Source organism: Dipodomys merriami, unplaced genomic scaffold (assembly GCF_024711535.1).
Source record: "Dipodomys merriami isolate MVZ:Mamm:240054 unplaced genomic scaffold, mDipMer1.0.p SCAF_5, whole genome shotgun sequence".
NCBI classification, from domain to species: Eukaryota; Metazoa; Chordata; class Mammalia; order Rodentia; family Heteromyidae; genus Dipodomys; species Dipodomys merriami.
This window is the reverse complement of record NW_027206068.1, coordinates 440,160-561,865: the sequence shown is the minus strand read 5'-3', so window position 1 is coordinate 561,865 and position 121,706 is coordinate 440,160. Positions and strand designations below refer to the sequence as shown.

Here is a 121,706-nt window from a genome sequence, read left to right as displayed (position 1 = left end):
GCTTATGGGACCTGCTCTTTGTTTTTAGAACAACATGGGGAATACTATTGTCATTTCTTATAAATTAGGGAATGACATCCCCAGGGTCTTGGAGCTCGTTCCTGGACCAGTCAGGATTTGTACTTAGATAGTTCTTACTAGTGGTCCTAACAATTCTACCTCTTCCCTCTGTGTTGAAACAGAAGGTAAACCCTGAAACCACAAGAGAGCCTCTGACTTGCCATGTACAGATAGACTAGAAAGTGGACGAGCAGGGCCCACAGAGCTGCTCTTCCTCTGTCTCCTCAATCCTCATGGTTACAGTACCCTGTAACAATTGCACTTAACCATTTTTAACTTAGTAAGACATCTGTCTGCTGCTTTGTTAATTTAAAGAACTGATCTAGGTTTAACATCCAAGTTTCCTGAATTTTTTTTTGGGGGGGGGGTCTGGTCATGGGGCCTGAACTCTGGGCCTGGGCGCTGTCCCTCAGCTCTTCAGCTCAAGGCTAGCACTTTACCACTTGAGCCACAGCGCCACTTCCAGCTTTTTTTTGTTTTTCTGCTTATGTGGTGCTGAGGAATCGAACCCAGGGCCTCATGCATGCAAGGCAAGCGCTCTACCACTGAGCCACCTTCCCAGCCCTGAAAAATTTTTATAAACCATCCCTACTTCATCCTAGGCTTCCTGCTACAATTTCTAGGCACTCTACCTTTCATGAGTCTCAGAGTCTGGGAAAGGGTGAGTATATGGAAAGGCTGGGGCCATGAATGGTATCCAGGAAGCTATAAGTCCAGTAAATTGTACATACATACAAATATGCATGTGCATATGAAAGAAGTTCCTAGTGTGTGTCAGAGCTTCAAAATGATCTTTGAATGAAGAAGGGTAAGTGTTAGGTTTTGAAGGAAAGAATGTTCACTGGCAAGCTAGGCTTCAAAGCAGTGAGCAGAGGATGTACCAAAGGGATCTGGATTCAGAAGGTACCCTATTCACTGAGATGTTTTTACAATGGAAAAGGAAACCTGTAAGTCCCTTTTTTTTGTATCTGAGTATCTTGAGAAGATCCAGATGTCAAGTTGATTCATACAACAGTGCCCCCTACTAGCTTCTTACCAGCTTCCTGGAACTTGGTTGCTGGGAGATTAGGAAAGGAGGTCCAGGCTACAAAGCTCACAGTTCTCTCTCAGCTGACCCATGAGTTTCTGGAAGGATATACTCCATTTTTTGCCTCTCGACCAAAACGAAGTTGTGGGCTCCTCTGTAGTCCAGTTTTACCATGAATCAGACTCACTGAAGTACAGATTTGCTCAGGTGGAGGTGGGTATGATGAGATCGGTGTGCTTCATAAGTCCCTGTTACCCTTGCCCATCTGGAGATGAGAGGCTTGAGTCTTTTATCAACTATTTATTGAGCACTACAGTGTGCTGAGATGGAAATGATAAAAACAAAATTATCGGCCTTCTCATACTGCTTTCAGTCTCGCTTGATTGATTAAAAGCTTTCTGGAAATGAGCAGTCTTGAGCTCAAACTTAAAGGTGGCCTTTCCTGTCTGGATCTCAAGACAACTGAAATTATAGGTAAGAGACATTTGGGTTTATAGGTAAACATTTTTATGAGTGTTCCAGATAATAGCAGGAGAAAGACCAAAGGTTAATGGTTTTCAGCCCAGTCTGACAACGTGTTGGTAAAGGGAGGTCCCTGCCCTCAGGGAGCATGCGATCAACAGAAATCATGCTAGGCTAGCAAAGGTGAGGAGCAGAAACTCGGGAGGGCTGACACTATGCTTGTCTCATAGTCTAACCACATATCATGAATCTAAGCAATTTCTCCCCTATGAAATCAGGATAATGATATCTACTATACTTTGTTGCCAGGAGGATGAAAATAGTATAACAAATGGAAAGGACATTTAGCATGTGTAGCACTCTATAATGTTGTTCTTATAATTTGATTGCAATGTCTTCTCTACCAAAGATACTGATTCATTCAGCTAATAAGCAATTGGAATCTATCAGAGCAGGCAAAGATCATCACCTAGAGTTCATAGTCTAGTGATGGACATAAATAACAAATCAAATAGAAAAATTGTTTCATATCATCTAAAGTAATAAATGATGGGAAAAGAAAGGATAATGGGACTGACAGTGGTGAGTGATTTATAGATTGCTATTTTAAATAGCATTATGAGACTGACATTGAACCAGAACTTAAAGAAAGTGAAGCCATTTAACTCCAGAAATGATGAAGATTTGTGGAAAGATTTCTAAGCAAAGGAGAGGGAAAGGCAACTGTTAACATAGTTTAACATGCTTGTGGCTTTGGAAAGGAAAAGTAGGAAAGAATGATTGGAATGAAGTGAAGGGAACAGAGGAGCCAGACCTTGGAAAAAATCAAAGGGAGCTTTGGAGGAAACTTTTTGTGTGGTAACAGCACTCTGGATTGAACTCAACTTTGCCTTGAGTGCTCTCCCACTAAAGTAATGCCCCGCCCTTTATGCTTCTTTTCTTTTCTTCAGGGTTTAAACTCAGAGCCTTATGGCTTGTTCAGCCTGCTTACTTGGCTGGAGCTCTACTACTTGAACTATACCTCCAGCCCCCTTTGTACTATAGTTGGTAGTGGTGGTTTTTTCAGATCAAGTGTCATGTTTTTGCTCAAGCGGCCTCAAACCACAATCTTCCTACTTAGTCCCTCTTTATTTCCCCAGCTCTACCTCCCTCATAGCTGAGATTACAATGTGCCACTGAACCTAACTTTTGAAGGCCATTTTTAGGAATTTGGCCTTTAGGGAAAACCAAGAGCTGCTGGTAAAGCAAGAAAGGTAAACTCTGACTTAGGTTTTAAAGGAGTCAAGCTGGGAGCACAGTTGATGCGGGAAAACCGGAAGGCTAGTACATAAAAAAAATGGTAGCAGCTCACCAGCTATAATTAGCAGCAGAGATGGTGAGGTGGTTGAACTCTAAATACATATTAGAGCTAAAGCTGGTAAGTTTCTGATAATCAGGTACACCATTATTAAGTTGATTTTATTCCAAGGATATAAGGATGGCTCAAGATATATAAGTCAATAAGCATAAAACTGCACATAACAAGAATCGTATGAACATCTTGATGCAAAAAAAATGCTTTGAAAAATTCAATATCCTTTTTTTAAAAAATAAAAACCCTAAAGAAACTAGGAATACATAAAATGTTACTCCACCGACACTATACAGCCCTTATCAACATAATCAATCAGTGGGGAAATTTTGATTAATATCAGAAATGAGACAAGGGATCAATTTTCCCTACTCTTATTCAATATAGCTGGATTTTCTAGCCAAAGCAACAAAGATGGAGAAAGAAAATTAGGGAAGGATAAATTCAGCCCCCTATTCACAGATGACAAAATTTTATACTTAAAAGACAAAAGATTGCACTCAAAACTCCTGTATCTGCTAAACACTTTTGACAATATGCCAGAATAAAAAAACATAAAATTCAGTATCTTTTCCATATACCCACAATGAACAGACTGGCAAAAAAAAGCAGGGAAAGTATTTCTTTACAATAGTCTCAAAAAATACTTTTATGTAAACTTGACCAATGAAGTGAAGGACCTCTACAAAGGTATCTATAAAATCTTGAGGAAAGAAATTGAAAATGACACATGAAGATGGTAAAATCTCCCATATTCATGGATTGGGAAAGTTAATATTGTAAAAATGTCTGTATTACTGAAAGCATTCTACGTACATACAATGCCCATTAAAATCCCAGTGTCACTTCACAGAAATAGAAGAATGCATCCTAAAATTCATATGGAAGAATGCAACATCCTGAATAGAACAATCCTGGTCAAAGAGAGCATTGCTGGAGTAATCTTTTGATAACTCTGGACTTCAAATTATACTAGAGAGCCATAATAACAAAAGAGCATGGTAATGGAATAAAAGTAGACAAGAAGATAAATGGATTAGAGTAGAAGACCCAGAAATAAAACTACATGACAACAATCATCTATCTGGTCTTTGAGCAAGGAGCCAAAAGCATATACAGTACTGGAGAAAAGATATTTTCTTTTAAAATGGTACTGGGGAAACTGGTTATCTATATGCAAATAACTGAAAGTGGAACTCTATCACCCTGTTCAAAAATAAACTCAAAACTTGAAGATCACAAAGATCTCAATATAAGCCTTGAAATTTTGAAATTCAGAAAAATTTAGGAGAAACTCTGGAAGAAAAGTATTAGCAATTATTTTCTGAAATATCCTAAGATATAAGAGCCAAGAATTGACAACTGGAGCTGCATCAAATTTAAAAAGTTTTGCTCATGAATGGATCAAGAAAATGTGGTATATATACACAATGGAATTCTATACCTCCATCAAAAAGAATGACACTGCCCCATTTGTTAGGAAATGAAAAGACTTGGAAAAAATTATATTAAGTGAAGTAAGCCAGGCCTAAAGAAACATAGGTCCCATGGTTTCCCTTATTTGCAATATCTAGTATATGTCTGAGTCAAGCGGAAAAGGTCAGATAAGTTGATGTTAGGGAAATGAACCCTAAGATATGTATTCAAGTGTTTTTTTCTTTCATGCAATTGTTTCTAACACACTGTTTGATGTCGGTATAATTTGTGGAGGGGAAGGGAAAAAACAAATCGTTTAAATAGAGATAAATAGGTGGACCCATTGCAACAATGAGACGTACAAGTCGCTTTGTTGAAAACGAACTTTACAACTTTGGTGGGGGGAGGGAGGGTTGGGAGCCCAGGGGGAGGATGGAATGGGAAGGGGAAACAAAGGAGGAGGCTACAATGCTTGATAAGAAATGTACTCATTATCTTGCCCATGTAATTGTAACCCCTCTGTACAGTATTTTCACAATAAAAAAGAAAACCTGACACAATTTTTAAGCAGAATAAAATTATTTTCTAACAAAAAAAAGTTTTGCTCATCATAAAGAAGCAAATACCTGAATCAAGAGACAATTCACTGAGAGAAAAATCTTTGGCAGAAATCAAATGGATACATGATAAATATACAAATAGCTCAAATACTTGAACAGCAAAAAGAGTAATCCAATTAATAAGTGGGCAAACAAATTGAACAGGTAATTCACTGGAGAAGAAATACAAATGTCTAGTAAATATATGAAGAAATGTTCAATTTCACTAGCCATAGAGAAAATGAAAATCGAAACTACTAAAATTCAGCCTCATTCCTGTCATAAATGAATCATCAAGAAAACAAAAACTGGTGAAAATGTGGGTGGAGAGAACCCTCATATGCTGTTTTTAGTAATGTAAACTGGTGTGATCACTATGGAGTTTCCTTAGCAAACTAAACTAACCTTATGATTCTACCATACCACTCTTGCACTCTTGGGTATATACCCAAAACAAATCAATAGGCAAGAAAGATACCTGTATATTCATAATTATTGAAGCTCTGTTCACAATAACCAAGCTGGATAAATAAAGTTTGATGTATATTCCATAGAATACTGGTCAGCCATAAAAATAAAGTCCTTTGGAGGAAAATAGATGGAACTGGAGATCATCATATTAAGCAAGAAAAGCCAAGTACACAAAAGAAACAAAGCAACAACAACAACAACAAAAATAAATACTGCATGTTCTTACTCATCCTTGAAGTACTTTCCTGAAATGATTAATGGATGATGATGAAGATGGTGATGATGACGATGATGATGATGATAGTAATGATAATGTTAATGGTACAGTAATATTCATGGGCCATTAATGTTTAAGGGGGACCATGTAGAAGGAGATCAATGGAAGAAGGCAGAAGAAAGTAGAGGATACTGAAGGGTGATGATGATCAGAGGACTTTACATATATATGACAGCAGCATGAAACCCACCCAACAGTGTTTGCAAAGGTATGAATGTGCAAAGAGAGGAAGGGAAAGATGGTGGCAGAGGTAAAATTGTTTAAACTGTACTATGTGCATGTTTAAAATATCACAGAAAAACCTCTCTTCATACTACAAATATATAATTCAAAAATGTTTAAAAAACAAACTTAAAAGCAATCGGAAGCAAGTGTTTCTCAAAAACAATACATTCACTGTATAAAAGTTGTTCAATATTTCCTCCCCATATATTCCATGAATATATTCATTTCACATAATTCCATAAATAAACTGTTACTTTACCATGATGCATGTTTTCAAATTTGACTGTATAGGTTTGACTAGACTAATACTTAATATTTTTCAACATTTTAACCTTCACAAGCTGAAAATAACTTAGCATAGAAATATATAATTTCTCCTGAGGCTGAGATCTGAGGATTGCAGTTAGAAGCCACCTCAGGCAGGAGAGTCTGTGAGACTCTATCTCCAATTAACTTTGGAAGTGAAGCTATGGCTCAAGTGGTAGAGCGCTAGCCTTGAGCAAAGAAGCTCAGGGACAGAACCCAGACCCTGACTTCAAGGACTACAACCAGACCCCCACTCCAAAACAAAAAGAAATATAGATGTTGTTACATTAACCAAAGAGATTGCCTGGTTTTAAGTATAACATATATACAATTATGTGCATAATCCTAAAACTAAGTGTTGAGCCCAGCAACTGGAAAGGGGGTTGTCATGGAAATATGGAAGGTCATTGGTCAGCGGAAAGGAAAGATCTAGAGTTCAGTTTTATGCAGATTGAGTTTGATTAACTTTATAAACCAGTGTGGAATGTGGAAAGAAATCTGGGGTGTTATAGTCACATTGGCTTTCTCTGTATATTGGCTACTTACACTTCTTAAAGAAAAAAAAAATCACCAAAGAGATGAGAAAAGATAGCCAGAAATAGAGATAGGGTAAAAATAGTAAGAGATAAAGCCTTGGTTCCTCAACATTGAAAACTTGAGGGGAAGTAAAAACAGTGCCTATACGCGCAGGAGAGAGTAATCAATCTGTGTTTCAGATGCTTCTGATAAAGATAAAACCTAAAACTCGACTGTATGATTTAACTGCACAGAAGTCTCTGGTCAATTGATTAGTGGCCTAGACAACACTTAAAAGGAGTTTTAACCAGGTACTGGTAGCTCACACCTATAATCCTAACTACTCAAGAACTGAGATCTGAGGATCACGGTTTGAAGCCAGCCCAGGCAGGAAAGTTCTTACAACTCTTACTTCCAATTAACCACTAGAAAACCAGAAGTGAAACTGTGGCACCTTGAGTGAAAGAGCTCAGGCCAATACCCAGGCCCCCTGAGCTCAAGCCCCATGACTAACAACAACAACAATAAACAGTTTTATTTCGAAAGAGAGGAAAACAGATGTTACCAGTAGCCAGAGAAATCGGATATCAAACACCATAGTTGTCTTCTTAAGTTTTGAAAAATAACAGCTTATATATAAATTTTGGGGAGAGCAGCAAAAAAAAAAATGATGTTGCAGAACAGAAAAGAGGAAATACTAGACTAGATGTCATTCTGCACAAACGGCAGGGAGTAAGAAAGGTGAAGTGGCAATGCCTTTGGGAGGGGCATAGACATCTAATTCAAGTTTGGTTAACAGATGCTGGTGGGTGGCAGTGGCAGTGGGAACCATGGAATCTCTCTTTCTGATCACTTTGGCTTTTTCAGCGCAGAGTGAGCCAGGCAGCATCTGCCAAATAAGGATGGAGGAGGAGAAAAGTGTTGAGATTAGAAGATGAGACTGTGAATACTGCCCAGAATAGAAGGATGGGTAAGTGATTCTCAAATGGATGTAATGGATTCAAGAACCTGCTTAAAAATATGTATAGGTTCATCTTTGGGTCTGCTTGTTTCTCCAGAACAGATGGGGGGAAGCCAGGTTTCTTGGACATGAAGATGCCCCCATGACTCATAGAGACCAGTCAACAGCTTTGTGTTTCATTCCAGATGGAGCTTGCTTTTTAGTGCATCTAAATTGCCTTTTCCTTTTCGTTAGCTTTCGTTTTGTCCATAAATGATCATCCAATATCTATTTCTATACCTATTCATTTTTCTTTCATGTCAGAGAGCAACATAGTCCCAGGCTGCAGAAGGCTCTAGAGTTATTAGTAGAGGACTGGAATGGGTTGGAAATTCTAGCCGTGGTGTGATCTGACTGGACCTTGTAGATAGGGAGCCAATGGAGTCAATGTCTACAAAGCCAACCTAATCCTTTACCTACCAGGAGGTGAAAAGAGATAGGAGGTCACTCCATATCTGGGAGGCATTTTTTTCTTCTTTTTTCTTTTATATAATTTTATTTATAATATATATATTTGTAAAGCTACTGTACAGAGGAGTTACAGTTACATGAGTAAGGTAATGAGTACATTTCCTCTTGAGTATTGTTACCCCTTCCTTTATTTTTCCCCAACCAGCCCTTTCCTCCCTACCTCCCCAACTTGGGAAGCATTCTTGTACACATAGAGGGAACAGAATCCAGGGCCTTACACATGCTAATCAAGTTCTCTGTCACCAAGCCATATCCCTAGCCCCTATGATATCATTTAGGCCTTCCATTTAGACCAAAGACATGTTTTAATTTTATCAACAAACAGGCAGTTTTATGTATAGTTGGAGATGGCATCGAAGAGAGGTGACTGGGGTCTAAATGCATTTTAACCTAACCTCAACACTGCCTCCTAGTGGTAAGCGTCCAGCCTAGATTCTGGTAGTTGCAGTGGCTTTGAGCAACCTTACATCAGGTTCAAGGTTGATGGGTGCTCCTCCCTCTCCTGCTCAGTCATTGGTCACACATTCATTAGCTTCTAGATTTTCTTAGTTATGTGGCTATGGCATACCTGTCCATCCCATTCTCTCTATGAGAAAATGCCTGCACAGGAGGACCTTAAAGGACCTGGAGAGAAGGAAGACCAAGAGTCTTTAGCCTTAAATTCCCCCAGGCCCCACAAACAGGCTATCAGCTGGACTGGAAGGTCCAATGGTTATTTTTGGATGTTTTTGAACCTATAGGTATTCCTCTCAGTAATTCTTCTAATTCTCCATTCCCTTCCTGCATTATACTAAATTCTGCCTAGCCAGCATTATTATCACACATTGAGCAGAATTTAAACATCACTCTGTTAGTCATTACTATTATCAGCATCAAGGTCATGTGTTGAAACTATGCCAGTAACTAGTGAGGAGCAGGCACTATTGGCTGTGCTAACCACTCCCAAATATTCTGTTATTTTTTAAAAAATCTCCCATTGAATTATTTTGCTAACAGCTTCATGTGATTTTTGCCTTATCTGGAAAGCCTACTGTATTTGGTCAAATGCAAAATTTTAACAGATTCAGAATATTTAGTATCTACAAGATACCATAATTTCTCAATTGTTTTGCCTCCCCTTCTGTTACTTCTCCTGGCTGCTTTGTAATTGGCTGGGCCTGTGTTTCTCTTAGCTACCTCTGGAGACAATGGCTGTAGGGGTATCATGATCAGAAGGAAGTCACTGATAAGGAGGAAGAGAAAGAAAATGGTCTACAGTCCTACTGTACAAATAATAATAATAATAATAATAATGATGATGATGATGATGATGATGTCACTCCTCTCTATTTTCTTCAACTTGAAGAGAATTAGGTCTCAAGAACAAATTACGTTCAGATGAGACCAGTATGGAAGGGAGATGCAGCCAATTTATTCTGAAACCCATCAATGATTATGGAGACTACCAAGAATGGTCCCAAGAATGGTCTGGACTTTGCCATTTTCAGGTGGGAAGTTTCAGTAATAACCCAAGTAATACACCTGGCACAGTATAAATGCCCACTAAGTATCACATTCACTGCTAAATTAGACATTAACAAACACCAGTTGGTTTTCTAAGATTTAAAAAAAAAATAATGGAATTGATTGTTTCTATAAGTAGGCTCCTAGGACCCAGAGCGGAGCAGTAGGGCAGCACACAGCCCCCAGCTAAATGAGCTCTATTATTTGTCTGTTTGGCTGTTTGTTTTCTACATATCCAGCTCTACTTCCATTTTTTTCTGGGAATAACAACCTTTTTCTTCATGGAACAGTTCTTTCTACTTAGATGCTGCAACTTTAGCACATACACCCCCAACATATGGCTAGCTCTTTTGGAGAGAGGTGGTATTTAATTTAAAATTAGCACATTTTGAGTCATCAGTAATGTTCCCAAGGGCCCACTCAGGGAATACTGCAACAGGGATTTTTCACTTGCTTTATTTTAAACATGTACTTTTAGTGGATTTAGCTGCTTATGTGCATTTAATTTCTAATGAATAATAATAATAATAATAATAATAATAATAATAATAATAATAATAATAATAATGTTGACCATTTACTGAGCTGGGCACTATGCAAAGCTCTTAATATTGTTATTCTATTCAATTATTCCACTTGGCCTCACTTTAAGCCTGTGCATGGGCTTCTCTGCCACAGTTATTACTTTGAGGCATCTCAGGGTTGGGGATTTGCCTGAGGTCATACAGCTGGTGAGCTGTGGGGTAGAAGTAAAAATAAAACTAATCTCTGCTTCTAGTAAAGTGAAGCCTTTAGAATGGGCAGTGGAGTATCATTACAACATGTAGAGCTTACAATACTAGGGCTTCAAAACAGCAAGAAGATGGCTCAACTCTGCATTAAAATTAAACATAGATCTTCCCTACGACCCAGCCATAACATTCTCAGGCATCTATCCAGAACATCACAAGCCAGGGTACCATAAAGGCACTGGCACATCCATATTCATGCTGCACTATTTACAAGCTAAGTTATGGGAACAGCCCAGATGCACTATAATAGATGAGTGGTTCAAAAAATGTGGTTCTATACACAATGGAATTTTGCACAGACATTAGAAAAAATATTATGTCATTTGTAGGGAAACGGATGGACTTAGGACAAATCATGTTAAGTGAGGTAAGCTAACCTCAGAGATACAAATGATGCATGTTTTCTCGCATATGCAGAAGCTAGATCTAAAATATACCAGGACATGATAAATTAGACAAGACTCTACATATTCACACACAGTGAGACCAAAGAAGGATACTCTCAGGAGAGAAACACAAAGCACAATGTCTATGTGCCTCTAATCACATAAAATAGTATTTATTGAAATGAACTCCAGGAAATGGAAACAAGGGGTTTTTCTTTGTTTTTGTTTTTTCTTTTCTTTTTGTCTTGCTTGTTCCTTTATCTGTCTTTGGGAGGGGAAGATGGGCACAGAAATTGAAGGGGAAAGGATGAACAAATACAGCAGTGGTACTCACTGGGCATTATGTTGAAAATGAACTATACAACTTGTAGGTGGGGATGGGAGGGAAAAACTGGGAGAGAGCGAGGGAAGGGTGACATTTTCCAAAAAGAAATGCACTCATTACTTGAGTTATGTAACTGTAACCCCTCTGTAGATTACCTTTATAACAAAACTAAAAATAAAAAGGCTGTATTAAACCATGCGCATGACATTTAGATTACTTTATACAAACAATAGTCTTTGTTCAAACAAGCACTACTCTGTGAATTATAACCTATGACACATTGGAAGGACTAGTAGAATGTAGATGGTATTGCATCATTTCCTAATTAATGAATTAGTTTAGAAAATCCCCTTCAATGGCTCTCTGAATACAAGTAGACATTGTATATCTTATGGTAGAAATATATACCACTATTGAAGCCTTCCTTTAAAACAAAAAATAAAAGAACCTGAATATAAATACATGATATAGCTTTGTAAGCTACCCAATACACAAGAAATACAGCATAAGACAGAGGAATATGGGAATATGTTGAAGGAAACATGAATGCAGCCAGCAAAATTCCAGACTATAGATAAATATACCAGAAAAATCACCCAGTTTCTTTTTAGAAAAAAAAAAGCAAAGGTATAAAAGAGAAATGGAAGAGAAAACTATAGATTCTAAGCAACAGGAATTAATTTTATGGTCTGCACCTTAATCAAGAGAAAGATAGGCACTGGATCTTTAAAGATATTAAATAATTATTGTTGTTTTAATTAGGTGTGATAGCTACACATTGGAATAATTATAGCAGAAAGTTCATTAGTATTACTAAATAATGCAGGAAGGGTTAGAAGGTATGTAGATGAAACAAGATCAACCAACCATGAATTCATCATGTTGAGGTTTGTGACAAGCATCTTTGAAATTCCCACAGACTTGGGGCTGGGAAGGTGGCTCAGTGGTAGAGCACTTGCCTTGCATGCCTGAGGCTCTGGGTTCAATTCCTCAGCACCACATAAGCAAAAAGAAAAAAGCCAGAAGTGGTGCTGTGGCTCAAGTGGTAGAGTGCTAGCCTTGAGCTGAAGAGCTGAAGGATAGTGCCCAACCCAGAGTTCAGGCCCCACGACCGGACCCCCCCCCCTGCCAAAAAAAAAAAGAAAAAAGAAATTTCCACAGACTTGAATCTTACTGAGATTGAAATAATGTGGATGCAATATCCTAGAAAAGATTTATGAAAGCCACCCTCAGACAGCAAGACTCAGCAAGGGTGAAGAGGAAAGATCTGGAAGAAAAGGAAGAAAACTCCACTAAGCATTGGTGGCTCTCATCTGTAATCTTAGCTACTTAGGTTGCTGAGGATCAAGGTTCAAAACCAGCTGGGGCAGGATAGTCTGTGAGACTATTTATCTCCAATGAACTTCCAAAAGTCAGAAGTACACCTGTGGCTCAAGTGGTAGAGTGCTAGTCTTGAGCCAAAAAAGCTCAAAGACAAAACTCAAGTTTTGACTTCAAGCCGCTGGACTGGCACAAAAAAAAAAAAAGGAGAAAAAATCCAAGATACAAAAGTTCTCTGGGACTGAAAGAGCAGTCTTTGAATTTCATCGAAAGCCATGCCGCTTTTCTAACTCATCATTTCAGTCTAGCCATCATCAGTGGTGACAGGGGACACATTTCCCACTCACCACCAAAGCTCTAGACCACAGAAGATAAATTGGGAAATGAAAGGCTAACTTACTCATTCGTTCTAATTTATGATCTTTCCTTGGGAACCTTAATAAATTTTTGCTCTGTAACCAATTACTACTCAAATTTAGTGAGTTAGAAAAACAATGTTCCTGTGTGAAAGTCATTTAGAAGAAGTTTATCCAGGAAGTTCTGACTCAAGGTCCTTCATGAATTGAAGGCACAATGTCATTGGAGCTGGGGAGGGGGGGGTCAAGGGGCGGGTTATATCCAAGTTGGCATATTTATTGGCTTGGCATCTTTGGTCCTACTGGTAGCAGAGTGTCATTCTTTTCTGCCTCTGTTTCCTAAGGCTGCCACAAAATGAGGTGGCTTGAAATATCAAATTTATTCTTTCAGTTCTGAGGTTTAAGAATCTGAAACCCAGATGTCAGTAAGATCATGCTGTCTCTGAATGCTAGCTTTCTCTTTATGGTGTTGCCAGCAATCCCTGGTGCTTCTTGCCTGGCATGGCTGTTGCTCCAGCTGGCCTTCATCATCACAGGACATTCTCCTATGTCTCTTTCCACTTTTTATAAGAAGTATCAGCCACACTGACTATGGATCTATCTTACCCCAGTGTAAACCCAATTTAACTATTGCATCTGTAATGATTCTATTTCAAATAAGGTCACATTGTAAGAGGCCAGAAAGAACCTGAATGTGGTGAGGAATTAAGTTAGCTGTTCAATCCAGTGCATTATTCACGTGAACACCTTGAGAATCTATAGGACATGTCAACTAGGGAGCATTAGAACAAGGATCAAGAGCTCCCATTGCAGGAACCGCAGGGTCTCTTGCAACCTAACATGAGAAGCTGTACTCTCACCTCTGTAGTGTATGTTTAGTAGAAGTTGTACAGGAGGCAGAGGCCATGGAAGCTACCTCAGTGGCCCAATGGCTAATTTCATAGCATTCAGTCCTTCCTAGCTGTATTAACCATTGCCTGAATGCTCACTTACTTGGCTACTCATTCCCCTCAGCTCCTTTTGTTTCTCTGAACAGTTGTCAGACACATAACCTCAGACACTATCTGAAAAGTCAATTAAAGCAAAAGGACTAAGGTCACGGCTTAAGTGGTAGATTGGAGGCCCTGACTTTAAAACCTCATTTTTCTCCCACTCCCCACCCCCTTATCCCTACCCCACGCCAAATCAATGCACATATCAATAGATATCCACTGGTGAGACCAGAGTCCTCATGATCTAGTCACTTCCCAAAAGCCATTATGTGGTAATTATGTCCTTAGCATGTGGCTTTGAGGGTATATTTCTGTACAGAGGGGTTACCGTTACATGAGCAAGGTAATGGGTACATTTCTTATCAAGCATTGCTTTCTACCAAACCCTAATACTTCTCTGTGAGAGCTTAATTTTGCTAGCCTTTGTTGTGTCACATATACTTTTTTTTCTTAGTTTTGGTTATTTTTTTGCCTCTTAATAAAGCAGTTTATGTATATAATGCATCTTGATCTGTGTCATCAATTCAAAATCTTCACCCTCCCCTTCCAAGCCATCCCTTCCCTTATATTTCTCAATTCTATAATATATTTAGTGAATTTTGCCTGTATTCCCTGCCTTCCCCACTCCATTAGTCTGTTCCTCTCCCCTTGGTCCCATGCTGCCCTCCTCCAAGTACCCATTTTCTGGTACTTATTTTGTTGTGTTTTGACTTCAATTTTTTTTTAAAATTACACTATTTGTGCTCTCCATAGAGTCTATCCTTTTCAAGAAGGTGGCTCTAACATGTAGTGATGGGTTCAAGTGAGAAAGAAAGAAATGGGGCTTTTTTTCTCCATTCACATTAGCAATCACACACACACTAAATCTTTATAATTATATAAACATAATTATGATCATTATAACTCATCCAAAGTCATTATTATTCACTATGATTCTACCATAATCACTATAATCGCACTGATTTTTCTATATATAATTCTGAATGACACTTTGCTGACAAAAGCTGGTGAATTCAATGCCTATACTCCTGACAAGAATGGTTTGAAGCCAGCCCCAGCAGGAAAGTCCATGAGACTCTTAACCTCCACTTAGCCAACAAAATACTGGAAGTGGAGCTGTGGTTCAACTGATAGAGTGCCAGCCTTTAGAGAAAAAGCCCAGGGATAGAGCCCAGGCCCTGAGTTCAAGCCCAGTTGGAGGAACATAGGGTATAAAAGATCCTGAGTGTGTCTTAGGAGCAAGAAAGCCAGAAAGGCACTTGAAACACCAGAGTTACAGGAGGCCTGTATTTCTCATGTTCTTCTGTACATTCTATATTTCTGGCAATGAGAATGTGTTATTTGCATAATTAGATAAAAAATAAAACCATCAGTGTGGTTTTGAATGAAGTCCTTAAGGTGCGCAGCACGTCCCCACCTGAAGCCATCGAAGACCGCCCTGGCCCTCGTGTGAACCCTTCAGGGGCCTCTGGTGCGGATGGCGTCCCGCTCTGGGGTTGCTGGCATACAGTGAACCCGGGCAGCTAGGACCACAGCAGGTGTCGCCTGGCTAAGGGGAGGGGTGGGTGAGCCGGAATCTGGGAAGCAGAGTCTCCTTTCCAGACTGCGTCTGCGCAGTCCTCACCAGTCTCAACCAGTCCCCAGCTCTGTGTGGCAAACTCAGCCCTCCCACCTCATGCGCCTCCTTTGCCCCACTTCTGGGGGTGGTGGTGGTGGTGGTAAAACAAAGATACCAGGGGGTCCCATAACCTGCAGCTGGATAACCAGAGCAGTCCAGAATTCCCTAAGGTGGACATGCCTTTCCCTCACCACCTGGCTGGGTGCCTTAGGAAATCCTGAACTGTATTTGCTCAAGGCTAAGCTCTACCACTTGAGCCACAGCACCATTTCTGGGTTTTTTCCTGTGATTAATTAGAGAAAAGACTTTCACAGATTTTTATTGCCTGAGCTGGCTTTGAACTGTGATTCTCAGATCTCAACCTCCTGAGGAGCTATTACAGGAGTGAGCCACCAGTACACGGCTTATGATTGATGTATTTGAGGCAGACAAGTCCATTTCCTGAGCTGTGGCCACAGAATGGTAAGCTGGCCTGGGCTCATGTTTGGTGCATTTGAAGCAGGAAAGACTGTCTCCTGGGTAGTGGCCTGAAAATAGTAGGTTATCTTTTCCTCCTTCGTTTAGGCAAACAGGCAAGACCCTCTCTCCTGGGCAGTAACAGGAGATGGTGGACTGGCTTGGCTATCTGGGGCTTTCTTTTCTTTCCCTCGACCCCTGACTTGTAATTGATCCCTGCTTGAACTTTTCTGGAAGAAGTTAAACAAATGAGGTATTTTTTTCCCACCCAAGATGTGATGCTTGATAAGCAGCTTGACCCGTTCTTACTTCCTGTCTACAAGAGGATCTTGAATGAGATTAATAATAATCAAACATGTCCTGTAAAATTGAAAGCAGCACCCCCATATACAAAACAATTAAAATGCCCAATTTTCCTTCAAAACATGTAAAATGATGAAGAGTAATTAAAACATGGTTAAATAAAAGGTTCTAGAAAAGGGCATTATGGCATCATTGGGGCCTACAGTTCATCTCCAAATAGCCCAGGGGTGCAGCCCCTGCTGCAGGTTAAGAAGGTGGGCACATCTGCTGAGGTGCCAAGGATTTCTTGAAGACAGATTAGACCAGATATCTTTCAGCTGAGGTGCAATGTTAGAAATTTCACACGTAGCCAGACACAACTGGGCTCGGCTTCTGATAGCGTCTCAAGGGGCTCCAAGGAAAGGTGTCAGAACTAAACTAAAGGTATTAAATGGGTCCAGAACAAGCCACCAGGACAAGCACTATAGGGGAGGCCAGGTAGCCACACCTACAGGTGTGCATGCATGGGATGGCACAGGAGACGCTGGAGAGGGAGCATTCTAACCTGGAGACAGGCCTGTACTCTAAGGTCTGAAGGGAGATATTTCCCCACTACTGTGTGTGGTCTGCTGCTGTGGGTGGCTGGCAATTCAAACAGGGCAACAATTGGATCAAAGATGTTTCCCACAGGCCTAGCTGATGGAGGCGGGGCATCATGTGTGTGTTTTCTTTCCTTCCTTCCTTTCTTCCTTCCTTCCTTTCCACCCTCCCTCCCTTTCTCTTTTTCTTCTTATTTCTGGGCTTGAACTCAAGGCCTAGGTACCATCCCTGATCTTTTTCTGATCAAGGCTAGCACTCTACCACCTAAGCCACAGCTCCAGATCTGGCTTTTTGCTGGTTAGCTAGAAATAAGAGTCCCATTGACTTTCCTGCCTCAGCTGGCTTTGGAACTGTGTCCTCAGATCTCAGCCCCCCTAAGAAGCTAGGATTACAAGTGTGAACCACCATCACAGTGTGATTTTCCTGGGAGGTGGTCAGACTTCGAGAAGGTGGGGCCTAGTGGAAGAAAAACAGGTGAGCACAGGGGTTGCCTTAAAGAAGATAAAAGGCAGCTGGACCAAGTAACCAAAAATGGAAACTTCTGAAAGCATGAGCCAAAATAGGCTGATTATCTCAAGAATTCTGTCACAGTGAGAGAAAACTCACGAACACAGGTAGTATTTGGAGAAAATACAGTAGATTTCTGCCTAAGACTTATTAGAGGGGACTCAGTAGTTGAAGAAAAATTAATTTTAAGCTCAAATATAAATGATTTCTTTATGGCCAAAGTGAATGCCTTAAAACACAACACAAAGTGCAAGAAAAAGCACGTTGGTTGTTGTAAATATTTTTTATGCTGGTACTGACACTTGAATCTAGGGCCTAGGCACTACCACTTAGCTTTTTCATTCACAGTTGATGCTCTATCAATTGAGCCACATCTTCACAGACTTTACAGCCTGGGCTGGCTTTAATTGTGGTCTTCCAACCTCAGCTTCCCGAGTAGCTAGGATTCCATGCATAAGCTACTGGCACCTAGCCAAAAAAGACTTCGAAAACAGTCAAAATAGTTCCAGAGTCTAGTCTAGTGGTAGTGGATTTATGGGTGTTCACTGTAAAGTTTTCCATAGCTTTCCCATCATGACAGTATGTCTGAAAGTAGAAAAGTAAGTTTTGTAGTATATTTGAGAAGCCTCTTGGAGGCGCTGTCAGGAGTTCCTAAGGCAAGCCTATTTGATGTAGGGCTGATATTTTTAGAAGTTGGCACTTTTATTGACTTTCATAAGATTTTGGAAATGCGGGGTCTCACTGTATTGCCTAGGCTAGTCTTGAGCTCCTGAATTCAAGTGATGCTCCTACCTCAGCTTCCTGAGCAGTAACCTATCAAAAGAGTTATACACTATACTTCCCAATTACTCTCATGTATAGTTTTAAAGTCATTTTACATCTGTATATTATTTGCCCAAGTGCCCTAAGTTAGCTTTACCATTTCAGCCTTCCTTTAAAGACAGAAATAGACAAGTATAATATCTAGATGGTACAACTAAACCTTGGATATTGTCATGTGTGGCCATTCCAACAGATTTACCCTTTGGTAAGAGTGCACTGAAGCAGCACTTTAGTTGAAGGCCCAGTGGCAAGAATGCAGGGGAAACCAGGATGGTCACTGACTCTCTCTTCTTCTTGTCTTTTTAGGGCAGCCATTCTGAAATACATGCCGAGCAGGAGGGTGGACCCTTCCCACAATGCTCACCCCAGCTTCCCCAGAAAGATAAGATGGTCTACTAATTTCAGAATTGCTGGGTGATATAGCACTAAGGTATTGCTAAGAATGTTCAATATGCCAAAATTTTCTGTCAATCTCCAGAGACAGTTGCAATGAAACTGAGTCCATACAGGGGACAGAGATTAGAGTTCTTGGACAAATGTTTTAAGAAGGAAAAATATATTTCTGCTTTCTTACAAATGTTATCACAACTCATTACTCATCTAAAATGCAGCTTAATTTTAGCAGCCATCTTTGAGAAACACAAGCATAATTTCTCATTATAGAGAATGGTGCTTTTTTTTTCCTTTGATGTTTTTATGTTGCCAGGGCTGGTTCTGAATTTATGGGCTCACATGATCCTCCTGCTTCAGTTTCCAAAGTAGCTAAGACTATAGATGTATGCCAATGAGCTTGGCTCTTAAGTAGGATTTTAACATGAAGATTGACCTCCTGAAGAACAGAGCCACATCCCCATTAAGTTGACAGCATCAGTGTCAGCTGTGAGTTTAAAGCTTCTCTCTCGCCTCTTCCCTTAGACCCCCCCTTTTTTTCTACTAGTTTGATTTGGAAAACATGTTGGTAAACCTTAAGTACCATATATTACTGAGGGGTAACATCTACTTTCCAGTTCTGCCCTGATGGGTGTATCCTCCACTCCAGCCTACCTCCCACATGAACTTGTTTCACTGAGTATTCTTTCTTGCTAGGAATTTCACCTCTACTCCCTTTCCCATTCTCCAGCAAAACAATCAAGACACATGACCAAATTTCTTTTTATTTTGCATACATAGGAAACAGTACCCTATCAAAAGAGAGCAAAAGAGACATGAGCCAGCTGTTGCCAAGAAAGTGCATGCACAGATCTACTTCAAATTTGTTCCTAATCACGGGCTCTATAGGACTTCACACAGGAGCTGGAACTGCCCAAAGAAGTGGGTGGGACCAACTGGAGTCCCAAAGGAGATATGAACATTTGGGAAATGTCCCCAGAGGCAGAATTTTCACCAGCAGTGCCTGTGTTCTTGGTGGCAAGATTCAAATCCAGATTAACGGGACACATAATTTATTTTACACAGACATGGGCTTATAAAATTGTTGAGTCTCTTAAGATTGTTATAAAAAAAACTTAGGCAAAATTTAGTCTCAGATGCTGGGCCCCTTGATTCAGCTGTACCCTGATCCAATTCCCAGGGGCAGCTCTGAATGTGCTTCTTTATATTAGAAAAGTAGAAGAAATTGAAGTCTCAAATGCAAAACAAATGGCTCTCTAGACAGAAGAGGAATGATTTGGACCCATGTAGTTGTCTTGGTTGTAAACAGCAGACATTGTGCTTTATCATCTCATTTAAAATATAGACAGCATGGGAAGGTACTGCAGGCAGGGACCAGGGGTCAGAGGTCACAGAAGAGTTGTGAGTTACTCAGGTGGCAGCATTTGGGTTCACAAACTGTTCCCAAGTGTTTTGTTTCCTTCTGCATTTCCCGTGGAATTGCCTAGGAAGGTCACACAAACTCTATCCTTAAAGTAAATCCATGTAGCTACCCTGACCCTATCTCTACTTCTCACCCATCATATAAATACCCCTTTCCCAGCAGAATATGGACACCATATTTCTTGGTGCCTTGGCAGGTGCCACGCCCACTTTAGTGAGTCTGGCTACTCAAGGTTAATGAGTAACAATTTCTCAAAGACTTTGAATTAGTTTATTTAAAAAACAAGACCCCTGCTGTATAGCACTGGTGACCCACACCTGTATTCCTAGCTACTCAGGAGACTGAGATCTGAGGACGATAGTAGGAAACCTGCAGGAAAGTCCATAGGATTCTCATCTTCAATAAACTACCAGAAAGCTAGAGTAGAGGTGTGGCTCAAGTGGTAGAGCTCTAGCCTTGAGAGAAAAAAATGAAAAAAAGAACACTTTCTACTCCTAGTTCTGCTCCTGACAATACTACATGCAATCTAGGCATCTTGGCTATGCTGCTTTTCTCCTAGTACACACAACATGATCAGGTCTCAGTCTGGTTTTAAATACACATCAATGCGACTAACTACACAGAGCAATAGAACTCCCAGCTAATTGTCAACAACTCTCTTGATTACTTGTAAGTCTATGGGTGAGCTATGATTCTTACTCCAAGGATTTGCATTTCAAAACTACATCTTGATTCTAGTTTAGATCAAATGGTCAGTTTTCTTCTTTCTCTGAGCAGGCTCCTCCTCTTTGAAGCCCAGTAGACTCTTGCTGGGACTAAAATCATTACTACCAGCTCTGGTTCAGCAAAGCTGTGGTGCCATCTTGGCCTTGTTCTCTCTTTCAAAAGGACTGATGGAAATGCCTGGGCAGATGTGACCTTCTACTATGAAAGTGTCTATCAAACACATCATCAGAGCTGCCGCGGAGAAAACAGTGGAAGCCTCTAGGCAGTAAAATCCATGGAGAACCTCTGATCTCAAAGGACAGGACACATACATTTCCATATATGCACTAAATAGGGGGAGGGCATTTTTTTTTCTTCTCCAAGTCAGAACAAGAACTCATCAAATAGTGTCTGTTTGGGACCAGGAGTGATTTCCCATGAGTTTCAATGACTTTCCTTAGTGATCTTCTGATAACTGCAATGTTCATCTTGGTCCTGATTCTGATCTTCATCTGGAAGCAGATGAGCTTTTCTGGTCTGTACAGAGGGAAGCCTATCTTTGGGATGGGAGTGAAGATTGAAGATATTAAGGGGGTTGTTTATCTTCAGGAGATGAGTGACACAAAAGAGGCTCATTCCCCTCTGTGTATCTCTAATAGCTTCGGGAAGAAGAATTGGCTAGGTCAGCTGACAGGCACCCTGTGGGCTCCTCCTTGCTGCCCAGCTGCTTGTTCATAGGCTAGGCTGCCCATTGGACTCAACTCAGTTAGTCACCCTCTATCCATTCTCCCTCATGTGCAGGCTCTGTTTTCCTCTCCTCCTAGCCTCTCTCATGATGGTATGGTCATGTCACCCTAAGAATGCCAATCCTTGAGGACTGTCGTCACATTCCGCCAGACTACATCAGAAACATAAGCAACAGAGGAGACACCCTGTGAGTTCAAATATTGTCCTCCATGGAAAACTTGAAAGGGAACTGTGCTTGCTTTGAAGATATCAGAGGAGTTTGCCCTTGGGCCATTCCTGGAAGCCAATGTCCATGGGGATGGGGAGGGCCTTGAAAAGCCCATCTGGTCTTTCCACCTTCCCCCACTGTGTGTCACTACTTGTCCTTTACCACCTGTTCGTACGGGGGTGGGGGAGTGTTACAGTAGGAAGGAGGAGGTGGGTAGGTCATGGCTCCCTGGGGTGAATTGGGTTGGAAAGCCATTGCCATGGTATTCCCCACTGGATTCACACCCAATCCTCCAGGGTCGGTATAATATGGTGGCCCGGGCTGCTGGACTCCTGTAAAAGAAGACAATCATACGTGAGTTCAAAAGAAAAGAAAAAAAACACAACACTAGGCAGTTCCTGGAATTTCAAAATTGGATTTTTGTTTGTTTTGTCAATCACAGGGCTTGAACTCAGGCTTGGGCACTATCTGAGCTTTTTTACATGAGGTTAGTGCTCCACCATTTTGAGCCACAGTACCACTTCTGGTTTTCTGGTGGTTAATTGGAGATAAGAGTCTCATGCAGTTTCCTGTGGGGGCTGGCTTCAAATCGTGATCCTCAGATCTCAGTCTCCCAAGGAGCTAGGATTATAGGTGTGAGCCACAGATGCTGGGCTGTCAAAACTGGACCTTTCATTTCATGATTCACTCCATTAATTTGCATCAAGGACCCAACACATCCAAAGACAGTGAATTCAAGGGAATAAGCAAGAACAATACATGGAAGAGTTTGCTGAAAACTTTCTAATATAACTTTCAGGTTCAACCTGCTGAGTTAGCATTGTGTGAGATCAGGGAGTCCCTGTCATTCAGGGTAAGCCAAGGTAGGTGAAAGTTCACAGGTAGGTGAAAAACTACCAAGACCTATGTTAACAGCAGAGCTAGAGTTGATGTATCGCTATGCACCGTCGGTTGGGAATCTCTATTTCTCCCAAATATCACCAAAGATGCTCTTCTCCAAGTCTGAGGATTTAAGATACAGGGCAGCATGCTGGACATGGAGGGTTTCAGAAAAGCTGACAGGAAGTAAGAGAACAACTATCCTGTCCCAAATTGGCTGTAACTCTGAGTTGTGACTTCATAGCTTACTTTTAGGTTTTGTTACTTTGATCATGTTTTCCCCTTGATTGGAATAACACTTGCATATGGGCACCACACCCAGCCAACCATTGGTTGAGATAGAGACTCATAACCTTTTTCTCTTTTCCCCTCCTATGGATGGATGACCTATGATCTCTTGATCTTCATTTTCCAAGTAGTTAGGATTATAAGATTGGGCCCCTGATAACCTTCTAGATTCCATTCTCTCCCACCCCCTCCCCCCACAAGAGTTTACTTAAGTAAAGATCTGATTCTTAGGAAGATGTCCATTCATTTGGGTAAAGTATTCCAAACCTTTCAAGCAGGTAAAAGTCAAATCTTGAAATTCTACAAATGTGCTCAAAGGGAAGTGGGACAGCTACAAAAACTAGGTCTGTATTCCAGGTGCCAGCAGGGCAGAAAGTCAGCAACAGATGCCACTTATTCAAACACCACAGCATCTCACCCCTGTGTTACCCCACAGATGGCACCTGCTTCTGTCAGGGCAAACTCATTGCCTTGGCATGTGTTTACTATCAATGGCCATGAGTTTCTCAGATTGTTATAAATTAAATGTGCTCTACAATTAATGTGTTATAGAATATAAAATTTCAAGTTAGAAAATAAAAGTAGTCATTGTAGTACTCTAGAAAGATGATGATGAAGGCCTTTGAGTATTAGAGAAGAAGGGGAAAGGGGCTAATAGGAAAGCACAGCCAATGATTAATGGAAGGATATAGAAGGATGAAGACAAAATCTAGAAAGAAAAGGCTCTTGTTTCTAGTCTCAAGGAAGGAGGACGCACCAATACAGGACAAGGACAGGGCAGATGGAAAATTCCACACTGGAGAGATAATTGCCAAGAAAAAGGATAGTCAGTTATGCAAATGTAGTAAGCAAAAACAAGAGTGTGGATAAGACCACTAAGGAAGTGCTCAGAGAGGAAGAAAAGGCAGTAGCTAGGAGAAAGTTACAGTAAAGGTCAGCATTCAAGACAGAAGAACATAAAACATTTAAGGTGACCAGGTGCTAGTGGCCTAATCCTATAATCCTGGCTACTCAGGAGGCTGAGATCTGGACGATCACAGTTTGAAGCCAGCCTAGGCAGAAATATCTAGGAGACACTATATTCAATTAATAAATAAAAGGCAGAGCTAGAGGCATGAATCAGTAGCATAGCACCAGTCATGAGCAAATAAGCCAAGAAAGCACAAAACTTCCAAGTTCAAGCCCAATATTGGCAAAGCAACAGCAACCCTGAATCGTTTCAGGTCATAGAGAAGGATACAAAGGTGACTAAAGAAGCCGGGAAAAGTGTCATGACTGCAGAGGTAAAGGACAATATTGTGTGTGATCGAGTGCCTATATGTGCATGTGCACTGGTACTGAGGCTTGAACTCAAGGCCTATGTTCTGTCCCTTAGTTCTTTCACTCATGGCTGGCACTTTTACCACTTGAGCCACAACTCCACTTCCAGCTTTTTGGTAGTTAATTGAAAGTAAGAGTCTCATGGACATTCCTGCCTGGGTTGGTTTCAAACCTTGGTCCTAGATCTCAGCCCCCTGAGTACCTAGGGGTTATAGGTATGAGGGTTACACGCATGAGTCACCAGTGTCCAGCTACAAAGGAGAATTTTTCATCATGTTTTTATTATCTTTAAGTAGTTGTATGTCAGCCCTTTCATCATTTTCTCTCATCCTTCCCAACACAATCGCTCTCTTTAATTTTCTTAGCCATAGGATATGCACTGAGTTTTATGACCGCATTCTTCACTCCAAAAGAAGAATTTTTAAAAATTAATTGTTATGATAAAGGTGATGTACAGTGGGGTTACAGTTATGTAGTTAGATAAAGAGTACATTTCTTTTTGGACAATGTTACTCCTTCCCTTTTTCCCTCTCCCAGTTTTTCCCTCCCATCCCCACCCACAAGTTATATAATTCATTTTCAACTCAGTGTCTAGTGAGTACCACTGCTGCATTTGTCCACCCTTTGTCCCTCCATTTCTGTGCCTCCTTTACCTTCCCAAAGACAGATAAACAAACAAGATGAAAACAAAACAAAAACAACACAGAAAAGAACCTCTTGTTCCCATTTCCTGGAGTTCATTTTGATAGTATTTTATACGATAGATGCAGACAGGCATTGAGCCTTTGTGCTCTGAAAGAATTTTTAAGAAGGCATAAGTGACTGGCCCTCTACAAGACCAAAGAAAGCTTAAAAGAAGAACTGCAAATTTTCAGCAGCAGTAGAGTTCATGTTCTTTATTTGATACTGCTAGAACAGTGTCAGATCAGATACCCAACACAGTAGGAATAAAGCAATCCAGGGGTAGGAATCAAGGGGAGAGACACTGTAAGGATGGGAAATGTTTCAACATTTTTTTCAGGGGTAGTGACAGATACAAAGGAGAGAGAGGATGGGTGAGAATGGTTTGGATACAGAAAATGAATGCAGCATCTATGAAGAAGCTGGACTAACAGGGAAACTATTAGGATCATGAGAGGTGAATGGAAAAGCAGCCCATGTTGCTGTTTTCCTCATGGATTAGGCTTAGACTGTGTTGGTTTGTTTGTTTAATTAATTAATTAATTTTTATTTTTTATTTTTGGCACACAGAACTTTCTTCCTCTTTATTGACAGGCAATCAGGAATTCAGAATGAACACTGTGAGCCCTAACTCTACACAAGGCTGCTTCGTGTGTTGTTGTTGTTGTTTTTAATTTTTATTTTTATTGTGAAAACACCGTACAGAGGGGTTACAATTACATGGGCAAGGTAATGAGTACATTTCTTATCAAGCATTTATTTTTTAATTATCCATAGGTATACAAAATCCAACAGGTTGGTTTTGTTTGTACAATGCACCTTTTTTTTTTTCTTGGTCATGGGGCTTGAACTCTGGGTCTGGGTGCTGTCCCTCAGCTCTTTAGCTCAAGGTGAGCACTCTACCACTTGAGCCACAGCGCCATTCCCAGCTTTATCTGCTTATGTGGTGCTGAGGACTCGAACCTAGGGCCTCATGCATGTAAGGCAAGTGCTCTACCACTGAGCCACCTTCCCAGCCCTGGACAATGCATCTTGATCAGTGTCACTCCTTCCATCATTCTTCCCCATCTCTCCCAACCTTAGCCACTCCCTCAACTTACCTATTTCCATTTTCACATATGTACCACCCTCCCTTTCTTCATTTATTGGACTGTGTCTACAATGTCCCTGAAGCATAGCCATTCACACTCATCCTAGAACCTCAACTCAGATTTTTGTAGAAATTGGCAAAAAGGGATTAATCCCCAAGTTGCCAATTGCAAAATAGATTTGAAGTATTTGAACATGGAGATGGGCATCTCAAATACAAAAAAAAAACCCACACAACAGAACAGTCAATAAATTATGTATTAACAACATGAACTTGGCAACAGCAGGCCAAGAACATCCTTTGAGCTCTGCTTTGATTGGTTAATTAAGGCTATAGGGCCTCAGGAACAGACACTGCTGCCTTGGGGTGAGTAGCAGAAGGCTCTCCCACCAGATGGGGCCAAACAATGCCAGTTCAGCTGTCTCTTAGAGAAAATAGGCACAGTTCGGACCTAAGCAAGATTTCCACTAGTGTAGCTGAAAGGAGAACACTTGACAAGACACTGGCCAAGGTGAGCAAAGATAGATACTGTTTTTACTGAGGCAGAAAGACATATAGGAAGAGAAAGCAGGAAGCAGAAAAGAAGAAAGGAAGCAAGCAAGCAAGCAGGAAGCTTTCATTCCAAGTGTGAAACCCACATTGATAAGGCCAGGCTGGATGTAGGAAGCCCAAATAGGTACCCCCAGACACCAGAGACCTTCCCTCCAAATTGCCCATAATTGCATGGCATGATACTCTGGAATCAAAAGCACCTTAAAATCCTCCAAATAACAAAACCTGAAAAGCTCCCAATGAAATCCATGTGATCCATTCTAAAGGATACAGTTGCAAAGAGAGACTGACACCAGAAATAGAGATTGGAATCAAGAAAAATAAGGCCCTAGGGAAGTGTGAACAATGGAGAAAAAATAGAGTTCCCTCACCCCCCCAAAATACAGCACCTCCTATGTATCATGATATCCAAGTCCTACAGAAATAGCATGAGAGTCCCATTACATATTCTCATTTTATAGATTTAAAAGTTGAAATTTTCTTCTACTGGCCATGTTAGATCTGGAAGCACTGAGGCAGACATCCTTTAGCCAGTGAAAACTACGAAGAATACACAAGCTAGGGCAGCAGGGACAGCTGGAAAGAAATGGAGTCCCTGAGGATGCTGCTAGGCCATCATCACTATAACTCTATCACAATAGCTACCTCTTCCTCATTTTTCAATCTGGCTGAAATGAGGTGTTTGTTACTATCAGCTAAAAGTATGTAAGCTGTGTAGAGATGACCCTATGCAGCAGGAGTATAACATAGAGCAGTGACAACTTTGGGCTTGTCTAGATGACATTACTCTGATAGCCACACCCCTCCCTAATACCTGGGCCAACTAGTCACCATAAGATTGCTAGTAATTCATGGGCACTGGTGCTTTTCAAACAAAAGAGACTTTAAGCATTTCTAGTTAATTTCTTTTACAAACTCCATGTTCTTAACATAATGCTGTCTTTCACTGGGAGCAAGTATAGTAGAAGGCCATGGACAAGAAGAGATCTCTAAAAGCACAGGACTATACCACAGCCCATCCTGGGCTCCCTTATCCCACTGATCCTTCCAGGGGGGAGAAGCAATTAACAACAACAATAACAACAATAAAAATGGGAAATGTTAGAGGCACAGGGGCAGAGATAAAGTGAGGTGACCTAATGCCTAACTGCAGCTTTATCATGTTAAAATAATAATTACAGGCTGGGAATGTGGCTTAGTGGTAGAATGCTTGCCTTGCATGCATAAAGCCCTAGGTTCAATTCCTCAGTACCACATAAACAGAAAAAGCTGGAAAGAGTGCCATGGCTCAAGTGGTAGAATGATGGCCTTGAGCTGAAGCGCTAAGGGACGGTGCCCAGGCCCAGAGTTCAAGTCCCAGCACTGGCAATAATAATAATAATAACAACAACAACAACAGCTTCTGCATCTTCATATTTAACCAACTGCAGGCTGCAATTGTTTGAGAACCATTGCATCTGCAGCAAACATGTACATATCTTTTCCTTGTTATGATTCCCTAACAATATGGGCTAACAACTATTTGAAGTATGTGCATTATGTTAGGGATTATAAGTTATCTATGATGACTTGAAATATATAAGAAGATATGTGCAGATTATATGCAAATACCACACCATTTTATATAAGGGATTTGGATAGTCTTAGATCCAAGGGGTCATTCTCTTGTCAGACTCTTATGTCATTCTCTTAAGTCAGATGGCCAGCCACTAGTGGCTCACACCTGTAATCCTAGCTACTCAAGAGGCTGAGATCTGAGGATCATAGCTCAGAGAAGCACAGGCAGGATAGTCTATGAAACTCTCATCTCCAATTAACCACCTAGAAGAAGCCAGAAGTGACTCTGTGATCCAAGTGGTAGAGTCCTAGTCTTAAGTACAAAAGCTCAGAGATAGCGTCCAAGCCCTGAGTTCAGGCCACAGGACCAGCACCAGAAAAAAAAAGTCAGACTGTTCACATGTCCTCACTACTAAAGCTGAAGCATCCCTGGTTATGCTTCAGCTAGAAACTGGTGAGTAATTAAATTTTCAAAACCCCTCCCACTCTCCTAACTGGTTTCATTCAGCCAGGCAGCCACCATCACTATAGACCAACAGATTTATTATAGGATGGAGACATCAAAACAGTCAGGAAACCATCAACAAACTCACCACAAAAGTGTGGCCAAAAGGAATAATAGTAAAACTACATCTTACTAATAGGAATTTTCTGCCCATTTGAACTGCTTAATTTTTTTTATGTATTAGATACATCCAAGGAAAACATGTTTTAAGTGCAATACCACAGCCTTCATTACTGTCTATTCTTCCAGTTATTGGAAGCACAGCCATGCTGCCGAAGACATAACCAGTTCTCTCTTCACTAAATGCTCCTTAAGACTGTCTTGTCAGACAATTTTATAGCCTTGATTTTGACAAACTTTTGCTGTTACATAGCATACCAGAAAGAAGACAAGCTACGATTTAATTGCCTTTACTTTGAAGCTCTTGAACTAGTTCCTTCAACCATTCATCATAAGAACATTGATTTCCTCAGAGCTTGACTCTCAACTCTTCTGGAAATGAAACTCTTTCTTCCCCCCATAGTGGGGCTTGAACTCAGATTTGTGAATCCTTTGGTGCTGTCCTTGAGCTTTTGTGCTCAAGGCTAGCATTCTACTGCTTTGAGCCACAGCACTACTTCCGGTTTTCTGATGGTTAACTGGAGATAAGAGTCTCATGGACTTTCCTGTCCAGGCTAGCTTTGAACTGAGACCCTCAGATCTCAGCCTCCTGAGTAGCTAGTGTTACAGGCATAAGCCACTGGCACACATCTCAAAAATGCACCTCTTAATCTGAGTTCCTAAAGAAGGTGAGGACAAATATAATGCCTACAAAACTGTCAACATTGCTCCTGAGTACTCAGAAAAGTAGTAATTTGCTGAGTGATGGTGGCTCATACCTGTAATCTTAGCTATTCTGGAGGCTGAGATCTAAGGATCAAGGTTCAAAGCCAGCCTAGGTAAAGTTTGTGAGGCTCTTATTTCCACTAATCTAACAACAACAACAAAAAGCAAAAGTGGAGTTGTGGCTCAAATGGTAGAATGTTAGCCTTGAGCAAAAAAGTTGGTCAGGGACAGAGCCTAGGCTCCAAGTTTAAGCCCCAGGACTGATACAGAAAAAAGGAAAACTAGGAAGAGGAAAGGGGTAACATTGTACAAAAATAAATGCACTCTTTACCTGATTTACATAACTGTAACCCCTCTGCACCTCACCTTTATAATAAAATTTTAAAAAGAAATAAAAAAGAAAACTAGTATTTTACAACAAATACTTTTTGAAAAAAATGATCAAATAGAAGGTAAAACAAAAGAGAACAAAACAAATGGTCACCAATCATAGAATTACCACTTACAAACATAGTATTTAATATAGAGGTGTAAAGAATAGTGGGGACATTACCATGCCTTCATAGAAATTTCTACATAAAATAACTTTTTAAGGAAAAGGTAGAGAAAAAATAATATGCATATATGAACTGCATTACATTCATCCAAGGTACACCAATCATAATTTAGCCAGGCTCCTGTGAGCATGCCTGTAATCCTAGCTACTCAGGAGACTGAGATGTGAGAATTAAGGTTTGAAGTCAGCCTGAACAGAAAAGTCCCCAAGACTCTTATCTCCAAATTAACCAGAAAAATGTGGAAAGTGGAGGTGTGACTCAAGGGCTAGCCTGAATCACACACACACACACACACACACACACACACACACACACACACACACACACACACACACACACACACACACACACACACACACACACACACACACACACACACACACACACACACACACACACACACACACACACGAGCATAAAGCTTGGAGTTCAAGCTCCAATACTGGCAGACATAGACAAAAAAATGCTCTCAAGCCCCCAAAACAGAATATGAGGTTATGAGACAATGATCACACAATCCTATACATGTTTGTGACCAGCACAAATGAGTTATAAAGTTAGTCATTGGAATCTAAATGAACAAAATGGCCAATTTTTTTTCTTCCAGTATACTCTGTAGTCATACCCATGACAAATGTTTCCAGATGATACATGCACTGCAGGAGAGAGAGACAGAGACAGAGGACTGACCTGGAGTGGGGTTTGGGGGTTGCCGGGTGTAGGACACGTTGAACGCAGGCTCTTCGATCAGTGGTGGTGGGTACATGCGCCTGCGGATGAAGAAGCCAGCTCCACAGCAGAAGAGCACACCCATCATCAGGAGGAACCTGAGGAGAGCAGAGACATAAGGCTGGAGCTCAGAGCAGAGACATAGGTAGAAGACCAGGTCCCATGGACTCAGCACTGTGACTTAGACTTCTGGATCTTGGAACACCGCTACCTATTGGGGACACTGAATACTATGACCCAGGAGGGCATGCACCTTGATCTTGGTCCTCTTCCATTTTCACTGGTGGATGACACCGAGCAGACCAGTGATACTGAGAAGATTTGGTAGTCCTTTGGCTCAAAAAGCTATCTGCTTTCAAAGTATTCCTGGATTTATTAGCTGGTCCATGGCTCTGACCTCAACTCAATATTCTAGTCTAAAACGGAAAAATGCTGCCTAAATCCTGTTTCATTCAGCAAATGCGGCTATCCTCACTGTTTCTTCTGTTTTTCCATTCTCCACTGTCAAGGACACAGGGCTATACATTTATACTTCCTAGCAATGATGCTCATGATTATATAAACACCTATAAAGGAGCAGAAATAACCTTCCTACCGAACATCTTAATTACAGATAAACTGGAAGAATAGAGAAACTATAATTTAAAAAAAACCCTAAAACTATAGATTCATCGAAGGACTCTCATTGACAATATTGACAGGTAGCAATTAGCCATAAGCAAAGTAAAGGAAACATAAAGGAAATTTAAATTCTATGAAATCACAGCATCTCTCAGACAAAATGCTAACAAAATTTTACAACTTAAATGTGACTAAAGTCATGGAATGTCACAAGGTGAGTTTTTGAGAATTACTGAAAGGCTTCATTCCAGCCTAAGGTGAGGTAATACATAGTTACTGGAACTATTAGATAGCTCTATAACTTATCTATATGACTCACTGCTGAGAGGACCAATGTAATTTAGTAAACCTACCCTAACCTTTGGGACAGTGATTATATACTTCAGTAACAGGTACTTAAAACTGTTTTTGCTGCCAAGATTAACAAAAAGCAGGACAAAATCTTAGTGTCTCTGCCTCCATTTTGTATCTGTCTTTCCTCTAAGCCTTTCTCTCTACAGTCACTTTACAATCACTTTGGCTTCCAGAAAAGACAGAACAGATCAATAGCATCTTTACAAGGGACTGAAATTATCCCTAAAGAACAGCAGAGTTTTGCAGGACAGATCAACTCCCAAATGAAGATGTTTACCTGTGATTACCTACTGATGAGACTGCACCTTGGAGCAGGAGGAATTATCTCATGGGAACCAGCCTGCTCCCTAGAAGTGATGATTTTAGTGATAATTTCTCAGAAACCCCCTAAGAATGAGATCTAGTTCTTACTCTTCTGGAATTAGAACTCAGACATGAGACTCCATGCATACATTTGCCCCTTGTCCCCCTTAGTTTAAACTTAATGTTGATGCCTGAATATGAATATGAACTGAAGACAGCTAAATTAGAATTGATTCCATCTTGCCATGTAATAACCCCCTTTTCTTGCTCATTCCTTTCCTAATAAGTTTTCTTATCCTTTTTACTATGTTTCATATCTTACCTGAATTATTCTTTCTCTGAATACAAAGAGCAAGGTAGATAGCTATGCTGACTTTCTAATAACAACTTACATCATTAGCATTCAAGAAAATACTTGCAGAAAGATTGAATGAATGGACGAATGAAAAAGGCATAGTTACTTTGGGAAGGGTCAATAATAATAGATCAAATTGACAAAACTAAGAAACTCTTGTTCATCTCTATACTGTGTGGGACCCATGGAACCTTCCAGAACCTCATAGAATCATGGAACCATACAGAACCTCCCACTTCTGGGAAAGTAACCCATTGCCTTGTGCAGGATGAATACACAACAGACTTAGTTATGGCCAGTGGCACCAGACTACACGTTTTAAAAAAAAGTTTAAGCATTGATTGGATGATTAAGCTTTGGGATTATTAACGTAATGCTAAGCAAGGCCATCAGTGCTATCTATTTAGTGGATAACTCTGGAACACTGAGCAAGGAGAAAAAACAGAGACAAGATAGGAATGATTCAGAAAAGGGCTGCAACAGTGGTCTTTGTGTTCTGTCTTCATGATGTTCTGTCTACATGATTCCTTCCACAAGTAATTGTTAACTTACTGTTAAGTACTTAGCACCTCTAAAACTATACTACCTATTTTAGAGAGATAAACAGATGGAGTCCATCCACCCACCAAACTTCATTTCTAATAGAGAAGGAAGACAATAAACAACACATATACATAGTTATTTATAACTCTGGTAAGTGCTAAGAAGGAAAAATAAGGGATGCAAAATTAAGTGTGTGTGAGAGAGAGAGAGAGAAAGAGAGAGAGAATGCATATAATGTTGCATCATATAGTGTCTGTTACAGTGAAATGGAAGGGCAGTCTATCCTCAGGCACACCTGAGTTGGATTCTGAAGGAGGAAAAGGAAGACACAGCTAGAAAGAAGGGAAGGAAGAAGTATCATCCTTGAGACTGAACAGCAAGAGGACAATGATTCAGAGCAGGAAAAGCTCTGTAAGTGGAGTGAAGAGGCTCCGAGTAGAAGGGACAAAGACTGGTGTTGTGACAGCCAGAAAAGTCTGAACTGCAAGGATTTGACAAAAATCAAGGAACTCTCAATAGTAAGAATGTCGTAATCAAAAAGGTAACAGCTATGTTTCTTAAACCTATTTTCTTAGCTAGGTGCTAGTGCTCACACCCGTAATCCTCACTATTCAGCAGGCTGAGAGCTGAGGACCACAGTTTGAAGCCAGCCTGGGCAGAAAAGTCCATGAGACTCTTATCTTCAATTAGCTGCAAAAATCTGGAAGTGTAGCTGTTGCACCCAAGCCTCGAGTTCAAGCCCCAGGACTAGTGGGGGGGGGGGAAGACCATTATCTTTAGGGTGGAGTTTGAGAATTTACCTTCAATACAAAGTGGTACTTACTCCAAGTAAGTGTGTTGGAATATGCATGTGTGCAAAAGTTTCCTTCTCAAATGATGCTAGTGGTCACTCCCAAGAGATCCAGTTCCCAGACTGATGAGAAATGCCAAATACTTTTTTTTTTTAACAGAGATGACATTGCACCTCCCATTCAGACTTCTAGAGAACAAATGAGGAAAGGCTAACAATTACCTAGCAGGAAACCAAGTCCTGGCTCAGGTTATCACTCACCTCCTGACTCAGTCCTTACTGAAGACTAGTCTAAGAATTTATGATGCACTGACGAAGGAATAGGAGTAGGGAATTATTTTTTAAAAATAATAATAAGGAAGGAAAAGCAGTAGCATGTATCATTAATATCAGAAAAGTAGTTTTCTTTTCTTTCTTTTTTTTTTCTTTTTGGTCAGTCATGGAGCTTGAACTCAAGGCCTGGGTGCTATCCCTGAGCTCTTTGCTCAAGGCTAGTGGTCTACCACTTTGAGCCATAGTACCATTTCCAGTTTTCTGGTGGTTAATTGAAGACAAGAGTCTCACAGCCCTTCCTGCATGGGCTGGCTTCAAACCTCAATCCTCAGATCTCAGCCTTCTGAGAAGCTAGGATGACAGGCATGAGCCACTGGCTCCCAGCTGAAGAATTAAGAGAGGAAGTTGTGTTTATTTTGATCATCATAAGTAATCAAGAGCCCAGCACTGGTGGCTCATGCCTGAAAATCCTAGCTACATAGGAGGTTTAGACCTCTAGGTCTCTCTTCAAGGTTTGAAGCCAGCCTGGGCAGGAAAATCCATGAGACTCAGCTCCAGTTAAGCACCAAAAAAGCTGGAAGTAGAGCTGTGGCTCATGTGGTAGAGCACTAGCCTTGAGCAAAAAAAACCCAACAACTCAAGGCCAACACCCAGGTTCTGTTTAAGCCCCAGGACCATCACAAAATGAAGAAGAGGAAGGAGGAGGAGGAGGAGGAAGAAGAGGAGGAAGAAGAAAGGAAGGAAGAAGAGGAGGAAGAAGAGAAGGAGGAGGAGGAAAGGGAGGAGGAAGAAGAAAAGGAGGAGGAAGAGGAGGAAGAGAAAGAAGAGGAGGAAAAAGAAGAAATTGGGTTTACTGAATCCAATTTGTGTGTGTGTGTGTGTGTGTGTGTGTGTGTGTGTGTGTGTGTGTGTGTGTGTGTTTCCACTGTTCTCAGCCTTTACTATAGTAGTTCTTAACTCTGTATATCCTGGAAAAGAGTGCAGTTACAGTGGAAACCTTCTGACTAGAACAGACTCTAGACCCTGCTTGAGTAGGGTGCTCACCCACAGAAAGCTACCCTAGCCAGTCTTCTTTCATTCAAGTGTTTTCCAATGCTAAATATGAAAGCTATCAGTCTATCTTTTCTTTTCTTTATTTTTTCTTTTTTGGTCCGGTCATGGGAATTGAACTCTGGGCCTGGGCGCTGTCCCTCAGCTCTTCAACTCAAGGCTAGCGCTCTACCATTTGAGCCACAGCGCCACTTCTGGCTTTTTTCTTTTTGCTTGTGTGGTGCTGAGGAATCGAACCCAGGGCCTCATGCATGCAAGGCAAGCGCTTTACCACTGAACCACCTTTGCAGCCCCCAGTCTATCTCTTCTAACTTTGAGAAATTCATTCAAACCTTCCGGGCTAATGATCACCCAAGATTTTAGAGCTTGCAGAGCTTGTAAAAATACTCTTCTCCAAACTTTCTGCTCTTTGGTAGTAAGTAGGAAGTCTTTGAGTTAGCTGAGGGGCCTAGAATAGCTGTCCACACTCCCTAGTCCTCTTCCCTGTATTCCAGCCTGGGAGCACACACTCTGAAAGACATATTCTAAAGATCCTTGCCTTACCTAACTTTTCTGGTATCAAAGGTTCTTTGCAGAAATTGGTTAATCACTTGTAGAAAACTAAAGCTAGATCCTTATATAGCACCCTGCACCAGAATCAACTCCCCCAAAAACAAATCCTCAAAGAAACAACTGCCCAATTAATAAGTGGGCTAAAGACTTAAAGAGAAACTTCTCTGAAGAGGAAAGAATGATGGCCAATAGACACATGAAGAAATGCTCAACCTCCCTAGCCATTAAAGGAATGCAAATCAAAACAACATTGAGATACCACCTCACCCTAGTTAGAATGGCTATAATCAAGAACTCTAATAACAACAGATGCTGGAGGGGATGTGGACAGAAGGGAACCTTACTTCATTGTTGGTGGGAGTGTAAACTTGTTCAACCACTTTGGAAAGTAGTATGGAGGTTCCTCAAAAGACTCCACATGGAGCTCCCTTATGACCCGGCAATCCCACTTTTGGGAATTTACCCAAATGGTAACAAACAAGACCATACTAAAGCTACCAGCACAACTATGTTTATTGCAGCATTATTTACCATAGCTAAGATATGGAACCAACCCAGATGCCCCTCAGTAGATGAATGGATCAAGAAAATGTGGTATATATACACAATGGAATTCTATGCCTCCATCACAAAGAATGACATTGCCCCATTTGTTAGGAAATGGAAAGACTTGGAAAAAATTATATTAAGTGAAGTAAGCCAGGCCCAAGATAGGTCCCATGGTTTCGCTTATTTGCAATAACTAGTATATGTCTGAGACAAGCAGAAACAGTCAGATAAGTTGATGTTAGGCAAAATGAACCCCAAGATAAGGACTCAAATGTTTTTTCTTTCTTGCCATTGTTTGTAACATATTTATAAGATATTTCTTTGTTGCTTTGTTTATGTCCCTCCCCCACGGTATAATCCCTGTTTTCACTGTATTTGATATTGGTATAATTTGGGGAAGGAAAGGGAAAAAACAAATTGTTTAAATAGGGAGACAGGTAGACCCATTGCAACAATGAGATGTACAAGACATTATGTTGAAAATTGAACTTTACAACTTTGGTGCGGGTAGGTGGGGGGAGGGGGGACGGGGAGATAGGAACGGATGGTAAGGGGAAACAAAGGAGGAGGCAGCAATGCTTGATAAGAAATGTACTCATTACCTTGCCCATGTAATTGTAACCCCTCTGTACGGTATTTTCACAATAAAAAAAGAAAGAGGGCTGGGAAGGTGGCTCAGTGGTAGAGTGCTCGCCTTGTATGCATGAGGCCCTGGGTTCGATTCCTCAGCACCACATAAGCAGAAAAAGCTGGAAGTGGGTGTTGTGGCTTAAGTGGTAGAGCGCTAGCCTTGAGCTGAAGAGCTGAGGGACAGCGCCCAAGCCCAGAGTTCAGGCCCCACGACCAACCAAAAAAAGAAAGAAAGAAAGAAAGGAAAAAAGAAAAAAAGGTTCTTTGCAGAATAAGAACTTAAATTTAGCCTGGAGCCGGTGGCTCACGCCTGTATCCTAGCTACTAAGGAGGCTGAGACCTGAGGATCACATTTCAAAGCCAGCCCAGTCAGGAAAGTCCATGAGACTCTTATCTCCAATAAACCAGTAGAAAACTGGAAATGGTGCTGTGGCTCAAGTAGTAGAGCGCTTGCCTTGAGCTGAAGAGCTGAGGGACAGCACTCAAGCCTAGAGTTCAAGCCCCACGATTGACAAAAAAAGAAAAAAAGAACTTAAACTTATCTACTTGTAATTATTAGTCTAGACATCTGTCTCTTTCCAAAACTAAACTGCCATACATGCCTCTCTATAGGACTCCCAGCAGAAGATCTGGCCTGGGAGGTTTACTGAGAGAATGTACAAAACAGAGTCAAAGCATCCTTTATATTTCAGCTGGGACACCTCAAATTCATACCTCAAGGTGTTACCTAGCTGCAGCACCAATTGAAAATTGTGTTAATGAATCTCAACTTCAGACAATGAGTGGCAGGTGAGGTTCAAAGCCAGCTTAGACAGAAAATTAGCAAGATTCCATCTCCACAAATACGTCAGGCAGTGATGACACTTATAATCTCAGCTATGTGGGGAGCCTGGGCAGGAGGATGCCAATCTGAAGCTGATCCAGGGCAAAACTCAAGACCTTATCCACAAAAGTAACTATTAATGAAAGCAAAAGAAAATGAAGTAGAGTTATGGCTCAAATAGTTAAACACCCGAATCTGGCTATGCACGGTCTTGATTTCAAACCAGTACTCTCCAATGCCAAAAAAAAAAAAAAAGAAGTCTTAACACTGGTAACTTGACCAAGACTTTGGAAGTTGGCCCTCTGACTTGACCAGCAAGAGCCTAACCACACTGATGAGACTTAAGAAGTTCTCTGTGTGAGATCCAGCCTTGTCAGCATTCACCTCAGTATGGTACCCAGCCTCAGATAGTGATACAAGTTAACAGAAAAGCTCAAGCAGGCCAGTCAGAGACTAGTGGCTTACACAGCTTGCAGATAGCTGGACACTAAGCCAAACCTGCCTGACAATAAAATGGGAGCAGGAGATTACAAAAGAAAGAGGAAATAAATATGGGGCACTAAATCTTTGGGTCATGACCTTATAGGAAACAAAAAGAAGACCCACCAAACCAATCAGAAAGTCCTCTTCAGAGACTCCATTCTCCCAAGATGAAGCTCTGTAGCAAAAGATAGCTGAGATGGGCTGAAGTGTCATCTTCCTATGGCATGATCTCTTTCTCTGCCACATGTCTTTTCTAATAAACTTTCCTATTCTCTTTACTTACATTCCTATCTTGTCTGAATTCTTCTCTTGTTAGACCTCAAGAGCCCAGGTCAACTTTGCTGCCCTAAATTTCCAATAATATATTTGGTGCATTGGCCTGGAGGTTAGGAATTAAATATGTTTTCGGCTGACTTGGATCACTAAAAGATAACAAGAAGTGATCTTAACCAACAGCAGAAGCATCTGGCAAAACCAGTTCAGAAATGCTGACCAACAGGAAAGAAAGGTCAGTCCCTAATAGACCTTCTGGGATTTCTCACTGTTTTCCTTTTTAACTGTATAATGTCTAGCCTTTGATAATTTGCCCCCTCAATCCCCTTCTGTGGATCTCTAGTACTGTGGATCAAACTTACGGTTTCTTGCTAGACTGGTGCTCTAGAACTAGAACTACATCCCTCCTGCCCCTTTTTGCATTGGTTGAGAGGTAACTTTTGAGGTAGGGTCTTGCTTTGGACCTAGACAGGTGCTTAGATTGTGATCCTCCTACTTCTACTTACTCATGTCACTGCAGATAACAGGTTCAAGTTAATGCACCCAGTCACTGTGCTTTCTCAGTAGCTGGAATAATAGGTGTGTGCCCCGCCATTGGTTAAGATGAAGTCTTACAAACTTTTATGCCATGGCTGACTTCAAATCATAATCCCTGGATCTCCATCTCCCAAGTAGCTAGCACTATACCTGGCAAACTTTTAGAAAAATTTGTTTAGCTCTCCCACAACATTAGCAGTTTCAGATTAAGCCATCATGCTTTTGAACCTTCTTAGGGAGGGTTCAGGCTGTCAACATTCAATCCCCTTGCTCTTTCTGCCAGAAAGTCCCAATGAAGACACTCCTGAGAGATCCCCTCCTACCCTAAAGATAAACCACACTTGGAAATGTCCCCTGCCCAATGGTCCTCCCTTCTTCTGCTGTAGTTCCAGTCCTCTCTACCTTCAGACATACACAGAGGTATTACATTTGGAAATCTTCAGGAAGAAAAACAGAGGGAACACCAACTACTATAAGGTAGACAAGCAGGACATTGATCCTCCTTGTTCAGCGCATGTAGCCACCTTGGCAGGGCAGCCTATTAAGGTTCTAAGGAAGTCCTGGTCAGGGGCTGAGGAGACAGGTTGTTGGTTCTGACCAGCAGATTCCAGAACTACGAATGAAGAGATGCTCATGCAGTGATATCTAAGAATATTGTTATTAAATAATTAATGTTCCAATGGCCACCATGGGGTGAGGAATGAGTTTAATCAACAGACATGGGTAAGCTGCCCTTTGCTATTATAGGTTCAAATCAGCCCAGTGCAAACTTAAGGGGGGCAGTGCTTAACAAAAGGCAGATGACAAAAAGTCAGGAAGCTTGTAAACAGTTTCAACAAGGGAGTCATGACTTCCTCAGTAAGATACATCCATACAGTAGCTCTGTCTTTTGACAGGAATGAATAGAGAAGGTCAAATAGTTTTCCATTATATCATTCAGACTTCAAGCACATAATCACATCTCCTGCAGCCGGTCACAGCTCCCACAAGGCTCTATGGCTTGCACAACAAGTGATACCAGCTCTCACATATGTAAAGCTTATTTAAGGAACTGGTGATGGGGACAGAGAAAGGAGGCATTGCTACTAAAGTGTAGTTGAGGAGGTGGGAGACAAGGGATAGTAGGGGAAAAACAAAGAAGGAGGCAACAATGCTTGATAAGAAAAGTACTCATTACCTTGCTCATGTAACTGTAACCCCTCTGTACAGTATTTTCACAATAAAAAAACTTATTAAAAAAAAGAAAAAACCTTAGCCCTGTGATACACAGAGCCACTACACATACCTACTGGTTTATCTTATCACTGGGAACATTGTTAAGAAGATGCATTTTTTTTTTTTTTTTTTTTTGTCGGTCGTGGGGCTTGAACTCTGGGCCTGGGCGCTGTCCTTCAGCTCTTCAGCTCAAGGCGAGCGCTCTACCACTTGAGCTACAGCGCCACTTCCGGTTTTCTGGTGGTTTATTTGAGATAGGAGTCTCACGGTCTCTCCTGCTCTCCTGCCCGGGCTGGCTTTGAACCGCGATCCTCAGATCTCAGCCTCCTGAGTAGCTAGGATTACAGGCGTGAGCCACCAGCGCCCGGCAACATTGTTAAGAAGAAAAGACAAGACCTCACAGAGCAATTCAAGTGATTGATGTAACATGTCCAGTGAGTTTTTTTTTTTATAGAATTACTATTATTATTATTATTTGCCAGTTCTGGGTGCTTGATCTCTGGACCTGGGCACTGTCCCTGAGCTCTTTTTCTCAAGGCTAGCACTCTACCACTTTAAGCCACAGAACCATTTCCATTTTTCTGGTGGTTAATTGGAGATAAGAGTCTCACAGGCTTTCCTGCCCAGGCTAGCTTCAAACATCAATCCTCAGATCTTAGCCTTAGTGGCTAAGATCTACAGCCTGGTTCAAAGCCAGAAATTTAAAATCATAAAGACAGTTAAGTCATGAAAAATCTGAAGTTTTAACCCTTAGTGGAGTTTAGCTGAGGACATCACACCTAGAAGCAAAGTAAGTAGGTGCAAGAAATGTCCTTTGGGTTTTAAAGAATTCCTTCCTTCCCATCCTTGAAAGTAATACTTTTATCTCAGGCAACTAGACTCTCAGAGGCCTCTATGGGATCCTCTGGGGATCACGATTCACAGAAGGCGGCTCTCTCTAAGGAAACTGCATCCCACCTTTCTCTCAAAGCACAATTTCATAGATCGCAGATGGTTCTCCAGACACCTGAGGAGCTGGAAGAGGGACAAGAAAGCAGGCTGCCTCTCATAAAGGCTAAGATTCAACCGTCACAAGGTAGATGAGGAAGACTGCCAGGCAGCAGAAACTTTATCACATGTCTCAGTTTCCTGACTCTGATTCTTCAAGACACTCAGCCCTGGCTCCATTTCAAACTGGCTAAGCAGCCTTGCTACAGGACAAGGCTGGCATCTGATCGCCTTTCCAGAAGCATGGTTCTTCCCTAGACAGAAGTCTGTGGAAATGAGGAGTTTTCTGCAAACTGAGCACAAGTACCTCTTATGAAGCCAAGCCATATGTTTCTAACTTTTCTGGTCCAGGGTGTCCAAAAGCCTGAGTGAAAGTGCTAAAACTAAGATGGTAACTACCAAAGGAGGAAGAGATCTTGGGAGGTAGGGACCTTGTCAGAAAAAGGCATGGGGGACAAGAGAGAATTGTGACCTACCAAAAATACCACAGCCTCTGGATGGAGAGGGCGCGCACACAGCACCTGGAGCCACAGCAATCCTCATAGGAGCGGCATCTGCAGGAGAGAGGGTACAGGCTGGTCACCATTCTGCATAGGAAGGCAGTGCTGGGCCGATCATGTGGTATCACCCACATTTCAGTGTAAGCTTTCTCGGAAGGAAAAAAAATCACAATGGATTCCTTTGGGGAAGACCTCACGACCAGAAATGGCACTAAACCTGTCAGCTTTGTACTGGAAGGATGCTCTGCAATTGACCAGTGGCTGTTGATCTCTGCTATCTTCAGTTCCTATGATGGAATAGCTAGCTATATCTGCCCACTGAACCCGTCAATGTTAAAACAAAGGTTATGAGAGTCAATGGCTCAAGTCTGTAATCCTAGCTACTTAGGAGGCTGAGATCTGGGGGCCATGGTTCAAAGTTAGCCCAGGCAGGAAAGACTCTTATTTTCAATTACCCAGCAAAAAGCCAGTAGTGGAGCTATCGCTCAAGTGGTAGAATACTTGCCTTCAATGAAAAAGGTCAAGAACAGAGTCCTGGTCCTAAGTTCAAGTCCCAGTACCAATATAAAAATTAATTAATCAATTAATTGATTTTTAAAAACAGCAGTGATGGAGTCAAACCAGTGACCAGGCAGTTTACCAGTGCCTATTCTTGCCACTTATTAGCTTCTGGCAAGAAACTGATTTGTGGCAAGTTACTGACATCTACAGAGAGCCTTAGTTTATTTATTAGCCAAATGGTGGAATGACTTCATTTGTAGACTATCATCCTTACATAAAATGTTGATAGAATTATTACTGCTCATGCTATCTCCTTCCTCTCCATCCTCATTCATGGCTAAGGCTTCACCAACCTTGACCCATATGACATGCCCAGATTCATGACCCAGAGGTACCACTTAAGAAGGGCTGCAGATGAGACCTATCACAGGCCTCCTATGGCTCATTCAACTTCTTCAAAATTTCTACCCTTCCCTAACAAAACTGATGCTGCTTTTAAATTTTATTTATTGCTTGAGCTCATAGGCTGGATGCTGTTCCTGAGCTTTTGTTTTGTGCTTAAGGCTAGTGCTCTACCACTTTAAGCCACAGCTCAACTTCTGGCGTGCGTGCGTGCGTGCGTGTGTGTATGTGTGTGTGTGTGTGTGTGTGTGTGTGTGTGTGTGTGTGTGTGTGTGTGTGTGTGTGTGTGTGTGATTAATTGGAAATAAGAATTTCCTAATCTTCCCTTCCCGGGCTGGCTTCAAACTGTGATTCTCAGATCTCAACCTCCTGAGTAACTAGGATTACAGACATGAGCTAAGTTTATTTTTTAAAGTAATTTAGTTGTTGGTGGTAGTGGTTGTGGGGCTTGAACTCTGGGCCTGGGCACTGTCCCTCAGCTCTTCAGCTCAGGACTAGTGCTCTACCACTTGAGCCACAGCACCACTTCTGGTTTTCTAGTGGTTTACTGGAGATAAGAGTCTCACGGCTTTTCCTGCCCCGGCTGGCTTTGAACTGAGATCCTCAGATCTCAGCCTCCTGAGTAGCTAGGATTACAGGCGTGAGCCACTGGTGCCCGGTTTACAATTTTATTTTCTAAAGGGAAATTTTATCTCACATTTTTAAAGAGAAAAATGTTACGGTAATTCAAACTCTTTTATTCTGCACCTGGGTATCTACAGAGACCCTGTCACAAATACAATTTGAGTCCAGGTGAGCATGGTTAGGGGAATGCACTGTTCTCAATACTATGACATTGATCACATGACTGTGATGTAAGCTTCTAACAATTTTTTTCTTTAAAATTTAAAGTGTCTGGAAGAAATATATAATTTGAGCTATTTTGGGTGCTAAATTTGTAGATTATTGAAGTTAAATAGGCATTTCATGTAATTTTTTTAAAAAGGTGTAGGTCAGGGGCCAGTGGTAAGTGCCTATAATCCTTGCTACTCAGGAGGCTGAGATCTCAGGATCACAGTTGGAAGCCAGCCCTGGAAGAAAAGTCCCCATGAGACTCTTATCTCCAATTAACCACTCAAAAAACTGTGTGGAGTATTAGCCTTGAGCAAAAGAGCTCAGGGATAGCACCTAGGCCCTGAGTTCAAACTCCACAACCAAAACAAAAAGAAAAAGTGTAGGAAATATGAGATATTAAAAATGGAAAGTATCAAGATTAGAGGCCTGAACTGGGTGCCAGCAGCTCATACCTATAATTCTAGCCACTCAAGAGGCTGAGGTCTGAGGATCACATTTTGAAGCCAGCTGGGCAGGAAAGTCATGTGACTCTTATTTTCAATTATCCAGCAAAAAAGCCAGAAATGGAACTGTGTTTCTATGTTTCAAGTGGTACACCAGCCTTGAGGGAAAAAAAAGCATTAGGCTGAGTTCAAGCCCTAGTACTGGTGCACACGCACACACGCACACACACACACACACACACACACACACACACACATGAGGCCTGGATGTTGGGAGAACTGGATGCTAAGAGATAAAGCTATCTTCTTTCTGGTTACATTTGTTATATCTGTTATATTTGTTATATTTCCTTCCTTTTTAAAGTTCTATTTTATTTTAATTTTTTGTGTATGTGCTAGTCCTGAGGCTTGAACTCAGGGCCTTGTACTCTGGTTTTGGTTTTTTTTGTTTTTCACTAAAGACTGGTATTCTACACTTTGAATCATACCTCCACTTTCAACTTTTTACTGGCTAATTGGAGATAAGAATCTCACAGACTTTTCTGCCTGGGCTGGCTCTGAACCACAATCCTTAGATCTTAGCCTCCTAAACAGAATTATAAGCATAAGCCACCAGCACTGGCTATTTTATTTTTTATTAATATGTATAATTAAGATTCAAAGTGTATTTTAACACAAGCATATGGAAAATCAAGAGTAGGTTAGGTTAGCAAGGCTCTGGGCTTTGTTGGGAACCTACCTGCATAAACAAAATAAATCTCTCTCACACATTCTCTCTCTCTCTCACACACACACACACATTCTCTCTCTCTCTCTCTCTCTCTCTCTCTCTCTCTCTCTCTCTCTCTCTCTCTCTCTCTCTCTCTCTCTCTCTCACACACACACACACACACACACACACACCATTTCATTCCACAGCCAGTACAGATATTTCCATATCTAGTTTTTCATGGCCCATGGACATGATTTTCACTGCTAATATCTGAATTGTTATGACTTTGAGAAGATGCTCCCAAAAGAAATGTTCAGTTTAACTGGCTTCAATCAGGCAATACCTTGCAGAGCCACGTAAACAAAAGCTTAAAAATACTGCTGATTCCTTTAACCCACAAACCTCCAAACTGCCATTAAGAAGATGCTAGAAGCCAGTGCCGTGCTAGGTCCTGGAGGTGAAGTAATCAAATCTGGGTTACAATCCTTGCCTCTGAAGAGCTTTCTTTCCCCAAAAGGGAGACAAACAACAAACCCAGAAAAACTGATAGCAATAAGTTATGCAGCTGTGAAAAATGAAGCAGGCACAGTAGATTAAAAGCATCAGGGAGACTAGGCACTGGCAGCTCACACCTATAATCATAGCTACTCAAGGAGGCTGAGATCTGAGGATTTCAGTTTAAAGCCAGATAGGGCAGGAAAGATTCTTATTTCTAATTAACCATTAAAAGAAAAAAAAAGAATAAAGGAGAAAAGGAAAAACAGAAGTGGAGATGTAAATGGCTGAGTACTAGCCTTAAGCAAAAAAGCTCAGAGACTGCACATATATATGCAAGGTTTAATAGAAAGTGAATGACATCACAAGGTGTATTTCCTCAGATCTCCTGTTGGGGCAGCTCCATGCTCATTGTAGACATGCTGAAGGTTCTGCTGTGTCAAAACTGGCTTCATTCATTCACTTGGAAGGTTTGAAGGGATCTCATGTCTAACTCTCCTGATTATAAGGTCATTTCTTTTAAGGGTAGTATGTTGAATGAAGATCCCTTTCTAGTTCCCATGTCTTCTGCCTGAGTAACACAGGGTTTGGTTAATGACCACTGCCAGTTTTTAGTCTAATTCCACTCCTTAATGTCCTGCATCAATAAACACTAGTAGGTACAGTTCTGAAATGGGAACACGCCATGCTCATCCATTTCTCTGCTATATTCACTGAAGTAGGGCAGGGTTGGCTGAAAACGAAGCAGGCCAAGATCATCCGACTCATGTTGATTCTGTCTATTTGATATAAACACCTTTTCTGACCATGGTGTTCCAAGATCAGTCTGTCTCTGTCTCAGTCTCTATCTATGCCTCTGGCTTTTTCTCCCCCACTCTCCCTTGCTGTTTCACTCCAACTATGGACAACAGAGCTGTCTTAGCTCAGTCTACTGCTAGGACTGAAGGGATGCCTGGAGTAAATACAAAACTGGTAACTATGAACTTGGTACAAAAGGTGTCATAAATTTAGTGATCAAATAATCTCACAAAAGCTTCATTTACTAAAAATGTTTTCCTTTTAGGGTTACTATTAGTAGTAATAGTAATAGTAGTAGTAGTAGTATTTGCTGGTCCTGGGGCTTGAACTCAGGGCCTGGGCACTGTCCCTGAGCCTCTTTGTACTCAAGGCTAGTACTATACCACTTGAGCCACAGCACCACTTCTGGCTTCTTCTGAGTAGTTTATTGGAGATAAGAGTCTCATGGACTTTCCTGGCTGGGCTAGCTTCAAGCCACTATCTTCAGACTCAGTCTCGTGAGTAGCTAAGATTACAGGTATGAGCCACTGGCCCCTAGCTTCACGTTACCTTTATAAGGAAACATTTTCTGCTTTGAAACCTGAGACCTGATTTGTATATGCATGTATATATGTATACGTATATGTAAATCCTATTTCCCATGTTAATGGAAAGCAGACAAAAATCTACTTGACTTTAGCTCTTGGTCTAAAGTCCCAGGTCTAAAATTCTTAGAGATCTTATATATTTAATATACTTACATATATTGGTAACTATTACCTATATTTATTAATATACTTCAGTTTATACATGTATATATCTATATATAATACACACATCTTGGATATATTCATACACACGCACGCACTCACACACACACACACACACACACACACACACACACACACACACACACACACACACACACTCTCAGTCACTTACCCCCTCAGTCTGAAAACACAAAATCTATACTTGAGTGTTAGGATTATAGTGGACAGCAAGTTCCTAAGTCAAATTGCTCCTTGTGGGCAAGATTCAACACCTAAGTGCTCACACTCACTTTTCAAGATCCAACTTGACGCATCAGCCACAAATACACATTGTCAAGCGTCAACTGATTATCTGTGTCCTTCCCTCAAAGCACAGAGCCTTCTTACTGCTCCCATCATCAGCTCAAGATCCACTCACTGTAAGCATTACAGGTACACCTGCAGTTCTGGCCTGGCTCCCAGTGTGCATCTTGGCAAGCACCTGGCATTTGAAGGAGCACACAATAACTGGTAAGGATGAAACTATCACCTCTTTTCCCTCTGCTGTTTTTTTTTATTTTTTGTTTTTTTTGTTTTTCCAAAATGAAACTACTGGTAAATTGGGATATCAAGCACATACCTGCTGACATTCCAAATAACTGCACTTATAAACAAGATGTTAAGTATAACTTCAAGCTTAATTAAAAGCCATAAATATTACCAGGTGGTATAGGATGGGAAGGTGGCTCAGTGGTAGAACACTTGCTTTGCATGCATGAGGCCCTGGGTTTGATTCCTCAGCACCACATAAGCAAAAAGAAAAAAGCAGAAGTAGTGCTGTGGCTCAAGTGGTAGAGCACTAGCCTTGAGCTGAAGAGCTGAGGGACAGCGCCCAAGCCCAGAGTTCAGGCCCCACAACCAGACCCCCCCAAAAATATTACCAGGTGGCCTAGCACACTAAATACACAGGTCAAGTCACTGACGGATTCCTAGTCTCACTGAATGAAATAAAACCAATGTGACAGAATATTAAAGAGACAAACCCTAATGAGTTTCAAATAATCATGAAGCATCTCTTTGAAAATCTAAAGGCTTCATAGAGGACCCTGCTGCTATGGTGAGTGGCTAAGGAAATGAACTTTCCATCTATAGCACAGGTCCTTCTAAGATTTCAGCTTGGTGAACTTCTTGCTTCTGAGCCTTTGAATGTTGTAGGTATTCCTACCCGTTTTTACCCTGAAATCAAGGTCATCTGTGATGGCGGTGATATTTCTCCACTCACTCACATACTCTTCCCTTTCAGATTCACGTCAGTGTGTCCCATCCATTTTTCCCAAAAGAAAGCCGATCATCCACAATTCTAACTCTCATTTCCCATTCTGCCTCTCTATGTACCAAACATTTGAAGTTTGTCTTACCTAAGGTAATTACTTCCAGCCTTATTATGGCATAATCTTACAGATGACATCTCTGACCTTGGCCTGGGGCCCCTGAACTACTTTGGAAAGTTCTCTCCATTTGAATAAGGTAGCAGTAAGTAAGTCTCTTTCCTCAGAACCCTTTAACTGTGGGCATAACTCAAGCAGGATGGAGGTGGTCACTTAGCATTTCACAGCTTCAAGTGGGGTTGCATTACAACGAACACTGGGAAAGCAGCAGTTCTCAGCATTGTCTTAGAGTAAAATTGTTGACAGCTTTAAACAGTACCTGAGCCTATTGGCTTGGAGTCATTCTATATGTGGTCCTAGTATACAACCAATAACCTAAATTTGAAGCCTGGTATCTTTCGTGGTATCCTTCCTTGACAACTAATAGATGTGTATGAGGGACTGGGAATAGGAGGAGAGAGTTGTTTTGTTTTTCTGTTCCATTAAAAGAATAATTTATTGAGGTATAATTAACACACAAAGAGCTGTATGTATTGAACTCCTTTTGGACATTTGCTGACACCAGATGATTGCCATCATACTCTGATCACCTTAATATTTTACATCTGTGAATATTTAACAGAACATTTATATTTACAAACCTCTAATCTCTGAAAACACAAAGTTTCAGGCCTTTCTGTCTGGCTATAAAGTCAAAAACATCACACAGCTTTGTTCTGTTTTTCCTCTCAGGCTCAGTTAACAATTTTACATATCAGAACCTTCCTCTCTACCTGATGTGGTTTTCCTAACAGGCAGGGATTAGGGATGGACTTGTCTGTTGAGACTCTCTTAGTGAGATGAGCCTTTAACTTTGATTTGGCTCATACAAAGCTACTCTCTATATGCCATATCTTCAAGGTACTTAATCATTTCAAAGTGCTCATTCACTTAGAAACCTATTTTATTACTAGTAGACACTTCACACTTGTATAAACCAAGAATGTTTGTATGTATAATGGTTGTTATATGATATTATCTAACAAAATTTTACTAGAATTTCTACCATGAGAAAAAGTATTATAAATGTGTGTTTTAAATCACATATCTAGCAAGCCAGATGGATTAGAAAGTGCTAGTTTTCTTGCCATTGAAACTCTGAATAGCCCAGTTGCAGTCAGATTTGAGATGAGTGAAATGGGATCCCTCAGACTATTATGCACCTTCAATAATTCCAAGGCTTTCAAAACTACACTTGTGTTCTTTTTTTTCTCCTCTTAGTAAATCACAGCTCAATTAAAAATCAGTTCTAAAGCCAGGTATTTGTGGCTCATGCCTATAATCCTAGCTATTCAGGAGGATGAGGTCTAAGGATCACAGTTCAAAGCCAGGAAAGACTGTGAGATTTTTTATCTCCAATTAGCCATCAAAACAAAACAGCAACAACATCAAAAAAGCCAGAAGTGGAACTGCTGACCCCATTTCTCCTGCATCCTAATTCTGTATTGGGTGGAGAGAAAAAACTCAAGACTCCTAGACAGTACCATGGTATCTCTGGACCTGCCCTTCACCCTTCAAAGATCAGCTCTATGAGCTCTTTCCCACTACCAGTCCTGTGTCCTCCTAAGCATCCTGCTCCTCTCTTGACAGGGTCCCCATTCACACTGTTCTGCCCATTCACAATAGTGTCATGAATTTCTAAGGCATGTATTTTACACAAAAGGAGCTGAATAGTTAGCCCATTTCATTCCTCTATTTCTAGCCCAACTGCCTAGCCTAGTTCCTGGCACATGCTATAAATGCTTTGCCTTAAGCAGAAGTAATTCTACAGGAGGCAGAGCCTCACCACAGGAGGGAACAATTCACTAATGTACATGAACTAGAGGAATACAAAGATATAGAGGAATACAAAGAACTAGAGGAATACACAGCTGGTAAAAGATGGTGTGAACCATGGTGATCTCACATAGTGACAGCCTATTACATCATGATACTCTCAAAGGAGAGCATGCTGGCAGCACTAAGAGTTAAATAAGCTAATCTTTGGTTTGGCAGTTCTATCTCTTCCAGTTCATCCTATGATCTAAATAGGATCTAGTACATAAAGGCACGCTATGTAGGATGATGTTTGTAACATCCTGGGAGTCCATTGTAATCCCTTCCAAACTGCTGGGACTCAGAACTGTTTGCTTTCCTGAATAAGCTATAGAACACTATGTATTACATAAAATACCTGGGCAGACACATATAAAGTATCATTAACAAACAGAATTTTGAAAAGTGTAAAAATAGCCTCATGACTGCTTCAATCTGCTCTTGCTGCCAAGTAAACACTGAAAAGTTGTTCATGACCACTGACTTTAAACTCTGGAAATGTAGGTTATGAATTGTAAACATTCAACAGTAAACAGCAATAACAAATAAATATAAATCTCTCCCCCAAACTAGAGTCTCAATTGACAATCCTAATGGAGAGTGTGAATAACTAATGGGGCATCCCTATGATTATTGTGTCACTATTAAAAAGGGTGAGGTTGTTTTTGCATAAATATTTAAAAGAATTTTATGATACATAGTTGATTTTTTTAAGTTACAAATATGTTTACACAACATCACATTTCAGAGATCTATCAAGGAATCCCCTCCGCCGGCCCCCTGTCCTGGGGCTTGAACTCAGGGCTTGGGCACTATCCCTGAGTCTCTTTGTACTCAAGGCTAGTGTTCTAACACCTGAGCCACAGCACCACTCCAGATTTTTCTGAGTAGTTTATTGGAGATAAGAGTCTTACGGGCTTTTCTGCCCAGGGCTGGCTTTCAACTGCAATGCTCAGATCTCAGCCTCCTGAGTAGCTAGGATTATAGGCGTGAGACACTGGTGCCCAGCTTTCAAGGATTCTTAAGTAGATTAGTAAAATCTGTCTCCCTGTTATGGAGAAAAAAGTCTTTAATTTATACCAGGAATCTTCCATGATAAACTCAGCCAGAATAGAGAGAGAAGAGAGATTGTGTGTCTTCAAACCAGACTCCCTGTAGTCCCTTCAGGCTGCTAACCAAAGCCTGTGTTCAGCTGTCTCATTCCTCCCAGAAGAGAAGCAGAGCTTAAGAAAAGAGAGGAATCACAACCTTTTTTTTTTCACCCTGTACATCCCCCAAATCCCCAGTGCTGTTGAGAGGGGAAGGCCCTTGTAGCCGGCATCCTGCAGGCCCAGGGCAAAGGTGGCCCTGTGCTGGAACTGGATGCTGGATCTGATGCCGGCACCTCCCACTCTTTAACAGGCAAAGGATCCCATTTGGACACTTCAGCCCTGCAAAGCTTTTCCCTGGGATCGAAATCTGACACCTATGAACAATACTTTACTCACTCATAGCATTAATTATTCAAAACAGAGGAATGAACCCAGAGACAACCACACAGAGTAACCTAAGTCCTTTGAAAGAAACAGACAAGCTACAGGGTAAAATATACTGGGTTTTATGCACATACATACAAACTGACTAAAGGTCAGTATTCTTAAGGGAGGAATCCAAAGGAACAACTAATGAGCTGCTGATAAATAAAATGAATACCAGGAAGCAGCAACATGTTTTGAGGTGGGGGGAGGGTAAACAAAAGGAGGGAGGTAGAGCGAGCCATGCAGTGTGTATTATATAAAATGTGTATTATATAAAAATGGAACTTGAGGGCGGGGATGGGAGGGTTAATAATGGAGGAAAATAACAGATGGGGTGACATTGATCAAAATGCACTCTACTCATAACCTGACATGGAACTGGAACCTCTGTGCACAGCTACTAAGTAATAATGATAATTATGATGATGATGATAACAACAACAACAACAATAATAATAGGCTTCACAGTCGAACAGGGCCTTAGGTACAGGAACTGACCAAAACCAATAGGCAGAGGAGTACTAGAATAAACATGCTTTGCCAGAGCCAGGCAGGCCAGGGATCATGAGCTCAAGGGCAGGCCCTGATGGACATATTACTTCATTCTATCTCCTTCTTGTCTCTTTCCATTCTCTCCTTTTAGGGATAGATAATGTATTCTCTAGAATATCAATACCTTGACTTCAATGAAGCTTCTGCACATTCTTTCCTTCAAAGACACTGAGATTGGAATCACCAACTAAGATAAACGAGCCCAAAGAATACCAGAGCCCTAGCTCTTTGCTCCATACATGTGGCAGACAATGATGTGACTCAATCATGTGCAAGACTTCTGAAGATACTACAAGCCCAAGGTAATGGCTGAGTCTCTCTGTATGTCAATCATTTCACTGACAATTCTTTAGGGCTCTGCATCCAATTGAGAAGTTTCAATCACTAGCTGAGCATTGTGGTAAATACCTTATAACCTCAGCACTTGTAAAGATGAACAAAGAAGATTCAAAATTTAAGGACAGGCTGGAGTCCAGATAGTAAAACCCTGTCTCATGAGGGGGAAAAAAGACTCAACCACTTCTAACCTACCTTCTGTTTTCTGGAGGAAATCAGAATCATTTCTATTCATAAAGAGTAAGAAATTAGGGCTGGGAAGGTGGCTCAGTGGTAGAGCGCTTGCCTTGCATGCATGAGGCCCTGGGTTTGATTCCTCAGCACCACATAAGCAAAAAAGAAAAAAGCCAGAAGTGGCACTGTGGCTCAAGTGGTAGAGCACTAGCCTTGAGCTGAAGAGCTGAGGGACAGTGCCCAGGCCCAGAGTTCAGGCCCCATGACTGGACCAAAAAAAAAAAAAAAAAAAAAAAAGAGTAAGAAATTAGCTGGGTGCTGGTAGTTTATGCCTGTAATCCAGGCTATTCAGAAGGTTGAGATCTAAAGATTGTGGCTCAAAGCCAGCCCAGGAAAAAAAAGTTCATGAGATTCTTATTTTCAATTAATCAGCAAAAAGCTGGAAATGGGAGTGTGGCTCAAGTGGTAGGGTGCCAGCCTTCAGCAAAAAAAGCCAAGCAAGAGCTTGAAGACTTGAGTTTGAGCCCCAGTACTGGCACTGAAAAGAAAAAGAATATAAGGAACTTGCATGTCTAACCCATCAGCTTTCTCTGGAATGGAAAAAAGGTACCTTCTGGATAAATGTCCTCTAACAGTGAAAAAGCTCCAGCCCAGCCCTACCAGAATGTCTAAGGACCAGTGAGTGGGCACAGGATCCTAGATCCACACCTTCAGTTCCTGACTATGGGATTAGCACCTTTTCTACTGTCCAATTTAGTACGTCAATCTGTAGAAGACTGCTTGTTTTGAAAGGAAATACAATGTAATTTAGTTGCTTTCTATTTGGCAAACAGGATGGACCCTTAAGAAGCTAAACTCTATCTCACAATTTGTTGTTTATCTCTACTGTGACAAATGAGCCTGTTCAGTCATTTATCTTTTATTCTCTAGACTACAAATTATTCTGAACAGCCAGTTAGAGTCTTATGGAAGATACAAGCAGGATACATCCTTGACGATTAGCCAGTATAAGGAGAGAACTGGAGCCCCAATGGTTGGGAGATTTCCCTAAGATCACAGAGCAATCAGATGATAGAGTTGGACCAGAGAAGGTCTTTTGAAAACACTTTACATCAGCAACGAATGCTGTCTGAATCTCTCTTTTCTTTTCCAGCCCTCCTCTAGGCTATCATTTGTTTCAGTTACTAAATATATACTGAATGCCTTCTATGAGCCAGGCTCTGTGTTAACACAGAATACAGGGAAAAACAACAAGAGAAAACCTGTGTCCTGGATAAACCCTCAGTCAGGGGAGAAGAGGACACCAATTATTAGTGCAGCAACAGTAAATCCACAAGAAGGAACAGGAGGGACACACCCCCTTTGTGCAAAGGGAGAAGGACCCTCACCAAAGAACTTACAGTCACCTAGGATCACCTACAGACATTATCTAAGCTTCTCTTTGATTTAAAAAATAATCTGCCACATGAAATTGTAAGTTATAATGACGACACAGACATTGCACATAGCTATTGAGTCCTTCCTCTTACATCAGCTGGATGACAGTATTTTTTCCTCAGAGCAACCCAACCAGTAAGTACTAAGACTCTATCTGCCTCATACAGATCACTTAGCTGGGGTCTGCAAGGTGTGCTGGAAATGACTGCCTCCTGTCCCATGGTATCATGGGATATCCCCTCGGTACCCGAACAATACTGGGTACAGAACCTACAAAGGATAGGAGTTCTCTGCCGCCAGATATGTGAGAAGGTCACAGTACTTACTGCAAGATACTTGGGCTCACAGTGAGCTCACGGAGATGACACTGCCTTCAGACTTGGACAAATGTCACCTGTGTCGATGACACTTTCCAAACCGGGAAGGAGAAGTTCTTTGAATCAGTATCTGCAGATACCTAGGCTGTGTTTCATGGCCAAGTCCTCCCCTGTCTTCTCTTTTTTATTTTTTATTTTTTTGTCATAAGACCAGAACTTGAACTTGGTACCTGATGCTTTCTTGGCACTCTATAAACTGAGCAATACTTCTAACCCCTTTCTTCTCCTCTCTTGTCTCAGAGACACCTACTTGAGTTTAAGAATCAGAACGTTACAATGAAATCCAGAAACACACACAGTCTTAGGAGAAGGAATGTCATCTGGGATTTCTGGTGAGACAAATAAAATTAGACTTTCAAATGTCAGAGTACATTCTAAGACAGATCTCAACCTACATGTTCTCTCCCCAGCGAATTCCATGTGGCAAGTTTTAATCACAGAACAGAGGTATTTTGAAATATATTTTCTACAAGGGGAAAAATAATCTATACATAGAATGATGACATCTTGAATCAATATCTCCAGGGAATTATCTATTTTGAAGAATCCTACTTAAAGCACTTTACCCAGAAGAAATGAAAAAAAAAAGAGATATATTCAAAGTGCATTTTTTAAAATTCCAAATCCAATACCTTTTTTTTTTTTGTCCTAGTACTGGGACTTCAACTCAGGTCCTGGTTCCTGTTTCTTAGCTTTTTTTGTAGTTGTTGTTCAAGGATGGTGTTCTACCTCTTGAGCACAGCATCACTTTTGACTTCTTTGTGAAGTTTATTTTTTTTAAACAAGATCTGTTATGACCTGTGTTTTGTTATGTAACATATAATGTTATGCATGCTTCAAAAATACCTAGGCAATCTCAAATTATTGTGCTACAGCCATGTGAGAACCAAGTATCTCCCATCCTTTAGCTTTAAACACAGGTATGTGGCAGGCGTATGGCAAACACCTATGGATTGAGTAAATTAAGTGTCAATGCTCTTAGGGCAGCACCATGCAAACTAAATGTGCTTGGAGTTGCCAGGACCGGGGCAGTACAAACATTATCAGCCTGGTACTTGACCCTTGACCAAGTGCTGGACGAACAAACTGAGCCTAGGCTTGATTTTAACCTGCACAACCCTCAGTGCAGACTGTAAAAGCACACAGGTGGTACCCTCCACAAGGAGCTACAGGGGTGTGAAGAGATTGTCTTCTTCAGGCCCAGCACTTCTAGTGAGAGCTGTGATCTTCCTGTGGCTACCCCATGGCCAGCAGCAAATCTATCTTTAAGTGAGACAAGCATGGATAGAGTAGAATATAGCTAAGCAATTCTCATTTCTCTGTAATAAAAATCCTCCACTACCCCAACTTGATGGGCAACAGCAAGCAAAACCTCCCAATGATAAAATGTTAAATATCCTGGCAGCCTAGGGTGTGGATCTGCATGCTGGCTGCCTGAAGAAAGTGTCTCTCCTCCTTGGCACTACATTAGGCTTGTGGCATGCCAAGAGACCAGAATACAAACTTCCTTCGCACATGCAGGAAAATGGCAAATTTGAATATGCATATTAGCCTTGGGTATGCAGATTTCCATATATGGTTTCAGTGCTCTACTTTACAAAAGAAGAAGCTACCTGACAAAGTAAAAGGAAAAAAAAACAGGTAAACAGCAAGAGCAATTGGTTCCATTTATTTATTTATTCATTTATTCATATTTACTGTGTTGGCACTCAGGGCTTCAGTCTCTTGCTTGGCTTTTTTGCTCCTGGCTGGTGCTGTACCCCTGAGCTATGTCTCTACTTTTGGTTTGGCTTTGCTAGTGAATTGGAGATAGAATCTTTGGAGGGCTGCACTGAATCTGGATTCTCAGATCTCAGCCTCCTAAGTAACCAGGATTATAGGTGCCAGCCACCACCACACGGGTTGGTTCACCTGATAATTGTTCATTTTGCTATGTGAATTTCATTTTGAATAACAAAACAGTGATAGAGTGAATATTTGAGCAGTGATCTTTTTTTACACACTTGAAGAAGCCATACTTAACAAGAGTGCCAGGATATAATTAATAAAGACAAGGAAAGCAAGCTGGTAGAAAATAAGCTGTACAAACATAAACAGGTATGAAACAATAAGCCCTGTGCCTGGCGCTGGGATTCAGTAAACTTATAGGCTATATATATGGCCTTTTTCTGGGAGCACTCAGGGATCACACAATATGGTATCTAGGATGCTATGGCTTTCCAGTGGCTATGAGATTAAAGACTACGAATTCATGTCATGGGAATAGGGTAATTACTACTCTATGTGAAGCTCTCAATAATGGCTGCCTGTCATCATTTCTATCCTGAGTTTTCCATTACAGTGACTCAGCTTTTTCATTTTTCATAATAGCACATTTTTGGAGTTCTAGACCCTTCCCACCACTGAAAAAAAAAAAGACAAGGGAAAGGAAAACCAGAAGGAAATGAGAAGGTCTGAGTGACATGGTTTGTCCTCATATATTCTTCCTCTCTTCCTCTCTCTCTCTCTCTCTCTCTCTCTCTCTCTCTCTCTCTCTCCTCCCTCCCTTCCTTCCTTCCTTTCTTTTTGTGCCAATACTGAGGCCTGGGTGTTGTCCCTGAGCATTTTTGCTCAAAGCTAGCACTCTATCACTTGAGCTCTGTTTCTGGCTTTTGGATTGTCAATTGGATAGGAGTCTCAAGGACTTTCCTGCAAACCCCTCCCCGCCCCCCCCCCCTCCCAGCCCAGCTCTAAATAGTAATCTTCAGATCTCAGCCTCCTGAGAAGTTAGAATTACTAGTGTGAGCCATGGATGCCTGGCTTGTCTTTGTATTCTTTATTGCTAGTTGAATGCAGAAGTAGTCTTAAAATACACCACGAATGAACAAATAAACAAGTACTACAAGAACAGAACCTATTCCTATCCTCTGACAAAAGCTAATCAACAAAACAAGGGGAAAAATACCCAAAGATGAGCACATTGTTGATACACATTGCCTCAAGAGACTGAATAAAAAGAAATGACTTACTAATGCAGCCTATTATACTAGGGGAAAAAACCCAAAATATTTAATTTCTCTTATCACATAACCATTTTTATCCAACCTGACAACTCTGTAATTAGAGTCAAGATCTTAGCGCTTCTGCTGTCTTTTCCATGTGGGTTTTTGTTGTTGTTGTTTGTTTTGCAGCTGCAAAGGCTTTTCTGCCAGGGACCCTGCAGTAAGGGGCTTTAGGAATTCCTGCCTGTCAGTACAAAACCAGGAAAAGATTCTGCTAACTTCCAGTGCTTCAGAGATGAGCACCATTTCTCTTTTCATATTGCTCTTCTCAAGAAAAATAGACAGTGGTGGGCGTAGGTGGCTCATACCTGTAATCCTAGCTACTCAGAAGGCTGAGATGTAAGGATCACAGTTCAAAGCCATCCTGGGCAAGAAAGTCCTTGAGACTCTTATCTCCAATAAAGTACCCAGAAAATGACAGAAGTAGCACTTTGGCTCAAATGGTAGAGCACTAGCCTTGAGCACAAGGTGGCTCAGGGATAGAGTGCAAGCACTGAGTTCAAGCCCCAGGGCCAACAAAGAAAAAAAAAGATTGATAGATATAGTGTAGGTCCCAAGGTTTCCTTTATTTGCAATAACTAGTATATGTCTAGGATAATCTTACCAGAAAAGGAGAACAAGGTCAAAAGCTATACACATATGACCATATAAGATGATGCTAAGTGAAATGAACCCCAAGATAGGGACATAAAAGGTTTTATCTTTGTTGCTGTTGTTTCTAATGTACTGTGTGATTTTTGTTTGTTTGTTTGTTTGTATGTTCTCCCACTATGGTATAACCCCTGTAGTCACTGTATTTGATTTTGTGCCCTGCATCTTGTATATACATTTTTCTAATTTGGGGAGGGGAAGGTAAACAATAAAATGCTGAAACAAGGAAACAGGTTTGACCCATTGTAACAATAAGACATACAAGACACCATGTTGAAAATGAACTTGACAACAGAGCAGGGGTGGAGGGAAGGGATAGTAGAGAAAAAAACAAAGGAGAGGGTAAAAATGCTCCATAGGAAATATATTCATTATTTTACTCATGTAACTGTAACCCCTCTGTACAGTATCTTTACAATAAAAAAATCATACACACACACAAAAGTGTATGGTCATGACAATTTTAAAAAAATAGCCTTCTGCCAGGTGCTGGTGGCTCACACCTGTAATCCTAATTACTCAGGAGGCTGAGCTCTGAGGATCACGGTTCAAAGCTAGCCTGGGCAGGAAAGTCGTGAGACTCTTATTTCCAATTAACCACCAGAAAACCGGAAGTGGTGCTGTGGTGCAAGTGGTAGAGCATTTACCTTGAGCTGAAGAGCTCAGGGACAGCACCCAAGCCCAGAGTTCAAGCACCAAAACAAAACGTTTTAAAGCCTTTTTCTTTTTCCTGTACATGAATACATGAGAAGATTGACTTCAGGATCCCTTTGGAAACCAAAAGCTGAAAATATCTCAAGTCTTTATATAAAACAGCCTAGTATTTACATATGTCATGCATCTTCAAGTAAACTTTGAATCATCTCTTCATTACTTATAATGTCAAACAATGTAAATGCCATATAAATAAAAGCTATAATATATAGATAGTTTCTTTCTTTTTTTTTTTTCTAGTCTTGGGGCTTAAACTCCATGTCTGGGAGCTGTCCTTGAGTTTTGTGCTCAATCATATCACTCTACCACTTGATCCACAACTCCACTTCTGGCTTTTTTTTGTAGTGTGGTGGAAACAGGAATTTCATGGACTTTTCTGCCAGCACTGGCTTCAAACTATGATCCTCAGATCTTGGCCCTCTAAGTAGCTAGAATTATGGGCATGAGCCACTGGCACCCAATTATGGATATTTCCTTTTTTTTTCTTTTTTCTCTTTTTTTATTGTGAAAATACTGTACAGAGGGGTTACAATTACATGGGCAAGATAATGAGTACATTTCTTATCAAGCATTGTAGCCTCCTCCTTTGCCAATTATGGATATTTTCTGAGGGATGAAGAACTCCCAGATAGGGAGGGCCAGCTATACTATGTATTTCCTGTCCAATTACCAAATATGCTAGAATATACAATGTTTCTGCTATAACACAATTAGTGTGAATTCCTGAAAAAACTCACATTTTGCAAGAGTTTGGGGGGAAATCTGAAATGAAATACTCCACTCAAAACATATCAACTGCAAGGTACAAGTGGCTCACACCTATAATCCTAGCTACTCAGGAGGCTGAGATCTGAGGATCACAGTTCAAAGCTAGTCCAGGCAAGGAAAGTCTGTGAGACTCTTATCTCCAATTAACCACCAGAAAATCAGAAGTGGTGTTGTGGCTCTTGTGGTTGAGTGCTGCTTTGAGCTGAAGAGTTCAGGGACCATGCCCAGGCCCAGAGTTCAAGCACCTCAACCAACAAAAAAATAAAAACATAAACAAAAACGCCTATCAACTGACTCACAACTGTAATCCTAGCTACTCAGGAGGCTGAGATATGATGATCATGGTTCAGAGCCAGCCCAGGCAGGAAAGCCCACGAGACTCTTATCTCCAATTAACTATCAAAAAAGCCAGAAGTGAAGCTGCAGCTCAAGTGGTAGAATGCTTAGCCTTGAGCAAAAAAGTTTCAGGAACAGTACCTGGGCCCTGAATTCAAGCCCCAAAATTGGCATTTAAAAAAGAAGAAAAAAAAAACAATAAAAACCTTATCAACATCAAAATCAGTAAGTGAAAATATTGAGTGGTCATTTAGGCACAGGGCCATGTGGCTCTCTGTATAGCTAGTGGCTAACACAACAAATATCAAAAATACATAAAAACAATGCACAGTGAACCAAGCCTGGCAAATACTAGGTGGACAAGAGCGCTAAGACAATAGTCATACAAGGGTACAACTTCATCTGTCTGGGGAGGGGACCAGAGAAGGTGACCATTGTCACACACACACACACACACACACACACATACATACACACACACACACACACACAAGCAAGCATGCACACACATGAAAGAGAGAGAGAGACAGAGACAGAGACAGAGAGAGAGACAGAGAGAGAGCATTAAGCACTGGTGACTCACACCTGCAATCCTAGCTACTCAGGAGGGTAAGATCTAAGGGTGTCAGTTTAAAGCCAGGCTGCACAGGAAAGTTTGTGAGACACTTATCTCCAACTAACCATCAAAACTAAGCCAGAAGTGGGGCTATGACTCAAGTAGTAGAGTGCTAGGCCTTGAGCGATAATGGGTAAGGGACAGGGAGGGCCCAGGCTGTGCTGTTCAGCTCCAGTATTGAAGACTGAGAGAGGGAGACAGGGAAGAGAAAAATAAAGGGAAAGAAAGAGGAAGAGGGAAAGGAACAGCAAGATAGGGAGAGGGAGAGGGCAAGGGAGAAGGAGAGGGAAAGATGGGTGGTTAGCTAAGGCTCTATCTTGTCCTGTTCAAGGTCAAAAATAAGTCAGTTCCTATTATCTTTGCTTTCTTTGCTTAGGAAAATTTAACAAACCAAAACAACTTCTACTTTCCACAAACATCTTGTTCCTTTTCACCAATCACATTAGAGATAGGCTGCCTCACAGAACAGAGCATGCAGTATTCATATCCTCATCTGAGTGGGCCTAACACCCTTGTGGGGCAGCCTGCTGTCCGGGAGCAGAGATAGGCTTGAAACCTAGAGTGGAAGCTTTCCTCCATCTTATAGCTCAGCTCTCTACCTTTTAAGGAAGTAATTCCTAGGCAGTAATGTGACCACAGAGTCAAACCAGCAGCAATGTGTGAATACTTACATATAATATGTTGGGTAGAGTCCTTCAAAATACCAGCAATGTTTTTTGGCTTCTGAGCACTAGAAATAGAAGCAAGAGAAATTTTGTTAGTGGTAAGTAGCTTGCATGTTTCTGAGAAGATCTTGCAAAGGTTACAAGGAAAGTGGAGAGGATATTGCTCTAAACATAAAAAGCTGTGGGATCCAGGAAGGCAGTAAGAGGGAGAGACCCCCCCTCCCCACTTTTTCAAAAGCTTTTTTCTTCAAAAGTTTGAATAAGCTGGGCACTAGTGGCTTCCACCTAGAATCCTGCACTACTCAGGACTGAGATCTGAGGATCATGATGCAAAACTAGCCTGAGCATGAAAGTCTATGAGATTCTTACGTCCAATTAATCACCAAAAAGCTGGAAGTAGAGCTGTAGCTCAAATGATCAAGCACCAGCCTTGAACAAAATAAAGCTAAGTGGCAGCATCCAGGCTCTGAGTTCAAGCCCCAGTACTGGCACCAAATCAAAAAATAAAGTTTTTGTAAGGGACGAAAACATAGGAAAACATCTATTTTTCTAACTTTTCACATCTTAAAAAAAAGGGCATATAAATTTAGTTAAACTTTCCAATTTGGGCCTGGCAGAATGACTCCCACAAAGAAAGGTTCCCACAAAGGGCTGTTCTGCCATCAACAAAATGGTGACCCAAGAATATACCATCAATGTTCACAAGCACATCCAGGGAGTAAGCTTTAAGAATCATGCCCCTCGTGCATGCAAAGAGAACTGGAAGTTTGCCATGAAGAAGATGGGAACCCCCAGGCTCCACAAAGCTGTCTGGGTCAAAGAAATAAGGAATGTTCCATATCAGATCCATATATGGTTACCCAGAAATTGTAATGAGGATGAAGATTCACCAAACAAACTCTGTACTTTGGTTAAACTATGTCCCGGTTACCACATTCAAATGTCTACAAGTTGTCAATGTGTATAAAAACTAATCAACAAGTGTCAGATAAAGCAATAAGCCTGAAAATTAATTAAAAAGGTAAATGATCATCAGGCGCTGGTAGCTCACACCTGTGATCCTAGCTACTAGGAGGTTGAGATCTAAGGATCATGGTCCAAAATTAGCCCAAGCAGGAAAGCTGTGAAACTCTTATCTCCAATAAACCATCAGAATACCAGAAGTGGTACTGTGGCTCAAGTGGTAGAGCCCTTGCCTTGAGCTGAAGCATTCAGGGACAGTTCTCAGGCCCAAAATTCAAGCCCCACAGTCGAAAAAAAGAAAAAAGAAAAAAAAATAAGGTAAATGATAGACAAACTTTTTTTTTTTTTTAAGTCAGTTATGGGGCCTGAATTCACGGCTTAGGTGCTGTCCCTGAGTGTTTTTACTCAAGGCTAGTGCTCTGCCACTTTGAGCCATAGCACCTCTTCTAGTTTGTTGGTGGTTAATTAGAGATAAAAGTATCATGGACTTTCTTGCCCTGGCTGGCTTTGAACTGCTTTCCTCAGATATCAGCCTCCTGAGTAGCTAGGATTACAGTCTGAGCCACCAGCGCCCAGCTGACAATACTTTTTTTGAAGAAAAAAAAAAAGATAAGGGTACTGGGGATCTAACTCAGGGCCTCAAATGTGCTAGCAGGAAGTATTTTACTTGTATACAGTATAATACCTCAGATTTATAAAACATATATGCAATAAAGCACTAAGACTTCTATTTTTGTTTGTGGAAGACATTTCTTATAGTGTTATCATTTCCAAGTCTTTATGTTTCACAGTATTCCAAAAAGCCATCTAAAAGACCATCCATTCTGTACTGGCAGACTTATGTCTGCCTACGTCAGAATTCCCTCAGCAACATCTGGCCCAGATGTGCTCTCAAATGCAAGAAGAGGAAGGAGAGGAAGGGGACAAGGAAAGACAATGAACTCCTGCTTGGAGCTTTCCACACTATATACTCCACCTGATCTGGGCAAAGAAAAGGGCAGGGCAAAGAAAGGCAGGTGAGTCTGATCTTGGAGTGGAAGTCAGATGTCACCCTACTGGTTCCTATCTCCTTCCCACAGTGAAGAAGACAAACCAAACTTATCAACTACTCAGGGAGATCCCAAAGTAGAAATGCTCTCTCCTTACCTGAGCAAGGATTTTCTGAAATATTTCCACTCATCCCACTTATTTTTGTAATTTACCACTTCTTAGTTCTCTGATCCAGGTTACTGGCCTCTGTATATGTAAATAAACTTTTAAAACTGTAATACAAAGCTACTACCAGTAAGAACTCAGGTTTTTAAAAAAATGGAAAAGAAAAAAAGTTTGCTTTGGGCCCCCACAAGGGCTTACTGTCTTGTAATGCCCCATTACTCAAGACAGAGGGTACCCAGATTGGTCAGTCCCTTCTTGGTTTGCCCCAGACCCAGCAGGTGGATGAAGAGGCCCTCCTGCTACAGTCTAACCAAGAGAGAAATAGACCCAAATTCTACAGCTGCATGCCAAGGCAGAAATAAATTCAAATATTCTGTGTTACTCTGGCTAAATTAGATGGGTTAGAAAACTAGCATGAAACAGTGAGCTTTATGGAATGTGCTTTAAGACACTCAGAAGCAAACTCAGTTGGCTTTCGGTGACCCAATTTTATTAATGAGAAATGAGTTTAATTTAGCCTAGGTTAGCTCCTGTCTACTTCAAGAAATGAGATTCAGACAGCCGAAGAAATCAATTTATTTGGGCAGGAAAGAGCAATTTCAGGTCTCTGACCCAGGTTATAATTTATTTCACCAGTCCTCTGGGGCTAAACGGAGAAACACAGAGTGTTTATTTCTTGTGGCATTTTAAATGGATCTTCTTAATTACCTATCACCACCAAGGAAGACATACCCAAGAATCTGACACCCAAGGTCTACATAATTGGGAAACAGGCTCCCTTGGTGGCTGCTGGACCCCCCCCTTTTTTTCTGCAGCCCTTGCTGTTCCTATAGGCAGCTCTTTGGGGACAATCTACAGACTGATGAGCTGGGGCTCGAGGTGGCTGGTAAGCATGGTAATGGAGCAGGGCGCCTGTGGCTCACGTCTGTAATCCTAGCTACAGAGGCTGAGATCTGAGGATCATGGTTCAATGCCAGCCAGGGCAGCAAAGTCTGTGAGAGTCTTATCTCCAATTCACCACCAGAAAATTATAAGTGGCCCTGAAGCTCAAGTGGTAGAGCACTAGCTTTGAGCTGAAGAGCTCAGGGACAGCACCCAGGCCCATCTGAGCACCAAGCTCAATGTTCAAGCCCCGTGACCGACAAAAAAAGGAAACAAAATGAGTGAAACTGGAAATAAAGACACTTGCTTTGGGACTTTTTTTTAAATCAGTCGTGGGGCTTGAACACTGAGCTTGGGCGCTGTCCCTCAGCTCTTCAGCTCAAGGCTGAGCACCCTACTGCTTGAGCCACAGCGCCACTTCCGGTTTTCTGGTGGTTTATTGGAGATAAAAGTCTCATGGACTTTCTGCCTGGGCTGGCTTTGAACCACGATCCTCAGATCTCAGCCACCTGAGTAGCTAGGATTACAGGTGTGAGCCACCAGCGCCCAGCGGGACTTTTTTTTAAAGGGGCTCCCTAAACCTAAGCTGCCACTTGTTTGTTATCTCAATTTACTTTATTGTTATTATAAAGATGATGTACCTCTGTACAATTACATGAGTAAGTAATGAGTTCATTTCATACAGTCTGTTCTGTTCCCTTACTCTCTCCCAGTCCCTGCCTCCCATCTCCACCCATGAGTTGTATAATCCACTTTCCTCGATTTTCCAGTGAGATCCACTGCTGCACCTTTTCACCATTTATCTGGAATTCCGTACCCTCCCTCCACTCTCCTGAAGACATACACATGAATACACCATACATTAGAAGAAGAGGGGGAGGAGGAGGAGGAGGAGGAGGAAGAGGAGGAGGGGGGGGAGGGGGAGGAGAATGACAACAGTGGCTCATGCCTGTAATCCTAGCTACTCAGGAGGCCAAGATCTGAGGATAGTGGTTCAAAGCCAGACTGGGTAGGAAAGTCCATGAGACTCTTATCTCCAATTAACCGAAAACCAGAAGTGGCATTGTAGCTCAAGTGATAGAGCACTTGCCTTGAGCTGAAGAGCTCATGGACAGCACCTAGGCCCAGACCACCACCAACAACAAAAAAGAATCATCAAAAAATTAAAATTAAAAAGGAAGAAAAAGAGAAATCAATCTTGTTTCCATATCTTGGAGTTCATATATATAGGCACATAAGCATTGTTTCTTTGTGTTTCTCTCCTGAGTATCCTCTTTTGATTTCACCGTGTGTATCTAGAATCCTGTATAATTTATCGCATCCCAGTATCTTTTATATCTAATTTCTGCCTGTCAGAGAGAACATGTGCCATTTGTCTCTCAGCTTGGCTTACCTCAGTTCACATGATTTGTTCTACTTCCATCCATCTCCCTGCAAATGAGATAATTTTTATTCTTTCTAATGGCTGTATAAAATTCCATTGTGTATAGGATCCACTCATCTATTGTGGGGCATCTGGGCTGTTTCCATATGGTGGCTATTGTGAATAGTGTGCCACCTGTTTGGTATGCCAGTCCTACACCTCCTGATTTCCAGGATAGCATCAATAACAACAGAAAGAAGGGAGGCAGGAGCTGGTGGTTCACACCTGTAGTCCTAGCTACTCAGAAGGCTAAGATCTGAGGATCAAAGTTTGAAGCCAGACCAGGCAAGGAAGTCTGTGAGACTCTTACCTCCATTAACTACCTGAAAACAGGAAGTGTCTCTGTGGCTCGAAGTGGTAGAGCACTAGCCTTGAGCACAAAAGCTCAGGGATAGAGCCCAGGCCAGAGTTCAAGCCCCAACCAACCTAAAAAAAAAGGTAGGATCAAAATATTTTACATTTTAGAAAAGATTCTTTTCATCTAGAGAGGGAATGTTTTTATACTTTTGAATTTACATTGTCTCTAGACTATGTGAAGAGCAGGAATACCATGTGATAGATTCAAAACCCGAGGCCTTGATTTTCTTCAGATAGAGTCTCCCTATGTATATCAGGCTGGCCTCAAACTCACTATCCTTCTGCTTCAATCTCCCATGTGTTAGGATTATAATTGCATGCCATTATGTCTGGCTCGTGTAAGCTTTTGAAATTTTCTATTATTTAGAAAACTCTTAATTCTTTTTGGTAGTTGAACTTAGTGTAGACATAGATGATAGAAATAGATAGCTAGAACAATATATACATGTAACAATAGATGTGTGTAACTATAATGTATTACTGAAGTGAATACTGTTGACAGAATAAAAATTGTGAAGCCAGAATAATTCATTGAAAAACACTGAACAAGGCATCAGAAGTTCTGGTAACTTTTGCTGTTAACTCTTTCCTTCAAGAAATAGTTCAACACCGGGTATCACTGCACAAGAGGACCAGCACTTGAGGTCAAAATGGACAGGATGCTCTACAGGGGCAAAGACATGGAGACAGGCAGAGACAGAGACAGACAGAACCACAGAAAAAAAGACAGAGACAGAGAAAGAGGGGGGGAGGCTCCTGCTAGGAACAATCAGGATCGAGAGCCACACGTTGGCTTTCAATATAGTCCATATCCTTCAAGAAAGAAAGTATTTGCAAACCAAATCCAGATGTACCAGAAGCATCAGGATGAAGGCAAAGCCAGATAGATGTAGCCCTGAAGCTGAGATCCATAGAAGAATTTGAGAAGCCCACCAATGATGGTGGGCTCTGAGGTAGCTGAGAAAAGGCAGAAAGAAAATACTGTGAAGTTCCCCTCCAAAAAAACATGCAGTAAAAGAGCAAAGGACTTCTGAAGAAAGATGAACCAAATAACTAGACACCAGCATCTCATTGCTTTCTTGCTCTTAAAATAGAACACACTCTGACTTTCTTAAATTTTCACTTCATGAAGAAAATAATAAGAAAATATGCCTTGCCTGGATGGATCTCTTTTGGTCCATCTGATCCTTCAACCAGCTAGCATCTTGTTTCCTCCATGTGAATCTTTTTTTGGGGAGGGGGGGAGGGGGGGTCCGGTCATGTGGCCTGAACTCTGGGCTTGGGCGCTGTCCCTCAGCTCTTCAGCTCAAGGCTAGCACTCTACCACTTGAGCCACAGCACCACTTCCGGCTTTTTTCTTTTTGCTTATGTGGTGCTGAGGAATAGAACCCAGGGCCTCATGCATGCAAGGCAAGCGCTCTACCACTGAGCCACCTTCCCAGCCCCCTCCATGTGAATCTCGAAGTAAGCTTTCTTTTCTTTTTCTTTTTTTTTTTCCTTTTGTCAGCCGGAGGGTTTGAACTCAGGGTCTGAGCACTGTCCCTGAGCTTTTTTGCTCAAGGCTTGTATTCTATCATTTGAAGCCATTGTGCTACTTCCAGTTTTCTGGAGGTTAATTGAGATAAGAGACTCATGAACTATCCTGCTTGAGCCAGCTTCGAACCATGATCTTCAGTAAACTTGTTTAATCCTGGAGCAAATGATCTCTAAGGTTCATTTTGTTGAGAGGCATCTGTCATATATGCAGAAGACATGCTTCTGTTTGTTTTTTTTTAAGGACAAAGATTGAAAGGGGTGGCATTGATCAAGATGCATTGTATGCATAAACTGCTTTGTTAAATGGCAAATTCTATGAACAACTACTTAGAGATAATTTTAAAAGAGCTATCAGAACAGCCTTAGCAGTTCCTATATAAATAAAATAAATAAATTATTCTGATTGAAAAAAAGTTTAACCACATACTTTACATTTGTGTAGTATTCAATTTTTCAAAATATTTACAAAAAGAGTAAACCCCTTTCCACAAAAAAACCCATATAAATTTTTACAAATTATATAAGCTAAGATATCCAGTCAATTTCATGGTATTTGTCTTATTCCCCCAAATCTACACCTTTTATAAGATACTATCTGCATTTCCTAAAAGACTGTCCATCTATATAAACAGAACATAGGTTTGCCTGTTTTCTGTTACTTGGGAGGCAGTGTTAGAGGCTAGGACATTGAAAGAGACTCTGGTAAAACAGTGTAATATTTCCTTCACATTTACAATGGAAATAATCCTAGCATAGCTTACTATTTCTAAGACATTCATTATTAACAAAGCATCCAGGATCCTGAGGAAATCCTTTTGTCAAAAGCAACTCAGTTGAAGGAATCTATAATTTCACCTAAGACAGTCTGTCAAATATACCTTTATGCAGGGAAGAACGTATTGGGATATCTATAGATGTAGCTAAGCCATCCCAAAGATAGATATCCATATTTAGGCAGGATCTAAATAAACCCCAAAGAAAAATCCTTATTATCTCTAACAGTAATCCTCATATTTACACAAACTCTTCTCCATCAGTGTGTGCAGAATATGAGAGGACCCATGATGTCAAGGTAATAAAGCAATGAGTCCTCTCCTAATCCCCAATTAAGAGAATAAGGCAGTAACGATGGTTTGTTCATACCTGTAATCCAAGCTACTCACGAAGCTGAGACATAAGAATCATGGTCAAAGCTAGTCTGCACAGGAAAGTCCAATTAACAAACAAACAGTCATTAGGTGGAGCTGTGGCTCAAGTGGTAGAGTGCCAGCCTTGAGTGAAAAAGCTAAGGGACAGTACCTAGGACATGAGTTCAAGCCTTAGTACCAGCACACACTCTCTCTTTCTCTCTCTCTCTCTCTCTCTCTCTCTCTCTCTCTCTCTCTCTCTCTCTCTCTCTCTCTCTCTCTCTCTCTCTCTCTCTCTCTCACACACACACACACACACACACACACACACACACACACACACACACAGGTCTACCACAGTAAGACTGATTAATTGAATTTGTGAGAACTGAAGCCTGTGACTTTGGAACACACAGGACTAAAGAGTCAGGTCTAAGAAATTCAAACCAAAGTGGATTTAAATCTCCTTTGGTTCAGTGCATGAAATGAGGTAGGACCTACAGATGCATCACAGACAAACTGAAAAACCAGTGGTTCACTAACATTTAGAAAGAAAGGCTTCTTATTTTACTGGTCATGGCAATAGTTTTAACGGCAGTCTGTGGAAAGCCAAAGAATCCGCAATTTGCTTTGAGATGGTGAGACAGCCCCAGAGGGAATGTCCCCCTGACACGGGCATTGTCAAAGGGGAGCGGCTCCTTGCTGTGCCACAGAATCATTTTCCCATCCATCAAAAGCTGAACCTGACACAAAGGCAAGGAGATCCCAGCAGCCCTCAGCTCCAGCTCAATTAGGGAGGGTCCTTCTCCACATAACCCAAACACAAGACAAACTCACAGTCAGCTAATAAAGGGAGTCCCTTAGTCGCTGGAGAAATAGAGACAAGGATTTATGCAGGGGATGGCACATAAGTCTCTCAGGATCTCTAAACTTCAATTAATAAATAGGAGTAATCATGCTTTAAATTCCCATACTGGAATTCTCATCTGTTTGCAAAGTGTTAATTACTTAATCCTGGGGTTTTATGGGCAGTCTGTATTTCTTTATCAGCAGACATTAGTTATTCAAGAGCAGAGTTCACTGTGACATTTCTGCCTAACCCCCTCGAGTTCACCCCCTCTATCATTCTCCCCTCCCCCACTTTCCCTTCTTGAAACAACTTCAACAGGTTTCATTATTCTATTTTCATGGATGCCTATCAACTATGTCTACTATATTCATCCCCATTCACCTGTTCCTTAGCCCTCCTCTTTTCTGATAGGTGGCAAAAAATAGTAGCTGCTTTAAATATAGACTGTTTATTATCCACAGATGATTTTCAAATGAGATGACCATCCTAGGAACTATTTAGGATATCCATGTACAAATGAGTAAAGGAAGCTCTCAGAGAGCTGAAATAACTTCCAAAGATAACACAGGAAGCAAGCACAAAATTGGGATTAGATTTAAGGTCTGTGGTTTTCAATGTGTGTGTGTATTTTCTCTGACAGGAAATGGATGTTGCAATTTCCTGTGTCATCATAATACATAATTTTGTCCTTTGGGATATTTGCTAAATCTTGCTTAGGGAACAGAGATTTACTGTATCATTTCACTATCTAAAAATGATGTTTGCATCTATATAAAAGACCCAACACCTTCAAACCCCGCAAACCAATCCTTATGACTTATTAGAGATGATCTTGCAGTATCTTTCGATTCTTACTGCTATCATTTTTACTGCATCTCTAAGAGCAAAAGCAAGGCACATGGGGGTGGCCAAAATCTTCACTAAAAAGCCTACATGTCTGCTCAAAATGACTACAAGCAAACCTGAGGGAAAGCATCTAAAGTTCAGGCAATCGGCAACTCATGAAAGAAAAAAATCCTCTTCCAGAAACTCAGAAAAGTTATAAATTGCTAAAAGTACTTAGGTCACAGAACAATATGAAATGAATGTATGGGCTTCAGCCAAAAGGGTCTGTGTGACAATTTTTCCAAATGCTTCAAAATCTCATTCATTCAAAACCTGGTAACTAGAAGATTTAATTAGAATGGTCTGCAAACAGCGATAACAGATGGAAATAATAGTGCTACTGTTATTATTGGCTGGCAATAAATGAATATAATCAACCTTGATTATGGACCCAACTCAACAAAAGCAATGAATAGAGACCAAATTTTCAGATGTCTCCCTAATAACTAGAAAGCCTCTCCACATTTGAATGTTTTGGCATGAGTGTAAGGGCACATTAAGGAGAAGATGTGACCACCTGACATTCTCTGGTCATCTTCTTTGGTGATACCAAAGGAAAAGACTGTGAAAAGTACAAGAAGACTTATTTGAAAACTTTTGATAAACCTTGATTTGTCCATTAAAGGACAGGAACATATTAACAAGGCTAGTTACTTCCATCTACTGTGTCCCAGAAATAGAATAATACATAGCCACTCCTCTCCAGTTGGGTCTTCAAGCTCTGCCAGCAAATCGAAATCTTCATTATCAGACTAAGGGATAATTAACAACTTTTCATTTTCGGTAAAACAAAACACCTAGAAAGATTAAGAAGTACTGCAGATCCAAGAACAAAATGCCAAAAAAAAAAAAAAAAAAAAAAAAGCATGAAGTTTCCATAACATACCCTAATCATGTGACTTCTATTTCAGAAAGTGTATCAGACTCTGTTGACATATAAATTCATAATAAATCCTCACTAGAAGGATTACAAGAATCATGGTTAAATAAAGACCTACCTGTTAAAGTTAAAACTCACTAACATGTCTGTGAATAGTGGCAGCACAGAACCTGGGAAAGTCACTGTACTGAGTTAAAAAGATTTGTGCTAGCTACCATATGGCTAAGGCAGCCTCTAGTGTAGTAACAGACCCTGGTATGGGAAAAATGTGACTCAAAATTCCATTTCCACTTCAGTAAAACTGGCCTTGTTCCATGACACACCTTGCTATCATCGTCTTCCCAGGAAGGCGTGGGAAACACATGGCATCTTAACAAGTTCCACATCCCCTCAATTCTGAGAATCTGGTAATATTACCTACATTAGCTCTTTGCCAAAAGGTTAAGAACCTCTGGTATCTGGTAATATCTAAACCAAAGATAGAAAGCTATTACCTTGGATCTAGGAGACTTTCTAACTTAAATTGATTTAATCATAAATGTTAAGGGAATACATTTTCACAGACCTATTTTGGGGAAAAGAAGGGGTCAGTTCAATGTCGTCTTCAATTACTATGTATTTGAAAGTATAATCATGCTCCTTTCTCTGGGGTTACAATTCAAGACTTCCAGTGGATGCCAGAAACTAATAAATATGCTAATAGAGTATACAGTATATATTATATACTCTAGATATAGTATGTTTTTCCTCCATCTACAACTAATGATAAAGTTCAAATTATCAATGAGGAACAGGAAAATATTTACAATAATAAAATAAAACAATTAAACAGTGCACTGAAACAAAACATAAATATAGTTTATACCCCTTTCTCTCTCAAAGTATCTTACTGTACTGTGTGGCTCTTTCAGACTCCTGTGCTACAGGTGTCTGAACCTATGCAAAGTGGAATTGGTCTAAGGATAGCAAGTTTGAAGTCATCCCAGGCAGGAAAGTCTGAAACTCTCATCTCCTAATAACCACCAAAAAAGCCAGAAGTAGTAGAGCACTAGCCTTGAGCAAAAGAGCTCAGAGATAGTGCCCAGGTCCTGAGTTCAAGCCCCAAGACTAGCACCAAAAAGAAAAACAAAAGAAGGTTCCATCAACTACTTTCAGACTCCAACATAGAAGGCTTGGTGCAACTCCATGTCTTCTGTGGAATGAGGCGCCCACGTGTTGCTCCAAAGGACAGTATGCATGGGAATCAGCCAAACAGATTTCCCTTTCTCAGAAACCTCAACAGTGTTTACCCCATAACTAATATTCACTTGGGGACACATTTATCTAGGAACATTTAAAGTAATTTCCTTACAATACTTCTGTGACTTAGATTTCTCTCTACCACTAAAGATAAACACCCTATTCTGATCAGGATTCTTAATTATGCATTGTCTATCATCTGTTTCTAGCCACAGAAAAGAGAAGTGGCAGTGTTGTGATATGCCATTGGGGAACCTTCTAGATAAATAGGTGCTGTCCCTGGGCTTTTCAGCTCAAGGCGAGTGCTCTACCGCTTAAGCCACAGCACCACTTCCAGTTTTCTGAGTGATTTATTAGAGATAAGAGTCTCACGGAGTTTCCTGCCTGGGCTAGCTTTGAACCATGATCCACAGATCTCAGCCTCCTGAGTAGCTAGGATTACAGGCGTGAACCACTGGTGCCCGGCTCCTCAAAAGCTCTGTACTTTTGTTTCCTAGATCTTGGGGTTACTAATGCACCAGTATATCAACCCATTGTACCACACATCAATTTCATCTAACTGATTTCTACTCATCAAATTTCTTTGTAAACACAAATCTACCAAGAATACTAATGACCACTTTCCTTCCCTCAAGCCATCTGGGCCCCTGACATTTGAAACATTTGAGAATTTCCTATAATCACGTGCATTCAACAGCTGAGTGTTGCGCTGGTTTGAATATGGTTTACATTTATCATCCATGAGAAAAAGTTGGATACCCACAGTGGTGACGCAAGAAGTAGAGGACCTTTTAAGATAGGGAGTTTAGAAGTAGATAACTAAGTCATCTGGACACCACCTTCATAAGAGATTAATGTAGTTATTAATGTAGTTTCATTTCCATGAGAGTAGGTTATTAGCAAAGATCAAATCTGGTGCCCAAAGTCTTCTGGCTTCCTGTTTTCAGTATGTGGCCACTTCTGCACACATCTGTTTATCTCCCTACTTGGCCATTCTGTTCTAACGTAGACAAGGGAGCTTCTGCTGTCACTATGCTGTGGTATAGACAAAAGGTCCTTCTCCATTGAGTTTGAAAAGATAGGGCTGTCTGATCCTGAACTTTTGGCTTCTAAACTGTGAGCTAGATAAATACTCAGCCTTGAGTAATTTTTTTTGTTGTTATTGGTCATGGGGCTTGAACTCTGGGCCTAAGCCCTGTCCTTCAGCTCTTCAGCTCAAGGCAAGCACTCTACCACTTGAGCTACAGCGCCACTTCTGGTTTTCTGGTGGTTTATTGAAGTCTCACAGTCTTTCCTGCCTGGGCTGGCTTTGAATCATGATCCTCAGATCTCAGCCTCCTGAGTAGGTAGGATTACAGGCGTGAGCCACCAGCGCCTGGCTGGGTAATTTTTTTATAACAACATAAAATGCACTAATAAAAGGTGTTCAGGGCTGGGAAGGTGGCTCAGTGGTAGAGCGCTTGCTTTGCATGCCTGAGGCCCTGGGTTTGATTCCTCAGAACCACATAAGCAAAAAGAAAAAAGCCGGAAGTAGTGCTGTAGCTCACATGGTAGAGCACTAGCCTTGAGCTGAAGAGCTGAGGGACAGCGCCCAAGGCCCAGAGTTCAGGCCCCACGACCTGACCCAAAAAAAAAAAAAAAAGGTGTTCATTTCTGCTCTCTCCCCTTATTCTTCTTAAAAGGAAGCCAATGACCAGTGTGTACAGACTGAAAGGGGGAAAAAAGAAAAAAAATGAAAGGAAATAGGTACCCATGGCTTCCAGGACACATGGTCAGAGGGCCGTTCTCACATTTCATGGGTTAAGCCTCATGATCTTGCCCACTTGTGACTGTTTTGATTACTGACCTTTGCTCTCTGACCCTCCCCATATTTTCCTCTTCAGTTTTTCTCCTACTGAGTGTGTGTGGTAGGTACATAAAGAAGTAGGTAACAATATCCACAGGATCTTTGCTTTGAATGATATGATGTTCTACATCATTTCTCAAAGAATATAACTCTGTCTGCTAGCTCCATTTTCTAATCTTTCTAATAGTAGTCACTCTGTCTACCTTGTTAAAATCTGAAATGGAAATCATTTCCAGTGGCTTTTCTTTTAAGGGATGGAGAGGGAAATAAGATAACATGGTAGCAGAGTGAAAGTGAAAATATAAAGATTACAAAACTTTCTGGAAATACATTAGCTAGACATTGATTGGCTTTACTAGTTACACACTAGATTCTGTTGACAAATTATTTGATTCTTCATTTATTTATTCACTTATTTATTTTTGACAGTACTGGGTCTCAACTTAGTTTCATTCTTGCTAGCCAGACATTCCACCGATTAAACCAGGTACCTAGCCCATCATCTAGCTAGCTAGCTGTCTGTCTGTCTACTTAGCTAATTAGCTAGCTTTCATTATTTCTCTAGTCTCATAGTTTTGCCTAGGGCTAGCCTTGGACAATGATCCTCCTATATCTATGACTTCCTGAATAGCTGAGATTACAGGCCTACGCTACCTCAACTGGCTTACTGATTTTTTTTTTTTCCAGGCTGGCCTAATGTCTCACTGACCTCTACCTTCTGACTAGGATTATAGTTAGAGCCAGGGCACTTGGCATTACTGATATTTTTGTTTGTTGATTGGTTGTGGGCCTTGAACTCTGGGCCTGAATTCTTTAATTCAAGGCGAGCACTCCATCACTTAAGCCACAGTGCCACTTCTGGTTTTCTGAGTGATTTATTGGAGCTAAGGGTCTCATGGACTTTCCTGTAGAGAGCTGCGAGAGGCCGCACCTGGAAGATGGCGTCGGCTTCCGCCCTCCGCCTTCCCGATGGCAAGTGCTCTCGTGGTAAACAACTCCTTATATGGCTAAGGCAAAGAATCTGGCTTGCTTCCGCGCACCTGAACCTATTGGTAGTTCCCACGTGGCGTATCAGGGTTGGCTACCCAGCGGGTACTTAAGGCTGTGGGGAATTCTCCCCGGGGTTGGGGTCAGAAGATTACTAAAAGGTCCTGAATAAACTGCAGAGAGAAGAGTCCGGTGTCGCGTCTTCCTTGCTGGTCGAGGCGGTAGCGACACGTGGTGGCCCGTACGGGGAACTCAGCCATAACCCCAACGAGGACTCAGAACTCTCTGCGGTCAGGGTGGTGCACCGGTAAGTTCCCAGGTAAAAGGGGAATCCGCGACAAAAGCGGGGGTAAGTCCCCAGGTAAAAGGGGAATCCGCGACAAAAGCGGGGGTAAGTCCCCAGGTAAAAGGGGAATCCGCGACAAGAGGGGGGGGGGATTTTTGCTCTTCTCGGTAGATAAAGAGAGAGTGAGAACCTGGGGCTAGTCAGTAGAGTAGCCAAAAGTGAAAGTAAAAGTTTGTTTACCAGCTTTAAATGTTTAAAACATGGGCGCTTCTTCTTCGCACCCAATTTTTTTGGCTCTCAATGAGCTACTGCACTCAAAAAAGTTAAAAATAAAAAAGAGTACTTTAGAGAGATTTTTGAATGAATGTGACATCGTTGCCCCGTGGTTCGCTGTCTCCGGAAGCCTCACGGTGGCCTCTTGGGAGAAACTAGGGAGGGACCTAGATTTTGCCTCCGCTTAAGAGCGGAGTGAGACCAATATGGAAACTGATAAGAGGCTGTCTCGAGGACCAGCGTTGCAGTGAGGCGGTAGAGAATGGTCAGGCCACCCTAGAAATGCTGCAGGAAGAAAGATCGGAAAGGGCAGACAGCGAAAAGGAGGAGAGCACGGGGGGGGGGTTATACCCCGATTTTGCCAAACTAGAGACCTCTGAGTCTACAGACTCAGAGGAACTACAATCACTCATAGAACAAATAGAAAAAACAAAGATAAGAAAGAGGAGGAAAGGGAAGGAGAGAGAGGACCCAGATAAAGACGAATGCACCTCCGTGCACCGCCCCACATCTTCGGCCCCTCCGCTCTATGCGGAGGACCCCGGAAATGGCAGCCCCGGCTGTTCTTTCAGCCCAGGCGTGTGGAAAGCGGTCAGAACCAAGTTACATCTAGCCTGTCCAATATTTCAGGATCCACAGGGACAGCGGTATCATGAACCCTTAGATTTTAAGGTTATAAAATCTTTAGCTGAGTCTGTGCGGACATACGGAATCACAGCCTCCTTTACTGTAGCCCAGGTGGAGGCCCTAAACAGACACTGCATGACACCTGGTGATTGGAGTGGGCTCGCACGAGCTTGTTTGAGCCCAGGTCAGTATTTAGATTGGAAGGCCTTTTTGATTGAATTTGCTAGTGAAGAGGCTGCAGCCAATCAGGCTGCGGGGAACCCAGCTTGGGACAGAGATATGTTGCTTGGACAGGGGAGATTCGCCAATCAGCAGATAGGCTACCCGGTTCAAGTTTATGAACAAATCAATAAAATTGGCATAAAGGCATGGAAGGCCTTACCAAATAAAGGCGAGGTGAGTGGCAATCTCACCAAAATCCTGCAGGGCTCTATGGAGCCGTTTTCGGACTTTGTTGCCCGTATGGTCGAGGCCGCTGGCAGAATTTTTGGTGACCCAGACGCAGCCATGCCATTAATTAAACAGCTTGTTTACGAGCAGTGCACTAAGGAATGCAGAGCCGCCATAACCCCATATAAGAATAGGGGACTAGAAGCATGGATGAAAGTTTGCAGAGAGCTGGGCGGACCACTAACTAATGCTGGATTAGCTGCTGCTGTGGTGCAATTAACCCAAGAAGAGTGGGGCTGGGAAGGTGGCTCAGTGGTAGAGTGCTTGCCTTGCATGCATGAAGCCCTGGGTTCAATTCCTCAGCACCACATACGCAGAAAAAGCCGGAAGTGGCGCTGTAGCTCAAGTGGTAGAGTGCTTGCCTTGAGCTGAAGAGCTGAGGGACAGTGCCCAGGTCCAGAGTTCAGGCCCAGGAAAAAAACCTATTCAAAAAACGCTGCAAATTTGTCTAAACAGTTGTCTAGTTATCTTTTAGGTAACTGAACTGGGGAGTTCGACAGCCTGATGGAACAGTTCAGGGTTGCCATCATCATGGTGAACTCGACCCGAGTGGATGCCGGATTGGCAGAGGGGTTATCTTCATGGATCTCCGCTGCTATGAATCATCTTAAGGAATGGGCGGGTTTGGGAGCCCTGACAGGCCTTCTGGTGTTAGCCTCCTTGGTATGTCTGTGGTGCATTTGCCAAATTAGAGGTTCTCAGCGTCGCAGTGCAGCCATGATTATCCAAGCCTTTACAGTCATTGGAGCAGGTCAGTCCCCCCAAGCATGGCTTGCCACCCTAAAACAATGAACACAGATTGCAAAGCCAAAGTACTGCAGTCGAGAGGCATGAGTTTTGCCCTCGAGGAGAGCATGTTTGATTGCACACGGGTTCGATTCGCCTTTTCCCATCCTTGTGAAAAACGAATCAATGGACAGGCTGAGTCATCCCTAGAGAAGGTACCCTCTGGGAGAAGGCTTGTATGCAGTCCTTGCATTGCACAACAGGGATCAGACCTCTGTTCTCATCTGTGTTCTTTAAACAAAAAAGGGGGAACTGTAGAGAGCTGCGAGAGGCCGCACCTGGAAGATGGCGCCGGCTTCTGCCCTCCGCCTTCCCGATGGCAAGTGCTCTCGTGGTAAACAACTCCTTACATGGCTAAGGCAAAGAATCTGGCTTGCTTCCGCGTACCTGAGCCTATTGGTGATTCCCTCGTGGCGTATCAGGGTTGGCTACCCAGCGGGTACTTAAGGCTGTGGGGAATTCTCCCCGGGGTTGGGGTCAGAAGATTACTAAAAGGTCCTGAATAAACTGCAGAGAGAAGAGTCCGGTGTCGCGTCTTCCTTGCTGGTCGAGGCGGGTAGCGACACTTTCCTACCCATGCTGGTTTTGAACTGTGATCCTCAGAGCTCAGCCTCCTGAGTACCTAGAATTATAAGCATGAGCCACAGGTTCCTGGCTGGCATTACTGGAATTTTTAACTTAGGGCTTTCCATTTAAGACATACCTACAGGCCTTTTTGCTTTAGTTATTTTTCAGATTGGGTTTCATGTTCTTGTTTGAGATGGCTTCAGACCAAGATTCTCTTCCTATCTATGCCCCTCATATAAAAGGATTACAGGTGTGAAACACCATACCTGACTTGCTTTTTTGAGTTATCATCTTACTTATTGCCTGGCCTTGCACTGCAAGCCTCCTTTCTCTGCCTCCTTACTTGTTTGGATTACAGGACTGAGCCAAAATGCCAGCTCTGTTGCTTCACTTTTTGTAAGAGTTTTTACACTGTCTAGCCTTGTCCAGTGCACAATCTAGTGATGGTCACCCTATGGCTTAGTCCTTTTGTTGAACCAAAAGGACCTTTCTCCAGCTGTGGAAAGGGACCTCTTTCCAGGTATGTGGAATCTTCTCACAGGAACTTTATACCAGACATCGCCAAAATCAACGGCTTCAGTCCACCCAAATGTTTTCCCTTTTAGGGAAAAGCACACTACAAACTCCCTTACACCAGCCAAACGGCATCTGCATCTCCTCTTCTTTCTATTTATCCAGGTGTCCTCCAGTCCTGTCTCCTCCCATTAAGGAAATCACCCATTGCTGGCCAGAAGATGAACAGATAAAATGTGTGACCTGACTGGTGGAAGAGGAAGAAGATGCAAGTAGAGACCAGGAGACATGGGAAAGCTGGACCAGTACCAGAGTCACTCCAGCATGGAGCTCCCAAGACCTCCTTGCTTTGGGGCAGTAGGGGCATATAGTTAAAAAAGGTTTCATGTTCTAGTTTTCTATAACATCACATTGGACACCCTCAGTAGCACTTTTGTTTTTTTTAGAACTATATCCTAAACCCTGGGCCAGGCTTCAGAAAATCCAACCATCAGCCAACCACTGAAGTATATAAGAAGATTCTTTGTGTTCAGCTCATTGTCATGAGGGTTCTAGGAAAGTTACAAGCTAAGGAGAGTGAGCAGGACCTCAACTAGAGTTACACGCCCCTGACTCAACCTCAAGAATGAAACTGCAAGAAAGAATCATTGGTGTTCCATTTGCAAAGCTAGGGATCTGACTTGACCCTTAGTGCATAGTGGTAATCAAAACAAACTGGATGTTCGAAGGGGGCCAATTAGCAGGGGGATGAGATGAGAAAGTAAACACTGTGTACATGCCCCAAAGCACAAACCTACAAAAGCCTTTCCTCCAAAAGAGAACAAAGAGTGAGTGGGACAAGGAGAGCCCATTTTGAAAATGCAACCAATTTTAAGAGATGCTTCTATTAAAATGACCCAATAGAAAATAATGAAATTTAGGCAGCATCTAGGAAGATTATACACCCCATAGTAGTCTGCCAATGAGGACCCGGGGGATGGGCCTGCACAAGATGAGGATAACATACAGTGACTGCACACAGTGGGCTTGTTCACAAGAAACCCAATCTTACAAGACTGCCATGAACAAGTAAAGTCTCACTTTCACTGTGTTTCATGTCTCTGAGTCCATTCTTTGAGTTTGGAAGGGTGAATGTGTTTCTCACGAATCCAATTACAGTACAAAACATAAACATAAATACAACGAAAACTCTGACACCTGACTTTAACTGCAGAATTGCTGCCATTTTGCCTGTTAAAGGCTGATACTAACATCTATCACTGAGGCTGCTTCAAGAATTGAATGAGCTAATGTGGATCAAAGCGCACACACACACACACACACACACACACACACACACACACACACACACACACACACACACACACACACACACACACACACACACACACACACATCTATCCTCCTTTCTTTCCCAGCCCATTATGAAAAGCATCACTTTTCTCATAGCCTTTCCCCTCTTATTTCAACTACTAAAAACTACTAAGACAAAATTCCAATTTTTAAAGCACATGCAAAAGTTCATTGTCCCAACATCGATCTATTGAATATGTACTAATATATGCTGAAGCATAATAAATCAGGGCCTAATAAATCAGGGCCACTATCACCTGCCCATAGCCAGTGGAAATCACAGGTGGCAAGGTGTACTGCCCTGATGACACAGGAAGACCTGAATGTCTCCACATCTGCCTGGCTCTGCTAGATCAAGCTGCCTTCTTCTGCTAGGACTTCAAGGGTCTCTTTTTCCCACAGATGTCATGGAGAACTTTTACTGCCCATTCTATTCTTACAGACACATCTCCAGCCCCCTCTTATAGCCAACATGTTTCTAAAGCACAAACTAGTGCAAAGACCCTTTTGCTACAAAACAGGATGGAGAGACATTTGCAAATACTATTGCTTATGTCCTTTATAGTTTGGAAAGCCCTTTGTTACTTGGATTTCTCGTCTCCAAATTTACTACTCCCTCCAATCCTTTTCAAAGTCCAAATGCAGATTTAGTCATGGTCCTTCCAGCCATCAAAGCTTCACAAAGGTGTCCAGACTCAGTTCAATACCTTATTTAGGCTGATTTCTTTTTTTGGGGGGGGTCCGGTTGTGGGGCCTGAACTCTGGGCCTGGGTGCTGTCCCTCAGCTCTTCTAAAACGATTTTTCCTTAACAGTGCTTACACATGTTCTCAAAAGCTGAACATGCCTTTCTTGCTGGGCTGCACACACATGACACACAATGAAGTACCTCAGGTTCCACAGCACAGCTAACAGTCACTGTGCCTAAACTATGATCCTTTGTATTTAGTGACAAACCTAAGGATCCATCAAATCAAATTTGCAAGAAAACATGTACCTAAGAGTTTCACAAGGTTTTAGGTATAAAACATCTAGAGGGGGCTGGGAAGGTGGCTCAGTGGTAGAGTGCTTGCCTTGCATGCATGAGGCACAGGGTTCGATTCCTCAGCACCACATAAGCAAAAAGAAAAAAGCCGGAAGTGGCGCTGTGGCTCAAGTGGTAGAGCGCTAGCCTTGAGCTGAAGAGCTGAGGGACAGCGCCCAGGCCCAGAGTTCAGGCCCCACGACCAGACCCAAAAAAACAAAAAAACAAAAAACAAAAACATCTAGAAACTATTTAACTGTCCATAAGGAGAGGACTGATTTTAAAAAGATATGATTTCATATATAATGGAATGAAATTCTGTGTAGCTCCCAGAAGAGTGCAGTGGTCTTGTTCTGTAGAGATGAAAGTATTTCCAAGCAACAATTCTTATGAAAGAAGGAAGAAACAAGATGTACAATTTGTTGTATAATGTAATCCCATCTGTGTATTTTAAACAAACTATTTGAGCATGCAAAATTTTCGGAGGGGGCTGGAAAGGTGGCTCAGTGGTAGAGTACTTGGCTGACATGCATGAGGCCCTGGATTCCTCAGCACCACATAAGCGGAAAAAGCCTTAAGTGGCACTGTGGCTGAAGTGGTAGAGCGCTAGCCTTGAGCTGAAGAGCTGAGGGACAGTGCCCAGGCCCAGAGTTCAAGCCCCATGACCAACAAAAAATAAAAAAATAAAAAATTTCAGAGGGCTGCATAAGAAGCTTGCTAATAGCTTCCTCTTCAAGGAGGGTCTAAGGTTGAGGATGTGTTTGTTGGGGAAAAGCGGAGCCCACACATTTAGCTCATTCCTCTTTTCTTAAAAACCATGTAGATAAATTCGTGTTGTCTAAAAAATTTAAATAATCAAATTGATTATCATTAAACAGAGAAACATGGCCACAAGATCAACATGGATAAAATACCTAGACTACTTAAGAAATCTATATAATACCCCTTACAACAAAGCTTTAAATAAACTAAATCCAGTTTCACCCTATTACCCACCCTCTATCATGACCCTCAAAACAGAACTAAAGGCAAGGTGTGAGGCTGAAAGGAAGAGAAACAAAAAGATATGAATAATTCACAAATGGATAATGAGCTCTGTCATGAGTGAGCTGAGTCCTGACAAAGACCCTACCCTGGACAAGAAGGGGTTCTTGCTCACTCTGACAGAAATGTGAGCTGTGAGGTACCCCTAGTAGTATATCTCCCAGCCACAGGCCTGTGAAAAACTCAATAAAATGGGTGCAAAACTAACTATACAATAACTGACACAAATGAAAAAGCCCATGTGTGTACATGTACTTGTTATATAATATAAATTCAGGGTACTGATATACATACTCATGGTTCATGGGCCCCCATGTGAAAAAAAAACTACTGAAAAGAACACTAATAAATTAACACACATGCATTTCCAAATTGGTGACTTCGTGCTCATTTTCTCACAGAAACAATGGTATAAATTTCTGGTTAACCAACAGATTTCTGTCTAACTCTAAAGTAATTTAAATCCTATTCTGCCTTATTGTTTTGACCAGAACTATTTGCTGAGGGGATCTTATGCCTGCACCTATTTCCTCAGCACATCTCTGTGTAGAAGGGAGAGACTGTGATTCAGGAAGGCTGTGTGGCCAGCCTCAGCTACTGATGTCACTTTGGGTCTGTCTTTTCATCAGCCTGAAGGATTAAGGTTGATGGATAAGGATTAAGGCTTAAGGGTTTAACCATATCCCAGGTTATACCTGCTTTCAAGCCACACACATGCGCGCGCGCGCGCACACACACACACACACACACACACACACGCACACGGTTTTATCGCCTTATTCTCCAATCTCGCCTGCCACAATTGTTGAGCACTACAAAGCCACAGGATTGAAAGCCCCTGTGCAACAACATCAAGTCCTCAGGTCTTCATGCCCACCGAATCAACAACACAGGGAATCTACTACTGAGTTCACTGCCAAGGTAACTCTGAGACAGAGTGGAGGCCACCCTTAGTTGATTTTCTTTTGTTTCTATGTATGGCTTATCCTTCCAAAAGGGTCTGAGGAGGCTTACAGATACAAATAACAACTGAAAATACAAGAAAAAAGACACTAAACATGAAAGTACTAAACAAAAAAAACAAACAATATTGAATACAAGCTACAGGAAAGGCACCTGCACACCTCTATTCATTGCAGCACAGTTCACAATAACCAAGTTATGAAAACAGCCCAGATCCAATTAATGGATCAAAAAAAAATTGGGTGTGTGGGGGGGGGGTATGGGAAGGGATGGGAAGGGGAAACAAAGGAGGAGGCAACAATGCCCATATAATTGTAACCCCTCTGTATGGCATTTTCACAACAAAAAAAAAAAAAAAAAGAAAAAAAGTGAGCTAGATATATACACACAGTGGAATTTTATGCAGCCATTAGGAAGACTGAAATTATGTCATTTGCAAAGAAATAGACAGATTTGAAAGCTATACCAGTGAAGTAAGCAAGGCCCTAAAAGACAAGGGGTACATTTTCTCTCATGTACATTTTAGAGCCAAAATATAATTTCCCATGTAAACACACACAGAGGCATATACTTATATATACAATTTAGTTGACTATAGTACATACAGAAGTGAAACTCCATGCAGTAAATCCTTTGCACAATTAACAGTTTATTTAACAAAATGAGTATCAGGACACTGGAGTAGAGATTGGAAGAGGGGTTAGTGGAAGCAGGTGGATGAATGGAAAAGGAAATAGGAGATATAGATAGCCAGAATATTCCATGTACATATATCATAAAGGAAGTAATAGAAGGGGGACAAATGATATGAGGTAACTGATCAAGAAGCACTTAGATAAACATGTTAAATTATAATCCCTTTAGCTGGGCATCAGTGGCTCACACCTGTAATCCTACTCAGGAGGCTGAGATCTGAGGATCGAGGTTCAAAGCCAGCCTGGACAGAAAAGTCTGTGAGACTCTTATCTCCAATAAACCACACAGAAAACCATTAGTGACATTGTGGTTCAAGTGGTAGAGCACTCGCCTTGAGCTGAAGAGCTGAGGGGCAGCACCCAGGCCCAGAGTTCAAGCCCCACGACAAAAAAAAAAAAAAAAAAAAAAAAAATATATATATATATATATATATATATATATATATATATATAATCCCCTTGTACACCTTTTGGAGTTCAGAAAGTAAAAAATAAAAATAATTAAACAATACAGAATGAAAACAAAACCATTAGGGAAATAAAAAAGAAGACTGGGGCTCAGTGGTAGAAGGCTTGCTCAGTGTTTCAGGAAGCCTTGGGTTTGAACCAGGTTGGAGGTGGGGAGATAAAATAATACCTAATAGGATGAAGAAAGAATCATATGGCTGAAAAGGAGCCTTGTTTAAAGAAGTTTTACTATGCAATAATAAAATATGGCCAACTAAAAATAGGCAAAGCAGTGAATACTGATGGGCACAATGTATACTCAAAGAGAAACAACATCTTTTAAAGATAATTTGTAGTGGAGGTGGCATAACCATGTGAATATACTAAAAAATTCTGAAGTGTGATTTTTAAATGGGTGAAATAAATTATATCTTAAAAAACTATCTTTTAGCTGGATGCTGATGATTCATGCCTTTATAATCCTAGCTATTTAAGAGGCGAAGATCTAAAAATTAACCTGGAAAGAAAAGTCCATAAAAGTTGGAAGCAGACCTGTAGTTCAAGTGGTAGAGCACTGGTGTGGAACAAAAAAGCTCAAGGACAACACTCAGGCCCGGAGGTCAAGACCCAGGGCTGGTATCAAAATAATTTGTTTTTTTAAAAAAAGCTATCTTTTAAATGTAAGAAAAACCAGCATGTATTTTTTCATATTCATATACAAAATGAGATTTTTGTAAAAGATGATAGTTATGGTAGCTGATCCAAGGGACAATAAGAAAAGGGAAAACATGACAAAAATGGAAAAAATTAAGAGCGGAAAATGGCATGGTTGTGGAGTTAAGGGCATAAGGGCTCATGAGGAAGGACGGCTCCTCCAAAGCTGCTGGTGGCCAAGGAAAAACAGGAAACACCAGTCACAACATCATGGTATGAACCACATGAAAGAAAAACATACAAGAAGACAATGGTCTTTGTGACATTGAAATGTGATGGAAATTTCCCTTGGAATTTCCCCCACAGTGAATGCAGGCCCAAATGTCATAGAAGAGTGAATGATTTCAGGAAGGAGCTCAGCAGAAGAGAACTGGATCTTCCAGAGATAAGCTGACATTTAACTCTGGAAAACTACATTGAAGGATTTTGTACAGCTAGTAGAGACTTTGGGAACTCATCCAAACATGTGAATTATACCCAGTTAGTGAAACCATGAGGTCATTTTGACGTCAAAAAAATACCAAAAATCAACAAAGTTTAAATCTGTAATAATAATACAGAGTATGGGTTTAAAAAAATATTATATATGTCTATTGTAAATATATACATAACTATATAAAACATGTGATATTATTCATATGTGTGCATATATAGTATTTGCTATAGTATATATAGTAGTTTATTGTATTTGTATTGATATTATAAAATATACAGAGAGAATACAAAGAGAGATTTAATGGCACTCTTAAATTAAGACCTACAAGTGAATGTGCATTTCATTTAAATTTTGGAGGTAAATTTCCAAGCATCAGCTAAAACAACTGAAAGTAGTCATTCTGAGAAGCAAGGTACAGAAGAGGGCTGCTATGTATGGTTTATACTTTATTATATTTATTCATATGTGGTATATAGTTTATAGTTTGGTACTAGCAAATATCTGTATATTAGTTGTTTTAACTAAAAAGGAATTTGTAAAAATTAAAAGGTGGGTACCAGTGGCTCACACCTGTAATTCTAGCTACTCAGACTGAAATCTGAGGATTGTGGTTTGAAGCCAGAATAGGCAGGAAAGTCCATGAGACTCTTATTCCAATGGAGCTGTGGCTGAAGCGGTAGAGCCCTAGCCTTGAGCAAAAAGAGCTCAGGGACAACACCCAGACCCTGAGTCCAAGCTCTAGGACACACACACACACACACACACACACACACACACACACACACACACACACACACACACACACACACACACACACACAAATTAGCTTGATTAGCTTGTTATACAGAAAAAGTTGTTCATGGTCAACATTATCTATGATCACCAATTCTTTGATCTGGTACCAGGATCCATCCTAGGAGAAAAACCCTCTTATGTCCAGAGGCCATCCAGGGCCATCCACCAGGGCCATTCCAGGCTCATGTTTAGAAGAGGGAGTAGATGGTCCCTATCAGTCCTATCTCCTGGTATCGGCATCCACTATCCTAAACACACATGAGTACATGACTGTCACTAGTCAGAAATGACATGGCCAAAAATGCCCTGGATGGAAAGCAGGAAGCAGAGTTTTCACTGTTGAGATCTTTCTGGACCAGTATTGATAGCCAAATTCACCTGAAGAGAAATGCAGGTGTAATTACACCCCAGTACAACTAGAAAATGAACCAGATATGACTAAGGACAGTGCTTATGGATCATGATATCATAGCATCTATCACATAAAAAAATAATAATGACAATATTGTAATATGACAGAAATGTTCTTCCTCCCATCCCACTAGCTTGCTTTGACTTCATTTCTCTTCAGCCTCTTGGTCTGACAAGTGCCACATGTGAATTTGTCCTCGGCAGTGTTTATTTCCAAAGGTGACAAACATATCAGTTGAAGCTCTTGTGCTGAAAAAGAGTTGCTGTGCTGCGGGTTGTTAGAACAAGTGATGTCAAGTACTTGAACTGACAGGACTACAGATGCTCTAAGAGCTATAAGAGCTGCTGAAGAGGGTTGTTTTGTGTCCTGCTTCAGTGCATTTTAGTCCTGGACTCATTAACTCCAGCTAATAAAGACAGAAATTACAAAGGAACTCTCCAAATTCCCACAATGACCATGCTAAGGAGGCAGATGTTGGCAGGAGAGATGGTGCAGGCCTACAAGGTTGGCTCATAGGAGACAGAGGCAGAAAGGTGATGCATTCTCGCAGTTAAATCTTAACTCAGAAACAAAATAAAAACAGAAGGGCTACAGATATAGTTACAGTGGTAGAATGCAGCAAGTACGAAGTCCTGGGTTCAGTCCTCAGTAAAACAGAGGGGGCGGGGAGGGTTCCATACTGGGATGGAGAGTACCACGGGAGCTGGCCATGTTCTAATTGTTATAAAAGACTTATTAATGAACCATTAGCTCATGGAGCTCAGGGCAGGACTCCCCACCAATAATGGTAAAGATGTCAATTGAAGAGAAGATCTGAAGAAAGGCTGGTGATGTTTACAGAACTCACGACATCCATCCGTTAATTGGTTGCAGTTGACAATGTATAATGCTTCACTGTCATTGTTTTTCAAGTCTACAGATAATTTCCTTTGGATTTTTTTCTCCTTTCCTTAAATAAAGACAGCTGGACATTCCTGATGCTAGTTTCTTTTTTTTTTTTTTTAAGCAGATGCAGCCTGGCAATGTAAAATGTTCAATTAGTAGAAGTAGGGTAATAGCCATACAAGGATTCTGTAAGGCACTCTATAATTTTTCCATAGATCTAAAATTACCTAAAATTAAAACTTAATTACAAAAACATTCATATGCTGGGCACCAGTGGCTTATGCTTACTCAGGAAGCTGAGAACTAAGGATCATAGTTCAAAGCCATCCCGGGCAGGAAAGTCTAGAGACTTATCTCCAATTAACCACCAAAAAAGCTAGATGTGGAGCTGTGGCTCAAGTGGTAAAGCACAGACCTGAGGGGGTGGGGAAAGGCTCAGGCCCTGAGTACAAGCCCCAAGATGGGCATACACAGACAAAAATAAATTCATATATATTATGCCCTTCCTTCACTAAATATACAAGGCCCACTGGCCTTGTGGTGGAAGAGGTGGCAGAGTCCTGACAGCTAAGGTCACAGTGTCTTGAAGGTAATGTTAGGTACAGACATGGTAATATTTGGTAATATTTGATCATCTTATCTACAGATTATATACAGGCAGGTCCTCAGCCTGATAGGTTCCTCGGGTCCCTAACAAATGTGTTTCAGGCACTAGACCCAGCATGCCTCTGAAACCCAGAAGAACAGCCTGAAGCTTACAAATGAATGAAACCATGGAAGCAGAGATTGTTCTGTAATTGGCTCCCAGGTGCAGCATGCCCTTGACCAGGTTACTCCAGCTGCCCTGTCTGGTAGAGACCAGGCATGTCATAATCTTTCTAATCTGGGTGTTAGCAGTCCCAAGTGAGCAGTAGAGCCTCAAGGAAAGTCTGTGTGGCTTTCAGAAGTGGTGGGGAATGGATATTGACTCCATGTTTTCAACTAAGATGTGCTCACATCCAGTCTCAACCTTGTCCTGCCCCAGTCTGAAGCGGTAGACTAAGGAACTCCAGGTGACCAGACAAAATATGCTTGCAGGACTAAAGTTTCCCCCTGCCCACACTCAGGGCAGAATGAGAGTGGAAGAGCAGCCTGGTACTTTCTGGAGCCAAATAACAGACACACAAACACCAAGATAGCTTGTTTTATAGTGAAATCTCACACTTCTCTGACATTTAAGGATAGGGACCTTTAATATAAACCTAAGCCTCTGTGTTCCTATGAATCTTTGCAAACTCTGGGAAGTTGAACGATCTCATGTAAACTCAAGAAAAGCAGGTAAACACTTTTCCAGAGAGCTCTGTACACAAAGAACCAAGTGTGTTAATCATTCCATTCCTTGCTGAACAGACAGACCTACTGGAAATTGGATCTGGATGGTGATCTCTAACTAACCATGCATGGATGTGTTTTGTTTACCTCCTATAATAGTTTTAAGATACAGAAACTTACCAAGCACTCACTGGTGGCTCATACCTGTATACCTAGCTACTCAGGAGCCTGATATCTGAGGATTATAGTTTGAAGCCAGCCCAGGCAAAAAAAACCCATGAGACTCTATTTCCAGTTAACTACCAAAAAGCTGGAAAGGGAGCTGGAAGTGGTGGAGTGCCAGCCTTGAGCAAAAAAGGTAAGGGATCTCACCTATGGCCTGAGATCCTCATAGCTCAGTCTCCTGAGTAGCTTGGATTATAGATATGAGCCACCAGCACTCAGTCCAAAGTTTTCATTTAGGTCAAAGTCCTTGGAATATTAGAGCACAGAACACCCAGTACCATGGACAGTAAGCATACCATTTGTAGATTAAAAAAAAAAAAATTGCCGGGGGCTGGGGAGGTGGCTCAGTGGTAGAGTGCTTGCCTTGCATGCATGAGGCCCTGGGTTCGATTCCTCAGCACCACATAAGCAATAAAGAAAAAAGCCGGAAGTGGCGCTGTGGCTCAAGTGGTAGAGTGCTAGCCTTGAGCTGAAGAGCTGAGGGACAGCGCCCAGGCCCAGAGTTCAGGCCCCACGACCGGACCCAAAAAAAAAAAAAAAATTACCCATAAGCTGAGTAGTACTGATGACTCACACCTATAATCCTAACTATTCAGGAGGCTGAGATCTGAGGATCACGATCATTGTCTAAAGCCAGCCTGGGCAAGGAAGTTTATGATACTTTTCAGATAACCATAAAAAGAAAAAGAAAAAAACCCTGAGAGTAGAGCTGTAGCTCTAAGGTGGTAAAGTGTTAGCATGAACAGAAAAGTTCAGGGACAGTGCCCAGGCCCTGAGCTCAAGCTGCACGCCCAAAAACAAAACAAAGAAACAAAAAACCCATTACCCATAGTGTGGATGCAGCACAAAATGCACATAGCAAAATCAAATTCTGAGTGCTCCCAAGCCTACCTTCTGAAGCAAAAATGTACATGAACAATAACAGGGAGAAGAGAGGTCTAAGTCCATCTTCCTACGGGAAGAAACACTGTGTGGGGGAGGCAAACGAAGAGCTGGACCCATCAGAGTCAGAGGTGGAGGATGAGAGCCTGTCTTGGTATACAGTAGGAAGGCAACTAGAAAAACACTGGAGGAGAAAATTGAAGTTGAAGAAGAATGACTATAACATAGGTATTGGGTTGGGAAGCTGAGTCAGGAAGATTCTAAATACAAAGCCATCCTGGACTAATTTTTTAAAAAGAGAGAGACATTGTTCGAAAAGATATGGTTTGGAAGTTTGAGACCAATGAAGAAGGTAGAAGGTCACTAACCCTGGTGAGGAGAAGAAGGGGGTTGGATGTATTTAGGAAATGTTTACTTTCTCCCAGTTCACTGATGACATAGACGAATTAGAAGTACCTTTTGAATTTAGACATAGCAACAAGGAAATGAAGGTAAGTTTGCTGATTTTAAAACCCCTAACTGTCTCTTTTCCCAAGAGTCACTAATTGCTTTAAAAGACTGCTCTCTTCATTTTGTTTAAGGATGAAGCAGCAATTATTTCACCATTCCCATCTTAAAATTAAGTGGCTGCTCCTATCAGAAAGTAGAATGGCACATGTTAAAGGACAGTAACTACCACTGATCAGGCAGACCAACAATGTTCTCTGAATATGTAGCCTTCTCAGAGATTATGTAGCCTTTCTGAAAGACAGGCATCATTTCCCCAAAGCTACAAGTGAATCCAGGAAAAAGACAGGCAACTTCTATTTCAGGGAGAAAGTACTAAAATCAGGTCCACGTGGCATGAACGTTGCCCTTTCCCCACATTACAGGATCACTAAATACTGGGGAGGTATTTAAGTCACATCACTCAATCTCCTCCTTAAGGCAAAAGTCTGAACTCCTAGGTGTCCTATACTCATTGGCAAGATGTAGAGCCGCACCTTGAAGCTTTGTCTTCCCAAGAGGTCTCCTGGGGGCTAAGCCACTTACAGGGATGAAGCCCAGACACAAAGTAGGATTTCTTAGACTGTACCCTTTGAGCCTGGGGGAAGGGTTGGGACATACATACTGATGAATGCAAATAGACAACAAAGGCTCAAATACTTTAGGGAAGAAAGTCAACTGAAATCTGTCCCTTGGAATATTCTAATCAATCAGACTGATGTTTTTTGTCTAGGCTTCAATGCCGTTGCTATAGCAAAGATGACAACACTTTGACAATATAATTACAAGTGTCAATCTTCCTAAAATAAATTAAACCTGGAAACATTCAGAGAGGAAGAGTATAGACACACAAGTTAATTATATCTCATAACCTCATTCCGAATGTATGTGTTACCCTAGCATGAGGCATTGTTAGAAAGAAATTGTAGTTCATCTGTTACATAAGCTATTTTTAAATATAGGACTAATTGATTTTGTCAATATGAAAAGTTGGGGAAAACAGTTTTCAGTGTAGTTCTTAGTGATTATTTCTGCCACTTAACAAAATTTTCTTGGGGATACATTTTCTTTTCATTATTAGTAGTTGTAGTATTTATTTTAAAGGTGATGAACAGGGGGGTTACAGTTATATTAGGAAGGTAATGAATACATTTCTGTTTGAACACTGTTACCCCTTCCCTCATTTTCCCATTGGAAATACATTTTCATTTCTACTTCTGTAGCTCTTAGAAGAGTTGCCAATAAAAATCCTATAAACGGTCTGTTTCCTAAATAAGTCTGGCATTAGAAGCTGAGGGGTGTTTCCCAATGCTAGAGACCCAGAGATGACTAGAGTTGGTTGTGAACTCAACTTTCTGATTACAAAATAGATAAGAGTTACATCATAGAACCAGGCTAATGATTTTTATTTTATTTTAAATATTTACTGCAACCAGGCACCAGTGGCTCACATCTGTAATCCTAGCTACTCAGGAGACTGAGATCTGAGGATCACAGTTCAAAGCCAGCCGGGGCAGGAAAGTCTGTGAAACTCTTATCTCCAATTAACTACCAGAAAACCAAAAGTGGTGCTGTGGCTCAAGTGGTAGAGCACTTGCCTTGAGCTGAAGAGCTTAGGGCCAGTGCCCAGGCCCAGAGTTCAAGCCCCACCACTGACCGAAACAAACAAACAAAAATTTACTGCAAAGAAATCAATAAAGCAAACTGGGGAGGGGTCAAAAGTAAACCCTTTTAACAGTGCACCAGTGGCTCACACCTGTAATCCTAGCTACTCAGGAGGCTGAAATCTCAGGATTGCAGTTCAAAGCCAGCTTTGGCAGGAAAGTCCATGAGACTCTTACTTCTTATTCACCACCAGAAAACCAGAAGTGGCACTGTGTGGGGGCTTGAGCAAAAAGAGCTCAGGGACAGCCCCTAGGCTCTGAAAAGTAAATACTTTCAATCCTTCCAGAAACCCCCATTCCCTGTTCTCATACCACAACAACCTACTATCCTCAGTCCTCAGGTTTGTCCTCATAGGCTATGAACTGCATGACTCCAGCATTGCCATTTACAAACACTATGTTAGGAGGATTCAAAGGATGGATGCATCTTGGCCACCCCAGTGGTGATTTATGATCTTGGATCTCTGTCATTCTCATCATTTGTGATTTTCAAAACCCAAAAGTTGTACAAAATTAATATTATCAGTAAAAAAGAGTCAGGACTACCCACAGAAGGATACTTCTTCATGCCCATATACTACTACAAGATAGGATCTAAAACTTTTATTAAACTTACTGGCCAGTTCTTATAAGATAAAACAAGGTTATAATAGTGATACAGCAAAAGAAATCATCAAGAAAATGAAAAGAGAGTTTACATACTGCAGAACATCTGTGCAAACTACTCATCTAATGAAAGATCAATATCCTGACTATGTATTTATATATCTATAATAAATAAACATAAGTGTATATATTTATATATAACAGTTATGTGCAAACAATTCAGCTAATGAAGGATTCGTATCCTGACTACATATATATATATATATTACATATCATATTATACATATACTATGTATTACTCAACCTAACTGCAAAACCCAATTTAAAATAGGCAAATGACCTGAGTGGACATTTCTTTAGAAAAGACATTCAACTGGCCAACAAGTATATGAAAAAATGCTCATTAATGATCATCAGGGAAACGCCAAACAATAACACAGCATGACACAGCAACTTACCCCAGTTAGAATAGCTGTTATCAAAAAGGCAAAAACAGCAAATGCTGGGCAGGATGTGTTGAAAGCAGAACTCTCACACACTGTTGATGAGGCTGTAAACTGATACAGCTTTTATGGCAAATATATAGAGATTCTTCCAAAAACTAGAGCTACAGCTGCCAGATGACATGGCAATTCCACTGCTGAGCCTACCCAAAAAGGAAGGAAGCCCAGCCTGGGCATCTGCATGTCTATTGGAGCACTATTCACAACAGCCAAAATACACACCAGACTTCAGTGTCCATCAACAAATGAGCAGAGAAAACATGAAATGTAGACACAATGGAGTACTATTGGCCATAAAAACAATGAAATTTTATAATTTGTAGAAACATGGAAGTAACATAAGCCAGGCACCAGAAGATAAATATTATCTCTCTCTCTCTCTCTCTCTACACACACACACACACACACACACACACACACACACACACACACACACACACACACACACCACTTTTTATATATATATATATATACACACACACATATATATATATGTAATCCCATAAATGTATACAATTATTGTGTCAACTGAAATTTTATTATTTTTTTGTCAGCCATGGGACTTGAACCCAGGACCTGGGCACTGTCCCTGAAATTTTCTACTCAAGGCTAGCACTCTACCCCTTAGAGCCTCAGTTCCACAGACTTTCCTGCCTGGGCTGGCTATGAACCACAATCCTGAGATCTCAGCCTCCTAAGTAGCTAGAATTACAGGCATTAGCCACCAATGCTCAGCTGAAAAAACATTTTAAATTATGATGCTTTCATACATATCACCTGGTTGAAGGCAAGGCCATACTGCTGCCAACATAGCACCTGGATGAGGTCAAGAAGACAAGAAAAAAAAGTGTGTGAAATCAGAAAATGTTCGTCTAGGAACTCACAGACCATATAAGACTACTCTGAACTAATCTAAGGTTACTGGAAATTTTTGCTTAGATGAATAGGATATCATTAATGGATTTCAAGTAGAGAGGGGACAATTGTGATCAGAGTTTTAAATGATCATATAGGCACAGAGAGGGGAAAAAACTATTCTCAAGGGCTATACACAGGAGAAAGGCCTGGATTAGACAGATATGAAGAAATGGGGGCAGGAGAGAAACCTAGAAACTTCAGTAAAGTAGCTCAGTAGCAGCTTTGGGAGAATACAGGGAAGGTGGTTGTCAGTATCACTGACTAAGACAGAAATTAAGGTAGGGCTTTCTGGGAGGGTAGGCTGCTTAGCCTTGGCAATTGGATCTATAAATGCTGGAGCCTAGCAGAGAATTTGGGGATTAAGAATACAGATTTAGAAGACAATAGCATAAATATTGTCATTGCACTTTTTAGGTGTGGATGAAGTGCCTTAGGATTCTTCATAGAAGAAGAGTGAGTCCTCAACCAAGCCTAGGAGACATCCATGTCCAGTTTCAAACAAGAGAACTGAGGAGCAGGAAGAGCCACTGAGGAGAGATATCCTGGTGCTTCTTGGAAAGGAAAACAATCAAGCAAAAGCCAATCTTCCTAAACATCTGCCATTTTCAAATTCAACCATTTTATTGGAATATGCTTCTAAGCCCAAAGTAAATCCCTCTAGAGATTGAAGCTGCACATTGAAATAGACTTTCAAAACAGAACCAGCCTCAAAATAAATGGCCAGTCTGCCTACAGCCTTTGGAAAAGTATCAGAAAGGGAGAGAAACAAACTGTGGGAGTTGAAAGGCAGATGAGGATCAGAGACTGAGGCCTATATTCCCAAGACTTTCTGGACCAGGAAGCCCCCTCTAGGAGCTTATGATCAAAAGATTTTACAGATTTTACACTAGGCAGATACCCAAGAATACAAAGAGTTGCTGGCCCAGATGGAGTATCTACCTTACATCTGAAGGAAAAACAGAATACAGATTTTACAGATTTTACACTAGGCAGATACCCAAGAATACAAGGAGTTGCTGGCCCAGATGGAGTATCTACCTTACATCTGAAGGAAAAACAGATTTGTCTTCCTGGATATAAGTTTCTACGGTTTAATGGTATTATGCAAGATAAAATGGCAAAGTCAGAAGAAAAGGAAATAGTCGAGGAAAGTGTGGTGCCTTCAGCAACCCACAATGAGCAATTTAGGTTGAGCAGACTAGATAAAGATCCTCAATATTCATCTGTTCATCTGTGAAAAAGTAAAGATGACTGGGACCTGTCTATACCCAGAGATGTGAATACCATTAATTTGCAGTGGGGACTAGGTCAGGTCATTGGTCAAAACCTTTTTAGGCCATTTGAATATGCAGGCTATCGAAGGACTCAGTTTATGGATTTTCTACTGATATGGGTCATCTTTCTTAAAACACACAAAGTGATAACCTTGTGGTAGTACTATTTGAAGAAATGTCTTAAAAATTGATTCAGACATTTTTTTTTTGGGGGTCCGGTCGTGGGGCCTGAACTCTGGGCCTGGGCGCTGTCCCTCAGCTCTTCAGCTCAAGGCTAGTGCTCTACCACCTGAGTCACAGCGCCACTTCCGGCTTTTTTTCTTTTTGCTTATGTGGTGCTGGAGAATTGAACCCAGGGCCTCAGGCATGCAAGGCAAGCGCTCTACCACTGAGCCACCTTCCCAGCCCTCAGACATTTTTTAACAAAATTGACATCAAAAACAGACTTTTAGGCATAAATATGTATTTTCTCAGAATAAAACTCTATAGAGAAAGTACAAGTTCAACCACTAAGAGTTCAACGAGTAAGGCAAATGCTACCATATTTCTGTGTTACAGAAGATGTCTGCATATTTTTAAAGGAAAGATAATGAGTATCAAATCGCTAATGGCATTTACAATCCACAGAATAAATTAAAAGAGTAATGCTACAGTTTATTTGAAACATGTCTTTACAATACATGAGGAATTAAATCTATTGCAACCATTTAAAATCAGTAGTAAAAAAGATTACATACTCACCTAAACTGATGTTAATGGGACTAGAATTTATGAAAATTACTTAAGAGAAAATAATAAAAACTGACCTCTTTAGAGCCAAAACTTGAACTAAAAGAAGGAAGGGAGCAATCGATGGAGGCAGGGAGGGAAGGAGAAAGAGGAGGGAAGCACAGAAAGAAAGAAGAAAGGAGATGGGAAGGAGGAAGAAGGGGAAGAAAAAGGAGAGAGGAAAGAGGAATGAGGGAAAGGAAGAAGAAAGGAGGAAGGAAGGAATTATAAAAGGAGGCAAGAGAGAAGTGGGAAGGGGAAGGGAAAGAAGGGAGGGGAGCAGGAGGGAAGGAAAGGAAGGGAAGTTGCAGGGAGGAGGAAAGGAAGAGAGGGAAGGGGAGGGAGGAAAGAATGAAGGAAGGAAGGAAGAAAGGAAGGGAAGGAGGGAAAGAGGGAGGGAGAGAGAAGGGAAGGGGCGGGGGAGGGAGGAAGAGAAGAAAGGAAGAAGGAAAGGAAAAAAACGGAAGACTTTTGAACAGATTCTAAAATCTGCGGGAGTGTTTGGAATTTATGGTGAGGGCAATGGAGAGAACTAAGATTAAAGAATCTATCTAAAAGAAGCTGCTGTTTTAGAAGAGTGTCCTTGGCTATACACAGGAATCCAGACTCAACTTTTCTATTCATGTAAATGAAGTAAAACCAAGAATTAGAACTTTCCACAGAAGCAATATCATCAAGAATACCTTCCCCTACACACACACACACTCAAGCCCATAAAGATCTAAGACCAGTCCTCATTCTCTCCATAACACCATATGTTGATTCTTTTGATGGCATTGAAACATATCACAAAAAATGAAGAGAGGGGGGGGGAGGGGAAGGAGAGAGAGAGAGAGACTGATAGTGAAACCACCGAAAAAGCTAAAGGGTTTTTCCTCAGTGCTCTGAGTTGATTAAAAGTCAACATATCTGAATAGTCTACAATGTAAGTAAGTGGGCTAATTGGTACTCTTTTATTGTTTCACCTACAGCAGAAATTAAGAATTTTTGATAGGAGCACATAAGACCAGCCTTCCCCTCACTCTTCTAAGTCAATGACATTCTAAAAAAAATGCAGTTATTAAACAATATGGTAACGTAAGCTGCCCTTCTGTGCAGATAAATAGCTGTATCTTGGCAGGGAACTAGGAATAGGAATTCTGTTGGGAATGATTGCCCATGTTCTTAACTTCTCAATCCAACCTGTGGCATCAGTTAAAAATCCAAGTGGGGGATCTTCCTGAGAGCTTCCATCAATACTAAACCATTTCTCTTTTCATAGAAGAACCAATGAAGTCAGCAAGACCTTAAATGGTCTTAAGCAACACTAAGGGTCTCAGACAATACACAAACAACAGAGATCCTATAATATATGGTTGTGTTGCCATCAAAACATGGGATTTTCTAGCACCCAGATAACCTCTGTGCTTTAAGCAAGTAATCCATCAAGAGAGTTCTGAGAACACTTTTATCGAAAGCTTTGAAGTGTTCTTTTATAAAATAATTTTTCTTTTTTTAAATACTTTTATTGAGATTAGGTGATTACATAAATTTCACATATCTCACAGTATTGTGGAATAGTGATACTTAGTTAAAGTCACAAACACATTTTAACCTTCACAAGGGAAACTGTCATTCATTATCATGGTCTATAAAGTTTGTGAATTCTATGAGCTTTGACAATACAAGTATTTCTTCCACATCAGGTCAATCCTACTTTCTTGACTTCACTAAGACCTTCCTTGTCCACAAAGCCACTTCCAGATTTTTCTGTGATTAATTGGAAATTATAGACTTTACTGCCCATGTTGGCTTCAAACCACAATCCTCAGATCTCAGCCTCCTGAGTAACTAGGATTACAGGTGTGAGCCACCAGTGCCTGGCTCTAGAGCTTTACTTTTGCCAGAGCCTTCATCTCAATTTCCTAGCAGTCTTCTGGAAGAGAAAAAGGTGTTACCTCCATAAGCTGTCTCCACCACCCCAGGGTCGCCATGAAGAGGACAGGGCATCCTATCACTGGGATGGTGCCCCTCCCTCCCTCTCTGCCTAATCTGTCCCCTTTTGCCTCTGTCATGATGACAATGCTAATCATATTTCACTTACAGAACACAGTGTGCTTATTGTTCAAATAAGTGCCCACAGGAAACACTGGGACAAAATAGAATTAGCTGTGTCCTTATTCCTTCTAAAAGTTCACCAGCATTTCCCCTCTAACACATAGCTCCATAATCAAACACAATCACAGGGTCATGACAGAGTCTAAGACAAACAGACATAAAGCAACCTTGTGGACAGCACAAAGGTACTGTACCATCATGATGAAGTCAACAAAAGGACAAACAAACATGACAGGTAGGCCATGGGTGCTGGTGGCTCATGCCTGTAATCCTAGCTACTCAGGAGGCTGAGATCTAACGATCAAGGTTCGAAGCCAGCCTGAGCAGAAAAGTTTGTGAGATTCTTATCTCCAATAAACTACTCAAAAAAAAAAAAAAAAAAAAGAAGCCAAAAGTGATGCTGTAGCTCAAGTGTTGGAGTGTTATTCCTGGGCAAAAGAGACTCAGGGACACACCCAACCCCTAAGTTCAAGCCCCAAGCCTGGCAAAAGAAAAAATAAAGATCAACAGGTGCCTAAAAGGTAATGATCTGAATATCCTCTAAGAGATGCTTGGGGGAAGAGGGGAAAATTCCCTGTGGCTTGTCACTAAAGGCTAGTGAAGATACTATATTATGCATCACAGAATTTTGTCAGGAAAATGACATTCTCCCCACAAACTGACTCATACTCCTAAAAATGAGCACTCAGGTTGAAATTAGTTTTATGACTGAGGGTTTTTTGTTGGTTTGTTTTTTCAAACTAAAGAGCCAAACAATTTTTTGTTCAACTATTAACCACATTCTGAATAGGGTCCAACTGGACTCATTTTGAGTAGCCTTTTCCTAGGACCAATTCTTTCAAGACAACGGGTATTCTCTATAAACTGTTGAGTGCTGGAAAATTTTCAACCTGCAGTTATAAGAATGGTGAAATGATTCAAAACCACACCCTAGCAGATTGTTGGTGATTCACACCTGTAATCCTAGCACTGAGGAGGTTGAGATCTGAGGATCACCATTTAATGCTAGCCCAGGGAGAAAAGTCAGTGAGACTCTTATTTCCAAATAACCACCAAAAAGCCAGAACGGAGCTGTGGCATTAGTTTTATGAAAGAGCAAGGGACAGTGCCTAGAACACAAACCCCAGTACAGCGTATACACACACACACACACACACACACACATACACACACACACACACACACACACCAAACAAACAAACAAACAAACAAACAAACAAGAATGGAATTGTACTAGTCAGTTTTCTATTGCTGTAACAAATATCTGAGGTAAATCAACTTAAAAGGAAAGGTTTATATTGGCTCATAGTTTCGGATGATTAATTCCATAGTGACTTGGCCCTGCTGCTTGGAAAATAAGTGTGGAGGAGCCTATTTCTCCTGGTAGACCTCTCCTATTAAATATTCTGCCAACAGCACCATGGTGAGGGCCAACCATTCAACACACGGGTCTTTGGGGGCATTCTAGATCCAAACTCTAGCAGAACTAAAGACAGACTGAAGATACACATGTCCATATTTCATACTTGATAGACTGTAATAGTTATAAACACAAATTTTATATGCACAAGGAAAACAGACAATCATGTGACTTGCTTTCTGGTGACATTTGTTGTTTTTCAGGGCTCTGGAACCATATTTGCAATGATTTTGAGCTGTATTTATGCTTGTACCAAACTCAAGTGCCTCCTCTTGACTGCCCATATAATCATTCACCTTCCACTCTCCTATTACATTTCTACCCAGCTCTTTCCCTCAAAATTATATACTACTGGGGCTGGGAAGGTGGCTCAGTGGTAGCGTGCTTGCCTTGCATGCATGAGGCCCTGGGTTCAATTCCTCAGCACCACATAAGCAAAAAAGAAAAAAGCCAGAAGTGGTGCTGTGGCTCAAGTGGTAGAGCATTAGCCTTGAGCTGAAGAGCTGAGGGACAGCGCCCAGGCCGAGTTTAGGCCCCACAACTGGACCCCCCAAAAAAAAAGTTTAAAAAAATTATATACTACTAATCACTATTTCCCATTGATCAACTTATTAACCCAAATACTCATTGAGTTTCTTACTGTATATCAGGCACTATCCTACGATCTGAGAACATTACAGGTTGTTTTTTTTTTTTAAGTATTAAAATCTTTGCCCCTAAACTGCTTTCAAGACAGAAGGTAAGCTGGGCACCAGTGACTCACGCCTAAAATCTTAGCCACTCAGAGGGCTGAAGATTGAGATTTGAGGTGAGCCTGGGCAGCAAAGTCCATGAGACTTTTATCTCCAATTAATCACCAAAAAGCCTGAAGTAGAGGTGTGGCTCAAATGATAGAGTGCTAATCTTGAGTGGACACATGCAAGGACAGTACCCAGGCCCTGATTATACAAGCCTTGATGCTAAAAATAAAAAATAAAAAAGACAGAAGGTAAATTGCACTGCACTGTAGTTTTGAAGGTGATAGATACTGTGAATTTGGGAAGGGAAGAAATTAGTTGATCAGAGGGAGGCTGGGAAAGGAACTGGTCCAGAAAGTTTAAATAGTTTCAATGTGGGCCTCACCGAGACATTTGAAAATGTTGATCCATACTACATAATAAAAGAAGGTTCTACAAAAGTTAGTTGCATCCTGGGACTAAAAGTGATTGTTACTCCAGTCCTGTCTTTCCTCTGTATTTCTGGAGTTGCTTTGGCCCAGTTAGACTTCATCTGCACAAGCTAAATGAAAGCAAAGACTCAGTAGACCCCTGGCTCTTCATGAACCTCCAAGCATTTCCTAAACACCTGGCCACCAGCATTCTGCACTTAAGAAAGATGCCCTTGCCTTGTGTTTCAATTCATTCATTTGTCATTGCCACTTCTCACCCATGGGTGCCAAGCCTCCTTGCTGCTTCCTGAGATAAATCTCCTCAGACGTCTTTTTCATTCAGTTTGTACAGATTCTAAAAACTCTAAGAGTAGGAGGGATGAAAAGGCTTATTTCAGAAACTTGGCAGCCAAGGGCTGCCACATTTGTTGGAATTCTAGAGCATGAAAAACTTGGCAAGACAAAAGAAAAGAAGGAAAGGAGGGAAGAAGAGAAGGAGGGAGGGAGGATAGAGAGAGGGAAGAAGGAAAGAAAGGAAGGAAGCAAGAAAACAAGCAAGTAAGCACTGTCTTAAACAGAATTTGGTTCTAATTTTTAGATTCCTCGGTATCAAAATACACAGGCTGGCTTATTTTTCCTAGTTTCAAAAGGCAGTGTTCAGCTGGGCACTGGTGGCTCATGCCTGTAATCCTAGCTACTCAGGAGGCTGAGATCTAAGGATCTCAATTTGAAGCCAGCCTGAGTAGGAACGTTTGTGAGACTCTTAGCTCCAGTTTATCATCAAAGAGCCAGAAGTGAACCTGTGGCTCATAATGGTAGCGCACTCCTCTTTGAGCAAAACACCTAAGAGACAAAGCCCAGGCCCCATGCTCAAGCCTCAATGCTGACACACAAATAAAAGTGCTGCTGGTTGCAGGTGGCTCAGGCCTGTAATCCTAGCTACTCAGGAGGCTGAGATCTGAGGATGGCAGTTCAAAGCCAGCCCAAGCAGCAAAGTCTGTGAGACTCTTATCTCCGATAAACCATTCACAAAACCAGAAGTGACTCTGTGGCTCAAGTGGTAGACCATTGGCCTTGAGCTGAAGAGCTGAGGGACAGTGCCCAGGTCCAGAGTTCAAGCCTCATGAAAAAAAAATATATATAGTGCCCACTTTCTAGCTCTCTCTTCTATAGTGACCACCCCTTTTCCAGTCCAATAAGGGTTGCTTTTGTAGAAAACACAGGCACTTGCTTAAAGTGGTAGCACATGCAGGTTTCTGAAAGAGGTTACCCTGAGGAAAAAAAAGGGCTGGGAAGTTAGCTCAGTGGTAGAATGCTTGCCTCGCATGCATGAGGCTCTGGGTTTGATTCCTCAGCACCACATAAGCAGAAAAAAAAAAGCCAGAAGTGGTGCTGTGGCTCAAGTGGTAGAGCACTAGCCTTGAGCTGAAGAGCTGAGGGACAGCGCCCAGGCCCAGAGTTCACACCCCATGGCCTTAAAAACAAACAAAAAAAAAAAAAAAAAAAAAAAAAACAGTGACACCCTGTTAAAAAAAAAAAAAAAAAAAGGAAGCATAGTAATTAATGCCTTCAAATGAATGCCTTCAATCCAAACTTTTCTAGAGGCAAAGGTCAGAAAATCAGCTACAGGAAAAACGTGAGATGCTACTTAAAACAAAATACCAACGCAAACTAGAAGTGGTAGGGCATTTGTTTAGCCAAGCATTGAGGCACTCCACTCAAGCCCGAGTATTATAAAAGGAAAATAATATGGCAAAATAAAAATGTCTAGGTTTATTCCAGTAGAATAAAGCCTTTCTCAGCAGGACTAGTACATTTCAAAAGTCTACAACCTAGCCCCTAGAAAGAGACTTCAATGAAGACATTTAGAAAACTACATGCTGGGAGGAAAAGACCCTGGGGAGATGGTGGAAGCTCCAAATGCTCAGGATCTAATTACACTTCAATTTCAACCAAAGTGCAATCTGGAGTTCCGTTTTGTTTTTGTTTGGAGGGAGGGTATATGTGCTGTTTGTTTTGCTTTTTCCCGTTGGTTGTTTTTAATTTTCTGCTGTGGCTCAGTGAAGGCCACTGGGAATTACTCCTCCAGGACCTCTAGGAGCTAGCTTCCTGTAAGGACTGTTTATGGGACTTGTCATCAGCCAACTGGCAGAACAGAAGAACTGAACTTTAAAATTGTATGACTCAAGCCAGGCTTGAGGTTATAGACCTATAGTCTATATAACCCTGGCTACTGAGGAGGCTGCAATCTGAGGATGGAGATTTCAAACTAGCTTGGGCAAACAAATCTGTGAGACTCTTACCTCCAATGACATATCAAAAAGCCTGAACTGGAGACATGGCTCAAATAGTAGAGCACCAACTGGGAATAAACCAGCTCAGCAAGAGTGCAAAGCCCTGCATTCAATCCTCCCTCATGGCACAAATAATAATAAATGAATGAATTTTATGACTCCAAAAGGGCTTTAGGCTTCTTCTAACTCATAGGAATCAGAGGCTTCGGCCAGCTTCCCATATTTGTGGCTCAGGTGCCTTGTAATGCACTCCAAGAGGAACTGTGCTGTTCCTTTAAGACTGCGGTCTGGGCTTTAGGGATTAAGAAAACACAAGTTTCCCAAGATCCCTTGGTATCTGCTGTCAGGCACACATTCAACTTAACTTTCCCATGCATTATACTTTGAGTGCTAAATTAGATGGGCCCTCTAACAAGGAGTAGAGTTTCTCCAGGGGTTTTGCTGGTTGAGACCACACACTTCCACAAGTCTATCCCTGCCTAGGGATAGCAATGTCCAAATTCCCTCCCTGCCTGAAATATGGGCCCATTTTGGAGAGGAAGCAGAGCATGGGGTAGGAGGACACAGCCAGTTTGCTTGAGTTTACATCCCAGCACCACCTCACTTTACAGCAGTCAGGTTAGTGTCAGGTTATTTAAAACCTCCCACTAGAAATAACAGGGACAGAAGGATTTGCTAAGTGGATTAATGAGTTAAGGTTTTTAAAGGACTTACAACAGTTCCCAGCACAAGATAAACATTCTACAGGTACTCTCTGAGAAAATACGCATTTGTTGTTGTTGTTGTTCTAGGGTTTGAACTCAAGGCCTAGCATTGTCCCTTAGCTTTTTCTGCTCAAGGTGGTGTTCTACCATCCAGCTTTTTGCTAGTTATCTGCCCAGACTGGTTGTGAACTATGATCCTCAGATCTCAGCCTCCTCATTATCTAGGATTACAGATGTGAGCCATTAGCAAACAGCCCCACAGGATTGTTTTTATATAAATAACAACCTATGATTCACTTCACTGCTCTCCATGTCATGGAAGGGATATGATTCATAAGGTTTTAGAAATCTGAACAAATGACAAGAATGCAAGTGTTGAAGCACTTAAAAAAAAACCCATCTCTGTGTATCACCTTTACCAAAAGCAAAACAAAAAACCCACATTAAATACTAATCAAGGAGAACATTTTGAAAAGAAACAGGAAGCCTTTGCTATGATGGTACCTTGAGCAAAGAGAAACTTTTCCATCAACTTCTTCTTTGTGTGTGTGGGGGGGGGGGGTGGGAAGGGGGAGGTGGTCATGGGGCCTGAACTCTGGGCCTGGGTGCTGTCCCTCAGCTCTTCAGCTCAAGGCTAGTGCTCTACCAATTGAGCCACAGCGCCACTTCTGGCTTTTTCTGCTTATGTGGTGTTGAGGAATTGAACCCAAGGCCTCATGCATGCAAAAGCAAGCACTCTACCACTGAGCCACCTTCCCAGCCCTTTTCCATCAACTTCTGATTCCACACAATTAAAAGATTTTTTAAGGCAGGGATGTGGCTCAGAGGTAGGACGCTTGACCAGTATACAAGAGGCACTGTACCCTAGCTTTATCTGCTCTAGGCTGGTGCTCTACCACCTAACCCACAACTCTACTGCCAGCTTTTAGTGATTCCTTGGAGACAAGAGTCTCTTGGCTATGTCTTCCTCATCTTCTAACTTCGACCCTCAGATCTCAGCCTCCGGAGTAGGTAGGATTACAAGAGTGCGCCACCAGCGCCAGGCTTCTCCAGCAATGACTAGCAATTGCTTTTTAATACCTGGAGAACAGGGAAATCGTCCATCCGCACTCCTCAGTTAAGGGAGTTTTGTTTTGTTTCTTAAGCAAGTCTCCAAAGCAGAAGGGCGGAGATGGTAAGTTAATCATTGCCCACTGACCCTGACTCCATTCAGAATCTTCCCCCCCCCCCCCCAGAATGAAGCTGAGTACGGAAGCAGCGCCAGGTTGGAGATGCTCTCGCCCGCACGGGTGGCCGGCTGGCGGGGATGGACGGAACTTCTGCAGCCGCCGGGCGCGGCGGTGCCCACCCCGGCCAGCCCCGGGCTCCCGGCGCTGGCGCTGCGCACCCACTCCCCGCGCTCCTCAGAGACTCGGGTGGCACGTCAAGGACTGCGCTTCCTTCTCCGAAGCAGGACCGTGTTCGTCCATCTTGGCAATTTCTCAGTCGTCCCTTACGTTTCTCACTTCCCCCTCCGCCGCCAGGACCTCGCCTCGCTCCGAAGCCGCCCGCGGTCTACCCCAGCCGGACGGGCTTCGCGCTCCGGCCCTTAGTGCCGGGACCGCTTCTGGGGACCCTGAACTGGGATCTCCGGCCCCGGGCAGCACAAAGGTCACTGCCGGGCGCGGCGCAGGGGGCCAGGGGCTGCCCGGCGAGGGTGGGCGGGGAAGAGGAAGCTCGGGGAGGAGGGGGCCCCCCGGCCGCCGGGGTCCGACGCCTTCCCTCGCCGGACACGCGCGGACCCGTGGGCCGGCGGCTCCTCCCAGGGAGACACACGCGGGGTCTGGGGGATCGCGGCTGCTCTCGGGGGGGCGGGAGCTCGGATCGGCTTCCCCGGGGCTCCCCGCATTGTTGGCGGCGGCGCCGGCAGCGGCGCGACTCCTACCTTCACCAGCAGCCCCAGCAGCAGCGCCGCCGCCCTCCGGGGCCAGCGGCCCATGGCTCCTGCGCGTCCTCCCCTGGAGGCGGCTAGCCGGGTGGCCGGGGCGGGGTGGGGCCGGGTTCCCGGCGCGACAGACAGGCGGGCAGACCCGGAGCAGCGAGCCCGGCGCGATCCAGCCGGTGACTGGCAGACGCACCGCCCTCGGCCGCCCAGACGCGCGCCCGAGCCCTGCGCGTGCCCGGCCGCCACGGAGGCGCGCGCCCGACCGCCGCTAGCGCAGGGTTCCCGGAGCTCGGAGAGTAGGGGTGGGTGGGGGGTGTATGGGAGGGGGGGATCCTAGGCGCAGGATCTGAGCCCAGGGGTGAGTGCGCCCTAGGGGGCAGGAGGGGTTCCACAGCGTGGCGAGCAGTTAGCCCGTCTGCGGGGTCTCCTCTTCTCAGGGACATCATCTTATCACCCCTTAACCACAGGAAGGCCCAGGAAGGTTTTCAAAGATGCGGGATCAGCATGGTGCCGCAGGCTCAGGCCTGTAATCCTAGCTCTGCAGAGGGTTGAGATCTGAGGATCCAAGTTCAAAGCCAGGCAAGAAGGTCTGTGAGACTCTCATCTCCAATAAACGAGCAAAAAGCCAGAAGTGGAGCTATGGCTCAAATGGTAGAGCACCAGCATTGAGCACCCAGGCTCTGAGTTCAAGCCCCAAGACAGGCACACATACACCCTTGCACACACAGCCTCCCTGAGGCCAGAAGAGAGAGAAGGTGGGGGAGGTCACTACTGCAGAAGGACCGGGCTTAGTGTGCCTGCTTATAGTTTTGGCCCTCCTCTTGGGGGACATGTCAAAGGGAAACCCAAAGCCTGAGTGACTGAGAAATGGAAGGCTTCTTTCTACATCTCATCTAAATGCTGGTGTATCTATCCCTCTCAGAACTCTACCACAGTTGAGCCCACTAATGGAAAAGAAATGTACAAATGGACACGAATACTTCTTGTGAGAAAAAAGAAGGAGTGTGGGGTTGGATGGGGGAAAAAAACCTGAAGGGAGAAAAAATATATATTTAAACAACTAAGATACATAGTGTTGCATGCAGAGACCAGGACAACAGAAAAAACCCAAATACAAATAACCACTGCTAGAGTAAAAACCTCAACTAGGTTTCTATCCAACCTGTCAATCTCCATGTCTAGAATTTCTTTTCTTTTTCACTGCAGAGTTTTACTTCCTATAATTGGTATAAAGTTAGAGTGTTGACTGTGCCTTCCCCCAGGCTGATAACTCTCCCTTGTATTCTCTGAGCCTGTAAGAGATGGTAGCTGCATGGAGAATGGGATGAGAATAGAAGGGCCAGCCAGGCAGGTTCCTTGTGTACAAATTAGAAGGACATCAAGTATCACTGAAACAGTAAACAGATGAAGAATCTACTTACTACAACAACCTTCTAGTTGAATGAATTGGTATTAAAAGAAATCCTTTGGACTTGTGGGCCACTAGTCTAGCTCCTTGGTTTCTGTGTCAGGTGAAGATATGGCGGGCAGAGTATGTGCCTTCACCCCATCCATGACAACTCCATTCCTTTCAGATCTGAGACCTACCATCTGCTTGGGAAATGCCTTCTCCCTTAGGGAGTAAACAGCTATGCTAGCCTGAAGAAAAAAATAGTTTCTTCCTCTTAGGCCATAGCATATCAGTTATCTAGAAATACCACATGGGGCAAAAGTCTTCAGGAGAGCCTAGATGAACTCTTGCATCTCAACAGTTCATTCCCTAACTTGTCCTTCAAGGTGTTTTTTTTTTTTCCTACTTCAGTTTGATAAGGCTATGGATTCAGCATTGGCTCAGAGGGCCAGGAACAGAGTCAATTTCAGGGGCTCTCCAAATACACATGGATCTGTGATGATGTGTGGGCTTTTGTATTGAATGGTGTTGAATTCAGAGATGTGATAGAACTTATTAAAGTGGATAAAGTGGAAATTGTAGGCTGTGACAGTAAAAATGCTGGTTCTAATACTAAAAAGTAAGTAGGAAGAAAATGGCTTTTAAAATGCCATCTCCTGTTATTACTCATCATTTTTTGAAGAGAAGCATAGAAAACACTTCTAAAATTTATTCTAGCATTACAAAAATGATGGCACTGCACTATCAGGGAATACCAGCAGAAAGAAGCTTAAAACTCTTCATTTCATTCTCATATATTATCTTTATTATACAACATGAAGAGCCATGACTCTGTGTGCGTGCACACGCTGCTCCTATGGCTTAATAAGTTCATTATTAAAATGCAAAAAAAGAAAAGAAGTTCTTTGATCATTTTATTGGTGCAGATGTGGACACAAACCAGACAGGCTTAGCTACCTGCGAATAGGAAAAGACCCATAACTCGTAACTTTTGAAAGCAAGTAACTGGTGCTGGTGGCTCATGGATCTTAATTTTACCTACTCAGGAGGCTGGCTCAAAGCCAGCCAGGACAGGAAAATATGTGAGACTCTTCTCTCTAATTAACTACCCAAAAGCCTGAAGTGGAGGTGTAATTTAAGTGGTACAGTGCTAGTCTTGAGCAGAAAAAGCTCAAGGACACCACCCAGGCCCTAAGTTCAAGCCCCTGGAGTAGTACCATACAAACAACAACAACAACAGGGCTGGGAAGGTGGCTCAGTGGTAGATCACTTGCCTTGCATGCCTGAGGCCCTGGGTTCGATTCCTCAGCACCACACAAGCAAAAAGAAAAAAGCCAGAACTGGCGCTGTGGCTCAAGTGGTAGAGCGCTACCCTTGAGCTGAAGAGCTGAGGGACAGTGCCCAGGCCCAGAGTTCAGGCCCCATGACCAGACCCAAAAAAAGAAATACTGTCTTAAATTTTGGGGGCTGAGAAGGTGGCTCAGTGGTAGAGCGCTTGCCTTGCATGCCTAAGGCCCTGGGTTCGATTCCCCAGTACCACATAAGCAAAAAGAAAAAAGCCGGAAGTGGCGCTATGGCTCAAGTGGTAGAGCGCTAGCCTTGAGCTGAAGAGCTGAGGGACAGCGCCCAGGCCCAGAGTTCAGGCCCCACGACTGGACCCAAAAAAACAACAACAGCAACAAAGATGGGCTTGGCCTGCAGCTGCTCTATGAAATGTTATGGAGCCCACATGAAAAAGAATTGTCATTTATTTACATGAACTCTGGTTAGAGCACTAGTCTGAGCTTCAAGGAAAAATCACAAAATAAATAAAGCAAGGGCCAAAAAAAAAAAAAAAAAAAAGGAATTGCTGCCCCTAGTAGATAAACAACAAAGTAAGTGTGTGTGTGTGTGTGTGTGTGTGTGCGTGTGCGTGTGTGTGTATGTGTGTGTGTGTGTAATGGTTTCAGTGCCAGAAAGAAAAACAAGAGTAGAGCATTTGGAAGGCAGATAGGGCTGTCAATGAAACAGAAATGTGGTTCCTCCTCCTTTGGTAAATTGCAAGGAATAGAGACTTACAGGCAGGACAGAGAGTCAAGAAACCTATGAAAAAGGCTCTGAGCCATTAGCAGCCTGGCCAAAAACTTCCCAGTCAGGATGGGTTGGGCTGGATCTCCATGTTGCCATAGAAGGATGAGATCTGAACTCAAAGATGACATAGAGATCCAGATCTGGAGTCAATTGTAAGAATTATGAATTTAGTTCTGAGTGAAATAGGATAAAATTTTCGGGTTTTGAGCTGAAAAATCTTATGAGGATCACAATTACTGGAGACTTGGGGCAGGATTGGAAATGGCTGAGCAGTGAGGAGATGGCTATGATTGATGGAAGGTATCTTGGTATCTGCTTGTCTCTGCCTTCCATACTCTGTGCCATAGTTGTTTGTTGGTGGTGGTGGTTGTGGGGCTTGAACTCAGGGCCTGGGTGCTGTCTCTGAGCTTTTTCACTCAAGGCCAATGTTCTACCACTATGAGCCACAGTGCCACTTGCAGTTTTCTGGTGGCTAATTGACGACAAGAGTATCAGAGACTTTCCTGTCCGGCTGGCTTTCAAACCATAAATCTTCAGATCTCAGCCTCCTAAGGAGCCAGGATTACAGGTGTGAGTCACCAATGCCCAGCTTGTGCCATAGTTATTTTTGTAGTCTTCTTCTCATTTGGACTCCAGGGAAGAAATGAAATGAGTTGAAAGAAGAGATTAAAATCTAGCTGTATTGTATTTCATGGCTGTTTGGATTTTTTAAAATACAAAGGTATAGGTAGAGATAACTCAGCTGGGAGAGTATGTTTGCTGGACGTATGTGAGCTGTGCATTTCCATCTTTACCTCTTGGGTAGGAAAGAAGAGTAAAGTGAGGTGTCTTGCACAATAGTGCTCAAAGTATTAATAAAAAATGGGATTTCAGGAGTTCTATTCCAGGTGAATTGCAAGACAAAGTTAAAACCTTGGAAGACAACCTAGTTATAAAAAATGAGTAATGATTGCCTGGACAAGATTGGTATGGGTCATCTCAAGTGTCATCAAACAAGGCTGTCATTCTACCAATTGAGCCACAGCTCCATGTCCAGTTTTCAGCAGTTAATTGGAAATAATAGTCTCATAGGGACTTTCCTGCCCAGGCTGGCTTTGAACTGTAGTCCTCAAATCTCAGCCTCCTGGTTAGAACACTGGTTAGTAGTTAGGATTACAGGCATGAGTCAACAGAGCCTTAAAAACCTTCCAAATTGTGTGTGTGTATGTGTGTGTGTGTGTGTGTGTGTGCACATGCGTGCTGGGGTGATAGATAGGACATTGACTGTATTTATCCAGGCAGTAGTTTTTATAATTTCAATGAATGCAGAATGATATCTTCTCAGAACTCCCCTTGCAATTTTCCATAATTTTTTGTTCCAAGCAGATCTACTCCGAAGAAGAAAACCAAGAATAAACCTATCCTAATCCCTTCTGAGAACAAGATGCAAAAATCTTCCTCCAGCATAATTAGAAATTAGAATAATTAGAAATGCATTATTAGAAACTCTCTTATTTCCCTTTGTTCTCCTCAAAGCCCACTTATTTATCTTTCCTAATGAAATCTATTTAGTCTTGAATAAAAGTCTTTTCTCCTGTCTCCCTTTTCACTAGTAAATTAGGTATTTCCATTGCTAACTTTAACTACTCGAGTAAGCTAGCTACTTCTGTTATTTGCTCTGCTGTTGACTTATCTCATAGATTTGTTATGATAATACAATATTAACAATTTATACATATCTTGTCACTTGACTTTTTTTTTTGCCAGTTCTGGGGCTTGAACTCTGGGCCTGGGCACTGTTCCTCAGCCTTTCATCTCAAGGTTAACCCTCTACCTCTTGAGCCACAGTGCCACTTCTGGCCTTTTCTGCTTATCTGGTGCTGAGGAATTGAACCCAGGGCAAGGCAAGCACTCTACCACTGAGCCACCTTCCCAGCCCTGAGAGAGACCTTTTGTAATATGAGAATTTCCCAAATCTTCAGGTTCTGGTTCTTCTTAATCCAAACCATATTTTACAATAGACAAGAAATAAGTTCGAATCAATCAACTTCTTTATTTCTGTATAACAAAGATTGCCTTTTCTCCAGTCTAATGTCAGGCTCCTCATTCCTATCTGAGACTTCAAAAGAGGGACTTCCAAAGTCTGCCATAGTCTACATGTGGTTTGTCCTGCACAGGCTCATGTGCCCAGAGCTTGGGCTCTGGTATGGCAGTGTTAGATATGGAATCTTTGAGAGATATGGAATCTTTGAGAGATATGGCCAGGCAGAAGGTAATTAAATCCTGGAGGCTCTAGCCTCATAAATCCATTAATGCTGACCACACAGAGAGGGAGAGGCCCATAGGACTGATCTCAAGAGGAGGCTACCCTACAAGTTTGACCCTGCTGCATATAATCAGTGACCTGTCTGATTCTCTGACACCTTGTGAGGCACACAGGGGCCATCACTAGGAAACTAGTGCCATGGTGTTGGAAACCTCCAGTCACCAGAAACATGAGCCAATAAAACTGTTTAAAAAGTACCTAGCCCCAGGTAGTTTGTACACACACAAAACAGATTCATACCATGTCTACATTTCTATCAACAGTTTCCTTGTAGGCAAGGAAACATTGGCTTTTTGTATTATGAATCTCAAAATTCTTTCAGTTTCTTATTTATTATCTGGCTTGAAAGACACATCTATGTTTTTTAGCTGTTTGTCACAAAAGTACTGTACTTCTTAGTACTAAAATATAGATTAAGGGCTGGAATTGTGGCTTGGTAGTAGAGTGCTTGCTTAGCATGCATGAAGCCCTGATTTTGAGTCCTCAGTACCACATAAACAGAAAAAGCCAGAGGTGACACTGTGGCTCAAGTGGTAAAGTGCTAGTCTTGAACAAAATAAGCTCAGGGACAGTGCCCAGGCCCTGAGTTCAAGCCCCAGGACTGGCAAAAAAAAAAAAGAATAAAATATATATTAATTGACTACAGATGTACTACAGGTTGTATGACTTAAAAACAGGAATTTGTTTTCTCATAGTTCTTGAGGCTGTAAATTAGATAGCCAGGTCCTGGCACTGTGGTTTTCCTCTGGAGTCTCTCTGTTTAATTTGTAGATAGACTTTCTTTTGCTGCTTGCAAAGGTTGTCCCTCCATGCATATGTGCTTCTGGTGTTTCTTAGTGCTCAGATTTCCTCTTGTTATTAGGATATGAGTCCAGTTAGATTTTAATGACCTCTTATTACCTTAACTATTTCCTAAAGGCATTCTCCAAATAGAATCATATTCTGGGGTACTGAAGGTTAGAGCATCAATATGTGAGTTTAGTGAGGGGGACACAATCCAGCCCAAAATACATCTGTGGAATGTAAGCAGGTACCATCCTTAAGATGTATTTTCTGGGAATTTTTCTTAAGACTTCTGGCTATAAATTCAACCTAATTACAAATTTATATTTTGTACCCTACAGTATTTATTGAGAGAAAGATAGTTGTTCAATGGACAAACAATACTTGAGGAATAGCATATATGTACAAAGCCAAATTCTTATGGTAAAGGTAGCTTAAAATTAGCAATTATAACTAGACACTGGTGGCTCTGGCCTGTTATCTTACTTTACTGAGGTGGCTGAGATCTGAGCATCAGGGTTCAAAGCCTGGCAGGGCAGGAAAATCTGTGAAACTATCTCCAATTAACTATGTATTAAAAAAAAAAAAAGCCGTGGAAGTAGATTTGTGACTCAAAAAGTACAGCACTAGCTTTGAGCAAAAAAAGCTTGAACACAACATCTAGGCCATGATTTTAAACCCCAGGATTGGCACAGTCACACACGCACATGCATGCCCCATACACACACACACACATTGCACTTGCAAGAATTTAACATTAAATTGGGTGCTGGTAGCTCATGCCCGTAATCCTAGCTACTCAGTAGGCTGAGAGTTGCGGTTTGAAGCTATCCCAGGCAGAAAATCCCCATGAGACTCTTATTTCCAGCTAACCACTCAAAAACTGAAGTGGTGCTGCAGCTCAAAGTGGTAGAGTGCTAGCCTTGAACAAAAGAGCTCAAGGAAAGTACCCAGGCCCTGAGTTCAAGCTCCACAACAACAACAACAACAACAACAATTTTAATGTAATGTTATAATAGAAGGGCATTCTGAGCGATACCTGATCAACTATCAACCTGTGATCAACTATCACATCAATAATAATGGGATCATTCCATGTGATATCTACTGTAGGAGGCAATATAAATTTTATATCATACTTGTAAAGAATTTTCTTCAGTGGCACTGGTGTTTGAACTCAGAGGTTCATGTCTGCTAAGCAAACACTACCTCTTCAGCCACAGCTCTAGTCCCATTTACTTTTAGCTGTTCTTCAGATAGGCTCTTCCACTTTTTGTTTAAGCCAGTCTTAGACCATGATCCTTATCTCTATGTCTCCTACATAGTTGGGATTGTAGGCATGAGCCACCTGCTTTGCTTGTTCTTTGATGGAGTCTCACTAACTTAACCAGGAACCCTGTCCCCGCAGGGCTGGTGTCAGGGACTCTTCTCCACCCCCATGATTTCCTCCTGAGATAGGGCTGTTTAATAGGCACTCTTTACTAACTGAAAATAGAAATAGAGGGATTTGATAGGATTTATAAGAAGAGTTCTGAGGCAGCTTTTTTTCATCTGCCCTGATGGGTGTGGAGGGAGATGTTGGCATCACTCAACAAAGGACTAGAAACACAGTATTAGTTCTCCTGGGTCAGCAAAATGATTGGCTTCGAGCGACTCCTGGTTCCACCAGAGCTGGACTCCCCTACAGCTCTGCTTCTCCCATGAATTCACTGGGGATAGGCCTGAGGGCCTCCCTACTCTGCATCACCAGACTCCTGCACAGCGTCCATCACTCACATGGATTTGCTGGGGTCCTTGATTATCTCACTTTAAACAGACCTTCCCCCCCCCCCGTTTTCTGTTTTCTCTTTGTCTTTCTCTCACCAATCCTAATTTCCATATGTGAGTGAACTCAAGGTTAAAACTCTTTTTAGCTCTATTGAGGACTTCATGCTCCTTATGTCTTGACTACAGGAGTGAAGGACGTTTTCAACCTACAAGACATACATACAACTCTAGACAGTAGTCCCAATACTGTGGGAGATAGGCAATCAAGGGCACCAAACAGCCTTAATAACACATAGAATTGAACATCTAGTGCCATTCAAATCTGCTCCCTACTCTCTTCAGGAAAGACTGTAGCTTTTGAGATGCTAGTCTACTTCACCCCTTATGTGTACCAAATGATTAAACCTTAAGCCCCATTGAATAAATCACATTGGACTGAATTTTTATGTCAAAATTGGCAATCCAGATTGGACACTAGCATGTAATATACTGGATACTACAGTAGTAGCTAGAAAGTAGTTAAAGTACAAGTGGAACTTTGTAGGAAGAACAAGTTTTACCTGGGTAAAGCTCTGGGACAATCTCTGAGTTGCTCTATCATGCAAGAAATCCCAGACAAACACCAAAGAACTCTCATTTTCTCCCCCCGCCTCCTGATGCAATTCACTGATTCATGTCACTAGAAGACTTATACAAAAGGAAGAAAAGTATTTGAAAGAAGTCATGATGACCTGATCAAGTTTGGGTAAGTGTTCTCTGTATATGCACTAAGAACTGTCAACTTCTTATATCAGTGAAAGTCTCTTTTGGAGGACTTGCCAACTCAATCGGGGCATTTTGTGTCCTCATTTGGGGCTGGAAGTCCCAGCTTAAAGTAGAATTAGGGAACCTAGAAGATTCTCTTTTGGCAGCCTCTGTTCTTTTGTGAAAGCTTCTAGACTTAGTTTTAGGTCATTCCCATTTGTTTGGTTGGGTGCTCTGTCTTATATTCACTATGGGAGATTTCATGTTGATTCCATCTGGGAACTTTTCAGGAAGGTCTTGGCATATTGACAGATGTATAAGCCTATTAAAAATAAATCTAATTAGGCTTTGGGTCTCCAAAGGGTCTGTTCTCTGGACCTACCAAGCTAAGCTAGAAGTAATGAAAAGCAGATAGATTTCTCACTGCTTGGTCAGAATTGTGCTGCTGCCTGGTCCACTGTGCAATAGCAGAGACATAGCATTAATACTGCTACTACCTGTGCCACCTCACACTCTGGGGTCTAAGAGGTTAAGGCCCAGCCTCCAGCCATTACAGTCACTAATTATCTGCTCCCATATTGCTCCTGACCACCTCTGAGCCCCACAAACCCACTTGCCCTACCTATACTGTGCCTTACCTATACTCATCTTGGGGCTCATCTCACTCCAGACTCCTCAGTTATGCTATGTATTTCCATTCCATTCAAGAGAGAGTTGGGAGATGTGGTACAGCTGACCCAGCCTTCGTCAGGTTATGAGTCACTGACAGAATTTCTCTCCCCTTCTACGTTCCAACAGGGCATCTTATTTGGTCAAATGACTACTCCCTATTGGAACAAAGCAATTTCTTTTTAGATAATATCCAACAGGAATGAATATTCAACAGGGCACAAAAATCTTTTTATGAAGCCCTTGCAAAAAGGGCTCCCTAAGAAACAAAAGGAAAAGTCCAATAAATACTGTCCAGAGTTGGAAACAAACTGATATGCTTGTTGCAAAAAGGAAAGACACTGGAAAAAGACTGCATTGAATGAAACTGTGGAACGAACCCAGCACCACATGCCCTTCCAAAGGTCCAGTGAAGCCGGGCGCTGGTGGCTCACGCCTGTAATCCTAGCTACTCAGGAGGCTGAGATCTGAGGATCGAGGTTCAAAGCCAGCCCGGGCAGGAGAGACCGTGAGACTCCTATCTCCAATAAACCACCAGAAAACCGGAAGTGGCGCTGTAGCTCAAGTGGTAGAGCGCTCGCCTTGAGCTGAAGAGCTGAGGGACAGCGCCCAGGCCCAGAGTTCAAGCCCCACGACCGACAAAAAAAAAAAAAAAAAAAAAAAAAAACCAAAGGTCCAGTGATTTGTCAGGTCCAAATCTCAGAGAGTGAATGTCCAGACCATCAGGCTATGCTGATGGCTCCCAATGGACAGTTACTAAGTTGCTAATTGTAAGTTAATGTAAATGAAAATTACTACCTCTGGCTGAGTGTCAGTGGCTCACAACTGTATTCCTAGCTGCTCAGGAGCCTGAGATCTGAGAATTACAGTTCAAATCAGCGTTAGCAGGAAAGTCCATAAGACATATATCTCCAATTAACTACTGAAATTCTTAAAATGGAGCTGTGACTCAAAGTGGTAAAATGCTAGCCTAGAGTGCAAGCCTGTAGTAGAAAAGCACCCAGGCCCTGAGTTCAAGCCCCAGGACAGGCTCTAAATAAATAAATAATTGAATGAATACATATTACCTTTGCTGGGGGACAGGGGGCAGGCTAGATAGGGATGGGAAGGGGAAACAAAGGAGGAGGCTATAATGCTTGATAAGAAATGTACTCATTATCTTGCCCATCTAATTGTAACCCCTCTGTACAGTATTTTCACAATAAAAATTTAAAAATAAAAAAAATATTACCCTTGCTTTGATGGGGAATAATGGGACAAAATTCAAAACAGACACATCTTCTGGAGTACAAATTAGGAGAATAAAAAGAGAGACAGTTTTCTGTTCATGCTATAGTGTCCCATTCCCTTCTTGGGATGAAATGTGTTGTGCAAGTAACCATTTGTATCTGAAAAACAACAGTTCCCCCTACTGGTATCTCCTAAGAATGCACTCTCTTCAATTTCTATTTGCAGATGAAGAGGCTGAGGTTCACTCTGGCTGATTTGATACTTTGAAATCTATACCAAGCTAAGTAAAGCTCTGGCTAACAGTGTCTCTAGACAAGCCATTTCAATGGTCCCTATTAAAGAATTATCAAAAGGAGAAGTGACTTTTCCTAGAAAGAAAGAGAATACTATCACTGAGTTCTGTAATGCACATCTATAATCTCTGCTACTCCAGTCATGAGGAGGATTGTTATTGGAAACGAGAAGTCAATAGGATCCCATGTCAATAAACATTCTGAGTGTAGTGTTACATGAATATAACATGAGCTATGTAGATAGGGGATACAGAGTCCAGGGCCAGCCCCAGGTAAAAGTGAGATGTATATACAAAGTAAAAGCCAAAAGATTAGTGACATAGTTTAAGCGCTTGCCTCGAAAGCATGAGGTCCTGAGTTCAAACCCCAGTATTGCCAAAGAACAATAAAAATTCAAGACCAAGCAAACCATCAAAATATTGCCATTTAACTCCCCACCAAAAAAAAAAAAGCTGCAAACAAAAACCCATCACCGTTTAAAGAAAGAGCTCTTAAAGGGAATCCAGCCAATTCTAGGTAGATTTTTTGGAACATGAACATATTTTGCCTTGCTGGTTTCTTTACAACATGCCAGTAGTAATAATTTAAATATTCCACACTGAAAAATGCAGTGATACAAGACTTAAAGCCTAGCCATTCTAATGATATCTTCATAACATCTAGCTGATAGGTAATCTGTATACCCTTTTGGGTGTTAGGGGATTGGGGCGGTTGTCAGTATTAAATTTAGAGGAAACTTTCCTTTGCATGGCTTTGGAGGAAAATTCTCAATTAGTGCTTTCATTTATAAAAACTTGGGTACTACATAATAATGTTGGATAGTTTGCCACAAGAATATAAAATCTCAGCCTGCCCTATTTTAATATAAATAACCAGGGACTTATTTACAATTGGATCAAAGGGTATTATTAAAATATATGGATGTATATGTTAAAAATAAATTTTGATGGCCAGTACCAATCTTGAATACTGCCTAAAATAGCATTGCATTTACAGGTAAAATGCATAATATAGTCTTATGCCAAATGAGATAAATGATTAATATTTTCCCAGGAGAAGGAGACAACTGTAATGCAGTCTCATGGGAATGGCTAGGACAGGGGAGCTGTGTATGCATGGGGCTTGAATTCGGGGCCTGGGCTCTGTCCCTGAGCTTTTATGCTGAACACTAGGTCTCTATCACTTGAGCCATAGCTCCATTCCTGGCCTTTTTTCTCAATTAATTTGAGAAAAGAGTTTCACAGACTTTCCTTCCTGGGCTGGCTTTGAACTTCAACCCTCAGATCTCAGCCTCCTGAGTACCTAGCATTATAGGAGTGAGCCACCAGCACCAGGAAGTATGATTGGATTTTATGTTTGGATTCCAAACTCTGACTACATGCTGACCTGAGGTCATCAAAGATATTGATATTGAACTGTTTAGTTGCCAGGCACAGATAGCTATTCAGGAAACTGAGAACTGAAGTTTACAGTCCAATGCCAGCTCAGATGGGAAAATCCACGAGAATCTTATTTCTAATTAACCAGTAAGAAGCCAAAGTAGAGCTGTGGCACAAGTGGTAGAGTCACAAGTACATTTCACTCAGATGCCAAGGACTATTAGAAATTTCAAATATCTGTGAGTGCTATCAGCAATTTTTCAGAGTGTATGAAGGCATAACTCACTGGAACTGAGAACAGCATGGGAAGTAACAAAATCTAGCTAAAAGAGAAAGTTCCCATTTGTGAAAATGGACCTTATTTTGTACCATTTAGTTGGAGACAGAGCTATATACACCATAGAGACTTCTACTGGAAAATGAAGGAGAAATCACATTGAAAAAGGCTATCATTAACTCACTTAAAGTGAGACAACTTTTTGCCAGTTGCTTTTCTCCAAATATGAGTGACATTTAGAAGCAAGCTTGAGTCCAGCTAGGGATTGTTTGAGTTTTAGAATGTCTGCCTTGCAAATGCAAGGTCCTGAATCCAAATCCCATAACTTGCAAAAAAGAAAAGTTATAAAGCAGTCACCACTATAGCATTACCTAGAAATTACTTACACATTTCTATAAGAATTATATTTTATTTCTTAATTACAACTATCATTTTTTAAATTTATTTTTCATTATCTAGTTATACAGAGGTTTCAATTCAACATGTCCAGTTATGAATACAATGACTTATATGTGTGTGCCAGTAGTGGTGCTTGAACTCAGGGCCTGGGTATTGTTTCTAAGTATCTTCATTCAAAGATCAGAGCTCTACCACTTGAGCCACAGCTCCATTTCTGGCACTTGGGTGAGTAATTGGAGATAAGAGTCTCTTTCTTTCCAAAGCTAGCTTTGAACTGTGATCCTCAAATCTCAACCTCCTGAGTAGCTACAGTTAACAGGTATGAGTCACTGGTGCCCTCAGTCCTGCATGCCACTGGCCCATCAAATGAGCCCTGAGAATGTCCACAAAATCACTTCCCCCACACGCAGTGACAATGAAGGTCCTGTTCCTTTCTGCTGCCCAGCTTTCATCCCAGCTCTTGCAACACAGTCGCACTCATTTTCATGCACTTGTTTATGAGGACATGTTTGAATGAACATGGATACATATGCCACTGTGCAATCTTTCTGCTGTCTGTAGGTAGAAGTACAGCTATGCATGTTGTGTACACATGGATATCTATGAGCTCATGTCTAACACTGAGATAATGTCATCAGCTATAGAATTTATTTCTCTTCCTCCTTCTTCACTTAATTACCCTATTAAAACTTTTCATAGTATGCTACATAGAGGTCGGAAATGGTAGATGCCTATATTGTCCACTTTGCATACGGTGTATTATCCACTTTTCATATAATGTTAGCTACAGAAGGTGACACAGACATCTTAAGAGCAGTACTTTTGAACCCAGGAAGAGCCCTGCTCACAGCACTGTACCATCTCTGTAGCCTGAATACAGCCACCTCAACCTGGCTATGTACGAGTAGAATGCCCAGGGCCAGCCGGGAGCTGGTCGCTCACTCCTGTAATCCTAACTACTTCGGAGGCTGAGATCTAAGGATCACAGTTCAAAGCCAGCCTGGGCAGGAAAGTCAGAAACTCATCTCCAATCAACCACCAGAAAACCAAAAGTGGCACTGTGGCTCAGGCAGTAGAGTGTTTGCCTTGAGCTGAAGAGCTGAGGGACAGCTCCCAGGCCCAGAGTTCATCCCTCTTCCCCATCCCCCCCCCAAAAGAATCCTCAGGTCACTGGAATTACAAGTAGTTACTTGGAGGTGACAACTGGGTTGCTATGGAATGGGGGAAAGTTTCTGACCTTTTCAGAACAGTTTATCCAAGACTCAGTTCTTGTAACAACAACAGCAACAAAATAACCAAAGACCTATGCATTTCATTTTACATAACTGTACTTACTCTCCACATTCTCAGGACTATCCATTTCAAATATTTTTTTTTACCAGTGGTCATTGTTGCATCCAAATCACTAGTTATCCATGGACAACATTTTTTTCCATATTTTTTATTGTGAAAATACTGTACAGAGGAGTTACAATTACATGGGCAAGATAATGAGTACATTTCTTATCAAGCATTGTAGCCTCCTCATTTGTTTCCCCTTCCCATCTCTTCCCATCCTCCCACCGCCTCCCACCTAATCCTCCCGCGCGCCCCCCCCACCAAAGTTGGAAAGTTCGTTTTCGACATAAGGACTTGTACATCTCATTGTTGCAATGGGTCCACCTGTATCCCTATTTAAACAATTTGTTTTTCCCCTTCCCCTCCACAAATTATACCGACATCAAATACAGTGAAAGCAGGGGCTAAACTGTGGGGGAGGGACATACAAAGCAACAAAGTAATAATCCTATAAATGTGTTAGAAACAATCGCATGAAAGAAAAAAAAACATTTGAATACATATCTTAGGGTTCATTTCTCTAACATCACCTTATCTGACCTTTTCTGCTTAACTCAGACATATACTAGTTATTGCAAATAAGGGAAATCATGGGACCTATGTTCCTTTGGGCCTGGCTTACTTCACTTAATATAATTTTTTCCAAGCCTTTCCATTTCCTAACAAATGGGGCAATGTCATTCTTTCTGATGGAGGCATAGAATTCCATTGTGTGTATATATACCATATTTTCTTGATCCATTCATCCACTGAGGGGCATCTGGGTTGGTTCCATATCTTAGCTATAGTAAATAATGCTGCAATAAACATAGTCGTGCTGGTAGCTTTAGTGTGGTCTTGTTGTAAACATTTGGGTAAATGCCCAAAAGTGGGATTGCTGGGTCATAGGGGAGCTCCATGTGGAGTCTTTTGAGGAACCTCCATACTGCTTTCCAAAGTGGTTGAACAAGTTTACGCTCCCACCAACAATGCAGTAAGGTTCCCTTCTGTTCACATCCTCTCCAGCATCTGTTGTTATTAGAGTTCTTGATTTTAGCCATTCTAACTGGAGTGAGGTGGTATCTCAATGTTGTTTTGATTTGCATTTCTTTTATGGCTAGAGAGGTTGAGCATTTCTTTATGTGTCTATTGGCCATCCTTCTTTCCTCTTCAGAGAAGTTTCTCTTTAAGTCTTTCTCCCACTTATTTATTGGGCAGTTGATTCTTTGAAGATTTGTTGTTGGGGGATTTAATTTTTTGAGTTCAAGGTATATTTTAGATATGAGACCCTTGTCCGTTGTATGGCTAGTGAAGATCTTCTCCCAATCCATGGGTTTTCTATTGATCTTGCTAGCTATGTCCTTTGCCATGCAGAACCTCTGCAATTTCATGCAATCCCATTTGTCCAACCTTTCTTTGATTTGTTGTGTTTCTGGGTCTCTATTAAGAAAATTTCGGCCTGTGCCAAGGAGACCTAGGGTTTCTCCTATTCCATCCTGTAATGTTTTCAGAGTGTCTGCTTTGACTCCGAGGTCTTTGATGCATTTGGAGTTGATTCTGGTGCAGGGTGATATATAAGGATCTAGCTTTAGTTTTCTACAAGTAGTTAACCAATTTTGCCAGCACCATTTACTGAAGAGGCTGTCTTTCTTCCATTCTATTTTTTTTAGCTCCCTTATCGAAGATTAGA

General features: G+C 41.7%; 1 protein-coding gene and 2 pseudogenes across 3 annotated transcripts; 2 read left to right on the top strand and 1 right to left on the bottom strand.

Annotated features, from left to right (window-relative positions):
- Positions 1-19,273: 19,273 nt before the first annotated feature.
- On the bottom strand, positions 19,274-105,591 carry Vopp1 (VOPP1 WW domain binding protein). Of its 3 annotated transcripts, none has more exons than XM_069995957.1 (5): positions 105,394-105,591; positions 60,779-60,837; positions 41,410-41,487; positions 30,557-30,693; positions 19,274-21,944 (listed from the first exon to the last, which is right to left on the bottom strand). In XM_069995957.1, exons 1-5 carry the CDS (start codon positions 105,445-105,447, stop codon positions 21,760-21,762), a joined length of 513 nt encoding a protein of 170 aa, XP_069852058.1. In that variant the 5' UTR covers positions 105,448-105,591; the 3' UTR covers positions 19,274-21,759. The 3 variants fall into 3 exon arrangements, with proteins under 3 accessions (XP_069852058.1, XP_069852059.1, XP_069852060.1); XM_069995958.1 differs by lacking the exon at positions 105,394-105,591 and adding an exon at positions 104,550-104,588; XM_069995959.1 differs by lacking the exon at positions 41,410-41,487 and having other exon boundaries at positions 105,394-105,567.
- On the top strand, positions 61,391-61,746 carry LOC138810020 (large ribosomal subunit protein eL31-like; annotated as a pseudogene).
- On the top strand, positions 105,446-107,406 carry LOC138810001 (transcription initiation factor IIA subunit 2 pseudogene; annotated as a pseudogene).
- The last annotated feature ends 14,300 nt before the right edge of the window (positions 107,407-121,706 follow it).

Bases quoted from the DNA above. Each gene is read 5' to 3' on its own strand.
- Vopp1 (XM_069995957.1), bottom strand. From the start codon at position 105,447: ATGGGCCGCTGGCCCCGGAGGGCGGCGGCGCTGCTGCTGGGGCTGCTG. The intron at 30,694-41,409 runs GTAGGTCACAAT...TGCTCTCCTCAG, and splicing joins CAGAGGCTGTGGTATTTTTG to GTTCCTCCTGATGATGGGTG. The intron at 21,945-30,556 runs GTCAGTCCTCTG...CTTCTTTTACAG, and splicing joins ACCCCCAAACCCCACTCCAG to GAGTCCAGCAGCCCGGGCCA.